Below are 144179 nucleotides of genomic sequence, written 5' to 3'. Positions count from 1 at the left end.
AACCCTAGATCGGCCAAAAACCTTGAGAAGCAAAAAGAAGGAAACAATTGAGAAGAACATAGGTGCAAAATGGAACAATAGAGGCATGACTATAGACACCATAACTGATCCCCTTTTAGATTTTGCTGTAAGGATCATATCACATAAGTTTTACCAATCTAGTAGGTTAAATAGTGTACCCTACATAGCAGTAGATGTGGCACATAAACTTGTAAAGAAAGATCACACGTATGATCTTGCAGAGCTCTTGTTGCAAAAGATTAATGAAAATCTTGGAGCTATTAGAAAATCCAAAGGAGCACAGTGCAAATTTGGTTCAGTGTTGGTTTGCATGTTCTTCTATGTAATGAAGGAATTCCCTTCATTTGGCAAAGTCAACTGGAGTCAAAATAAAACCATTGTTGATCAAATTAATGACTTCATTGCACAAATGGGAGATAGCTTTGACAATCAAATGTCTATCTATTTTGAGGATTTCAAAAATGCAATGAAGAATAGAATGAGGATACCAGTCTCACTGGTAGAAAAGCATATAAATGACATATGTTTTCTTATTGATATTGATTACACCTACATTCAATTAGTCCTTCCAAGGACAAGATGTCTTAGACCATTAGGATATGAGCTTGATGTTGACCAAGCTTCTAAAGCCATCACAGCTTTACTTGCAGAGGAAATGGAAAAATATGCCAAGGCATTTGGGACATATGACACTGTAAAATCAAGAGTTGTTACAGAACTCAAGACAGCCTCAGTAGTAAAGAAAAAGGACAAGTTGGTAAAATAGATAAAGAAGAAATTTGGTGTTGAAGAATCAAGTGCAGCAGGTGAAGAAGAAGAGATTAGTGAAGGAGAAGAAGAAGGTCAGCTAGAACAAGAGCCACTTGAACTACCTCCAAGACAAGGAGAAGAAAAAGATGAGAGTGCCAAGGAAAAAAAAGCCAAGGAAGCACCCATCAGAGGTAGAGTCATTAAAAGGAAAACAAAGACCTCTCCTACTTCTCAGCCCTCACCAAAGAAAGTTTTCGTGCAAACACCAAAGAAGCCAACAACTAGAGCTACAACAAGAGCCTCTACCCAGAAGGCTAAAGAGGAAGCCACAAAGAAGAAAAACACAGAGGCACAGGAAGAGCCAAAGAAAAGGAAAAGATATGTGGCCCAACCTAATACTAATGAAGAAGATCAGACTGAAGAGGTAAGTCCTCCTAAATCTTCAATTGATATATTATGTAAGAAGATTAGGAATGGAGAAATAAATGAAATGAAAAAGATTGATTTCAATAAGTTCAGAAAAGAGGAACAAAATAGCATAGAAGAATCAGTCTATGCATTTATGGCACAATTCAAGTATACACCTCTTGAACTAGATGGACAATTGTCAAAGGAATTGTCTAAAATTATAGAAGACAAATGGTATTTCTACCTAATGATGGAGAAAGAGATGAGGGAATCAACCCTAGAAAACTTACTGCCTAATTTGACAAAACAACAGGTAACTCAAGCAGTCAAAAGGCATTACAAAAGGTTTACACCCAAATATAGGGAATTCTCCATCCTGCAAAATAAATTTGAAGAAGTTGTGCAGAGAACAACAAGAGTATGGAAAAACTTGTACAAAACATTTGAAGATGTTCTTGAAGAAATATGCAAAAAAGAAGTTGCTACCAAACCTAAAGAAAGAAGGAAGAGGAGAGAAGAGAAAACAAAAGAAGAGAAAAAGGTTGAAGAAGAAGAAAATAAGAAAGAAAGAGAGGAGGAAAGAAAAGATGAAGTCAAAGGAACTATTGACCAGCAAAATGTGCAAAGCACACATCTTTCACCTCCTAGCTCTCCTCACTCACCTATCACACCTGCAGAAATCATAAAGATTAAGGATGTTATTGATACTACATGTCAAAACATCAATCCATTAACTGTAGCGGATCTTACAAAAATCCTTGACAGAACAAATCTACAAGCACAATTGTGTACAAATCCCATATTGGTCAGTGTGGATAATCTTCAAAAGTCAGTAGAAAAACTCAAAGAGGTCGAGGTGCCATCACAACAACCACCTCAAATCATTCAAACTACTGGGATTACATTTCTACCACCTCCATCACCACCAAGATTAGTCACTCAAACTCATCAGGAGTCAAGAGCAACAATAGAGGTAATCATAGGGACAACAGTTAAGACAGTGAGTACACCTCTAGTAGTAGTAACACAACAAGAAGAAGACAAGCAAGAAGAAGAGGAGAAGGAAGAAACCCAAAATAAAGAGGAGTCTGCAATACAAACTTTGGTTGAATTACCAAAAACAGCAACTCCCACCAAACCCAGTCATGAGCAAAGTACTGAAAAGATAACTTTACATGTTAGTACACCAAGTTCAAGTTCTACAAGGGTAGTCAAGATCATACATTATGGTAATCCTGAGCTTGATGAAGAAATCAAAATACCTTATTATGATTCAAGCACTCTTAATGAGGAAAAGATGAATGAAATACAGAGTGCATTGGATAAAAGGAGGAGGCAAGAGGTAATGAGAAAAGACTACAAATACAAGTAGGTACTGAATGAAATAAAAGATATATTCATGGATGCTTTTAGTCTTCAACCTCCAAATGCAAACAGGCCAATACTTGAGCAATTATCTGATATAGTTGACCAAGTAAATAATGAAGACCCTGATACTAATGCAAAAACTATTGGAATAGTCAGAAAAGAAGTTTTTAGGCAAAGTCAACCAAAAAATAGCTAATAATATAATTTTGGGACAGGTTGACCTAGCCAAGAAATTGGAAAATGTAAAAAGTGTATTAGGGAACATATTTTCCCTTTACAACAAATTGTGTGATTTTTCCAGGTTCACACACGAAATAAATCAGAAAATTTTGAACCTTGAGAGTAAATTAAAACTCTCCAGCATGCAACTACCCTCATATCCTACACAGAGTGAAAAGAAATTTTCTCATACATTACACACTCAGAGGGAATTAGCTGCATTATCAGTAGAAGAGGCCACTATCAAAGAAAAGTTTATGTAAATTCAAGCCTCCATTACTCCTCACTTAGAAGTCTTGCACAAGGAGCAAATGAATGCAGAAATAGTCCTGAAGAAGGATCCTAATATTTCTACACATGAAGGATTAGTTGATCTCGCAGCAGAGCTTGCAATCCAACCAAATTCATTGGATATTGCTTTAAATAATTGGGATGCAGCTCTCCAAATACTCCTTGAGGTAAACAAGACATTTTTGGCCAAACATGGCATTACTATTTAGTTCCCTTTGACATAAGTATCAAAAAGGGGGAGATAATACTCTAAGGGGGAGATAATATGTTGAAGATATATTAAAGAGACATTAAGCATAATGGCACAAGACATTAGCATGATCAACTCAGGGGGAGTCACATTTTTTATTAAGTTACACATTTTTTATAAACCTCTGTATACATATCAAGTAGATTAGAAAGCGTACTCATAACATCAGGTAAATATTGTTTAGTTAAGTGTTTTTTACACTCATGTCAAAGTGGGAGATTGTTAGTCTAAAAATGGTTTTGACATTTGAGTGCCAACACACTTAACCACCTTTCACATTGAAGCCAAGTACACTATGTATGTCGAGCCACAACATGTGCCGAGTCAAGAAATTCATCAGGTGCCAAGTGATCTTCAGGTGCCGAGCAGTCTTCAGGTGCCAAGTGAAGATCAGGTGCCGAGCATGATCTAAGTATCGAGCATTATTCAGGTGCCTAGTCTTAAAGGATGCCAAGCAAGATAGGAACATATACAAAAGTTGCGTTATAGTAGGTGCCGAGCATCAGGAAGCAATAAGTGCCGAGCAACTCAGAATCAACATATAAGTTTGAGATCTCACATACTCATATGTAAACCATTCTTCTAGCCGACATAAGATAAATCTCGAAGGATCTAAGTGATAAGATCAAATCATTTATATTTCCTATGCAATCTTCATGCAGCCAATAAGAAAATTGGAGAAGGCATGCAACTAATAAGAGATGTGCAAGGAATAAGAAAAAATTTGAGATTAAATATGGATCATAGATCCATACCTAATCCTAAGTCTTCGAGTGTCTTTATAAGGAAGACGAAATCGGAGTGAAAATAGAGAACATGAAAAAGGTGTATAAGGAAGTCTAATATTAGAGAGAAGAGAATCAAATCACAAAGGATCAAGATCAGAGAGCAAATCAAGTGCCTGTATTCAGCAATCGAAGGATTGTAAGCCATCAGGTTTAAAATACCTAATACTATTTAACCATTGTATTAGAAAGGAAATCCTATGATGATAGGTTAGCTTAGCATCTATTTTATAGATCCTTTAACTAGGTGACTAAATCGTTTGACAGGGTGACACTTCATGTAAAGTGTTTGTAAATCCTTTAACCAAGTCACTATTGATATAGTGTAAAAGCCTTTGACAGGGCAGGCCTTTAATAGGGCAGACCATTAGAAGTGGTTAAACATTATTGTTGTAGTGATTTTGTGGGTATCATCCCCACCCCAGTTTTACCTTCTTATTTCTAGAGGGTTTCTAGGTTACCAAATCTTAAGTGTTATGTGGTGATGCATATTTTTTTCTTATGATTTCTTAATATTTATATGCATGCATGTTCATTTCAAAGATATGTTATTAAGGATTTGAGACAAATAAAAAGGCTAGTTCTTCTGATTCACCCGCCCTCTCAGAAGCATTCTTTCCAATAAGATAATCCAACAAATTAGTTATCCAAGGTGTAGATGTACCAATTGAACAATCAAGCACTTAAAAAACTTTAGATCTCATCTTTCCATTGCTCGGTCTCTACTATAAATTTTATGTAACATTAGCTAGTTGTCCATTGTTCTAAATATAACAGACTTGCGGAATGCAAACATTAATTAGTGAAACAACATAAAAACATCCACACAACTTTGACACTAGGATTTAACATGGTAATCCAATTTGGAAAAAAACACCAACAACATGTCACTAATTTTCACTTTTCTGAGGTGAGCTTTGTTAGGAGCCAACCCTGTTAAAGGTTACAAAATGCACTATTAAATGTGACCTTGTTAATGAATTTTATCACCATATGGAGTGGCCTTGTTAGAGGACTTTAGAAAATTCCATTAGAATGTCACCCTGTTATTGGATTTACATATGATTTTTAAGTCAACCTTGATTAAAGGATTTCAAATACTATTCACAATGTTTAGAAACTAACAATAGGTTTAGATCTATGTTTAGCTCTCATGTACGAATTCACTGCCTATCCTCCATTGTCATTTCAGTCTCTAATTTGCTTGGAAACCCTTCAACCAATCACCCTTCTTCCCAACTCGATTGAGCCTTCTGCTTAGATTCATCGATCAATAACATCATTCATTGCTTCAACTTTTCAAGCATTCACATATAGGCACACACACAGAAACTCTATAAGTTCTCTTGTGTACCTCCTTAATTATGATCTTTTGTTGCTTAAACATAACCATAGATCTTAGGGTTCATGATTTGATCCATCAAATACATTGTATCTATTCACCATATTTTATCTCTTCTTTTCTTGAAACTTCTCTTTGAATCCATCTCTTAGGTCATTGACTTAATCCTCTCCTATAATTAAATGATCCAACTCATTGATCCTTATCTTCAACATGCTTTCCATATCCCAACAAATCAACTTGGTTGGAAATTATGATTCCTCATAAACAATTAAAATATTGTTCCTTGGCCAACACTGTGTTAGAACACTAGTCATCATTGGGTTACTTAGTCACTATTTAACTTCTTTCTCAACACATGCACTGTCACTTGGTCAATACTGACACTCGGTGAACACTAACTTTTCTTGACACTTACTGTGGCTTGGTTGACATTAGCATCACTTGGCATGTACAATAAAATTTTTAGTCTTCTACTCTATTGCTCAGTCAAGCCTTTGATCTATCTTCGTTCACACTTTCAATACTTGAACATTCCTATCTTTCCTCACTTGAAACATGATTTAAATAATCATTCTAGCTTGTCAATGTCCAAATAATCAAAAGTCCATTTGTAGTGTTCTCATCATAACTCAACCTATCCTCTAGATGCTTTTGTTATGAACAACTTCTCAAACCCTCTTCATCAATCAAATAAATATGACATTTATATCAAATGGAAAACTATCTTATCAATAGATTTGACATCAATAACAATATAACAATTGTTCCAATTGTAGTTTCCAACAATCTCCCTCTTTGGCATTGATGCAAACACCTCCAAAAATATTTTTTAAATACTTCAAGTTACCATATGATCCAAATCTTGTACACTCTCGAGAAACACCCTCAATGTATCAGATTATTATTAATATCCTTAGTTTCATTTTGATTCATATCTCTAACAACACCTCAAGTATCAACCACAGTTAGAAGATATAGACAAAGATGTCTCATCAAGTTTGAGATGTTGACAAGGATATCCAAAGTGACATATATCCACACATCAAGGGATCTAGTTCAAAGCTAGGAACATATGACAAGGTAATAATATCATACCCTAAATAGAACCAACTCTTAAAGTGGTTAATTTAATCTCTAAAGGTTTTTGAAGTGACTTGAATAGTAAGGAAAGAGGGATCAAAACTAAAATAATAATAATACCTCATTAACACCCTTTTAGCTCTAAAAAAATTCAAGATCTGATTTGATGGTCTTGTACCCCTATCTCAAATGTAGATTTCTCAAACCCTCTTTACTCCCTTCACTCTACATACCTTCTTTGTCTTCTGGTTAGCTTTTGATTTAACATTGTCGTCTTTCCATATATTGGATGGTTTATAGAGAGATCTAAGAGTATATTTTGGCAGAGGTTTTGAACCTACCCTGACCTCTACTATTTTTGAAATTCCCCTATCTCAAATGTAGATTCCCTAAGCCCTCTGAACTTGACATGATTTCCTTTAGAGTACCTCAACCTATTATCCTCATTATTTGATCCTCTCCAAATATATCAAATGGCTTATGTTGATGCACGTGGCTATTTTTTGGCCCAATCTGGAAAGAGAGGTGTAATAAAAAGGGATTTTCTAGTTGAATGATAACTCATCCATGAAAAATATTCTTGCATCTACCCATTTGAAGCAACAATGTGGCATCAACCCTACCATACCTACCACCATTACTAATCTTCATTTCCAATTGGAAGGATTGAAATCAAAATCTCACTTTCACTACCTCACTAATGCTGGTCTATGTAGTCTTAATAAATTTTTTTATAATTTTATAAATTAATATATTTTTTAAAATTTAAAAAGTAACATTGATGTATTATTTTCACATGGTTGTGTACTTTTAAAGCATGCAAGAATAATTTACTTATTTTTTTAAATGCATATATAGATATAAAATTTTACTGGCACACATATATTCTTAAGATAAAGACTAGTATATTTCAATTAAAGGACACACACTTTGTCAATATATATCCATATACATATTTTATTAAAAATAAATAAAAATTTAATAAAATTAGGTTTTATTTCAAAAAGAAATTTCTATAATTCAGAAGAAGCCAAATTTTTAAAAGCAACCCTAAAGTCGAGAAGTTTCTAAAAATAAAACTCTAACCCTAATTTTTCTTTGCTAAAAACCTAAATAGTAGGATGTCTTTTCTTTAAAAATGTCTTATATTTACACATGCAAAAATCAAACCCTCAAAGATGAAAATCTACTCAAAGTTTTTTACAAGTTTCTCAAACAAAAATTGATTACCTATATTTCAATGAGGAAGATAATTGACAATTATACATAAATATTCAAACAATAAGAAGATAATATTTTCAATTAAAACTTCAAACATTCAAAACTCTACCTCAAAACCATAAAGAAATTTTAAAATAAAAGAGAACAAATTTTAAACTTAAAGCAACTTCAAATTTTTTTCCCCTCCAAAAATCAAAAAAATCTCACATATTAATAAAATGAACCCCTAAACCGATAAACCCATATAATGCAAGAAGATACCAAAACCTAAAGATTGAAAGAAACCCTAAGAAATCAAACTCCTTTTCAATATTAATAAGTGTCTTAATTTAATTTTCAACTTAACTTAAGTTTGAACAATTAATCTCTTGATTTGAGTTCAACTCTATTTTTATTAAAAAAACTTATGCATTCAAAAGAGCAAATAAATTGCATGATTTATATTTTAACTAAATTGATATTTTTAGCATAATTAAATATGCAACTTGGAATTACAAGTGAATGTCAGAGTTCACTTAATTCAATTATGTTTTTTTTATTCAATTTCTAATTTTAATATTTAATTAAATTAACTAATAAATATAGGTATTTAATTAATACTTTATAGTTAAATATCCTCATGGTAATGTCTTTCACATTTTAAAAGTTTTAATTCATTAATCTTTATTATTAACCTTCAATTAATACTTTTAATAAATCTTTTTTTGACATCACACATTTACCTACATGTATGCATACTAAAAATTGACCAAACTAAAATACCATAAAGATGGAACAAACATAAGCATGTTCAAAGAAGGGATCAAGAATTCACATTGCTTTGAAGAATTCAAGGTAGTCAATCTAATATATGTCCACTATTTTAGGACAAACGATAACTTAGACTTGAATGTTATCTTCTCTCTTACTATTGAGATAATATAATTATAACATATGATGGTGAGAATGGCACATCGCATAGATCTTGAAAGTGATTGTGACATTGTTCCTCAATCATATCATGTATAAAACAAAAATTGTAAAATGAAATCTGGTCACTTGACATTTCTATATAAAAGATTATATGATTATCCATCAATCAATGTGTTTACACGGGTGGGTTTTTTTACTAAAGTTCTTGGAAATTAAATGTAATTTTCTTCCTAATCTACAAAGCTCTACAGAAAATTTTATAATAGAGAGTTTTAAATTATGCTCAAATTTTAAATGATATGCTAATAACCAAAGGTTGGTTAGATATGCCAAAGGAAGACACCATAAATAAACAAAAGGTCGAAAGTATAAAGTAGCTCTGTTGTAGTTTGTATAACAATTAAATCCAATGATCATTACATAAAGAATAAAATGATGAGAGCATATTAAATAATTAATCTTTTATGAACATCCCACATAGGTCAAAGAGATAAAACTTGAAAGGTGTAGCAAATTATCATAGTTAAGTAAGATTGTAGAAATAACACTATTAGACACAAAGCATTAAAATGCATCACACCATACTTGGATGGATTAGCAATTACTGACATTTTCTATTGAAACTCGAAACCCATCTTTTCAAGGGTGTGGTTGCAATTATTGCATCATCATGAAATGAATACCCAACTCATAATTATTTTGGCCTAATTTGATGTCAATATCTAAAATAGGAACTTGAAGACCATCAAAATATGTTTCTCTCGCTTTAAGTTGCGATCATCTTCTTCTGTTGAGATACACTCACATAAAGAACCAATACAAAAAAGTATGACTTGAATAGGTGACCACCCTAGTCCAAGCTCTTTAGACAACAATATGACAAAATTGTGAGATATATGACAATAGAAAGAAAAAAATTAATGAAATTCAATAAAACACGATCCTAGGCCCTAAATACCTAAAATGGTTCTTATTTGATCAAGAGAATGCCTCAACATGGACTTTGGTTCTTGATAACCATTCTTAGGGTTGAGGACTACATTGTACACAAGTTCATAAGCTTCTTCTAGTACCATTGCAACTCAACTCCCAGCCTTAGTTTGTAATTGAGGAAATTGTAGTTTCTCAAACTCTGGAAGGGACCCTTCACTACTAGCTACAAAATTAAAGAAACTTTCTAGAGATTCATAAATTGAGGTGAGTGACATCTCCTCTATCTCTGTAAGTGGCTTGCTCATATCTTCATCTTTCGAGACTATCTCTGACTATGAACTCTTCTCTAAGTAATCTCATATATAAGAAACCTTTTTTGTCATACCACACCTGTCAAGAATGGCTACAACCTATTTATCTACAAGAATAATAATGCGATTTTCTATAGAAACTCCAAGGCCATGTAAAAATTTGATAGCAATCTCATGTGCCATCAATGGTCATCTAATAGCTAACATGCAATTGACAAGGAAAATTTTATGCAAAGATTCAACACTTTGCAAAATAAAACACCAATTTTGAAAACTTAACACAATGCAAAATACTTGCAATAGTAGTAAAATAAATGGTTCAAAATTTAAATTAACAACATACAATGATAATAATGAAATGCTCCCAAAAAAACTATAAAATATGGCTCAAAAACATAAAACAAATAGAGTGATACTATAGAAAAGATGCAACATCATAGGTATCTAACAATCTAACTATTAATCAAATTTCCAATTGTTAAACACCTATGGTGATGTAAATAGAATGAGGCATAATGAAGGTTTGTTATGTGTGCTTTGTAATTGGTGAAAAGATTTTAAGCTCAAGAATGATTCATAACTAACAATACCACAATTGTAAAGTAATTTTGAGTTCAACCTCTAAGATATAGTATCATACCATAAAATATATGTTATTTCCATGTGATGGTGTTCACGAGCTAAAAGGAAAATCATAGAGGAATCTCTTTGTCATCCTTTCTTTTAATAAAAAATTGATGGTAAATCCAAAAACAAGAGTTTCAAATCTTCAAGTAAGTCGAGATGACAATTAAGCTTCCACATGTTCTAGCAAAATATTAACTGGGAAGTTAATAGTGGAGAATACCTAAGTTGCCTTTTCAAAAGCCAATTTGGAGACAGATGAGGGAGGAAGCATATATAGATATATTCAAAGAAATGCAAGGAATATACAAAAATAAATCATTTGTAATATACTACTTTGCCATTGATCAAGATTCAAGATATTTGATATGTGATAGTTCAACATAAAATAGTAAACTTCATAGACAAAAGTATTCAAATTGAAATTTAGAAATAAGTTCAATAGAGAATAAGTTATAACCAATTTCTCGTGTTCAAGATTTTGACAAAATCAAAACTAACCAGATTGAAGATTTGATCAACTAATTAAATTCCAAATAATAAGTATTTGAAGAAAATCTACACTCTCATCATTAACTCCAACTGCTACAACTTCAAGATCATTTGAACCAAAAATAGTTCCAATAGTGCTATATACACCATGTGTCATGGTATTGTCATTATCTGTGAGTGTAATAAGATCATGAAGTTTTGATTTAAATTTTCACACTTAGTGATTAAATCCCTAATCTTGGCTACCCCTTCCTTGTATTGATCATTCTTATGTGACAAAAGGCACAAATTGGTGTAAACATAGACCAAGTCCTCACTTTTCTTTGAGCCTAGTCAATTGTGCCTTACTAAATGGATATAGGAGTATATACTCTAGTTCCTTTCAAAAACTTGGATAGTGCTCAAAAAACATACATATGAAAAGAAAATTAGAGATTGTTAAACACTAAATTATAGATGCATCAAGTGGTAGACATAAGGAAAAAAATCTTACTTGTGATAGGATCGTTATTGGATGAGGTTGTAGATTCTTGAAATGTTGACCATACATGTACCACCATACAATATCTCCCATTTATTTTGGTCCTTTATTGCATATACAAAATTCTTGAGTCCCAAAGAAAATAGTCTAAATTCTAGCCTCACTTTTTCTTCATTTCTTCAACTTGGAAGAGTCTTGTAAAATATTTATAACACCCATTATCAACCTCTTCATATGCATATGTTGTAACTCTATCTGGAATAGAAATTAATTCCTTACTATAGTACGTCTAAGATAAGGCATATGCAAGGAGGTGCAATGGGGTAGTCATCTTCTCCCAACAATGATGAATGTATTCTTCCACCTTATTGCATAAGGCTTTCCATATTGCAAGGTAAATATCCTATTTTTGTATGGACTCGACATAGCCTAGTGTAGGGGTTTCATGAGGCTTCCTCGGTGTATTCATTTTTTTATTGAGAAATATCATAGCCTTTAGGTTTTTCCAACCTCTCAACAAATTCATTTTCAACTTTCAACTCATTCATCAATATTTAATTCTTAGATTTCATATCTGCAATCTCTAGCTCCTTTCTTTCAATCTCATGATTTGCACTTAGTAACTAATTGATCATGTCAAACTTATTGTGGGTCAGCTTCTATGATTCTTTAATCCTTTCATTAATTATTTTAGTCATCTATATTTTGTTATCATCAACCATTGCTTTATCTTCTTCAACCTTTGCTTTATCTTCTTTGGCCTTTTTCTTTTGTTCAATCACTTCACATAGCCTTTCTGCTTGCATCTCATATTCTTTTTTAAATGTTCAGACTTCTTCATTCAAATTGTTCCTCTCCTTCAAATTTGATATTGTTGCATCATATTCACTAGAACTTCCTTCATAAAATAGTTCTTCAATAGTCTCTTCTTTGTATTAGTTGTCATTTTGTTGAATTTCCATCTCTTTCCTTCTTCTCAAGGATTTACTTAATGTCTCCTTTACAAACATAAAACCTATTTGATATAACCACATAAACCCTTATTTAAACATTTATCTCATATAAATATGACCATTCATATCAACATAATATTAGATCTACCTTCTAATTGCATGAATGTAAAATCATAAACACATAACACATTAACACACATATTTGGTAATGTGGAAACCCTCCAAGGTGAAGGTAAATTGCAGTGGGGATGACACCCATAAAGTCTTCACTACTATAGCAATAAAGTGTGTATTTTAAAGCTACAATGTTTGATCACTTTTGATGGTCTAACATGTGAGAGGTCTTCCTTGTTAAAGGCTAAAAGAACTACTACGTTATACCTTGGTCAAAGGATTTTTATATCACAACTAAGTGAGTACTCTATCAGGACATTATAAAAGCATGTTAAAGATACTCGGTTAAGACATTTAAACCCTAAAACACCTATTAAAATGTTTAGTACCAAATCCTTCAGTTGGCACATCAATGCTTGATATCAGATCTCCTCTATGCAATGTAATATCACGTTATTATGATTGATCTTCTTTTTCTCTGCTTAAAACTGTTCAGTACACTACTCGATCTCTTCTGACTTAAAACTCATATTTTCCTCCTAAACATTAAATGAAAATAAACTCTTCATTCATACATACTCACACATACACAAACTAGGTCATAGACCCTCCTTAAATAAATTCTTGGGTAAACCTTCTAGATCCAAATCAATGATATAGATTTATTTCCTTTTCTGCTTAGTCCTTACATTTTTCTAATTGGTGGATTGTTTCACATAGGGATTAATGATCTTTGATTTGAGGTGTAATCATCTCCTTGATTACCTCCTCAATCTTCAAAACAAGCTTCATCTCAAAAAAAATGATTTACATAAGATTTAGTGTCATTCTAAATAATTATGTTAAACTATGTTACATGACACTCACATGATACTGGTACTCAACATATTATATTTCATCATGTTGTCCCTTGGCCTTAACTGTGCTTAGCATGAACTGAATTAATCGACCATTGTATCACTCAGCATCAACTACTTTCCCTAACACACTCGACAATCATTAGATTACTTGGCTAACTCTAGCTTTCTTGGAAATAACTACTACTCAAAAAAAAAATTGAAATATATATATAAGATTTTACTACTTAGCTCAGCTTATATAGGATGACTCACTTACAATAATGACCAAATAACCTTTCCTTGTGAATTTAGCACTAATATACCACATGACTTAGGGATCAACACAAGCAAGCATAAATCCATTTACACCATTTGTCTGCATAGAAAAACTTTTTAAGGACTATCATCCTAAAAGTCCAATTGAGTCTTTCATAGGCTTTCATCATATCTAGTTTGATTATGGAGACTTGAGAGTTATTCTCTCTAATTGAATGCAGAACGTCATGTCCAACCACAAGCCCATCCCTTATTCCCTTACTTGGAACAAAGCAACCCTTTTTAGATGAAATTATTCTCAACAGAATAGGATACATTCACATGTAAATGAATTTGGTAAAGATTGTATATATGGTGTTGCATAGTGAAATTGGCCTAAAAATGGCAAATGTTTGAGGGTCACATTTCATAGGAATAATGGTTATATTTTTAGTATTAAAATTTCTAAACATAGTCATATTAATTTGAGATTCTTCAATTTCTCATAAGATATCCCAACCAATAACATTTCAATATTTTTCAAAGAAAGAGTTGTAAATCAATCAAGCCCTGAAGCCTTATCTGATGGTAACAAAAATACTACCTTATGAACTTCCTAAAGAGTAAATGGAGCCAAAAAAACCTCATTATCTTGGGGTGAAATAAGCAAAAATTATTCTTGCATCTCTCCTTTTGAAGCAACAATGTATCATCAACCCTACCATATCTACGACCATTACTAATCTTCATTGCCAATTAGTAGGTTTGAAATTGAAATCTCACCTTCACTACATTGCTCGTCCTAGCCTCTGTAGTCCTAAAAAATAAATATATTTCTTATATAATTTTATCAATTAATATATTTTTTAAAATTCAAAAAGCAACATTGATGTATCATCTTCACATGGTTGTGTACTTTTAAAACATGCAAGACTGTTGGTGTAAATAATTATTCACTATTTACACTTACTTAAGTTTACTTATGTTAATGCATCTTTTTATTATTTATTTATTAGTCACCTAGGAGTATGCATACTCTTGTGAGTTGTCATGTTGACAAAACAAAAGTTTACACCTCTTTTATGCACATGGTTTCTACAACACAGGAGTTAGCACACTAATTAAGCACATGGTGTCGACAACATCTCCACTTGAGATACACCTCATCATCCTTATCCTATCATCTAGAATGATGGATAAGACTTGTGCTTAGTTGTCATGCTTATCTTATCTCCTGGTTCTTTCTAGAGACATTCTAGATGCTTCTTGAGAGGCCTTTATATATAGGCACTCCTAGTGTGTTTACACATACAATATAGAACAATGTATGAGGACATACTCTGATATAGTGATCATACTCCTTTTTGGTCTATAGTTGTGCTTGTGTTCGAGTTCTAGGATCTTGGATGGATCTTGCCCTAAGGCAAATTCTTATGTGGTATCAGAGTTCTTGGAAATTTTCTCTTCACATTGTCGTTCGAGACCATCTTCTTGCTTTAGCACCTCAGCTCGAATCTGGCATATCACAAAAATTGGGAGCATTTAGAGCTAGATCTGACCTCGCCATTACATACGAAATGCTAATTCAATAAAAATTGGCTATAAATTCGTCTACCCTAGCCCAAAATTGATTGTGAGGCAAAAATTCTTTTGCAAATCAGCACCTTGAGGCCCCGATTTACAATTTTAGGTATGATCTTTCAGATCTATAATTAAATTAAATTTAGTTCTTAGTATTTTCATCAGTTATTTTCTTCCAATTTTTTTGAAATATTTTCATGGCCAGTCAGCCTTGTAGAGAATTTTTTTTTTGCATAGGTACCAGGCAGTCAAATCTTGGCCCTACACCCTATGCAAAGAATATTCCATAGAATATTTCTTTATTTTATAGTGGGCTTTATTGCAAATTTTGATCGGTAGTGACTAAGGTTTATAACCCAATAAGCAAAATCTCCTACAAATTGGTGAGTGACATATTCCACAAACCCACCGACTAGCCCAACCTCTCACCAATGGTCATGCCTTTGGTTACACAACCTACGGACTTACCCTTTATCAATTGCTGCATACTAACCCATGAGCAATGTGGGATATTTGATTGGGAATCCTGGCCACCATCTTTTCTTTTTCCAGCCCCACAAAATTTGAACTCCAGCTCTGACATTTTTGAAACTTGGTGGCAAGTGGTTTCCCCCTGCCAGCTATGATATATTTATGTCTCCTACTGATCTGCATTCCATCGGCCCCTACTGTTTTCCTCTCCAATGCCTGTGACAAATTTTTTGACTGAAGACTACAGTTTGAGTATTTTTGTGACTGCCAGTTGTACTTACATCCACCATGCAGACACTGTACTTTAGCCATGTCTGCACCTACCAACAAGATGCCACCTCAGCTACCCTATCCAAACTCTATAACACGTGGTGATTATTCATGGGGTACAACTCAACGACTGCTCATACATCATTCGTGATTTTTCATGGGGTACTAGCCTTATGCCTGCCACGTGGACTGATTGTACTATATGAACATGCCCAGTCAGCCAATCCTACACTGACGTCATCTACCACGTCACCCAAGTGGCCTTTTCTCTCTTATGACAACATTTCATAGTGGTAGATTTGACACTCATATGATCATCATTCCTAGGCATTTTATAACTATTGTGATGGTAGTTTGACCATCAAATTTAATCTCGAATTTTCTACCTAGACCAATCTTCAAATTCACTTTTGATTTGGCAGCCTAACTTTGAGAGGCCATAATTCAATCATCCAAACTCCAAATCAGCTTCAATTTTTTTTGAAATTAGGTAGAATTTCCTAAACTCTTCATTGGTGTTGTTCTTTTCTAGTTTGTGTGCAATGATTTGTCATAAGTTGCATCTTTTGGAAATTGTAACTATCCAATCCTACATTTTACAACTTGAAACACTCTGTACAGGCTCATCTAGTCACTTTTTTAGGTTCTATTTTTTTGAAAGTGCATTATTTTTTGTCTACTTTCTAGATCTACATTTAGATAATAGGGTTGTCTAGACAGAAATATCACTTTTAGCATTAGGGCCTTTTCTACATTGTATTGCTTTTCAGAATCATCGTACATCTAAGCTACAGTTCTTAGTGTAGACACCTAAATTTGATTACACTATTTTAGTAATCCTATTTAGTTATCTAAAAAGGCATTATTAATTAAATTTCTATTTAATTAATCCTTTGTCATCCCCTAGTTGATTAATTTAATTAATCATCTATAGTCCTAATTGATAAATCAAATAATCTATTATTTATCAATTAAATCCTATTCTTCTATCTAATTCCAAAAATCCCCATTTATTAAATAAATCTATTTGATAAATGAAATCCTCAAATTCAAAAACCCCTAACCTATCTCTAATCCTCCATTTAGCCTAATCCACCCCATCCACCCATACTAACCAAGCTTAGCCACTAACTCACCCACCCTCATTAATGCCATCCACTTGCACATCTCTAACATCCCTAATCTAATCCTAAACCCAAGCCTAATCCACCCCCTAATGTTGTCACATTCCCTAAACAAGTTTAAGACTTTCCTAATCCAAACCAAAGTCTCCCCTCAAAAAACCCAACCACTAAGTCATGAGTGCTCTTACAAAACATAAAAGACTCTTACAAGCCCACTCATGACTCTTACACCCATCTTCCACACTCTTCCCTCTTCCACACTCATTCCTCTTACATCCCTCTTACATACTCAACCCCACTCATCATGCCTTTAACCAACCCTTTACCCTACCCTCTCACACTCATCCTCCTTGTGACAAGTGTCACCTTCCCATTGGTGCTAAACAAGCACAATCCATGTGCTCCCCTTTGAGTGCATCTTAGCCCTCCTTAAGCCTTCATCCATCCTTGCATCTAATCCCTCCATCCCTCTACGCCTTAGCCTATAAATTGAATCCCATCCCAAGCCATTTCATCAACAATCTTTGAGCTAAAGTTACCATGCTATTTTGAGAACCAAAGCCATCAATCTTACCCTTATAATGCCAAATTGAGAGCTCACAAAGCTACCAATTTTCCATTACCCATCCCCATTGAAACATTTTTTGAGCATCTTGAGCATACATCCACAGCAAAAGGACACATCTACAGAATCCAGAAAGCATGGAGTGTTTTCTCTTGTGAGGTTTGCACTTCTTGTTTGCTTTCTTTGTCTAAGCATATATGTGAATTTAGTTTTTGGTTTGTGAATGTTTACTTTATTTGTTAATGTTCTTTGCATACTAAATCTTGTTCTACACTTAGTTCTAGATTTAGGCCTCAAAAGGTAGTTGTAATAGGTAAAATTAGAAGTCCATCTTGTACATTTTGACAAGTGCTCTATTGTACACACACCACTTCTAAAGCACCAAATCATTCATTAGGGGGGTTCTTTGATTCTTTGGGGGTTCATTGATTGATCTTATAGAGTCTTGTCATATATGTCAATTTGGTATTCGACCACAATTAACAAGGAACTACAAAAAATGGAGTACTTTGATACTTGATCATCTGAGAGACCATCAAGAATTGCTTCCTTATCTCTATTCATTGCCACCACATTTTAAATGGACACATCTTGTGCACCTTCATCGCTTTCTATATAATAGTATGAGTAAGGAATCTCTTGCTCCTCTTAGAATGGCAAGTTTTTCTCATGATATTTGCATGGCTATTGGGGAAGCATATGGAGATCCATGTCTTCCTCCATCTCTAGAGGGCATTCCACATCTAGCCACTCCAACTATGGTTTCTTCAACTCCATATGTGATCACACCTCTAGATACTCCTGTTGCTCCTATTGATCCTATCTCAGCCATAGATGCTTTGGATTCAGTGCAAAAGGACTGTTTATGTCTTCCTACTTTACCTCCATGCGATGACTTCCTTCCTACCATTGCAGGCCCATTCATGGAGCCTCACATTGAAGATGTGGGAAACATCCTTGATGATATTCATCTTCCCTTTGAGGAAAATACTTCATTTATTGCCATAATGATAGATTCATGTAATTCAGCATAGCAAGGTACACTTTTTCTTCTAGGTGATGACATCTTGACTAACATTTCAGGTTTGTTCGTACAGTCACACACAATAGATTTGGAGGACTTCTTTGATGATATACCACTTTCTTTGATGAGGATGATCCTTCTATAGTTGTTGTGAGGGCTCACTCTGACCCTCCTATCCATTCTCTACATGATCAGTCTTTATAGCCTGATGTGATTGTGGATACTTATGTATAGCATCTGCAGGAGGTCTCTTTGTCATTTGAGGAGACAAATTTTTTTTTGAAATAGGTTCTACATCAATCCTTGCTAGATCTGCACTTCTTCTTAGTGTTTTTGGATGGAGCCACCATCAATATCGACACAGGGACACTTGAACAAGTTTTAGAGACATATAATATCATCGAGATTCTTTCCATACATAGCAGAAGCATCTCACCCGTACCTCTACCACTATTTCTTCCAAAGGGGAGGAACATCATTTAGCAGTCATGGATCAATGTCTACATTGGAGCATTTCTCATTGGTTGGCACCTTACTTTTAGGAGGGGGACTACCTCGTCTCCTTCTTCTTCTCCTTTATGGGATGGGGGGACTTTTTCCTCTTAGGGGGTTTTTTCCTTCTCCTATTTCTCTATTGTATATACTCAATGTATGTCATAATGGGGGGGGTCTTGCTTACTCCATCCATTCATGCATCTTGTTTTTATATCTCTCTTTTTGAGGGAGGGTTTTTCCCATGAGGTTTTCCCTCTTTCTTCTCTTTATGAGAGATTGCATTTTCTTTATGTACATGGGTACCTAACATGGCCTAGTAGCCAGGACTCATTTTGCATTTCATCCTAGTATTTGTAAGCTTAAGTGCATTCCCCTAAGTTGCACTTAAGGGGGGGTGTTGGTGTAAATAATTATTCACTATTTACACTTACTTAAGTTTACTTAGGTTAATGCATCTTTTTATTATTTATTTATTAGTCACCTAGGAGTATGCATACTTTTGTGAGTTGTCATGCTAACAACACAAAAGTTCGCAACTCTTTTATGCACATGGTGTCAACAACACGAGAATTAGCACACTAATTAAGCACATGGTGTCTACAACATCTCCACTTGAGATACACCTCATCATCCTCATCTTATCATCTAGAATGATGGCTAGGACGTGTGCTTAGTTATCATGCTTATCTTATCTCCTGGCTCTTTCTAGAGACATTCGGGGTGCTTCCTGAGAGGACTTTATATATAGGCACTCCTAGTGTGTTTGCACGTACAATACAGAGCAATGTATGAGGACATACTCTAATATATTGATCATACTTCTTTTTGGTCTACAGTTGTGCTTGTTTTCGAGTTCTACGATCTTGGGTGAATCTTGCCCTAAGGAAAATTCTTACAAAGACTAATATACTTTTCTTTTTTTTAAATGCATATATAGATATAAAATTTTACATGCACTCATATATTCTTAAGATAGAGACTAGTATATTTTAATTAAAGGGCACACACTTTGTCAATATATATCCATATACATATTTTTATAAAAACTTTTCTTTTTAATAAAATTAGGTTTTGTTTCAAAGAGAGAATTCTATAATTCAGAAGAAACCAAAATTTTAAAACCAACCCTAAAGTCAAGAAGTTTCTAAAAATAAAAGTCTAAGCTTGATTTTCCTTCACTAAAAATCTAAATAATAGGATGTCTTTTCTTAGCAAATGTCACACATGCAAAGATCAAATCGTCAAAGATGAAAATCTACTCAGATTTTTTCACAAGTTTCTCAAACAAAAATTGATTACATATATTTCAATAAGGAAGACAATTGGCAATTATACACAAATATTCAAACATGAAGAAGATAATATTTTCAATTAAAACTTCAAAGGTTCAAAACTCTACCTCAAAACCATGAAAATTTTTGAAAATAAAAGAGAAAAAAAAATTAAACTTAAAGCATCTTCGAATTATTATTTTTCTCCAAAAAAAAATTTAAAAAATCTCACCTATTAATAAAGTGGACCTAAAGAAACCTTAAGAAATCAAACTCCTTTTCAAAATTAATAAGTGTCTTAATTTAATGTTCAACTTCACTAAAGTTTGAACAATTAAACTCTTGATTTGAGTTCCATTCTATTTTTATACAATACTTATGCATTCAAAAGAGCAAATAAATTGCATAATTTATATTTTAACTAAATTGGTATTTTTAGCATAATTAAATATGCAACTTGGAATTACAAGTGAATGTCAATGTTCGCTTAATTCAATTACGTGTTTTTTATTCAATTTCTAATTTTAATATTAATTAAATAAATAATAAATATAAACATTTAATTAATACTTTATAGTTAAATATCCTCATAGTAATATCTTTCACATTTTAAAATTTATAATTAAATAATCTTTATTATTAACCTTCAATTAATACTTTTGATAAAAAAAATTTGACATCATGCATTTACCTACATGTATGCATACTAAACATTGACCAAACCAAAATATTGAAAAGATGGAACAAACATAAGCATGCTCAAATAAGGGTTCAAGAATTCACATATTTGAAGAATTCATGTAAGGTAGTCAATCAAATACATGTCCACTATTTTAGGATAATTGATAACATAGACATGAATGTTGTCTTCTCTCTTACTATTTAGATAATCTAATAATAATATACAATGGTAATAATTGATACATCGTATAGATCTTGCAAGTGACTTGTACAATATTGTCTCTCAATCATATCATGTATTAAACAAAAATTGTAAAACATATACATCATCCATAAAAATGCAAGTATGAGACCAATTACATCCATATATGCATGTGCGCATATTGTGTGTGCGTACATCAAGCTCCTAAACTAATTGTTCTAAACTCTATTGCTACTTTTAGATACTTACCATGTTGGACAGTTGATTCTTTGCAAGAATTAATAATCAATTTACTCTTCAAACTGTTTGTTTCTAAAAGAAAATATGTATATAGTTATTGGGAAAGCAAGGATGTGCTTATTGTTTATTCTTGAAACCATGACTTTACGAAGGCAAGTAGATGATAACAAAACTATCCCAATGTGTCCCCACGTTTCAGTGGCACTTTATTACACTTGAAAGTTTGTCTTTACAATTGAGGAAAACTAATTTTATAATTTAAGAGAAGCAATAGAAAGTAGCGAGCACCATCACAACTTATATAAAGACAAAAGCCTTCAATTTAAACAATTCTTGAAATCCTAATTTTAATTTTGATTAAATGAAATATGATCACTTGACATTTCTATAGAAAATATTATATGAGTATCCATCAATTAATGTGTTTATACTGGTGGTTTGTTTTACTAAAAGTTCTTGGCCAATTAAATATAATTTTCTTCCTAATCTACAAAGGTTTAGAGTAAATTTGATAATAGAGAGAGTTAAATTATGCTTAAAATTGAAATGATTTACTAATGACCAAAGGTTGGTTAGATATGCAAAAGGTAGACACCTTAAATAAACAAAAGGTTTGAAGTATAAAAGTAGCTCTGTTGTAGTTTTTATGATAATCAAACCCAATGATCATTATACAAAGAATAAATTGATGAGAATTAATCTTTTATGGATGACCCACATAGCTCAAAGAGATAAAACTTGAAACATGCAGCAAATTATCATAGCTAAGTCAAACTATAGAATTAACACTATTAGAAACAAAGCATTAAAATACATCACACCATACTCGGATGGAGTAGCAATTACTGACATTTTCTATTGAAACTTGAAACTCATCTATTTAAAGGCACGGTTTCAATTATTATGTTATCATGAAATGAATACCCAAAGCATGATTCTTTTGGCCTAATTTGATGTCACTATCTGAAATAAGAACTTGAAGATCATTAAAAAAATATATCTCTTTCTCTAAGTTGTTATTTGTTGCCCCACTTTTCACCCTTTATCCATTTTGCAAAAGTGGAAATTTTTGCATCTTAGTTAGGTCTAGGTATGTTTGGGTCTAATTCTAATTTCCCTTAGGTGAAAAGAGTCTCCATCAAATTTTCCATCTTTCCCTTCTCCCACATTTTATGGTCGGGTGGGTTTTCCTTGATGTTGTGAGTCTATGGGTAGCTTAGTACCTAATTCAATGGGGATTTTTACAATTCGCAAAGTTAGTCATAAAGCTAGACTTGTTCATGGCTTATTATGTTTTTCCTGTGAAACAATGAAGTTTGCAAAAAATTGAGCATCACCTTCTCCTCGACGGGTTTTCAGCCCATGAAGGTGATTTCTTACAAAGATGGAGCTATAAAATGTGGGAGAAGGGAATAATTTGAAGCAAGTTAAAACATATGGTATCAATTTCAATGTTGAAGCATTGGAGGACGATGGACAAAATATGTATAGCAATACATATTTAACTAAGATAAGGAGCACTCCTATCAATTTAGAGCCTTATGAGGATGTTGAGGAAGATTTAGAGGTTATGATGGCCAAAATCATCAAGAGAACTAGGAAGTGGGTTGAATGGACAACCAAAAGGAGCCAAAGAAAAGGTATAGCCACTCAAGCCTCTCCAGCAACTACAACACCTTCTTCCTCCCAGAGTGCTACACCAGGTGTAACAATAGCTACCACTCAGGGACCAGCTCAACCTTTGGGTGTAGGTGATCAACCTCCAAACAAGAGTGTTCTCATAGCTAAGACTTGTCATGGTGGCTCCCTCCCAGTCATCGAAACCCAAGTTGGTGCTGAAGAGAAGATAGAGGAACCAAAGGATAGTGCTACCACTCTAATTCCACTCCCCAATGTTTCTCCAATTCCATCTCCTCATGTTTCTCTAGTTCCCTCTCCTCATCATAGCCTTGTTCCACTAGTAAGTGCTACACTGCTACAACCAAGTGGCTCCCCAATACAAATAGTAGATTTGGGAGATAGAAAGAGCAGTAGTAGTGAGTCTATTGAGTCTGATGAGGCAATGAAGAAAAATCCAGAGGTGTATAAAGGCCAAAGCTCTTCCAAGCTCATTTCTCAAGATCCAAAGAATTCCTTCTCTTCAACTGCGATGACAATCACTCTAGTTAAGAAGAAGATGTTTAGTATAGAATCACTTGGGATGGCCTCCAAAGTGATAGGCACTAATTCGTGGTTCGAGGATACTCTGGAAAGAAAGAGGAAAAGGAAAGATGAAAGCGCTTCATCCAAAGACATTGTATCCTTTGTAGTTCATTCTAGATATGCATTGACCAAGGTAAAGAAGTAGAAAACTTTGTTTATACTTGGGCAAGATCTAGAAATGGGGCACCTGACAATAGAGATAGCCAAGCCCAAAAAAGGAGGAAGTATTGAAGATATGACTATTGATGATTTTACTCTGCACTCAGTGGACCTTGGAGATGCCAGGAATGACACCAAGGTTGGCTTGTGGAATTCAACCAATGAGGTGATTGAGGGACAATTAGAAAGTCTAAAGTTGTCAAAGACTAGAATGAAGACTAATATAGAATAATTGAATGGGTTCATCAGATGGTTACTCCATTGGAAACTCTCTCTAGAGTATAAATAACCAAAAATCCTACTACTGCTGAGGTTCAAGCCCTCATCTCTCAACTTTAGGAAGATAGGCAGTTTGGCCAAATTGGCAAGGAATGGATTGGGAAGCTCAAATTAGAAGGAGCCACTATTATAGAACAAATTGGTAATGTTATCCTAAGATTGGATACAAAGAAGGATAACATATTATCAAATAGAAATACTCTGGCCAAAGAAAGGATGAAGTGTGATGACTGTGTCTCTCTTCTAAAGATGATCATTCAGATGAAGGCAAAGGAAGTTGTTGAAGCAAAAATCTTTCCAAAGGGAGACAAACCTCTATTTGAGTGGCTTTAGAGCATGCAGTTCAAGACAAAAATGATCCTATTAGCAGAAAAAGGACTTAAGGAAATAGAGGATAAAGTGAAGAAGACCCAAGATAGAGCATTTTAACTCATGAAGGGGCTACATATAGATTCACAAACTAGTGGCCAAGTAAAAGCACTCATTAGGATAAATGTCATGAAGGAGAACTTCTCCAAATTCTTGGATAGTCTATCTGGTGTGTCTTCCAGTAGTCAAAATAGAGTTGCAGAACTCCAGACAATTAGTAGATGCATACACATGGCCACGGAGGAGCTACCAAATCAATTGAATGTTGTGAAGGAGTTGGCCAGAGAAAATTCCAAATGACTCTTGAGATACACCAACATACATGTGCCTAAGCATGAAGAGCTAAACCCAATCATAGTTGTCGCTAAGGCCTATAGAGAAAAAGCCAAAAAAGGGAAGAAGTCAAAGTGATTCACATTCCCCCCCCCCCCCCCCTTTTTGCTTTCTTATGTAATTACTATAATACAAAAAACTAGTGTCTTGCCATTTGTCATTTTTGAGAAGATGAATCGATTAAACTTCTATTATAATGGTCATCTCAAAATCCTATATTAAATGGTCAGTGATTTTTTTGTGTGAAGTACTTGATGTTACAGAGTCAATTGAATGGTATTTTGTATCAACTATTTTCTGTTCTATTTATGTTAGTCATAGCTATATGTTTCCTCTTTAATTTGAGTTGAAGCAAGGAAAGAACAAAGTTTCATTCCCCTGTTTCAAGGCAGTGAACAGATGTGATAAGCAGTTTCATTGTATGTTCAAAGAGGAATCCCTAAAAAAATTTCCCTTTAACTAACTTCTTCTTCTTTGTAGTTTAGATTCTAATTGATTCAGTTCAGTATTAGTTGTTATGTTATTAAACCTGGTGAGTTCATAAGATGTGTGGATTCATAAATTTAATAAATTCTTCATAAGTCATTTTCTGCCTGAGTTAGATCCTATTTAGGTTTGTCTTGGTTTACCTCATCTAACATATGCAAATCATCAATACAAGAAACATACCAATAAATACATCCATCATAGGGTATATCATCTATCATAGTGATCCAAGAACATAATGAAGATAAATACCAACCAAGAATGCTCCAGCCACGGTGTCTATGGATGGATCTCAAATGATAAGAGTGGAAAAAAACTACCACTCGACCACGTGGAACCTAAGTGGTCCACTCCCACCGTGCTGAGGAGATAATCTCAAGTCCCAAACAGGTTAACCAAACCACAAAGCATAAAGCTCTATAAGTTCAGGAATCCTAAAAGTATACTAATTCAAAGGTTCCATCACACAAAATCGACATCTAATTCCCAGAGGCACACAATGACATGTAGGAAACCTACTCTACAAGCAAGAAAGTTTCATCCCATTTATCACGTACAAGTTACCTTGGCAGTTAGCTAAACTCCATGGGTCCATACTGATCTCATGCGGCCACTAGTATCCTCTCATACTGACGAGGCATACTACGAAATGCAAGGTCGCAACCATGCGTTCTCACTACTCTCATCCTAGCCTGTACAAGCACTCAAGGCATGGGCGAGAACATCAACAATTATCTTTTTAGGTTCATTTAATCCCCATTTAGTGTGTAAATGTTATCACTTATTAACCAAACTTACAATGAGTTACCCTGGCAGCCACTTAGGGCCTCGGCCCCCATTGTAAGCCACTTCCCGACACTACAAGTAGATAACCTACCCTAAGCTCATGGAATCATAAAATCACCACAGTTCTGTACAAGTGACTGTAAAGAAAATCCAAAAGCTAATCCATAAAAAGAATCATTAAATATCCACAATATAAGCATCAAATATCCATAATAAAAATCATCAAATCTCCAAGATAAGAATCATCAAATCTCCATGACCATTTGAAAAAGCATCCATAGAAAATCATGACCACAACAATTTTCTATTGACAACTGAAGGCATCACTGATAATCATAAGTATCCATTAGTTCTCAATAACCATAATATATCTCAAAATAAATCACCATATTTATTGGTTCTCAAAAAGAAACCAAGAATATCTCAAAATCATATTGATCGAAGACTCCAAAATGGTTGAGTCAAACATGTCACAACATGACATCATCAAGAAATAAATCAATATTTTAGTCCCATCATGGTGACTAGAAAGTAATCCAAGGATAACTGATCGATGACTCAAAAATGATTAGCTTAAGTGTCTCAGACACATACATCTCAGCTTCACACATGAAGACTGGTGAACAATAACAATCAGTAAATACAAATATTTCATAGAGCATACGATCACATAACCATGGTTGGGCTTATAAAGATCGAGACCAAATAAGATCAACATACCATCACATCTCATAACCCCCGAGCCTCTGGTAACAACCTAAGACTGGTCAACACTAGTCAACCCAAAACAAGAAGCACAGAGAATACACGATGCAAACACATGTTTTGGTTTACTAAATTCACATAGTTGAATAATGTGTAGGGGTTTCCAATTTTCTGTTTGCAAATATACTTTCAAGTGTATAGGATTTACCATTTGACCTACACGTCATCCCATTTGTTTTCCCGATAGCATTATCCTTCCATTATAATATTCTAAGAATAACTTAAGGATAAATATTCACCAAACTAATCATCATTGACCTTTAATTAAATTGTTCTCTATATTTAACCATGATCCATATTCTAATTGATTAACTCTCCTTTAATGTTACTTCAACTTTTCAACATAATCAAGGATCATTATTCATTTATAAGAGAATCAATTATCAATCTTTGAATAAGAAGAATATAACTTTATTAAAGTGATCAATTAAGATAGGAACACAATCCATGATCCATTTAACATTTTAATGGTTAAAACTCAATTAAGTATCTCTAACACTTAAGCCTCTTAATTATAATCATTATTAAATTGCCACTAATAACCGTTAAAATATCTAAGTCATTATTCAAGTTATTAGAACAAGACTTATCAACTTCAATATAGATAATCTAGAATCTCATTAAAAGGATTATATCAATTAAATCTCTATTACATAACTTAATTATTAATTAAATCTAATTAACTCTCATTGATAATCATAGCAACGTTCCAATTAATAACTAACTAGAAATCTGTAAGATAAAAGTCAACTATAATCCAATGCTCAAATGATCATATTAATAATTCAATAATAATAACTTGTTAATATTTAATAACAAGCTATATTCAAAATCTTAATAATAATTCTGTAATAACCACATTCGTCATTCTTATATGAATATTGATGTTTCCTTAATTAATTTGTATTATCCATAATCATTTAGATCATTACTCTATTATTTATTAATAATTTGCTAGACCCGACAAACATTAATAAATAATAAACTCAACAAGACTATAAATAATCGATCTAGAGAATCCCTCCATAAACTTCATTAGTTAATACTTTACTGACTCTTATCACCATTAAGGTGTATCGATGGGTTATTTCATAATTCAAACGTATTAACCAATAATATAATAATTCAATCTTATTCCAATATCATTTAGAGTCTCTAAATTAAATCAACATAATATAAATTATCATCAATTAAAAGTCAACCATTAGACTCCATTTTCTAATTGATCTAATAATATTTTGTCTATATAAACGTTGTTTGAAAAAATCCCTATCACAAACCAATAAGACTTATTGTAGATTTTAACATGAATAATCTCCAAATTCTTAATAGTATCATCTTCATTTAACAACTCTAAATTATTTAATATATACTAAATAGTATTTAATATACATTAAATAAATACCAAGAGACAACCATTCTCTAATCCCTTAATATTCAAATGAATTCTATATCTCCATTATTTCATTTTAAAACTTCTTATTAATCTTAATTAGACTAATTCTAATTAAGTAATTCTAATTAATTTAAAACCATATTATTTATTAATTTCTACAAATTTAATCAACATATTATATAATAATACATAATAATAATTATTATCAATTTATATAATAATTACTATTATATACTATTAATATATAATACTTAATAAATTGGTACCCACAGTACCGTACTTTGCGACTGTCATCACTACTGACAAAAATATCATCAAAATTTTTTTTTAAATGCATATAATGCTGACACCCCCTTTTAAGGGAAGCCGTGTGGACAGGCTATGGCCGCAGTCGCAGGTACGACTGCGCCAGTACTGTCGCCGCTCATATAAATAAAGGGGGGTGGGGAAGGTTAAAACCCCTGCCCTCCCAAAATATCATATATGTATATTATGTTAAAAATGCATAACATTTTTTTCCAAATACGTTTTCATGCGATTCGGTTTACAATAAAGTTTTGACTGCGATTTAAGTATTTGATTTGTTTATATATATATATATAAATGTGTGTGTGTGTGTGTGTGTGTGTGTGTGTGTGTGTTTTCAGATTTGAAAAGATAAATAAACATGTATACAACATATGCACAATTTTAAAGAACTTCCAAACTTAAGAATATTTATTCTCTAAATTTATCCAATAATTCATTCAATAGGTTTAATTATAAATTCTGAAATCATCATTTCTCAAATTTGATTCTAATTCAAACCCAAACCCTATTCAGATTTAATTTCTCCTTAATTGGATCTAGGGTTTTTCTATTATTTTCTTCTCAACCAATAAAATATCTAGATTCCAATTTAATTGTAGATTCAATCACAAGGAGTATTCAGACACATATAACAAACACAATGAATACAGGAAGAGAAATAGTGCAAAGAGAATATGTGAATATCACGAGTGCACCTGGACACTGATGCTAATCCACCATGCCTCAGAAGTTCATAGAAAATCCCTTCCTTCTCCATCATTCGCAATTCCTCCAAGATCCAAGCCAACCGAAAACTTCCAAGTGACTAGAAGTGCTAGAAGAAGCATATTGAAACATATGAGCATATGAGCTTCTCCAATGCATGTAAGCTTTGAAGCTTCCATTTTAGCTTGAAGCTTGTAGCTTCCATTAAGCTTGTTCAAACACACTAGGAGAGCCTATATTTAAAGGCCTCTAAGATGCATCTAGAGTATCTCTAGAAACAACTAGAAGATAAGCATGACAACCAAGCATGGGTCTTCTCCAACCTTTTAGATGAATCTTAAGGTTGTAAACACCATGTGCTCAAATAAAATGCTAACTCCTAAGTGTAAACAACTTAGTGCATTCTTAGAGTGCAAACCTCTGTGTTGTCTACATGACAACTCTCGAAAATTTGCCAACTCCTATGTGAGCAAACATTAAAATAATGCACATTAATTAATATAATATTTAATTTACTCTTTCCAATTTTATTTATTTATTTATTAAATCTAATGCACAAACTTTAATATCTCCACTTTTCAATCTTAATAGATTTATATTTTAAGCACATGAAATTTAGAATCTTCTAATAATTTTTAATATGTTTTCCACTTTTAAATTTTATTTTCCAAAACTTAATTGCTAAAATATTTATTAGCTTTAATAATAATATTATTTAGTCATTTATTTAAAAATGAGCTCCAAATATATTATTATTAAAATAAATATTGTCACATTCCAAATTTAAACTTTTAACTTTTTATTTTCAAATTTAATTATTTTATTTAATTAATTTTCCAATTAATTAAATAAAATCAAATATTAAAATATCATATTAATTTTTTATTAAATTAAACCATTAATTAAATCTTTTAATTAGGCTTAATTAATAGAAAATACTCCAAAGACTCACAAGGTAAAAATATGAAACCCATCATAGCCAAAATACATACAAAATCAAACCAAGGGTTAATATCGCGAATTACGTTATCCAACGTATTCCAAGGGTACTCAACTCAGGTACTTGTCTTAATTTTCCAATTAGAACAAATGGCTTGAAGGGTTGGGATTTGGACTTGAGAATTTATCTCCCCTCTCTTATCATTGAGATAGTGTGATAGGGTACGCTCATCCTGACAATTCAGGGAAGTCGATACCCGGTACCTGCAACCTGCATAAAAATCATGCATGTACAAGCAAAAATATACTAAACTAAACAGGCAATGGCAGGAAGTGGTGCATCATGTAGATCTCGACTAGCAGGTGACTACGACTCCCTTCCTTAACCACATCAGACACACCACACAAAAGCAAACACGCAAAGAAAACACACACACCATACACATGCAAGTATGGGGTAAGTATCCATAAGAAAACACATATGATAATAAATCATCTTACTAATCATCATTAATAACTGAAAGCAATGTAATAATCATCATCAATAATTGCGAACGCTAAAATAATCATCATACATACATGAAATGTAAAGTACCAAGTAATCTCATCATATTTCAATTGAATTCATAGCACAATATCTGATAGTCTTAAAACAATGCTACTAACCATCAACATAACACTAGCCCTAAAAGAGTTCAGCAACGATAACAAAATGTGAACTAGGAGCAGGCACTACATCCACCCCCCCTTGGGATTAGGCTTACTCCTGGAAGCCTACAAGAATGAGAAACTAAGATACTCACTATGTGGGTCCCATTGAACCCTTTTCCTTGGTAGGGAAATATGATTCCACTGAGAACACTACAATACATTTAGAGCAATATGATTCTGGTTTAATGGTAAATCGAAAACCATATCGATCCAACATCCATTCTTTTAACAACTACTGAAATAGATCCCCTAATACATTCTAAACAAGAGCAACTTAATGCTTGCAAAGATAAACAATGGCATACTACCTTAAAACATAGATAGAATGATACATGTTTTACAACTAGAATGAGTTTCAATTGTCAGTTTTGCCCATGTTTAGGTTTAAGTAAAATTTTCAATTTGAAAGCTAAGTGTTGAAGTATGAAAAATATGCAAGTAACAATTTAAGTTCTATTTCAGTCCACCTAGTTTCAAGTTTTCAGTTAGAAAGAGATACACATAATAGTTCAAAGTTTTCATTTTGTTCAACTAATTAACAACTAGTGACATTCCAATATACCCAGAGCTCCCAATGTTGAAACTCAGGCTCTAATACCAAATGTAATGCCCCGTCAAGGGATCTAAAGAATTTCACTAAGTTTACCAAACAATTTTTTTTTTTTAAACATGAAAGTAAAACCATTCATAACATTCATAGAAGCAATAGTGACAATTTGAATAAAAGTAAACATAACATACATAACAAGTTACATTCTTTAAAGATCCCTTAACGTTGAATCACATCTAAATTAACCATTCATCTAACATGTTCTTAACTATATACAAGTATCCTTTTTGTAATTACATTTTATTTTACTCAATCATCTGTTGTACACGTTACAAGGTATGAAAGAATAAACATCCATGTAAATAAAGTACATCATCATCCAATATTAATCCATGATGCAATTAAAGTAAATGAAACCACATGTCATACATGATACATCATCACAAAAGATATAAACATCCATCTTAAAAGACAACCATATATCACAAACATAAGTAACTAAGTGCACGGTTCCTTCCAACCGTCAATAGCATCATTAGACCATCGTGGATCCTAGCCATCCCTCCGTGCGTAACATTCCAAAGCACCAAAGAGATCATCGGTATTAACATAGTAGGAATGTCACTCCTAAAAATATCCTACTAACATGCAAAGTAAAGCATAAGATATCATCATTTAACATATGCAAATCATCAATACAAGAAACATACCAATAAATACATCCATCATAGGGTATACCATCTATCATATTGATCCAAGAACATAATGAAGATAAATACCAACCAAGAATGCTCCAGCCATGGTGTCTATGGACGGATCTCAAATGATAAGAGTGGAAAAATGCTACCACCCGACCACGTGGAACCTAAGTGGTCCACTCCCACCGTGCTGAGGAGATAATCTCAAGTCCCAAATAGGTTAACCAAACCACAAAGCATAAAGCTCTATAAGTCCAGGAATCCTAAAAGTATACTAACTCAAAAGTTCCATCACACAAAACTGACATCTAATTCTCAGAGACACACAATGACATGTAAGAAACCTAATTTGCAAGCAGAAAAGTGTCATCGCATTTATCATGTACAAATTATCCTGGCAGTTAGCTAAACTCCACGGGTCCATACTGATCTCATGCGGCCACTAGTATCCTCTCATACTGACGAGGCATACTACGAAATGCAAGGTCGCAACCATGCATTCTCACTACTCTCATCCTAGCCTATACAAGCACTCAAGGCATGGGTGAGAACATCAACAATTATCTTTTTAAGTTCATTTAATCCCCATTTATTGTGTAAATGTTATCACTTATTAACCAAACTTACAATGAGTTACCCTAGCAGCCACTTAGGGCCTCAGCCCCCATTGCAAGCCACTTCTCGACACTACAAGTAGATAACATACCCTAAGCTCATGGAATCATAAAATCACCACAGTCCTGTACAAGCGACTGTAAAGAAAATCCAAAAGATAATCCATAAAAAGAATCATTAAATATCCACAATATAAGCATCAAATATCCATAATAAAAATCATCAAATCTCCAAGATAAGAATCATCAAATCTCCATGAGCATCTGAAAAAGCATCCATAGAAAATCATCACCACAACAGTTCTCTATTGGCAACTGAAGGCATCACTGATAATTATAAGTATCCATAATTGGTTCTCAATAACCAAAATATATCTCAAAATAAATCATCATATCCATTGGTTCTCAAAAAGCAACCAAGAATATCTCAAAATCATACTGATCAAAGACTCCAAAATGGTTGAGTCAAACATGTCACAACATGACATCATCAAGAAATAAATCAATATTTTAGTCCCATCATGGCGACTAGAAAGTAATCCAAGGATAACTGATCGATGACTCAAAAATGATTAGCTTAAGTGTCTCAGACACATACATCTCAGCTTCACACATGAAGACTGGTGAACAATAACAATCAGTAAATACAAATATTTCATAGAGCATACGATCACATAACCATGGTTGGGCTTATAAAGATCGAGACCAAATAAGATCAACATACCATCACATCTCATAACCCCTGAGCCTCTGGTAACAACCTAAGACTGGTCAACACTAGTCAACCCAAAAACCCAAAACAAGAAGCACAGAGAATACACGATGCAAACACATGTTTTGGTTTACTAAATTCACATAGTTGAATAATGTGTAGGGGTTTCCAATTTTCTGTTTGCAAGTATACTTTTAAGTGTATTGGATTTACCATTTGACCTACACGTCATCCCATTTGTTTTCTCGATTGCATTATCCTTCCATTATAATATTCTAAGAATAACTTAAGGATAAATATTCACCAAAATAATCATCATTGACCTTTAATTAAATTGTTCTCTATATTTAACCATGATCCATATTCTAATTGATTAACTCTCCTTTAATGTTACTTCAACTTTTCAACATAATCAAGGATCATTATTCATTTATAAGAGAATCAATTATCAATCTTCGAATAAGAAGAATATAACTTTATTAAAGTGATCAATTAAGATACGAACACAATCCATGATCCACTTAACATTTTAATGGTTAAAACTCAATTAAGTATCTCTAACACTTAAGCCTCTTAATTATAATCATTATTAAATTGCCACTAATAACCGTTAAAATATCTAAGTCATTATTCAAGTTATTAGAATAAGACTTATCAACTTCGATATAGATAATCTAGAATCTCATTAAAAGGATTATATCAATTAAATCTCTATTACATAACTTAATTATTAATTAAATCTAATTAACTCTCATTGATAATCATAGCAACGTTCCAATTAATAACTAACTAGAATTCTGTAAGATAAAAGTCAACTATAATCCAATGCTCAAATGATCATATTAATAATTCAATAATAATAACTTGTTAATATTTAATAACAAGCTATATTCAAAATCTTAATAATAATTCTGTAATAACCACATTCGTCATTCTTATATGAATACTGATGTTTCCTTAATTAATCTGTATTATCCATAATCATTTAGATCATTACTCTATTATTTATTAATAATTTGCTAGACCCAACAAACATTAATAAATAATAAACTCAACAAGACTATAAATAATCGATCTAGAGAATCCCTCCATAAACTTCATTAGTTAATACTTTACTGACTCTTATCACCATTAAGGTGTATTGATGGGTTATTTAATAATTCAAATGTATTAACCAATAATATAATAAATTAATCTTATTCCAATATCATTTAGAGTCTCTAAATTAAATCAACATAATATAAATTATCATCAATTAAAAGTCAACCATTAGACTCCATTTTCTAATTGATCTAATAATATTTTGTCTATATAAACATTGTTTGAAAAGATCCCTATCACAAACCAATAAGACTTATTGTAGATTTTAACATGAATAATCTCCAAATTCTTAACATTATCATCTTCATTTAACAACTCTAAATTATTTAATATATACTAAATAGTATTTAATATACATTAAATAAATACCGAGAGACAACCATTCTCTAATCCCTTAATATTCAAATGAATTCTATATCTCCATTATTTCATTTTAAAACTTCTTATTATCTTAATTAGACTAATTATAATTAATTTAAAACCATATTATTTATTAATTTCTACAAATTTAATCAACATATTATATAATAATACATAATAATTATTATTATCAATTTATATAATAATTACTATTATATACTATTAATATATAATACTTAATAAATTGGTACCTGCAGTACCGTACTCTGTGACTGTCATCGCTACTGACAAAAATATCATCAAAATTTTAAAAAAATGCATATAATGCTGACGCCCCCTTTTAAGGGAAGCCATGCGGACAGGTCGTGGCCGCAGTCGGCCCTGCGACTGCAGTCACAGGTACGACTATGCCAGTACTGCTGCCGCTCATATAAATAAAGGGGGGTGGGGAAGGTTAAAACCCCCGCCCTCCCAAAATATCATATATGTATATTATGTTAAAAATGCATAACATTTTTTTTCAAATACGTTTTCATGTGATTCGATTTACAATAAAGTTTCGACTGTGATTTAACTATTTGATTTGTCAATATATATATATATATATATATATATATATATATATATATATATATATATATATATATATATATATATATATATATATATATATATATATATATATATATATATTTGGATGTGTATATATCTATATATATATGTGTGTGCATATATCTATATGTGTGTGTGTGTGTGTGTGTGTGTGTGTGTGTGTGTGTATACACATGCAGAGTTTTATGCTACAGTATTAACATATATATGTGTATATATATATAAATGTGTGTGTGTGTGTGTGTGTGTGTGTGTGTTTTCAGATTTGAAAAGATAAATAAATATGTATAGAACATATGCAAAATTTTAAAGGACTTCCAAACTTAAGAATATTTGTTCTCTAAATTTATCCAATAATTCATCCAATAGGTTTAATTATAAATTCTGAAATCATCATTTCTCAAATTTGATTCTAATTCGAACCCAAACTCGATTCAAATTTAATTTCTCCTTAATTGGATCTAGGGTTTTTCTATTGTTTTCTTCTCAACCAATAAAATATCTAGATTCCAATTTAATTGTAGATTCAATCACAAAGAGTATTCAGACACATATAACAAACACAATGAAGACAGGAAGAGAAATAGTGCAAAGAGAATATGTGAATATCATGAGTGCACCTGGACACTGATGCTAATCTGCCATGCCTCAGAAGTCCATAGAAAATCTCTTCCTTCTCCATCATTTGCAATTCCTCCAAGATCCAAGCCAACCGAAAACCTCCAAGTGACTAGAAGTGCTAGAAGAAGCATGTTGAAACATATGAGCATATGAGCTTCTCCAATGCATGTAAGCTTTGAAGCTTCCATTTTAGCTTTTAGCTTCCATTAAGCTTGTCCAAACACATTAGGAGAGCCTCTATTTAAAGGCCTCTAAGATGCATCTATAGTATCTCTAGAAACAACTAGAAGATAAGCATGACAACCAAGCATGGGTCTTCTCCAACCTTCTAGATGAGTCTTAAGGTTGTAGACACCATGTGCTCAAATAAAATGCTAACTCCTAAGTGTAAACAACTTAGTGCATTCTTAGAGTGCAAACCCCTGTGTTGTCTACATGACAACTCCCGAGAATTTGCCAACTCCTCTGTGAGCAAACATTAAAATAATGCACATTAATTAATATAATATTTAATTTACTCTTTCCAATTTAATTTATTTATTTATTAAATCTCATGCACAAACTTTAATATCTCCACTTTTCAATCTTAATATATTTATATTTTAAGCACATGAAATTTAGAATCTTTTAATAATTTTTAATATATTTTCCACTTTTAAATTTCATTTTCTAAAACTTAATTGCTAAAATATTTATTAGCTTTAATAATAATATTATTTAGTCATTTATTTAAAAATGAGCTCCAAATATATTATTATTAAAATAAATATTGTCACATTCCAAATTTAAAATTTTAACTTTTTATTTTCAACTTTAATTATTTTATTTAATTAATTTCCCAATTAATTAAATAAAATAAATATTAAAATATTATATTAATTTTTCATTAAATTAAACCATTAATTAAATATTTTAATTAGGATTAATTAATAGAAAATACTCCAAAGACTCACAAGGTAAAAATATGAAACCCATCATAGCCAAAATACATACAAAATCAAACCAAGGGTTAATATCATGAATTATGTTATCCAACGTATTTGAAGGGTACTCAACTCAGGTACTTGTCCTAATTTTCCAATTAGAACAAATGGCTTAAAAGGTTGGGATTTGGACTTGAGAATTTATCTCCCCTCTCTTATCATTGAGATAGTGTGATAGGGTACGCTCATCCTGGCAATTCAGGGAAGTCGATACCCGGTACCTGCAACCTGCATAAAAACCATGCATGTAAAAGCACAATATACTAAACTAAACAGGCAATGGCAAGAAGTGGTGCATCGTGTAGATCTCGACTAGTAGGTGACTATGACTCCCTTCCCTAACCACATCAGACGCACCATACAAAAGCAAACACGCAAAGCAAACACACACACCATACACATGCAAGTATGGGGTAAGTATCCATAAGAAAACACATATGATAATAAATCATCTTACTAATCATCATTAATAACTGAAAGCAATGTAATAATCATCATCAATAATTGCGAACACTAAAAAAGTCATCATACATACATGAAATGTAAAGTAACAAGTAATCTCATCATATTTCAATTGAATTCATAGCACAATATCTGATAGTCTTAAAACAATGTTGCTAACCATCAACATAACACTAGCCCTAAAAGAGTTCAGCAATGATAACAAAATGCGAACCAGGGGCAGGCACTACAATTCAAATTGAAATTTAGAAATAATTTCAATAGATAATAAGTTATAACCAAATTTTCATGTTCAAGATAATGACAAAATCAAAACTAAACAGATTGAAGATTCGATCAACTAATCAAATTTTGAATCATAAGGATTTGAAGAAAATCTACATTCTCATCATCACCTCCAACTACTGCAACTTTAAGATCATTTGAACCAAAAACGGTTCCACTTGTGCTAGATGCATCATGTGTCATGGTATCGTCATCTTCATCTAATAAGCTCATGAAGCATTGCACTCAAATTCGCACACTAAGGGGTTACATCCCAAAGCTTGGCTACCCCTTCCTTATATTGATCATTCTTACATGACAAGAGGCACAAATTGGTGTGGACATAGACCAAGTCCTCAACTTTCTTGGAGCCCAACTGATTGCGCTTCACTGAATGGATATAGGAGCATATACTATAATTTCTTTCAACAGCCTAGATAGTGTTGACAAGACATACATATGAAAAGAAAATTAGAGATTGTTGAACACTAAATTCTAGAATGCAAGTGGTAGACATAAGAAAAAAAAAAACTTACTTGTCATAGGATATTGATTGGATAAAGGTAGATTATTAAAAGGTTTACCATACATGTACCACCATGTGATAGCTCCCATTTTATTTTGGTTCGTTATTGCATATGTAGAATGCTTGAGTCCCAAAGAAAATAGTCTAAATTATAGCCTCAACTTTTCATGCATTTCTTCATCTTGGAAGATTCTTGTAAAAGATTTATAACACCCATTAGCAACCTCTTCATCCACATATGTTGCAATTCTATCTGGCATAGCAAGTACTTCCTCTCTATAGTACCTCAAAGATAAGGCATATGCAAGGAGGTGCAATATGGCAAGCATCTTCTCTCAACAATGATGGATGATTGCTTCCACCTTATTGCATAAGGCTTCACATTTTGCAGGGTCAATCTCTTATTTTTTCTATGGACTCCACATAACCTAGTCCATGGATTTCATGAGGTGTCCTTGGTGCATTCATTTTTTCATTGATAAATCTCATAGCCTCTTTAGTTTTGTTCAACCTCTCAACAAATTCTTTTCCAACTTTCAACTCTTTCATCAACTTTCGTTCTCATATTTCATATTTGTAATCTCTAGCTTCTTTCTTTAAATCTCATGATTTGCACTTAGTAACTAATTGATCATGTCAAACTGATTGTGGGCTAGCTTATGTCATCAAAGCCATACATTTTAAGGATTTTCATCATAAAAAACCAATTGAATCTATAATAGGCTTTCATCGTATCGAGTTTTATTGGGAAGACTTATTCTCTCTAATTGAATGCAAAACTTCATGTGCAACTGGAATCCCTTCCCTTATTCCCTTACTTGGAACAAAGCCACCCTATTTGGATGAAATTATTCTCAAGTGAATAAGATGCATTCACATGTAAATAGATTTGGTAAAGATTGTATATATAATGTCACATAGTGAAATTGACCTAAAATTGGCATATGTTTAAGGGTCACATGCTTTAGGAATAATGGTTATATTTGTAGTATTAAAATTTCTAAGCATAGTCATATTACTTTAAGATTATTCCATTGCTAATAAGAGATCCCAACCAATAACATTCAAACATTTTTCAAAGAAAGAGTTGTAAATCAATCAAGCCCTGAAGCCTTATCTGGTGGTAATGAAAATACTACCTTGTGAACTTCCTAAAGAGTAAATGGAGCCAAAAAAAGCCTCATTATCTTTGGGTGAAATCAACAAAGGAATGGAATCCAAAAGTTATTGTTCATGGGGACTACTAGGTTGATTTGATGATGGCCAATCAAAGATATTTTAAAATAAATTAACCCCTTAAAACTAAATACCATGTGCACCAATAATTATATTACCTGTAGATGCATCTTTAATACTAAAAATCGTATTGAGAGTCCTTATCTATTTTGCAGAAGAATGAAAAAACTTTGTATTTCTATCACCCTTCTTCAACCGTATCTCTCTTGATTTATATCTCCAGTATTCCTCCTCTCTATCACATAACTCTTCTTATTCTTCTTGTAACTCATTTCTCCCAGAAAATGTAGAGGAATCCAACCAAAATTTTATAATATGTTCACTAATTTGTTCCAGCTCCTTTTGTATGGAATCATTTTGATGGAAAATATTTTTGAAAACTTTTGGGTTCTATTCCTTAATATTTATTTTAACAAATTATATTCTTTTTATGATAATCAAACATATTGGTCCCTTTTTGAGGATGAACCCTAACCCACCATTGCCTAAGCAAAGGGAGAAAGTAGGGATGTCTAAACCGCACTTTTTCAAATTTGAAGGAAGGCCTATGTTGAGGAATGGGAGACTGCTAAATTTTATCAACAAGTAACTGAATAGGAAAATGGTCAGAGCTTGAAAATGACAAAAAGTTGACAAGATTAAGAATCCTTGATTTTTCCATTCTTGATTAACAAGACACCTATCGAATATTTTAGCAATTTATAGGAAAATCATTCCCTCTATTGATTAATGGAAAAAATACCATTATCTAGAAAAGTATCTTGCAAATCACTATCGGTGATGAAGGAAGAAAAATCTTCCGTAACTTTTATTGTTGGCATAATACCACCCTTATTCTTTGTCATTAATTTAATCGATTAAAATTTCCCCCTAAAATGATTTTATGAGCACCAATTGAATCTGATTAGTAAGACATTCCTATAAAATATGTTTCTCATTAGTAGATGAAGGTGTTAGAATATATAGTCCACCAATATAACTGAGAGTGGGGGTGAGTGAATCGGTTATCTAACTAATGGGGTGGATGAATCAGCTATCTAACTAATATCACAAATATCAACCTTATTAAACTTTAACCATATGAGCAATATAATCAAAAACCACAACAAGATACTCATACAAAATAACACTAGATAGGGAAAACCTTGATCAAAGGGAAAACCCCGGTGTGGATGGTACCCACAAGATGATGTAATAATATAAATGTTCCTTGTTAGATGATGGACCATGTTAAGATTCCATGAATACATTTGGTAATATGAGTCCCTATTAAGAGATTCTAACCCTGTTAGGAGTTGTAGAAGACAGTTTGACCCACTTCCCAAATAGCTTCAAGGATAAGACCAATGAACCCACTATCCAAATGATCTTTGTATTATTCCTTTCAAAATAATAGAATTGTATTATACTTCCTTTCTCTTCTTTTTTCCTATCAACTGGACCTTCCTTTTGATCTTGTAACTAGATCATAAATCTCGCATCCAATAATCCCTTGAATCACTTACTCTCATTCCTCAATTATTCTTCTCCTTTTCGCACTTCCTTGATTACTTTGCATGCTATAATCTTATTCCATACTATTACAAACAAGGAAAACATATTTCCTTTATACCATATCTTCAATATAATTCCATGAGTCATCCTAGAGGCTTTCCTAAATAATTATAATAAGATAATTAATTACTTACAATTACAATAGCATTGTTGGCTCATGGTCTATACAAATCCTTACACGTGTGATACTAGGGCTTGCACACTTGTTGACATCATCAACACACCATCCTCTATCACTACCTGATTGCACATATTTTTACTGCATCTCAGGTGTAATTTAGAAAACAAACATTAGGAACTACTTTCTTAATACCCTGTATCTAAACTGCTCTCTGTAAATTAGGTAGAACTTTCTTACATCTTCGACTTAGACTCTGTGCACTTGACCATGTCATCAGGACATAGTGTAGAACATGTCTATGACTACACATTACTAGAAAATCAAACTATTTTTCGTACAACTAAGATCTTTGTCTGCTACTAAGTTAGTCTTTACAGAAACCATGCTATGTTGACATCAATGACAAACACAATCATGAATGCAAAATGTCAATACTCTCCAATGCTCAAGATACTCCCCCAATGTAGAATCATTGACATCATGCTAACAATCTCCCCCTTTAGCATTAATGGCAACATAGATGAAAAATATCTAAGTTCTAAGAATACCAAATAGAAATTTGTTGTTGTTGTAATCTTCTTAAATCCTCTTCATCAAACAAGTCTGAAATCCTCTGCATTCTAGGACCGATATCAGTTGTCCACATGTTAAATAATTCTCAACACAACATGTGCATACTTACATTTCCTTACATTTCTTTTGACAACAATTATTTACTTCACACTAAAAAATTCACAATACATCAGGTGCATATTCCTACTTCCTTATGTGAGTCTTTCTAAATCTCCCTAAAGAGATATCTTTAAATATAACTTAGGAGATGTTCTCCCCCATAATTTAGGAGATGTCTTTCATGCATATTGTCCTCCATTGGCATCAATGTCAAAGGCCTCAATGTTTCAACGTGGCATGTTACATGCCAATTGCTAATATGATGCTCCAAGTCTTCAACCATCTCAAGTGTCCAAAGATACTATTCAATACCAAGAGTCCTCGGTAACTCAGCTCATCACAAATACTCCCCCATATAGGAAGCATCAGCATTCAATCCAGTCTAACAATAGTGCTCTGTACAACTGGAATGATGCACTTACTACATCACCTACTCAGAAGTAGGAAGGTGTATAACCCCAAGCATACTCTCAAGTACTCAAATGTATCTTTAGGCAAAGGTTTCGTAAAGATATCTACAATCTGATCTTAAGTACTCACATACTCCAATCTGATTTCCTTTTTTGTTTCTTTCTCTCTCGACACATGATACTTATTAGACATATGCTTAGTCTTAGAATGAGATACATGATTCTTATACATACTCATTGTACTTGTGTTATCATAGTAAATGATAACAGGTTCTTCAAAATCAATTCTAATATCCTTCAATATTTTCTTCGTGCACATAACTTGATTATAGTCATTTATTGTTGCAACATACTTTGCCTCAGCAGTACTCTATGAAATACAATCTTTCTTCTTACTTAACCAAGAAACCAATCTTCCTCCAAGAAAGGATACTCCACCACTGGTGCTCTTTCTATCATCCTTATTGCCCATCCAATCTACATCAGTATATGCACATAGATTGCAATCACTTGATCTATCATACCAAATTCCATAGTTAGATGTTCCTTTCAAATATCTGAATATTCTCTTTACTGCTACAAAATGATACTCCTTAGGATTGACTTGAAATCTAGCTACAATCCCAACAGCATTGCTATATATGGTCTGGTGTGAGTCAAATATTGCAAACCTCCAATCATGGATATGTACTTCTTCTCTATTGCCAAGCATCTCATCTTTTTTGGATAACTTGTGACTAGTTATCATAGGTGTACCAACATGTTTAAAACTTTCCAATCCAAACCTTTTCAACAAATATTTCAAGTACTTAGCTTGTGAAATGAAAATACCATCCCCATTTTGCACAATCTACAATCCTAGGAAAAACTTCATTTCTCCTATCATGCTCATTTCAAACTCATTATTCATCTCTTCAACAAACTTATCACTTGCTTCATCATTACCTCCAAATATGATGGCATCAGAAAATATTATTATTATCAGCAAACCATTTTCAACTTCTTTCAAATACAAGTTGATGTTTGTCATACCTTTAGCAAATCCAAGCTTTGCCAAATAATTGTCCAACCTTGCATACCAGGTTCTAGGTGCTTGCTTTAAACCATATAGAACTTTATTTAGTCTGCACACCATGTCTTTGTCTTTTGATAAAGGAAAACCTTTAGGCTGCTCAATAAATACCTCTTCTTCAAGCTCTCCATTTTGGAAGGTTGATTTAACATCTATCTGATAAATCTTGAACTTCTTATATGTTGCATAAGCTAAGAACATCCTTATTGCTTCCATTCTAGCTACAGGTGCATATGTCTCCTTATATTCTATGCCTTCTTGCTATGAATATCCCTTGCATACAAGTCTAGCCTTGTTCTTCACAACTTTGCCTTGCTCATTCATCTTCTTTGATATACTTATGCTAGGAGTTGTGAACTCAACTCTTTCTTTTGCTCTAGGATTAGATCTTTGCTCTTCAATCTGACTCCCATTCCGTAAACCATTGTTAGTCTCAATAATAACTTCCACATTTTCACGGTTAGCCTTTGAATCAACAATAGTTACCAAAGCTATATCTTCTTCTACTTCCTCTTTCTTAACTAATTCAAGCTCATTATCTTTATTATCACAATCATTCAAGAATCTTTGCGTACTTGCTTTAAATTCTTCATCTTCATTAGAAAGTGAACTCTTTCTAGATTTTCTTACTCTCTTAGGACATCTAGATGCATAATGACCAAACTCTTTACATGTCCAACAAACAAAAATTTCCATACCTCCTGGCTCTCTTTTCATAAGCAAATCAATGCCTTCTTAGGTCTTCATGTCTTCTTTAGATCTAGATCTATCTTTACTTATGCCTCTATTTTTTTGTATGAAACAAAAGGATTCTGGATCTGGAAACTCAATGCTCAATTCTGTACACAATTTTGATATCTCACCAAGAATCTCCATCTTCTGGGTGTCTAAATTTCCTCTATCTGACTTAGGACTATCTTTTCTTAAATGACTCACCACTGATCTCCCAAATTTGTTAAGCTTTCTCTTCAAGGACATGATACTCTGATACCAATTGTTAGAATATATAGTCCACCAGTATAACTTAGAGGGCAGGTGAATCAATTATCCAGCTAATATCACAAATATCAACCTTATTAAACTTTCACCATATGAGCAATATATTTAGAAACCACAACAAGATATTCATACACAATAACACTAGATATGTTAACTAGGGAAACCCTTGATTAAAGGGAAAACCCTGGTGGGGATGGTATCCACAACATGATGTACTAATATAAATTTTCCTTGTTAGAAGATGGACCCTATTAGGATTCTATGAATACATTTAGTACATATGAATCCCTATTAGGAGAATTTGAATCCCTATTAGGAGAGCCCAACCCTGTTAGGAGTTTTGGAAGGCAACTAGACCCACTGCCCAAACAACTTCAAGGATAAGACCAATGAACCCACTATCCAAATGATCTATGTATTATTTGTTACAGAATAATAGAATTGTATTGTACTTCCTCTTATTTTGTTCTATCAGTTGGACCTCTGCTCCTTTTGATCTTGTAATCAGATCACAAATCTGGCATCCAATAATCCCTTGGATCACTTACTCGCATTCCTCAAGTACTTATCTCCTTTTTGTACTTCCTTAATCACTTCACATGCTCCAACCGTATTCAATACTATTACAAACAAGGAAAACATATTTCCTTTATATCATATATTCAATATAATTCCTTGAGTCGGTGTTGAGGCTTCCCCATTTAATTATAATAAGATAATTAATTAATTACAATTACAATAGCACTATTGGCTCTCAATCTATACAATCTTTACACGTGTGATACTAGGGCTTGCATACTTGCTGACATCATCAATAGACCGTCCTCTATCATTGCCTAACTGTGCATCTTTTTACTAAATTTTAGATGTAATATAGCAAACAAACATCATGAACTACTTTCCCAGTACTCTGTCTCTATATTGCTCTCTATAAATCAAGTACAAATTTTGTACGTCTTCGACTTAGACTCTATGCATTTGACCACATCATCAGGACATAGTGTAGAACATGTCCACGACTGTGCATTACTAGACAATCAAACCTCATACGACTGAGATCTATGTCTGCTAGTTAGTCAATCTTTATAGAAACCATGGTATGTTGACATCAATGACAAGCACAATCATGAATGCAACATGTCAGTACTCTCCAATGGTCAGGATACTCCCCCAATGTAGTATCACTAATATTCATGCTAACAAAAGGCTCGTATAGATTTAAAAACACAAATGAGATATCAAATTATTTGTAATTAATTAGTTTCCAACCAATCCTTTTATCAAGAAGCCCTCCTATCATAGTCTTTGGGTTCCAAAGTGATGTGATTCCTCATGAAGCACCCTAGCTTAGAGTATGCATAAATTACCATTGAGACCATTTGGAAACTATTTTTTCATACGAATCTACATAAATTTTAGTTTCTTGTAATAAAAATATATTTTTTTGTGAAGATTCAAGTTGGGACTTTATTCTACACCTTTTGTCAAAGGCATTAATGCCTCTAGCATTCCATGATATGAGCCTTATTGCTCTTGAGGACACTTAGTCCTCATAACTCTTTTTGATGATCTAATTGTTTCCTTAATCGTAGCTTCCATGCCTACGTCTATTTCTTCCTTGAACTTCATGCTCTTAGTTTTCCTACCTCTTCTATTTGGAGTCTTCTTATTCATATATTGAGAGAGAGGGATTGATGAAGAGATAATGTTTTGGAGAAATCAAAATTAGAATTTTGAGGGCTCTACATAACTACTTTATTACATGAATTCTCTAGTAATTCACTATCCTTCTCGAGAGGCTCATAATTCAGATTATGAGGTATAAAATTCTCATTCTTCAAGGAATAATCTTTGATATAAGATATCAAAATCTACAACCTCCATATCATCTTGCATATGAGATTCAAAAGAAGTTGGTATAAAAGTGCCCTCCTTTTGATGCTAATACATATTATTGTTCAAGGAATCTTGCAACGGGTCATGGTTACCTAGCATCCAATTGTCCAAGTCATTGTGATTGAAAATAAGTTTAGAGGTTTTTGACATATAATCATCCCTCATGAACTCTTCATACTTTCAACTGAGAAGTAAGGTATTTGTGTTGATCTTAAGATTGAAGGAGTTTAACCTTTATCGTATGCAATTTGCAATTCATTCCCATATGCAATATTTGTCTAAAAGACAGAATCCATATTTTGAAAAAAAAAAATCTACATTTACAAAGATCCATAGAGTGATCTTCACAAACCGATATAGTGTCAAGGTCTGGACCACTATAATTTGTGTTAGTCACCCAAAATGAGAAAATGGCATCTACCATTTTGGCATATTGTACCTTTACCTCCTATCTCCATAAGCCCCACTTAGAAGATATTGACAAAGATGCCAAGCAAGTATGATGACTCTCATCAATATACAAACTCTAACTAGCAAATGAGAATTTTCAAACGAAATGATGTCATGTTTCGCAAAAATGCCCATTTTGTTCGCCAAGATCTCTATGATAACCAGATCTCTATATTCTAATGGAAGGGTCAACAAAGATATCCAAAGAGGCATATATCCACACATCAGGGGATCTAGTTCAAAGTTAGGAACGTATGACAAGGTAATAATCCCATACCCTAAACAAAACCAACCCTTAAACTAGTTAATTGAATCTCTTAAACTTTTTGAAGTGAACTGAACAATTAGGAAAGAGGGATTAGATTTTATTTTATTTTAATACCTCATTAATACCCTTTTAGTTCTCCAAACCCAAGATCTGATTTGATGGTCTTGTACCCCCTCGCCATCAATCTTACAGATTAATGCCACAATATTGAGCAAGGAAATATGTGATTCTAAAAGATCTTTAGGCAATGCGACATCCAACTGCCCTTTCTTCCTTATGAGATTCTTGGATCTTGAAAGTTCATTCCCCTATCTTTGCTACAAGTTCTTGGAAAGCACATCAATTTTGCCTCCATTCTACACTTCCTTCACTCTCCATACCTTCATGGTCTTCTGGTTAGCTTGAGATTCAACATTGTGGTCTATCCCTATATTGAATGGTTTAAAGAGAGATCTAAGAGTATTTTTTGGCAAAGGTTTTGAACCTACCCTAGCCTCAACTATTTTTTAACTTTGCCCTATCTCAAATGTGGAATCCTCAAACCCTTTGAACTTCCTTCACTCTGCATACCTTCTTTGTCTTCTAGTTAGCTTGTGATTTAACATTGTGGTCTTTCCCTATATTGAACGGTTTAAAGAGAGATCTAGGAGTATATTTTGGCAAAGGTTTTGAACCTACCCTAGCCTCCACTATTTTTGAACTTTCCCCTATCTCAAATGTAGATTCCCCAAGCCCTCTAAACTTGACATGATTTCCTTTAGAGCACCTCAACCTATTATCCTCATTATTTGATTCCTCTCCACATATATTAAATGCCTTATGTTGACACACGTGACAATTTTTTTGGCCCAATCTAGAATGGGGGTTTACAAAAAAGGGTTTTGCTAGTTGAACAATAACTCATCCACAGAAAATATTCTTGCATCTATCCTTTTGAAGCAAATATGTGGTGTCAACCCTACCATATCTACCACCATTAATAATCTTCATTGCTAATTGGTAGGTTTGAAATCAAAATCTCACCTTCACTACCTCACTAATGCTAGCCTATGTAGTCCTAATAAATATTTTTTATAATTTTATAAATTAATATATTTTGTAAAAATTAAAAAGTAACATTGGTGTATTATTTTCACATGGTTGTGTACTTTTAAAACATGCAAGAATTATTTATTTAATTTTTTTAAATGCATATAGAGATATAAAATTTTACATGCACACATATATTCTTAAGATAAAGACTAGCATATTTCAATTAAAGGGCACACACTTTGTTAATATATATCCATATACATACATATTTTTATTTTTAAAAAAACTTTTTTTTATTTATAAAATTAGGTTTTCTTTCAAAGAGAAATTTCTATAATTCAAAAGAAGCCAAATTTTTAAAAGCAACCCTAAAGTTGAGAAGTTTCTAAAATAAAACTCAAAGCCTAATTTTCCTTCCCTAAAAACCTAAATTGTAGGATGTCTTTTCTTAACAAAAGTCTTAGATTCACACATGCAAAGATCAAACCCTCAAAGATGAAAATCTACTCAAAGTTTTTCACAAGTTTCTCAAACAAAAATTGATTACCTATATTTCCATAAGTAAGACAATCAACAATTATACATAAATATTCAAACATGAAGAAGATAATATTTTCAATTAAAACTTCTAAAGTTCAAATCTCTACCTCAAAACCATGAAACAATTTTAAAATAAAAGAGAACAAATTTTAAACTCAAAGCAGCATCAAATTATTATTTTCTTCTAAAAATCTAAAAAGTCTCACCAATTAATAAAGGGATCCCCTAAACTAATAAACCCATATAATCCAAGAAGATACCAAAACCTAAAGATAGGAAAAAAAACCCTAAGAAGTCAAACTACTTTTCAAAATTAATAAGTGTCTTGATTTGATGTTCAACCTAACTAAAGTTTGAACAATTAATCTCTTGATTTGAGTTCAACTCTATTTTTATACAAAACTTATGCATTTAAAAGAGCAAATAAATTGCATAATTTATATTTTAATTAAATTGATAGTTTTAGCATAATTAAACATGCAACTTGGAATTACAAGTGAATGTCAAAGTTTACTTAATTCAATTACATGTTTTTAGTTCAATTTCTAATTTTAATATTAATTAAAAAATTAATTAAATCAAATAATAAATATAAGTATTTCATTAATACTTTATAATTAAATATCCTCATAGTTATATCTTTCACATTTTAAAAGTTTTAATTCATTAATCTTTATTATTAACCTTCAATTAATACTTTTAATAAATCTTTTTTGACATCACGCATTTACCTTCATGTATGCATAGTAAAAATTGACCAAACCAAAATACCGAAAAAAAAATGGAACAACCATAAGCATGCTCAAACAAGGGTTCAAGAATTCACATTGCTTTGAAGAATTCAAGTTCGGTAATCAATCAAATACATGCCCAATATTTTAGGACAAATGATAACTTAGACTTGAATGTCATCTTCTCTCTTACTATTCAGATAATCTAATTATAACATACACTATTAAGATAATCTAATTATAACATACAATGGTGAGAATTGGTACATCGTATAGATCTCACAAGTGACTACGACATTGTCCCTCAATCATATCACGTATTAAACCAAAATTGTAAAACACGTCATTCATAAACATGCAAGTATGAGGCCAATTACATTTGTACATTCCTGTGCGCATATTGTGTGCGTACGTGAAGCTCTTAAACTATTCTAAACTCTATTGCTACTTTTAGATGCTTACAATGTTGAACACTTGATTCTTTGCAGGAATTAACAATCAGTTTACTCTTCAAACTGTTTCTTTCTAAAAGCAAAGATTTATAGTTATTGGAAAAGCAAGGATGTGCTAGTTGTTTATTCTTGAAACCATTACTTTACGAAGGTAATTAGATGATAACAGAAGTATCCCAATTTGTCCTGATAACAGAACTATCCCAATTTGTCCCCACATTTTAGTTGGGCTTTATCACACTTGAAAGTTTGCCTTTACAATTAAGGAAAGCTAATTTAAAAGAGATTTATAATTTACGAGAAGCAATAGAAAGCAGCAAGCACCGCCACAACTTATATAGAGACAAAAGCCTTAAATTTAAACAATTCTTGAAATCCTAATATTAATTTTGATTGAACGAAATCCGATCACTTGATATTTCTATATAAAAGATTATATGATTATCCATCAATCTATGTGTTTATAATGGTGGTTTGTTTTACTGAAGTGTTTGGCCTATTAAATGTAATTTTCTTCCTAATCTACAAAGCTCTAAAGTAAATTTGATAATAGAGAGTTAAATTATGCTCAAAATTTAAATGATTTACTAATGAGCAAAGGTTGGTTAGATATGCCAAAGGCAGACACCTTAAATAAACAAAAGGCCGAAGCATAAAAGTAGCTCTGTTGTAGTTCGTATAACAATTAAACCCAATGATCGTTATATAAAGAATAACGTGCTGAGAGCATATTAAATAATTAATCTTTTATGAATGACCCACATAGGTCAAAGAGATAAAACTTGAAAGGTGCAGCAAATTATCATAGCTAAGCTGGACTGTAGAAATATTACTATCAGAAACAAAGCATTAAAATACTTCACACCATACTTGGATGTATTGGCAATTACTGACATTTTCTATTGAAACTCGAAACCCATCTTTTCAAGGGTGTGGTTGCAATTATTACATCATCATGAAATGAATACCCAAAGCATGATTTTTTTGGCCTAATTTGATGACACTATCTGAAATTGGAACTTGAAGGTCATCAAAATCTATATCTCTTGCTCTAAGCTGTTATCCTCTGCTTCTGCTAAGATACACTCATGCGAAGAACTGGCACAAAACAAAATGACTTGAACAGGTGACCACCCTGGTCCAAGCTCTTTAGATAGCAATATGACAAAATTGTGAGAAATTTGACAACAGAAAAAAAAAATTTGAAATTCAATAAAACATGATCCTGGGCCTTAAATGCCTAAAATGGTTCTTATTTGATCAGGAGAATGCCTGAGCATGGCCTTTGGTTCTTGATAACCATTCTCAGGGTTGAGGACTGCATTGTACACAAGTTCATAAGCTTCTGCCAGTGCCCTTGCAACTCGGCTGCCAACCTCAGTTCGCAATTGAGGAACTTGCAGTTGCTCAAACTCTGGAAGGGACCCTTCACTACCAGCTACAAAATTAAAGAAACTTTTAAGAGATTCAGAAATTGAGGTGAGTGACATCTCCTCTATCTCTGCAAGTGGCTTGCTCATATCTTCCTCTTTCGAGACTATCTCTGACTGTGAACTCTTCTCTAAATAATCCCGTATATAAGAAACCTTTTTTGTCATACCACAGCTATCAAGAATTGCTACAACCTCTTTATCTACAAGAATACTAATGTGCTTTTCTATAGCAACTCCAAGGCCTTGTACAAACTTGGCAGCAATCTCATGTCCCATCAATGGTTGTCTAATAGCTGACAGGCAATTGACAAGGAAAATTTTACGCAAAGATTCAACACTCTGCAAAATAGAACGCCACTTTTGACAGCTTATCTCAATGCAAAACACTCGCAACAGTAGCAAAATATATGGTTCAAAATTCAAATACACAACATGCAGTGATAATCTTTGGAACTTACCAGTGAAGCAGGTGCTGAAACAGTGTTGCTTAGTATTGCTTCCATGGATGACGATGGCCTGTGGCTTAACTTATGTATTGAATCAAAACCAGAGCTATTTCTGCGGGATGATAGTGTCAGACCTTTAGATTTATAAGCTTCTGCAGCTTGCTCACACATCTGCCCAATTGCATTAAACCACGAGTTTTAGTTCTTTCAAACAAGAAAAGAATTGATAATTACTGAGATTATTAGGACATGCACTAAGAATATTCAGACAATTCATGTTAGGTAATGAGCATCACTTAACAACCACAGCAGCTAATCTCTTATCTACATACATTGGAAGTGACAACTTGAAGCACATATTTTAGCAGATAGTCTCACTTTACATAGTAAACCACCTAGGCTGAGGGGGTACCTTAGAAGAAAGGTAATCTATTCCACCCACACTCTCAAGGATCATCTCAACATTCAATTAATGCAGGACAAGGAGGCATAATGGTGTAGATATAGAATCTTGCCTGTTACCATGCCTCTATTGTCCACATCATTAGCATGCACAAATGTTTGCAAAACAAATAAGGCCAATTCTTCTATGTGTACATCATGAAAAGTCCATATTAGAAATTATTAAATGGAAAGGAATATGTTATGTGAAGTCTTAACTGAACCTTTTGGATAACAAAATTCTTGCACAACATAACCAATGCTGTAAAGATAATACCCATGCTCAAAAAGGCAATATTATCTTCACAGTATTGAGTTAGTTCTTGCGGACAAATCTAAGATAAGAAAGTTCGCTTGCATTCTATATTAAAATAGATTACACATGGGAATATAGAAGTGCTCGTTAGCTTCCAAATGTAATATAACTATTATCAAGAAAAGTATACATTAGAAAAATGTGAAATGTAATAAAACAATTTTCAAGAAAATATAAATTAAAAAATATCTGAGAACTCAAAGCTAGTACTAAAGTTATAGGCAGAAACAAAATATACAAAAACTTATTCTAAACAATGCAGGTGCTACCATGTTGATGACCCTGAGCTTGGCACAGGGATTAAGTACTATAACACCCTCCGAATTATGATACACAGCTTTTCTCACATGATTTGCACTTTGCTTGAAATGGCTCGAAACCAACTGAAGCATGCTATATATTGGTTCTGAATTACTAGCCTCTTGTTTTTCAAAAAACAAATCATCGTGGTCTTAACATTTTCAGTATATTCTATCCAATGCCCCTTATCAGGTAATTTTACAAATTAAGTAATATAAAGTATAAAATATGACATGTGAGATTGGTATCCCTAATTTTACAAGTCTATATACAACAGAGTCTGTGATATAGGAGTGCAGTCAAACAGAAACTACCAGAGGTGATCAGGTCAAAGGCAAATCCTGAAGTGGATGCAAACCTGCTGCTAAGAAGTTAGAAGTAGAACCATCGAAGTGTCACATGTATCTTTATTTAAGATACTTGTTTAAGTATCTGTAGTATGAATTCTTAATTATAAGTGGCTTATATAATTTAGCATCCTATATTTGGCACAGATTAATAAAGCAAGTGGAAAGAAATTTCTTTGAGTAGTATCACAATTGAATTACTACTAGAATATATTGGTAAAATGATCCTTATCTACAGAATCATGAGATCTTAGTTATTAAAAGTGCCATCACTAGAAACCCTGTTTAGCAGTACAATTGGAATCCTAATTATAGTTTGGATAAGAAAACATTTTTAGCATAGGCAAATAAAAATTCTAATTGAAGTTTGTGACTATGCAACAGTATTTTCTTACTGACTTATACAAACCAGTGAATTTTCAAGAACGCACCTGTATAACGGGATCCAACAAAGCAGATATGACTGGCTCAAAATCAAGCTTCTTTCCTGATGCTGGGACTAGCATGCTGTGGTAGGTATCAATCAACTCAAGCAATAATGAGACCCCTTCCCCAACAGCTGGGGGTGGAGAAAGATCGACTGCAACTAGAGAAGGGTATCTAAGCAGCTTGTCTCCCCGAGACTTCAGGATATCAAAAAATGTTCGTTGTGCAGCATCTTTAACATGCAATAATGTGGCAGAAAGAGCTGCTTCTTCCCCTAACAAGTCTGAGATCTGCAGATCTAGGATAAATGACGTAAGATAACTTTTAATTTTCTCTAAATCCCTTGAATTCTATCAATAAACAAAATGAAGAAAGAGCAGAATTACTCACAGTGTATGTGTAGAACTCCAAGATGTTGCTGAGTTTGTATGCCAATAAAAGACTAGGTTGGGACTGCAAAACTTGCTCGACTCTTACTTTGAATGGACGGCAAACCCCTTCAAAAATACGATCCAAAATAAAGGACATGTCTGTTTCTGGTTTGACATATATCCCATCCACATCTCTAGAAAAGCGACGAGCAGTAGGTCCAATGTTTACAGTCGCATCTGGACTAAAAAGTGCAAGTATAAGCTCTCTTTCAGATGCCAAGGCCTTCAAAATGAAAATGAGGATCATCTATCAGGTACATGGTCATATTAAAAAATTTAAAGAAAAAAACAATCTGGATAATTGACTGGAATCACTAACCTGGTGAAGCCAGCCCAGCATGTCACCAACATAGCGTAACGGATCATGTGCATGCACTTCAATAGGTCTTGGCATTCCACCAGGGCCTCCACGAGTAAGGGCACTAATGAAGCGTCTGAACAAAGCATTGTGCCGAGTATTTGCAACCTAGTTGCACAAACATTGTGATTGTACAAATCAAATTAAGATAAAGAAAACAAAAGCATTATTTTACAAATGATACATGGAATAATCTGATTGGTTTCATTTGGACTTGCTAACCTCTTCTGCACAGTACTTGAAGAGAACAGGCCTTTCTTTTAAGCAGCGAGTTGCTGTCTTTAACAAGTCAGTTACTTCAGGAGTATCATTATCCCCAAGGTTCCGGCATTCAGCTTGTACCCATCTGGAGTAAACATGAAAATGAATTAATCCAAAATCAAGAACAAAAGGGTGTAAAAAAAACTGAATGACATCCAAAACAAGGTGCAAGAAAAGTAAAACTTAATAATACCCATGTATCCTGTTTTATGAGCTTATCACTAAGAAGTTACAAATTTGCATATCAGTGCACCTAGAAACTTAGAATATTTATCATCAGGAGTTGATGAAAGTGTACTTCCAACTTGATTATTTCAAGTCAAAGTTCAATGAAGCTTAGCGTGGTAGATCATAATTCCCAGTGCCAGATATATTGAACTGGAGAAAGGCATTAGTCACAAGAATATTCATGGTTGAAAGAAGACAGTTATAACTGACTTACAAGGTGACTTTAAAAACTTCAGACTTCAAGAATCATCTTGAAAGAAATATCTGCAAAATCTAGCAAAGATCATGCTGTTTCTCCAGAAAAAAGTTCTGAACTATGAATTCTAAATTCTTCATACTCCATCATGGTAAAAATACAAAACACTATCTGTTGTGTGGTCTCTGATCTCATATCAAAAAATTGATGGTAAAATGACTATTAAACAAGAATGTACTGGAGAAGGAATGCCAACAGGCATAACTATAGCATCATTGTATACATAACAAGAATGACAGTGTTACATAATATCAGAAATAAGTAAAGTGGGAATATAAAGTTGTGTTATTCAAGGCTGAAAAACAATGCATGGAAAGTTTGAATGTAGATGCAGCTTAAATGAAATGTCTCCAACTTGATGTCAAAAGCATCTTTGTTTTAAAAGAGTGATCTGGATGACCTCAAGAATATTAAATTTTAAACATTAAATGAAAACAATGGTGTCTCCCAAAATTTGCAATCCATTAGTGTTGATGTGTGTTTTACTGTTTTATGATGCACCAAACAGTAGAATAAAAATACCGAGGTATCTTATCCTCTCTTGAACAAGGTCTCATGTAAGCTAAGATTGCGAGAAGGTCATAAAATGACTAAAAGTTTCTTTCAATGTCAAATCTTGACTATGGATAAGCTCAGTGGTTGATGTGATTTGTTGATGATCACAAGGGGCCTTACGTATATTTTCTCAGATTCAGTTTGAGTCATGTTGGAGGTGGGAGTTATCGAAAGGTTTTTCAATGAAGTACTTTTTTGAGGATTTTATAACATATGCAGAAATGAAAGCAAATAAGGGTTTAGAAGTTCTATCCTACTCCTAAGGGCAGTGATAATAAGTAGTACTTTGGTGAACAAATCCCTTAATTATTGAGCTCCAATTCACCAAGTTATACTTCAACTATACGTGAACTGGTACAATCTTCAAAGGTTATGCAAAAGATTCTCATACTATCACAAACGCCAACATGAAGAACAATATATGTGAATGATAGAAGTTGGCCATATGCATGAAAGGGGTTCAAACTAACTTTGCACAATGGTTTAGAGTCATTGAAACATCATAAGTATGAACCAAAGGAATTCTTCAAGACACCATCATATTTCCCAATGCAATCACAACACTTTATCTAAGAAACTTAATCTAAATGGGAATTTAAGAGAACAAGCAAGCACTAAAACACATCAAGTACTCATCAAACTTCAATGAAAACTTTATTGTCTCAATAGCCCATAGCAACAATCTAAAAAATCCTCCTTTTACATATGAGAAGTAAGGCCTTTTTATAGGTCCTCAAATACAATCGGTGGCTTGGATGACAACAATAACCAACAGCCTAGATAGTCCCAAATCAGCCCTACTTAGGGTTAAGGCAAAGAAAATAGAATCTATATTAATGCCAGATTGAATCCACTATTTTAGTGCGTAATAAATGCCCACTACACATGCTCACTCAAGAAGAGAGTGGGGTGCAATATACGACCACTACACACCCACTATGCATTATATGCATCTATCCTTGACTCCACTGCCTGAAGTTGTGAAATCAATTCAACATTGTCTCCAATTCTTATGTGTTGATGCTTGATGGCAATTCTTGCTCGAACTTCAGAACTGCCACTACCCTCTCTACCTTTCCTAAACTTCGCTCCCAATATGGTAATATGATTTGAGTGGTATGCATGGTATTTGAGAAGATGGAGAAGTTCTAAAAATCATCTCCCTCAAAAACATTCAGCTGAAAGAACTCCTCCAACTTGCCTTTCATGTTGTCCATCATATTTTCATTCTCTATCAAACTCTGTGACAACAAGAGAGAAATTGTATTGGAAACCCCTTTCCTAATGTTGTTTGCTACTTTTCTCCACTGAGCAGGTTCCTTGGTGAAGCTCTCAAATGTTTCCTTGGTCGTGAACAATGCATTGTACTGTCGAAGGAAGTCGTAGACATCCCCTTCATTGATAACTCCAACATCACTAAATGCCTACTTGTGGGCCTCCATTAGATTATGTATATCAAAGATCACCTCATCTTGATACATGTGCTCATCCTCCCATTGTTCATCCATGCAGTAGATCCTACATAGTATAGCTAATGCCCTACTATGGACTTGCACCAATTCTTTTGCATGCTTGAAATCTTCTTCCTGCATTCTTTCCACCCAAACCTTTGCACCCTGAGCAATTCACTTGATTCTATCAATATCATCTACTACTTTAGCTGAGACACCTACAAGTGGAACAAAAGACAAACCTTCCTCTCTAACTAGACGAGGCAAGTTATTTATGAATTAACACAAGGTCTTGATTTCCCTCTTCTACTTCTAGTACGCTTCTTCTAGCTTCTCCATCCTTTCTTTCAAAGCCCGAGTGAAATCATCAAATTCCTCTATTATTTGTTCACAGATGGCATGACCAATATTGATTTCTTTAACATGGTGCTCATCTAGAATGATTTGATCCTTCATCTTATCAACTATAGGAGTTGCAATTTGCAAAATCCTAGATCCTAATTCTCCCCTTACAACCTTAGTGAACCTTTCAAGCTTCCCCTTTTCCTCAAATTGGTTGACTCGGTCCAAAATTTCTTGTAATTCAGCTGCCGGTTCAACCTCTTTTTCTTGACTATTCTAAATCTGCTATTTTAACCATTCTCGGATAGGTATATTATGATCTCCCCTGTATGATTAGTTGATCTTTTCCTTGGACTGTTCAAGTGTTGATTTCTTCTTCGCCCCCTGGACTATCCACTATTACTTCACAAGCTGCAACCTCAACGATTGGAATCTTTATCGCAATTGTAGGAACTTCTTCCTCTTTTGGATTAGCCATAGCTTCCATCAATTCTGCCTCAAATATTGTAGCAAGACTTTCCTCTATAGTCATATCTTGATCTTTATCTTTTCCATAAGCAGATTTCTCATATGCATTTATGCTTAACCTATCTTGCACTAGCCTTGCCAAGTTTTCTTCTCACTCAAATCTCTTTATGCTTGTCTCCATTTTTTGTCTCTCAAAAACTTTTGTCACCTGTACACTCCAAGTGGGACTTGGTGAAGAGAGAACATTTTCGGACCTTTGCTTCTTTTGTTGAGACTCCTAAATATCTGGCCTACTCCTTGGCTGCCTTTCTTGAGCTACCTCTTTCCTTTTCCTATGTCCAGCACTTCTTGATGGAGCTTGTAGGGAGTAATTTCGCAATAAAGTAATCAAGTAGTTGTTAGGACTTGTACCAAGGGTTGTGTGGGTTCGTATTAGTAACCAACTTGAGCACTATATGTAAAACGTATATGGAATAGAATCGTATGGTAATTATGGGCAAGTACGGGTATGTAACTCTATTTGGTACAATTAATAAAAGACATATTCACCATCTTGTGCCTTGTTTCCATTACTTAGTTGGATGTGATAGTAGTACTGTGAATTCTATATGCATATGTTGTTGGTGACATTTCTACCATATTGGCATAAACATTTATGGCGTCGTTCCCTAAGTAGAACCCAAGGTATGACAGGTGAAAGAAAGATGGGCATATAATGGGCTGACCTTTCAACCAGCAAAAAGTAATAATAGACTGACATTGAGGAAGAGGAAGTAACCAGAGAAGATCAATTGACATAGGTCCTTGTGCAAGTGTGGGACTTAGCGATTGACAAGTACGTCAGGCGAGAGGTAGAGAAGGGCTCTCCCCACTGGTATGGTACATGTTGAACTCACGATGAAAAAGGTTGTGTACGATCTCCAAGGAAGTCTTCCATGATTGCTCGCCCACAAGTTGGTAGCACTGGAAGAACAAAGAGAGGCGTACCTAAGAGATCAATGAAGGCAGCAAACATTGCAACGATTCTACCAAAGTACCCACTGAGAGGAGTCCAGCGATACTAGCAACCATAGAACAAATCCTCAATGGAGGAACTGGGAGACACAAGGAACTCCAAAAGAAACCACTTCATATTTAATGTCCCTCCTTCCCAACAAGGATAGATGACATAGGAAGGATGCTTCATTAGAAATCAGCGAGGAAGACTTAAGGCGGGCATTAGCACATCAACAAGGAGAGAGGAGGCAAAGACTGCATGACCTTGCCCAACAAGTATGCAGGCCAGAGCGTAAAATCAAGCGAGGACGACGAACATAACCTAGAGGGGGAAGTAGCAAAATTATTGGAAAGTACAGTAAGGGGAATTGAAAGGCTAGCTATTTAGGAGCCACCAATCATAGGGTACACTGAACCAAAAACCCTGGGAAGGTGTGAATCCCACTTCCATCAAGGCGGAGGGGAAGAAGAGTGCGGGAATCAAGAAGTCCCACAACCTCCTGAGGGAGGAGAAGAATGTGAGAGGGATTTTGAGAAGTCAAGAAGAAGAAAATCTACAACAAACCAATAAAAGGAAAATGTCGAGCACACCAGATAAACAAAAACTTCCTATGTTTAAAGGCAAAGGATCAAAAGAGCCCAATAGGCATTGCAACACGTGTAACCATCTAGGAGGCAGGAGGACAAGATGATGAAGATTATTGGTCGAAGGCCTTTCCTGCCACCCTGCGGGGGGTAGCAATTGACTAGTACACAAATTTGGCCGATACAAAGAAGGCCACGTGGAATATTGAGGGAAAGCCTTTAAGGCATAATTTAAATTGTTAAGAGATGATGATGAGGTGGTAGCGGAAATATGTAACACTTTCCAAGGGAAAAAAGAAAGCGTGTGGGTATATCATAGGAGACTGAAGGAACTAATAAGGAAGTTGGAGAACAAACCAGCCGATAAATTGAAAAAAAAGGTGGTTCATTGAGGGATTGAGTCCCTCTATTCAGAAGAAAATGAAGGTGGTATATCCATCCACCTAATAAAAGGCTTGAGACAGAGCTATGGATATTGAGAGCGAAGATAAAATGTTGAGAAATAAGAAGAAAAATAGTAATGATAGTAATGAGGAAGAGAGCGAGAAATAATCAAAAGCCATCTAGTCCCTCTGCAAAGACATGATGCAAATATAGGAAACCAAGGGAGAGAAAGAAGTCAAAGGAGGCAAGGAAATTTGGTGTACAAAATGTCGGAGCGAAGGGCGCACAAGCAATTGCCCAAGGAATTTGTTTTGTGACATTTGTTAGGTAGTTGAACATTCCCTTAAAGAATGCATGTACAACTTAAAGGTGCAAAGCACACAAGCACTCACAGAACAATAATCTACACCTCCAACTACCCCTCCAAGGAACACAAATTCCAATGCCTCCCCAAGGGAGATATCACAACACAAGATGAAACAACACCAACACCAACACACCACGCATTCACATCCAATAAGCTATGTAGGTGGTGCGGACCAGGGAACCACTGAAGAGCGAGTAATGGCAATCATTTGCCTATAGGCCAAAAAACAAAAAAGTAACGACTAAAGGAGGCATGGATGGTGCTGGAGGAGAAACAATGCCATGAGAAGGTAAAACCTTCTACGCAATTTGCATCTAAAACCAACATAATTAGACAAAAGTTGCAAGCTATCGTACTTGTAAGGGTGGTTGACCTACTAGAAACCTTGTCACAGCTAAGGGTAGCAATCTCCAAGACAATAGAAGATAACATTAAAATTGAAGAGTAATTCCAAGAAAGGTGACAACAAAAAGGAACAAGCATTAGAAGGCAAAATGATTCCAAAATCAACACTATTCGTTGTAGGAATGGGAAGAACTCCTGTCGTGGTAGAGATTGAAATCATGGGCCATAGACTAACAAACACCATAGTGGATGGAGGATCCGAGGTGAACGTGCTCCTTGAAGAGATCGCAAAAGCATTCGGTAGACCGATACTCTGGCCGCCTACCTTCCACTTGGTGGGAGCGGATCAGCACAACATCAAACCTTTGGGTACACTGATGGGCCAAAAGTTAATTATAGGCACTTAGCCATTTTTCCTGGATTTTGTAGTTATTGCGCTAGAGAAGAAGGGTTATGACACCTTACTAAAAAGGGAATGGCTGGTGCTAGCCAAAGCCAACCATAATTGAAAGCGAAACACATTGTTCATTGAAAGTGAAGGAAGGAAATACACAATTGACTTACAAAACTAGGCAGTAAGTCGGGAATTGGCATCTGATTCGAAATCGGAAGGTAGGGGATGCAATGGAAAGGAAGAAAAAGAACTAGAAGAGCAAGGCATCTTAAGACTTGGAAACTATTCAAAGAATGAAACATATTCACTTAGTGGATTGTTTCATTGGCAAATGGCGGAATACGAGGTGTTTGAGCCAAGCTGTAATATGCAATAAATTGCCATAACATAGGAAGAGGAAACATACCCTAAGGAATATAAGGAGTACAAGGAAGGAACAATATTGATAGATGACACACTAGTACACCAGTTCAGAGAAGAGGAAAAGATAAGCTACGAGGAACCAAGGGTAGTATCACTTAACCTAGGAGATCAAAGGGAACCAAAACCTATTAAGGTGGGGAGTGGCTAGGACCCAACCCTTAAAGGAGCAGCACTTAAAATATTCATGGAATGTAAAGATCTCTTTGCATGGACATACAAGGATCTTAAAGGAGTCTTGCCAGAACTATGTGTACATAAGATAACATTAATGCCAGATGCTCGACCAATGCGAAAGCGGTCATACCATATGAACAAGAATTACAGGGCCAACATGCAGGAGATTGAAAATATGCTAGATGTTGGGATTATTTTCAAGGTACAAACTAGTGAGTGGGTATTCCCAATAGTCATCTCGTTGAAAAAAGAAGCAAATCAGATCCTTTTTTATGCTTGAACATTGTGACAATAAAAGATCAATTTCCTATACCCTTCACAAACACAATATTGGAGGAGGTAACAAGACACGAGATGTACTCATTCATGGATGGGTTCTTTGGCTATAACCAGATCCACATAGCAGAGGAAGATAAAACGAAAACTACTTTTATAGTGAAGGATGGGGTATATGCATATAATAGAATGTTGTTAGGATTATGTAACACCTCTACAACATTCCAAAGAATTATACATCATATATTTGATAGACTGGCAATGAGCAATTTAAGGGCATTTCCAAATGATTGATCGGAATTCAGTGGGAAGGAAACTCATCTACCAATATTACGAGAATGTAGGGAATGGTGCAAGAGGGCATCACTGGCTCTAAATCCCAAGAAATATTGATTTATGGTACCCCAAGGGAAACTGTTGGGGCATATTGTATGTAAAGAGGGACTAAAACCTAATACCGACAAAATCAAAGTCATTGTGGAGATGGAGAATCCTCAAAAGACATGACAAGAGTAAAATCATTCTTGGGCCACTAGGGCTATGACAGAAGATTCATCAAAGGGTTCACTGAAATTTTTATACCACTGGAAAAGCTTACTCATTCCTGGGCCACATGGGCTATTACAGAAGATTCATCAAAGGGTTCACTGAGATTTCTCTACCATTGGAAAAGCTTACATGGAAAGGGGAACCATTCATATGGGGAACCAAGTAGAATGATGCATTGAAAGAACTCAAGGTGAGGATGGTAGGAGCACCAATACTGGTATATTCCAATTAGAGCAAAAAATTCCACGTACACATGGATGCATCAAATTTTGCCATCAAGGCAACAATGGCCCAGGCAAGAGCGGAAGGGTTGGACCACCCGGTCTACTTTGCTAGTAGGTTGCTCTCAAAAGTGGAAAGAAACAATACAATTGAAAGGGAGGCATTGGGTATGGTATACTCTGTACGAAAATTCTACCACTACCTCCTTGCCACACCATTCACGTTTTTTGTAGATCACCATGCACTCCTCTATCTTGTCAACAAATCTACCTCCTTGCCACACCATTCACGTTTTTTGTAGATCACCACGCACTCCTCTATCTTGTCAGCAAATCAGTAATTCAAGGGAGGGTAAGTAGATGGCTTCTCCTACTTCAAGAATTTACGTTCAAATTTGTGGTACAACCAGGCAAAAGCCATGTCATGGCAAACCATCTTTCCAGAATAAGGTCGAGAGAGCCGGCAGGAGTAGATGAAGATTTTCCAGACACATCTTTTTCGGATAGCAATACTTTTGAGCTAGTACGAGCAAGTAGGGAGCTATCTATCCACAACATCTCCCCATAATGACGGCCAATGAAAGGAGGAAGGTAGCTTTGAAAAGTAAAACGTTTTAGTTCATCGAGGATCTTCTTTATAAGGTGGGGCCTCATAAAGTATTACAAAGATGTGTGATGGAAGACGAAATGTTGAGCATGCTACGAGAATCTCATGACAGATTGGCAAGACACCTAGGGCTAGATGCCACAACCAAGAAGGTGCTTCTGGTTGGTCTATGGTGGCCAACACTATATACAAATGCCAAGCAATGGGTGGCAAGGATGTGACACAGGCCAACGAAGGAGAAAACCAATGAAAAGGGACTTCGTGTCACTATTCCCTTCCCAACCATAGGAACTATTCGAAAGATTGGGAGTAGACTTTGTAGGACCATTAGCGAAAGATAGAGAGTAGACTTTGTAGGACCATTAAAAACATGTACAACCACACACTGTCGGTATATTGTAGTTGCCACAAAATACTTTACAAAATGGGTAGAGGCAAGGGCCCTTCCAAACAACACGACAATTAGTACAACCAAATTCTTCTACAAACAAATTGTTAAAAGATCCGAGATACAGATCTCAATTACAAGCGACAGAGGGGTGCATTTTGTGAACCAAGTGATACAGAATATGACTTAGCAATTTCGCATCTTCCACAACTTGTCCAGTCCGTACTACCCATGTGCGAATGGGCAGGCAAAATCCATAAATAAATTTTTCGTATCAATATTGTATAATACGTGGCATGGAGGATGGTGATTAGCAGCAATTCTATGGGCTTATCGAACTTCATACAAGGTAATGATTGGAAGCACGCCTTTCCAAATGATCCCTAATGCGTCACTCACCAAGTTGGATGCCAAGAGTCAAAAACTCATGCTTACTGGATACAAGAGTCTTCACAAAGCTTACTGCTTGATCGATGTTGAGACATCTCGTCTCATCTACAGTCGTGATATGAGCAGCGATCACCTTTCATGCCAGTTTCTCATGTTCCTAATCTAGCAGACCAGCCTATGAAGGCTCATGATTAGGGAGTTGGGCTTCCATTAGGTCCACCTAATGGGAAGGCTCTAGTAGCTCTTGCAGCTCCAGTTATACCACTGATCCGTATACAAACACCTTCAGCTTCTCTTGCAAGATCACCTCGCTTTGTAGATGCTTCACCTAAGTTTGATCCAGATTCTTCTGATGAGAAACCTAATCACCGAGCATCTCTTGGCACTAGTGTTGGTCGTTCTCCTCTCCAGCCTGAGTGGTGGTCTAAGACACTTGTTGATCTTTGTGATGATGAGCTCATTAATGAGAGAACTACTAGGAAAAAGAGCAAACCTACAAAGACTCTTTAACTTTGCTCTCATGGCCAACATTCATTGTGTGTTTGAACCTCAAACATATTCCAAGGCTAAAGGATTTCCAGAGTGGGAACAAGCCATGACATCTGAACACCAGAGCTTGCTAAAGAATAACAGTTGGGTCCTTTCTGATCTTCCATCAAGGAAGAAACCCATTGGCTACAAATGAGTTTACAAAATCAAATACAAATTGAATGGTACTTTGGATAAGTAGAAAGATTGTTTAGCTGTGAAGGGCTCTTCTCAGCGTCAGGGCATTAATTATGAGGAGACCTTTGCTCCTACTACAAAGATGAGCACCATCAAATTAGTCCTAGCCATGGGAGCAAAGTTTGGCTGGAAGGTCCATCAGATGGATGTCAAGAGTGCTTTCCTGAATGGTGATCTCTATGAAGAGTTTTATATGATGCAGCTTCTTGGTTTCAAGGTTGCTAGTAAATTTCATCAGGTTCTTAGATTGTTAAAAGCTCTCTATGGCTTGAAGTAAGCCCTTCGGGCATGTTACGTAAAAATTGATAAGTACCTCAATGATCAAGGCTTCAAGAGGAGTTCTTCAAACTCAAATTGGTAAACCAAGACTATTGACAATGAAATCATCCTTGTAGTCATTTATGTGGATGATTTGATATCATCACTGGTAGCACGGCATCTTTGATTCAGGAAATCAAACAGAATTTATGTCGGTCTTTTGATATGACTGACCTTGGGCTCATGCATTATTGCCTAGGTGTTGAGGTTTAGCAACAGTCTTTTGGTATATTCATCTCTCAGTCCACATATGTCAGGGCTCTGTTAGACAAATTTCATATGTAGGATTTCAAACTTACATCTACACCTATGGAGAAAGGTCTCAAGTTATCCGCAAAGTCTGATTCTCCTTCCAGTGATGATACTTCATACAAGCAACTAGTAGGCAGCCTCATCTACCTCTCTACTACTAGACCTGACATCAGCTTCGCAATCAGCTACATCTCCCGCTTTATGACAGCGCCTAAGGTTGTTCATTGGATGGCAGCAAAGTGTGTGCTTTGTTATGTGAAGGGCACTTTAGATTATGGACTTCTATACTCTCAAACTTCTACTCCTAGACTCAGTGGATTCACGAATTCAGATTGAGCAAGCTTTGTTGATGATAAAAAGTCAACTTCTGGATATGTGTGTAGTTGGGGATCCAATGCAGTCACATGGACCAATAAAAAGCACTAGGCAATTTCTCTCTCCTCTACAAAGGCTGAATACAAAAGGACTGTTAAAGCAGGATTTGAAGTTGTCCGGCTTTGTCAGATGCTTGGGAATATGCAGATGTCACCAGCAGGACTGACTACTCTATTTGTTGATAACAAAGGCGTTATCAAGTTAGCCCAAAATCCAATCTTCCATGAACGAACCAAGCATGTGGATGTTCACTGTCACTACATACAACAACTGGTTGATGACAGGACAATAGATTTGCAATATGTTGCTACCACATATCAGACTGCAGACATTCTCACCAAGCCTCTTGGTCCTGATAAACGTGCCCAATTCAGAGGACAGCTTGGTGTTATAGATAGATTACATTGAAAGAGGGTCTTCCGATAATAGATAATCGTCTATTATTAGTTCGTGGTAATCTATCGTATATATTTAGTTAGCTTTAGTTAGTTGTAGCTTTTTTAGCTTTCTTTCAGCTAGAATAGAATGTTTCTATTCTTTACGATCATTTCCTATTCTTTTGTATGTAATGACCTCTTGGTCTCTATTAATAACAAGCAAGTATTTTATCAATTTTATCAATTACTTCATAATAGTTTATGCACAAATAAATGATTCTTATCTCTTATGTGTACATTCACATTCTAGAATATAAAATATGCCCAACTGTCTAAAATCCATCTTGTAGGAAGGATCAAGGGTGTAAGAGGAGAGTAGTAAGGGGGTTATCTAAGTAGGCCACCCTAGAGTTGATCGTATAACTGGCTCCGAGTGCTAAGAGAGATCTGGCATTCACTCCACCCATGGGCTTAGAGTCAATATTGCTTTGAGCGGACCTATCATGTTCCTTCCTCCAAAACCTTACATGTTTGTATAATATTAGAGATATTATATGAATGAAAAGTGTTATTTCTCACCCTATTAATTGGAAATGTGTGTCTGTTTCTTGGGTTATTATGACTATAGGATTCTAATCTACGATCAAATTGTTTAAAGAGATATTTTACTTCAGACGATGAATCCTAACTGATTTGTTGCAATTATGATTCTAAGCAAAATTTGGAAGGGGTCATTATACGCTAATTTCAACCACAGAAGATAAAGCCTATAAGCATTGAAAATACAAACTATAACAATAATACCTTGTATCACCTTCTCCCTATCTGCATATACTTAAGCTAATGGCTTCAATAAAGATACCTTCAGCTAGCATCAAAACTCACTATGGTAACTCTTTAATTATTGGGTCCAGTCTCCTTTTTAAAATGTGCATTCTTTCAGTATATGCACTATCTAAGTAAATGTAAATACTAAAAATATATGGGGAAAGCATATTTTTATGCAAATTTTCATCACTCTATGATTCCTAATCTTTTATTCCACACATTAATTTGGTACTTATCATAAATATAAAAAAGAAGATAGTTTTACCTACAAAGTCGTTCATATGCACCTTCTTGGTAAACAGCCATCATATCCATTAACTCTAATCCTGCACGCTGTAAAACGAAAAAATTGCTCAGTTGGCTATTAGATAATATTCTTTACATTCCAAAACATATACATGTATCACTTAGCTAGCTGCGTTAATAATTAGAACAGATTAAAATATATGAATTTTTTTCATAAAGAAAATTTCAACCACGCTTCCATAAGAAAGGACAACTCTTCTCAAACCAGTAATTAGATTGTTGTATTGTGCATTAGATTGTCTACACATGAATCATTAGATTTCATGCAATATCTCATCTGCATGAGAATAGTTGTGCTTCATATAATACCGCATCTGCATATGAAGTCCATCTCACACAAGGCCGTCTCTATAGAAAACTTGTGTACATGGTTATTGAACTTCAGTTGACATTGACTCTTTCAGCCTTATGGATGCCAGGAAGTTGGAACCATAAAAATGAACTTATTTGTTGTAAGTTTTTGTTATTGGAATCTTGGTCTTTTTGGATTGCAGAATTTCCTGACCTAGAGAAGGTACAGGCCTGTCTACTCTAATAATGCTAGAGCACTATTTCTTGCAACCTATTTATCTTGTCGATAATTCTTATTCCAAGTAATACACTTGTTCTGTAAGCCAAAATCAAGAGAAGGCATAGTTCACCTCAACTTGGGAAAAGCTCAGTCCCCAAAATCAGAATCACCATGCTTGGAATTCATTTTTACTCTCAAATGCAAATAGAGACCATAAAGCTCAGCTTCCTCCAAAAATATATTTTTTGGGTTGTCTGTTTTCTGTTTGAACTTATATGACCTTAACATAAGGTGTCTACAAAAAGCGAAATTTCTCTGGATAAATTTGAACAAGAAATAATTTAGATCCCAAAAAGTTCTCAGTTATTTAAACTTTTGGCTTGTAATAATGGTGAGCACCATATTTTGCAGAAATTTTACAGTTTTACTCTGCAAGATGATAACAGTAGCCACAAAATTCATTTGCAAGATGATAACAGTAGCCACAAAATTCATTTGGACAAAGATTGACACGGTTGTAACATATTTCAGAGGTTAGTAAGCTAAAATTTATTAGAAACGAACTCGGTTGGGGCCCACTGATTTTGCCATGCTTCTCAAACACTTACTCTGGGTTAATCAAAAAAGGTAACACAAACTTTGCTTTTCCCCTTTCATTTGAGTAGTGTTAACCACTCAATATTTTTATGAACACCAAGATTAAAAGAAACATAAGTGATTGCAAATGCCCCCCACTCCGCCATATAACAACCCACAACCTATCTCAGCTTTGAAAAGTTAAAACAAACCAATTCAAGTACATGAGATTTAGCTTATCTTGAAGAAATATTAGGTGCTGTGTGACATTACTGATAATGCCACTGCTACTGCCTGTATTTTTGCACTAGGTTTCTCAAGTTATACGCCCATCGATAACCACAAGAAAATATATTTTGCTGCCCTAAAATCTACCCAGTTGACAACCAACCTAGAGTGTACCAAATAAAAAAACATCGACAATGACTACACCAGAAAATATATATACAGGCACTATTTGGTTCTTTCAAGACCAGGCCTTCAATATTACCTATTAGAATATTATTTTATATCCTCAATTCTTGCTATATTTAACTAGTTGTTCTAGAACCTTAGTTAAAGGTCATTTAGGCTTTGTTTTTTATTTTCTTAATCTGGTATATTTTTAGATGTCTTTGTTTAGGCAACTTTGCTTTTTAGTTCACACTTTATTAATTGAAAACTCTTTGTTTTAGTGTATTGTTAATACAATTCATTCTGTTCTTTTAGAGTTCCATGGTATCAAAATCAAAGTGAGTCTAGGTCGGACTCCCTTAGGGGAGAGCTCAGGATTTTAGAAGCCTTTTATTTTAAAATTTTAAGTGAAAATTTCTCAAATGTTTCAAAGAATTTTTTATTATTAGAATTATCTGGGCTTTCAATATTTGTTTTCCTATTTGGGGGTTTTCATTAGTTTTTATCCTAAAAAAAATTAGATGGTATTTCAATATTTCCCTTTAAAAAATTATCTGTTGGGTTTTAATAATTTTTCGTCAAAATTATTTGATAGGTTTATTCATCTTTCCCCTTATAAAAAAAATTTGGAGGGTTTAAAATTTTTCCCTCAAAAATTAACAGTTTGCTCATGTTTGATCTGGTCAAGGTTTCTGTAGTTCAAGAGGGCTCTTTAATTTCTGAAAAGCTTTTAACTTTTCTCCTCAAAAATGATGGTTGGTATAGCTAATCCATGTCTCATATTTTGTGCCAGCTATTTGTTTAGTTTTAATCACATTTTCACCTCAAAAATCTTTTATGGTTTCTATAATTCATAAAGTTTGTGTGGGATTTTCTGTCAGGGATTCCTATTTTCAGTTTTTATACCATTTTTTTCCATAAAAATCATGCTTTGTCAATTTCAAATCATGGTAGCTTGAAGTTTGTTTTCAAGCATCCTGCTCGGCTGCACTAGTTTTAAGTGGCAGCTATTCTCATTTTGTGTCTCTGTCTACGAGGATCCCAGTTCTGTTATCCAACATCAGATTGGATGTTTTGTGAATGATTTTTGGTTAGAGGTTTTGCAGATTTTGGGAGGGTTAATGACAAACTCATCTCAGTAGCAGAGTGAGTAGCATGCTCTTGTCTCTTGTTGCAAACCATTCTAAAGAAGAGGAAAGCCTTTTCTATTTTTTCCTAGGCTACTCTTGGTCATTGCCATTGTGCAGATCCAAAGAGGATCTTAGCCACAACAAAATGTTCTAGATACTTTATGACCACAATATATATAGAGTCTTCTATAGGGTAGTTGATAGAATGGTCATTAGGGAAGGGTATTTAAATATTTTTAGTTTCCTATATTCTTGCTATATTTAGCTCACTATTCTAAAACCTTAGTTAATGGTCATTTAGGCTTTATTTTTAGTTTTCTTAAACTGATCTGTTTTTAGACATTGTCTTTATTTAGACAACTTTTATTTTTAATCCAGACTTATAACTGTTAAATTTGATCAGATAAAGTGTGAATTTAATTTGACTATCTTAAAATGATATAAATTATATATCAGAAAAGCTTTCTCTAAAACTTTATACTTCCTTTAGAATATTTCCAAAGATCAGTTCCTTAGGAAAAAATCAGATATTAAGAGTTTTACCAAAATAGAGAGAACCTTAGAAGACTAAGATTTTATGTATTTGATGGTTCCTCTGATTTTTATTCTACATGGTTATATAAGTGTTGAATGGGGCATGCCCATGAGTGGACATGACCCCACGTGAAATCACGTCACTTCGGGACGGTACTTCACATGGAATCATGTCCCCATGGACATGGCTCCACAGCGTTGAACTTAATACAAACAAAAAAGATCGGCTGCCTGATAAATATCTACCTCAGTCAACTTTGAATAAATTCTAGTTTGCAACCCGTCAGTTTAATCAGATTAATATATGTTCAATGATATAATATAATATAATATAATATACATACATACATACATACATACATATATATGTATGTATGTATATATGTGTATATATGTATATATATGATTTCATTTAAAATATATATTAATTTCTTCAGCAAAATACAATTATCCAATTGTCAATATATGACAATACTTTTAAGTATCTAAGTATGAATTGTATAGTAATCAGTTATCCGACTGAAGCTATCAATCATCAACAATAGCATTTGTTAACTCTATTTATTTCAGGGCATACAGTATTGTTAATAAAATTCATTCTGTTTTTTGAAAGTTTCATTACCAAGCTCTTAATTCCCCTGTCCACAACTGATGATATTGTAATATGAGTTATAGGACTCAGTGCCCTTCATTTATAACACTTAAAAATAACATGTCCCATATTTGTTAGAACTTTACTGATACAATGGAAAGCAGCATGCTCCCTGGGTGAAAACAAGATGCAAGATACTGCCTGATATATGAAGATATAGAAAGAACAAGACTAGTTTTAATCTCCGTGTTTCTTTTCTAAGAGGCACAGTATTTTTAAAAGTGTCAATGCATCATATGAAATAAAAAGGGCCCAAGTTATTATGTTATTTTCTAAGATATGATCTTCTGGTGGTTGGATTGGGAATGAAGTGTGTTGGATCAATTGTTACATACAATGCTTCTATCACACAGTTCTTGATAAGATTCATGTGGACGGATTTCTAACCAATTTTTGGACCACATGTGCAGTTCATTGTTTGATACCTTAACACACATTGAAGCCTGTGTATATCCGTTGGATTTATTGCAGCATCAATCTCTATGAAAAGTTTGTGCAACATTTCTTTTGCATTTTCTTGTGAATGTCATTTGACGCAGGACATGGTAATTTACGAGGGAAAAAATCAACACTTTATTGTTTGGATTAGAGGCAGTAAAAGAGTAATGGTAATAATGCAAAAAGAAACAGGAAGTGCAATTTAACTAAGGAATAAATTTTCTAATGCAGCATGGCGTATGTCAATGAAGATTTGAATTCAAGAAGACCATGGAATAATTCAAGATGCAACAAGAGTTTTAGGTTATAAACCCTCATAATTGAAAAGGGAGAGCAGTCCTAACAAAGTATTTTTTATTATTGATAATTGATTTATTTGTTTCTGTTTTTTAGCAGTATATATCGATGAAGAGCCTGTCAATGTTCTGACAGCTGCAGGAGAAATTATTCATACCTGCAATGGTTGTGCAAATTCCTTGTTGATGATTACCCTGTTCTCAAGCTTTCTCAGTTTGGCTATGCTGCCCCATTCTTCTTTGGGTAAGGCTTGCAGTATTATTATTTATTCGTATTGATACATTTGATAGCTGTTGACTTCAAGCACACATTTTTGGAACAGCTATGGTTTTGTAGACAGCTTCCCTGCCTTTGTGTTCATCCTTTATGTCCGACTGTATGTATGATTGTATCAATTGCTTTGAACATGAATTGTCTATCATTTGTAAAATAGTTGGGAATATGATTGGGCAAGCCTCTCTATTGATTTCTGTATTCACTCAATACCAGTTACTGTTTACTTGCTATGTATTATCAAAGGCTTTACCGTAAATAAGATTGTGTGCAGAGTTGCCAGAAACTCCTCTGTCCTTCCTTAGGTGCTCGTATCCGTGTATCCAATTTGGAAACGTTTCTGATACTGCCTGGCTACATGTCAAATATTGTACCCATGTCTGCCTAAAAAAACTTGAGTTTCCAACCATGCCAAATACTATGTGATTCGACTATTTAAAAGATTTGACATAAATCTTCCCAAATTTGATTTTAAAAAAACTTAAGGCAATTTTTTTTTAAATGATTTAAAGAAAACCTACACAAAATGAGAAAGACAAATAAAATGTTTTTCTATTTGAGCAACCCATTTTTTGGGTTATCTTCTAATGCAACTCTACTATGTTTATGTATTGTGAAGCTTTAAATTAACTTATAAATATTTGTGTCAATATCGCTTTTGAAGTAATGAAAATCTCTTTAAATAACTTTAAAACTATGTTAATATATGTGTATGTTTTATTTATTACTGCTGTGTTGAGCCGTATCCATATTGGTGGTCTTAAAAAATGGCCGTATTTGTACCCAATACCATATCTGTATTTGTAACCGTATCCGTATCCATGCAACTTTGATCGTGTGTCTATAGATTATGAAACAGCACCTGTGTAACTGTTGTCGGGAGCTAATGTGCCTACGAGCAGTGACCCTTTGCCTTCCAGCTGTTTTCTTGTGTATGATGCAAGGTCTGTTGGTCTTCAGCAGAAAAGAAAACAATTCTCTTTGCAGTGTCTTAAATTCAGTGTTTTTCATGTATTGTGAAGGTGTTGCCCTATAATTTAAATTGGTCTATGAAGCCCTAGCAGTTGAAGATGTAGTTTCTATTTCTTAGTTTGTCATTATCATGAATTCGGGATTTCAGGATTTTGGGATTTGGTTAACTGTCAGGAAATAGGCTTCGGAAATGCTAGAGTCGAGGGAAAAGAATTTGTTCATCATTTTGTCTTGTCTATATGTGTCCGGATTTTGAGTCTAGTTTTCTCTCTTTCCTATCAAAAGAAAGCAGGATTTTGGGATTTGGTTAACTGTCAGGAAATAGGCTTCGGAAATGCTAGAGTCGAGGGAAAAGAATTTGTTCGTCATTTTGTCTTGTCTATATGTGTCCGGATTTTGAGTCTAGTTTTCTCTCTTTCCTATCAAAAGAAAGTAGCTGCGGAAGTTCAGGAAAATAAAAATGCAAGGCATGCCTATCATCCATTTAGTGGGAAATTCAGAGAATGCAAGGAAAACATCAGGTTCCGAAGGAAGAGAAAGAAATAATGAAGAATACACAAGTAGATGGCAATCAATGAAGATTGTTGCCAGAGTCCAGAGGCTAGTAGAAAACAAGAGGGAACAAAGCAAATAGTCTTGAAGATAGAAAGTGGAAATTTTAGATTTGTCTTCATGTCCATTGTCAGTATCTGAAGGAAAGAAAGCTAGAATGAGAAATTCTGGCTATAAAGGAGAAACAAAAAGAAATAATGTGATTGCTACACTTTTCTCCTTTTATCTGAAACTTCTATGTTTGAAACAAAAAAGTGCAGAAAATTAAGGAAAGGAGGAAAATAGTTGGATTCTGATAAATGAGAAGCCATATGTTTTAAGAGCAACGACAACCATTTTGAATCTGCTGATGTGTCACATTTTTTTAAAAAGTCTGATGGACATTAATGGCTCAATGAGACTAGCATTTATAGTGCATTCTGCCCCAAACATTAAAAGCATAATTTGACATCATTAGTTGTACATTTCAAAAGGATTTCGAAGATTTTATATGTGAGAAACAAGCTAAGCTAGGGTAGTCTGCATTGCAATGACAAACGGCAAAATTTAGTGAAAATAGTGCTATATTGCATCATATTTACTGTGAAAGCTGAATTCCAGATTAAAGAGGTATAATGGGTTTCAAATATTCTGGTTATGATCATTTGATTGGGTTGGAGAGTTCTTTGTCACAGATTGAAGACACAAAATTATCTAGGTTTGATCTGGATGATCTACACAGGAGAACTCACAGAGAACCCCGACATCCTATCACAGATAAATTAGCAGTTAGCAGATTGATAGAAGCAGCTGGTTTTCCTGTCGCAGTTCAGTGTCCTGAATTGATAATGGAGTGCATTAACCGTTTTGACTCAGATACCACAGAAATCAAGAAGGCAAATAATGAAGTGCTTATTACTCTTGATAAAGAAACCATTCAAAATTGTCAGGTTGCCAACCAGAGTGGTATATGTAGACTGGAACTTTAGCGCTTCTCAATCATCTTTAATGAGAAGAAGACATACTACAGGGACCTAATGTCCAAAGAATGGTTTCAAGTAAGGAGAAGAAAGCAATCAAAACTCCCCAAAACCATATATGGCACCAGTTTGAACGGCGATATAGCAGATATTCTGATGTTGTTGCAAAGGCTAAGGAGAAACGAAGAAACCCTAAATTTAGAGGAATGGACTTTCTTCTTTGTGCAAACAATATGTTTGAAGGCCAATTAAATGGACTGGGCAGGCATTATCAGTGACAGGTTATGTCAATTGTTCCTTTGTTTTCCTTTGAAAAACATATTCTATATGTCATCATATATTATTTATGCCCTAGCCTGTACAAAGTACTGGCCAAGCTTGAACCACGTGCAAGAATTTAATGACAATATTCAAATATATGAATTTTACCCTTGTCGGCAATTGCAATAAAGCTACACTGACTTCAGGAGGCTCAATGAAGCCTTCGTAATGAAAATCAGTCAGGAATTACAAGGGTGCCCTGAGCAACAAATCTCCCCAGAGGCAGTGGTGACAGTTTTGACATATGGGAGTTATTTTACTCAATTCCTGGCATTCACCCACATTCACGTGGGGGCTTTTGATGGATTCCCACACAAGCTGCCCACATACCCTGATGATAAGATGATCATCATTGAATTGTGCACACGGATAGTAGGTGCGCTTAGAAGCACAAAGTCAGCATTGCATTCCCTATTTTGCTTGGTGCACATTCATGCTCTTCTAATTCTAATGCTGTAAATGTGACAAAGGCTGCTACCAAGTATTCTTTTGAAAGCTTTAAATTTGTCAGACTCCACTTTGATGAAAGCAATTTTGTGAGAGAATCTGCAACTTGCTGCTGCTTATTGTCACGTACTTGCCTTGGAGGACTTTTGGGCAAATTGCACTGATGATTTTGAAATAAGGGGAAGATCTTGGTCCCAATTGACAGTGCAGCAAATTTGAGATTTGAAACTCTCTATTGATGTCAATGGTATTGATGAAGATGGATGGTTTTACATCCCAATTTTTGACCTAGCTTGAAATATAGACATTGAGGTTCGCATGAAGTCAGTTTAATTTGATATAATTTGGCAAAATGGTAAGTGAAAATGACATGCTAGTTATTCATTAATCGCAAATTCATGGAATTAAGACGAAAGGTTAACTAATATGATTATTTATAATTTATAATTTAATTACAGAGAAATTCCTTGCAGGGAGCTTGTCGAAGGGGTGGAAGCATTGTCAAAAAAGAATTAGGCAGGGCATCACCATCATTGGACAGACAGGTAGAGGACCAAGCAATTTGTAACAGAACTCATCTCTGGAACTGCATGAGTTGTTAATAATTAATTAAGTTTAAAATATAAACATATTCTTAAAAGATTTTAGATTATCTTTCATCGTATTATTTTTTTAATAATAGTTTATATATGTGCATTTGAATATAAAAATGTTTTGGCATCTTTATATGTTAATAAATTAATAGAATGATGTTTTAAAAAGTACTTATAAGATTTTAATAATTTTCGAATTATAATAATATTTGTGTTATTTTCACTTTCCAGCTCTATTATTTCTAATTTAATATTCTTTAATGTTAGCACTTAGTCATCGATTTAAACATTAAATAATATTAATAAAATAAAACCTTTCATCTTTCACCTTCGATTTAGTATATCTTCCTTTTCATTTTATTTTTCTTTTCCAATGGATGGAATGCAAGTCGAATTGAGTCTTGTAACGGCAAGAAGCCGTAGGGTCAAGTTCGAGTTAATAAATGACCTAGCCTTGTCGTCTTTCAAGCATCCTGAGATTTTTGTCTCGAACTCTTTCTGCAATCACGTTTTCACCCTGCAAAATCCGTCAACCATCCTGCAATTTCATTTACCACTTGCAACATCATCCTGTCTTGCCACGATATTATATTCTCTGAGCTCCCACGAAATCATTTTTGCACATTCTGATCATTGGTTCCAGCGGATATCTAAAGAGGCCACCTAGAAAGATCTAGTAACCCATCTTTATTGCCAAAGCCAAGTATAAGATGTAACTGTTCAGGCACCGAGGAGACACCGATCTAAAGATCTATTGATGGTTAGTGAGTGCAATGAGTTGTTCTTTTCTAGTTTGCAAGTTGGATATAATATGAGTTCATCTGTTGTATCTGTGTGCATTGAGAATTTGTTTTCAAGGATATAGATATTGAAAATTGGTTGGAGATATAAGCATAGGAGACAAGTAAGAATGTTGCCGAATTTAGAATGGCCAATCATGTTTTTCTTTCTAATGCAACTGTGTTCAATGTGTCTCTTTTTCCTTAATATAATTGCAGACTAAATCGGGGTGGTCAGTAAAAGAATTCTAGTTCTTGGAAACTGCCTTAAACCATAAATGTTTCTTTATTCATAAGGGAGTATTAAACATGTATAAAAGATATGGATATGCAATGAAAAACTGTGATTAACTAATTCAATTCAGAATGTATTACAAACATTCATACCCTGCAAGAGTGAATTTATTAATATTAAACAAGCACCTGGAAATCATGGGCTTGGAGGCCTGATGAGGTTGAGAGGGTGTGAGGAAAGATTCATCAACAATAAGAACCAGTAATATCAGTTATGACATTTTAATATATATCATTTAATATGAATTAATAATAGCTCATACATATTCCTGTTATGATGATCTCCTGTTGCCAAGTCGTATGGCGTGTTATATATCATGATGCCCAGTGAATGGTAAAATGTTCCCTGTCAATTCTGGGTAGGGAGGGCCTTTCTCGTTAGAGATCGTGTGGGGATATATATTGTGGTCCGAGGTTGGGTGGTAAAGCCCCTGGCAATGTTTCACCTCTCTCAAGATGTCAGATATGCATCAAACAGAGATAAGCCATGAAATCAATTGTTTATCAGAAACAGGTATTATCATTTTTGTTTATGAGAAGGTAAGATTAAATTAAGTTATTTCATTGTTATCATCATTTTACTTCATATAAATGAATATTGAACATAAGTAATTATCTAATCTTGAGAAATTGTCACAGATAAGCAATCGGAAGGAAAAGAAATCCGAAGCCTTAATTGATTGTGTGACAGCTGGAACCTTAATTGATATGGTGGTATTGGAAGCCCTAACTGAATCCGTGGTTGCAGAAACCCTAAATTGAATCTATCGTCGCTGAAACCCTAGATAAAATCCATTGTCGCGAAAGCCCTAAATTGAATCCGTGGTCGCGAAAGCCCTAAGTGGTAAAGCAGTACCAGAAGTCCTAAATAAACCGATGCTAATTGATGCCCTAATTGTTAAAATGATATGTGATGCCCTAAGTTAAGTTATATTGATATTTAGTGGTATTCATCAAATGATTTTTGAGATAGCAGTCAATTTGAGAAATTGTTATAGTGTATTGGTGGACTAAGTCAAGTGGTTGCAGAAGCATACTTAGATGATTTTCAGTCTCAGTTTTCCGAGGTATGTGATTTCAATTTCTGAAGTTATTTCATTTAATGGTATTTCAAGTAATTAGATAAGAAATTTTGTTTAACTGATTTTAACGGTAAATCTTCTTCATATGAACATGAATGATGTAACTGCCTTCCTATGAAATCGAAGTTATAACTGAATTCTATGCTTATGTTAGATGTTAATTTAGACCTGGGAAATCTGGTTGTTACAAATGGGATATGTTTGACCCTCATTATCAAAGAAAATAAAAAGGAACTCCCTTGAAACCCATTAATTGGGATATTCTTGAGGTGGCCAACAATGATACAAGGAACCACTGTGTTAAGGAGAACCAAGGAGTGGGTTGGGAAAAAGAGGATGGAAAGGCAAAAGATCACTTCATCACATGCCTCCTCTACTCCCATGCAAACTTCTCCTACAGCAACCCCAACTCCCACTCAGGCTCCAACAGCTCCCATCCCACCATCTTCACAAGTTGCAGGCGGCTGAGATCAATCACTGAAGAAGAGGCAAGACCTGAAACCTACATCTAGTGTTAGGCCTTTGCCAAATGGTTCATTTGACCATCGGTGGGGATTCTGAGACAAATGCTGCTCCATCACAAACTAAGCAAGCCTAAGAGCCCCCAGCCCAAACAGAGGAACTGACAGTAGACCATGCAAAAGCATAGCCAAGGCAAGAGACTCTAACTCAGTGAGATTCTAGCACTCGAGGAGGACACGCCTGTTAATTTCTAGGATCATTTCTACTAATGTAGAATCATAGCCATTGTTATTGATGATCTTCAAATGCAGATGTGGATCTCATATAAATATGAGAGGGGAGACATGTTTCATGAAAAGATATTTCTCTATGGTGTAAACATCATTTAAATAATATTATATTAACATGAATAATAATATGTATAACAATATATATATTATTAACATGGATAAGTATATATAGGAAATGATGATTAACAATAACAATAATGAATATTAGATCGAATCAATCCAGCTGAAGCTACAACTTTAGCACTCTCACTTAGCTAGAGAGGATTTGTAGAACACGTTATGATCTCTCAAGTATATGAAGAGAGATCATCTCAATATGATATTCAATTCCCTATGACGCTAAATTTCACACCTTTCATAACACACAATTGAAACAATTTCCCATAACTTCAATATAGCTTAAACACCACCTAAGTGTGGTCTATAATAGTAACTATGTCATGGTGTCCGGCAAGATCCAACCTAAAGAGCCATAACAAGTTGGTTATCATGGTGTCCGACAAAATCCAGCCCAAAAAACCATGATAAAAGGTCTACCATTTATGAGATTACCACCTTACAATGGTTACCTTCTGTCTGTTTGTTATCATGACTTCCAGCACTCTAAGACAACAACTTAATGAAGTCTGTCATGATAACAAGTCTACCATTTATAAGATTGTCACCTTACAATGGTTACCTTCTATTTAAATATGTCAATGAAAGATTGTCACCTTTCATTACATATCATATGTGAAATAGTAACCACCATGAACCAAGTCAAAGGGTGGTGCAAAGGCTTTCACCTCAATTCTCTCTCATAGAGAAGAATGCATTCCAAGGAATTTCACTTAGAACTTCTCCTCGTAGAGAAGATATCATTCACAAACAATTGCACCTCAAAAATTCTCCCTCTGAACAACGATTTTGGGAAGTCAGATCCAGTAGTTACTCCCTTAGAGGCTCTCTTCCCCCAAGGATTCTTGTCAGACCTCCTCTGAATTTGATATCAATTTTTTGATTTTCTGGTGATAATTCATCACTTCCTCATGATATACATAGAAGTAGGCCCATCAAAAGCATGCAATCACACACATGTATTTCTAGACTCCCTCTAAGTATCAATCTTCTAAGTTCTTGCATTGCTTTAGAAGCAGTGTCATATTCCCTCTTAATGTAGAAGGATCTCATAATCTCAATCATCAAAAACGTTTGCTTCAAGAGCCTCACTTTCTACATCTTGATCATCAGGGTCTTTAGAGCTACTATCATTAGATTGAGTATACACAATATTTGGTAGCATATGTGAAGTACTAACCTTCTTTTTTTGTAAGAACATCCTCAAACATAAAGGAAAAGATCAAGGCAAATAACCCTTATAGTATGTATAGAATTACAAATAAGAGAGAGACTACAAAGAGTAGATAGTGTAATAATCCTCTAAATAAGGTTCAAGTGGGAATGGAACATTGACTATTATTCCTCCCACAATGTAAAATTTCCACTCATTCTTATATTGTTGAACAATTTTGTATCAAATATGACAACTCCTTTCTATGTTCCAAATTGCTCTTTTTGTCCATTGAAGGTCCAAACATTCATTTAGCTTAACAGTAGATGTGAACATGTCCTTTCATTTTCTCAAACTTGTCCACAATATGCCAATATCTTGATTTAGTATAGGTCTACAGACAAGCACTTTTGAATTCAATCATCTGAGCTCCGCATCCAAAGTTACCTTTGATGAAATGTTATACTTCTTCTAAATTTGATATGATCACGATCTTCAAGGATCAACTAAAATAATGCTCTATCCACTCCTTCAATCGAATGTGTCAGACTCCCTCTAAACATCAAGATGACCAAGATTACCGAAGGTTGACTGGATCACATCCTCTATTTGCTCCCTCTCTTCTGAGGTTTCCTCTAATGGTCCCTTTGAATCTCAATCTTCCTCTTTCTACAAGAACATTCTCGAAGGAAAATCAAGGCATATAGCTCTTATAGAAAAATAAAAATCACATATAATAATTATTCTCAATTTTATTATAAGAACATTAGAAATTTGATTCTATACATAATTCATAGTGAATTAATTCTACTCAATGTTCTCAAATAATATTAATAATTCTCATTAAATACAAATAAATTGTAATCTTATTAATTTTATCTTCTTATCTCTTATACTTATAGTATATATTAAATGAACATTGATTTATCAAATTGAAAAAAGACAAATTCTAAACATTAGATAATATCTACATTTCTCTTAAAATAAATTATTTATCAAAATAAATCACAACCTAAAAAGAAACTTATCTTCTTACCTCACTTCATATTGGTGACTTTAGTTAATGACCTAATAAAAATGTGAAGTGAGTGTACATAGCCTTTAACATTTCTTATATGTCAGCTCTTGATATCCACATGTCTCTCCTTTGTTTTGCAGATTTGTCTTATCTTGCAAATTATGATTATTACAAACTTTTCTCCTATATATGTATTTCCTGTGCTACACACGATGACTGTAAGGATTTGCAACAACAAAAGTTGTCATAGATTATCGTTGGCAGAGTATGTCACCCAAGCTTTCAGTCCAAATACCCTTCGTCAAGGATTCAATGATCCTTCTATAAAATTTTAGGACTATAGTCACGCCGCCATCAACCGATGGTAATCATGTTATAGTTTTGGCGATGTCTTTGTGATGATGCGATCTTCATATCCTTTGGAAGCTACAATCCACTACCAATATCGAGCCTCCACAACAATCACCGCCATATCAACAGTAATATATGGTTATATATATATATATATATATATATATATATATATATAGCATTATAGTTCCTTAAAATTTGTTGCTTTTAAAAATATATTCTTTCATATATCCGCCACGACACTTTTTGATCGGTCACATCCTTTTAACCATTTTTACTTGTACATGGCGACTCTATCAGGAGTAGCCATGCCACAGAAATTGACATCATCCACATAGTTACCTCTTGGCCACCAGGGCTTTGTTAAAATAGCTTGCTCCAATCAGCTTTCTATTGTAGAGCACGGAGTTGAAGGTTGCACCGTTAAAGTTCCCTTCCATTTGGATGCGACTGGTCCCATTCCGTTATTGAAACTTATGCTCTAACCAACTTCTTGTGTCGAGTACACCCACAATTGTATCTTACCCTGATTAGAACACTAGCAAAATACCCTTATATAGGCAAAGACCCATAAATTGTGTGGGATGTGTTTTTTGATTTTCCACATTATTATCCATAGACTATCTTGTATCTATCATGGTCTTGATTGTGATTCTTAATACAAAGTGTATGCAAACACCTCTATCAAAATGCATTCAAGTCTAGTGTATATAGAGGTATCTGCTCAACTATAGGGTTTCCTCACCAAGCAAATAGGATTGGTCCCAATAGCTTTACATTTTCTCTTGCTATTTGTATGTGAGTTGAAACATATTCAGAATGAGCATTAAACTCCATAATGGTCAACGTATTCTGGTGAACATCTAATTCATCATCTTGGTGATTTGTTGCTAAGAGCCTGATTCTCTATTGTCTTGGTATATTGTTCAAAGTTTACTACTATTGTGATTCTCCATGAGATGTTACTCCTTGTTCGATAATCTTATTTAACTTATTTCCTAGCTCTTGTCATTATTTGGTTTGATTGGTCTACCCGTTGTTTGTATTGCAGTTCATAATATTGTTCTATGACCTAGACACTATTATTTCATTTACATGATGTCCTTATCTTCTCATTGCACAGTTATGTTTGGTTCTTAGTCCCATCCATGTTGGCATAGTAGTATATCAGTCTTACCTTCTGTAATATGCGGAGCCTTATTCCTTCTTTTCTCCCCTTATGTTCTTATCTCGATGCAAGAACCTCCGACTAGAGGAGCCTACATGACAACTATTTATGATACTCTGAACCATGTTGGCATATTAGTATATCAGTCTTACCTTCTGTAATATGTCGAGCCTTATTCCTTCTTTTCTCCCCTTATGTTCTTGTCTCGATGCAAGAACCTCCGACTACAGGAGCCTACATGACAACTATTTATGATACTCTGAACCAACTTTTATATTCTCTGATGTTAGGAAATTTTGTATTTAATTTCTTCCTATAGTGTTCAATGGCACTTCTTATGAACTCCCCACTCCATGTCATTCTCTTTACTTCATCCCTCTATTGCTCAATAAGTTGCATCCTATGTGGACTAGCTCATTATTCTAGCACATTAATGATATTCTAAGCAATCGGGTCCCTAAAGAAATACTTCATTCCAACATGTATTTTCTCCTCTGAACTCTGCTTTGAAGATGAACTTGCTTTCTCATATGTCTAAAATGGTGATGATGCTTTCAAACATAATTTTGTTTCTGTGCACATCACTATGATCTTATCACTTCATATTCGGTATTTCCTGCCAATTTTTCACAAAGACCTTAGTTCACTACATGAACTTGCTCGCATCAATTCATAGCAAATGTATGTTCAAGCTTGTGTAGATGAACTTGCCCGCATTTAACAACTGATCATTCATTGTTATAACCAACCATCTTTGATAGTGACTAACATTTGATACCTACGATCCCATTGGGCCCATACAATATTGAGAATCCCAATATCTCATAGTTAGACATGAATCTGTTGCTTCCTCTAGATTTACGTGTACCATGTTCTAATATAGAGATTTATGCGTTGATCTTATTACAAACAATTTCAGATGATTATCTTGGATTATTAGAAGTGTTTGTTGTATTGCCTTCTCAGTATATCAAAAGTAGGGTCCCTCAATTCACAATACTATGTTATGAATAGTTACAGGCCCGACTATCCAGTTTGCAGATCGAGTCTTTCCACATGTTGATTTAAATTCTTGATCGATATATTTGTAGTCCTGCTCTAATACCATGTTAATTTCTAGGATCATTTCTACAAATGTAGAATCATAGCCATTGTTATGGATGATCTTCAAATGCAGATTTGGATCTCATATAAATATGAGAGGAGACATGAAGAGACATGTCTCTATGATGTAAACATCATTCAAATAATATTCTAATAATATGTATAACAATATATATATATATATATATATATATATATATATATTATTAACATGGATAAGTATATATAGGAAATGATGATTACCAAAAACCATACTGAATATCAGATCGAATCAATCCGACTGAAGCTACAACTTTAACAACACCAATCAAGAAACACAGAACCTGGCTCCTTCAAACTCTGTTTCAGATAGGATTATGAAGATCCCTTTTTCTAAACCTTCATTGATCCAGTCTCCCCCAGTGGTGAGAAATTATTTTTGGATTATGAAACATTGAAGTCAGCTTTGCAGATCCTAACCACACCATCATGGTTAGAAGAATATAAGAGGCCTACAAAGGAGGATATTTCAGGATGTATACAGTCCGCGACTGCTCAGAAGAAGAAGGTTGAGACTCTGGCAACCTGAAAAAAGATGGAAAAAACAGGCACACAGTTTTGAAGATGGCTCGGGTTCTACTCTCTGGTGATCTCAGTCAGACTTTGGTTGCAGATTGTACTGTAACCCGGATAGATAGATGTTGGCTGCCCAAGGCATGAGACTGACGTTAGAATGTGAAAATGCAGTAACAAACAGATTAAAGAGGATCAATTAAGGCTATGAACAACTTACTTTCCAACTGCCTTCAGAAAATTCTATTGCTTCAGACTTCAAGGGTACCTTAAAGATTTTTATCAACCCCACCTCTGAGCAGAATGCAGCAGTGATAGCACAGCTACAGGCAGATAGGCACCTCGGCATTGTCTCTCAAAATTGGATTGAAGATGTCAAGGTGAGGGAAGTTCCATTCATTACCAAATTATTTGATGCTAAAAATCTCTTGCAAGTTCAAAATTATGTTGATTTTGAGTTGGCAGTAGGAAAAGAGAAGGATGTGACTTATAAAGAAATATTATTAGCATTGTGGGAAGTGATGGAAATAAAAATTGATAATAAGGTAAACCTTGGGATAATTCAATCTCCTGATGAGCCTTTACAGAAGTGTGTGTTTAGCCTCACATATAAATGTGAATGCATGGGAAAAGGTATTAAAAAGCTGAAAGCACTCCGCGGTGTGCTCTAGGAAGTCTTGGAGTAAATTGAAGTTTGTTTTGCTGGTATTGGCAATAAATTGTATAAGGATGATAAACTGGCAACCTTAGAAGAGCTACAGGATACCCACAGACAAAACATGAGCACATTACTCATCCTCATGTATACTGCAGAAAGGAACATCAAAGGCTCACAAAAGCTGACATTACGATGATGTAGTGTAACAAGCAGCATGAGATTTAATGAAAAGGTTAAGGATGCAAAGCAGACCGCTATGCTTTGGACTACTCAGAGTGCTAATGTCAGCGTGCCAGGAATAGAGGAAGTTACACGCGTCTCCTCAGCAATGCACCAGTACAAAGAAAGCTAGAAGGGGGAAACAGTTGAGCAGAAGCAAGGGCAGGAAAATCCCATTATGTGATACTTACACTCGGCTGCATTTCTAAATATTTCAATATTGTAATATTTTCTTGTTTTCAGTTATAGATGTTGAAAAACTTTAATATTTTTTAATTAGCAAGACTGTTATGCAACTGTCACAAGAGAAGTTAAAGGGACTATATAATCCATTTTTAAACTTATTACAAGGATCGCCAATTTTGGTTCTCTTCCCCTTCTTGTTGTGACAACTAAGTCAGTCTTAAAGGTTGAAGTATGATTTTTGTTCATAGTTAAAAATGTGATTTGATGTTGAATGAATGGGTAGATGGTAGATGCAATCAATTAATCATAGATGTTGAACTGTGCTTTTGAGATTTATGGTAATGATGATCTGAGAGTCATTATTGGTTTCCTTTTGTCATATCTATGTCATTAAGCAGATTGGTACCTCTTTATGATCTACTATAGATATGACTTTCATGGTTGTGAGGGTATATGTACAGAAATCTTGGTGAAAATATAACTATGTTCCATTTTCATAGTTATGGAAAGGAATCAGCATCCCTTTTTGTGCATTTTATGATCTCATGTTTATTCATTGGTGATGAGTACCATTAGGTGCTTCTTTAGCTCTCTAGTCAAGAGCATACCAAATGGTATTTGTCAAAGGCAAAGTTCTTGCATGGAAGAAAAACACCAGCATTAAGACACCTCAGGACATTGGTGTTCGTCATGAGAGTCTATACCAGCTTTCAGCTCATCCTATTCAAGTCTTAGGACATGATTCCCTGAGTTTTAATGAACTGTGACATAAAAGATTAGCCCATCTAAATTTCAAAACTCTTTCCTCCATGGACAAGATGGTCATTGGTCTTCCTAAGCTCAATCAAGAACATAAGGCTGTGCTCTAAGGTAAGAACATTAAAAGTCCCTTTCACTCTACTGAAAGCAGACCAAAAGAAAGTTTACAGCTAATTCACTCCAACTTGTGTGGTCCTGTGTTTATTACTTAATTAAGTGGTTTTAGGTATTATGCTACTTTTACTGATGACTTCTCTCGTAAGACCTAGATTTATGTTCTGAAAACTAAAGAATCTGATGAAGTGATGTCTAGATTTAAAGAATTCAAGGCTCTAGTAGATAATTTGTCCAGTAAGGGATCCAAGTTTTAAGCTCTGACAATGGGGGTGAATATTCTTCTAGTATATTTCATAATTTCTGTATGGAAGCTGAGATTAAGAGGGAGTTGTGTATCCCTTATAATCTACAATAAAACAGAGTTGCGGAAAGAAAGAACAAGTCTATTGTTGAGGCAGTGAAAGTCATGATCCATGATCAAGACCTTCAGACCTTTCTTTGGGCAGAATCTTGTAGGACAGTTGTTTATGTTCAGAAACATGGTCCAAATCAAATTCTAGACAACAGGACTCCTGAAGAAGCATTCACAGGTATCAAGCTAGAAGTTGGTCATTTCAAAAAATTTGGGTGTCCAGTTTACATTTGTGTACTTAAAGATAAAAGGTCTAAGTTAGAACCTTCAGGCAACAAGGGAATTTTCATTGGTTATAGCAAATCTTCAAAAGCATACAGGCTCTACATTTCTGGTCAAAAGCAAATTGAAATCAGCAAAGGTGTTTCATTTGAAGAAGGCATGGCTTGCAAAAGATCTAAACGGGCTATTATTGAGACTTCTCAAGATATGGATATTGCTTCCCCTGATTCCCCTTTTGAGATGCAAAGGGAGACTCTTGATTTAGAAGATGCTATTGATCATATTGATCCTGTAGATTCCAATACTAGTCCAAATAATGTTTCAGTTGACAAGAAGTGATTTGCGTGGGTCAGGCATACTATGCAAGAGGCTGAAAAATATGTGGCCCCTCGTGGCACTGTTAGAGAAAGATACCTCATAAGGTTGTCAGTTATGTTGCTTTAACGAGTCATTATATTGAATACGAGCCTTCATGTTTTGAAAAAAGCTTTAGTATGGAGAGATGCCATGATGGAAGAGTGTCAATTCATTATCAAGAATAATATTTGGGACATTGGCCTAAAGGTAAATATATTGTTTCTTAAAAGTGGTTGATCAGAATTAAACATGCAGCTGATGGAACTGTTGAAAAATATAAAGCAAGATTTACAGCTAGAGGGTTTTCTGAAAATAAAGGTATAGTTATGTGGAGACTTTTGATCCTGTAGCACAGTATTTTCTATCAGAACTATCATTGCTATTGCAGCAGCTGAGGGATGGAAACCACGTCAAATGGATGTGCAGATAACATTATTGAATGGTGTAATTGAAGAAGAGGTAATTATTGAGCAGCTAGACTGTTTTGTGGTTCATGAGAAGGAATCACATGTTTGTAGATTGAAAAAAGCATTGTATGTCCTTAAACAAGCTCCATGTGTATGGCCTTAAACAAGCTCCATGTGCATGGTATGAAATAATCGACGTCATTTATTGAGCTTTGGCTTCCTCGAAAATTATGCAGATCCAAATCTATATTTCAAGGAAAATATGCTATTGACATTTTAAAAAGATTTAGTACATTAGATGGCAAATCCATATCAGCTCCTATGGAGGCAAATCTGAAAAAGTTACATGACGAGTTCAAATTTAGTTGATCCCACTATATACAAGAATCGATTGGATCATTAATGTATTTGGTTAATACTAGGCCTGATATTGTCTACACTCTCAATCAGTTCATGTATGAGATTAGACAGATTCATCTTGTTGCAGCCAAACATATTTTAAGTTATGTGCATGGTATAGTGGGGTATGGTCTGCAATATAATTCTTCTGAAGGTCTGACCTTGCAAAGATTTTCTGATCTAGACTAAAAAGGGTACATGCCTGACAATAAGAGCGGTTATGGTGGTTGTTTTTGTATCACCTAATCTAGTAGTGTAATATTGAATACTAATACTAACAAAAGCATATACAAAACTAAAATAGTTAACACTTATGATAGGGCGAGGTTATCACCAAAAAGGAAGGCAAACCAAGAATGGTAAGCTCCTTGGGTGTAACCTATGATGACGTAGATATGTCCCTGATGGATAAGGGATGTATACTCACGGTGTGCTCAAGCTTTCAATGGGTAGGTGTTTTTACCAAGTGTGGAGATGGGTGAGAGTGTTGACAATGGAGGTGTGGATGTATTTCAGCATGGTGATGCTGTAAAAATGGCTGTGATGTAGTGGTCAGTAGGGCATTATAAGTTTGCATAAAAGTTGATGATATGGATTGTGAGAGGGAAGGGCTTTATTTATAGGCTAAGGGGTAGAGAAATGGAAGGTCAGGATGCAAGGATGGAAGAATGGTGAGGAAGGGATGAGATGCTTTGAAAGGGAAGCGCATGGATTGTGCTTGTTCAGGGCTCTCGCCTTGTGACACTTGACACAAGGGGATTGGGTGGTCAAAAAGGAGGGTCAAGAGGAGTAATGAGGGAGGATGAGTGTGAAAGAGGGAAGTAAGAGGCATTAAGAGGGATGTAAGAGTCATTAATGGCATGTAAGAGTCATTAATGCTCTTGAATAGGGATGGAAGAGGATAAGGGAGACTTGTTGACTTTGGCTTGGGTTAGCAACTATTAACCCTTGCTTTAAAGTTACGCAAACATTTAGGAAGGGGCTTAGACTTAGTTTAGAAAGAAGGTTAGGGGGCAAGTGGCTTAACTTTGATGGGATGGGTTGGTTAGGAGGCTAAGTGAGGTTAGTATGGTGAATGGGTTGGATTAGGGGTAAAGAATGATTTATTTAATAAATAAGGGATGTGGGATTAAATTAAATTGATTTGGTGATTTATTTAATTTAATAGAGGAATAGGGATTTAATTGATAAATTGATTTTGGGTTATCATTTGATTTTATCAATTTGACTATAGTTAATTAAATTAATTTAATTAATTAACTAGGGGATGACGATTAATTAATTAAATTATAAATATTTTATCAATAATGTCCTAGGAGATGACTAAATAAGAGTACCTAGTGGTGTAATCAAATTTAGGTGTCTACAGTTTTAGCCTAGGTTCAGCTATGTTTCCGTAGAGCAGCAGGAAATAGTCGTGTACTCAAAGTACAGCAGAAGTTGAATATGTTGCAGCTTGTGTGGCAGCACGAGTAGTGTGGCTTCAAAAGCTTCTTGCAAGAGTGCGTGGGATAACTTTAGAACCAACTGTGAATCCTTGTGACAATAGAAGTTGTGTGAAGCTTTCGATTAATCATATTTTTCATAATAGAACCAAGCACGTGAAGATCAAGTATTATTATTTAATAGATATAGCTCAAAGGAAAGCAGTTGAGTTCAAGTACATTTGCATGGATGAGTAGACAGTGAACATTCTCACCAAGTCACTTCCTAGAATGAAGTTTCCTTATTTTGGAGATAAGCTTGGTATTGTGGAGAATGATGCTCTTATTTAGAGAGAGTCTCAGCTGCAGTGATTCGTATTTCATGTTGTAATGCATTTTTCTCCATGATGGAGAAATTTGAGGTGAAAGCCCTTGTAATGCATTGTTTCTCTAAGACAAAGAAATTTGAGGTGAAAGCTTTTATAATACATTTTCCACTAAAGCAGGGAAATTTGAGATGAAAACCCTTCTTGCTCTCACTCATGAGAGTATCCATAGTGGGTGTCATGTTGAGAGACTCTATGACAACATCATGTGACTCCATGATGAGAGCTTATGTCATTTCACAAATGGAAGTAACCAAGGTGCACATCATGTTGAGTGAATCCATGATGCTATGATGTTGAGATAATCCGTGATAAAGTGTTGTTACTAACACATATGGGTGTAGACATTGTATTTGTCATGTTGAGAGACTCCATGACATATAAATGATCTCTCCTTTGCCAAGAGGGAGTGTTAATGTTTTGATGACTGCAGAGATATCATTCCTACCTGCTATGGTTGTGCAAACTCCTTATTGATGATTACCTTGTTCTCAAAATATCTCAGTTTGGCTAAGTTGAGCCATCCTTTCTTTGGGTATGCCTTGCAGTATTATTATTTGTTCGTGTTGATATGCTTCATAGCTGTTAACTTTAAGGATACGTTTACTGGAGCAGCTGGTTTTATAGACAGCTCCCTCTCTTCGTATCCATTCTTTCCTTACATCAGAGTCTATGTGTGATTCTATCAATTGTTTTGAAGATGAGTTGTCTATCATTTTTAGCAGTTGGGAATATGATAGGCAAGTCTCTTTTCATTTTTGTGTTCATTCCATACCAGTTATTGTTTACTTGCCGAGGATTATCAAAGCCTTTACTGTAAATAAAGTTGTGTGTCTATTGATTATGAAACAGCACTTATGTAACTGTCGTTGGGAGTTAATGTGGCTACGAACAGTGAGCCTTGGCTTGCAGATGTCTTCATTTCATACAATGCGTGGTCTGTTGACCTTCGGCAGAAAAGAACAACATTCCCTTGGCAGAGTCTTAAGTGTTTTTCATGTATTGTAAGCCTAGTTAGTTATCTATAAATGTATTGACTAATCAAGGAATACCTACTTGGAATTTAGACTGTTTTAATTACCGCACTGAATTAGAAGACTGTGGGATCATAGAAGATTGTTCGATCCAACATCAATAGCTCTCCTCAAGGTTTCTATGGATCCAAGCCCACGATCCCATCTTGGAATGACCTCAAGGCAACTTGATCCCATCTTGTTTAATCCTCAAAGCAACAATAGGACAATGATCCTACCCATCTCGGAGTGAACTATCAAGTGGACTAAACAGGCCCTTCTACATCGCATTCTTCTAATTCAGTATTCTGGTAACTGTGATATTATATTCTAATTCAATATTAGAATGTGGGACACTTGCCTTAGTAATTCTGGGATGGTTTACTGTTTAAAGCATCTGTAGATGCAGTTATATTTGTTTTTGCTATTTCCGGTGAGTATGATATCTGAAAGACAGACTTAATTGTTGACAGCTCTCACAAAGCCTATTCTATCTGTGACTGCAGACTGTTGCAGAACGTTGATTCCACTTTCTTGTTCGATGATTGCTTGGTATCCCCGCTGTGTATTTTATACTTGCCATTCTTACTCCAAACGACTCAGGAGAAAGTCACAACCCTTCATGCGGTGCTCTTTCATTAGTAAACGATGCAATTATTAAATGTTTAATCCTGCCAACGTGGACTTGGTCGATTCATCCATTACCCAACCATCGCAGTGTTTGCTTGTCGGGAACTTCATTTGTCATCGTGCTTATTATTACTGTCTGAGCGGAGTGTGGATGACATGGTGTATTATGGGGTCTTAGTCTCCACGTTTATTGACTATTGATTCTGGGTTACAAATATTATAATTCAGGGCTTATAATTTTATCAACAATAATTGTATTAGTTTGGACGATGAAGTCCAGTTACTCGAAAGGTTGTTTATTAAATTAAAAAGTTATTTATATATTTATTTATTTATTTATTTATTCATCATATTTATGTATTTAAATATTAATGGTCAATCTATTTGTTTATTCTTGAATAATGGAATTCATTAAATATAAGTAAAAAATGAAATCTATTTATCTATCAAATAATTACTATTATTATTATTATAGATAGGGGGGGATATTACAGTCTGCCCCTCTTAAATTTGCTTGTCCTCAAGCAATTTAAGGTTTGGGTGTTACAAAATTTTCAGCTCCCTTCCACATCACGTCTTCTTCTAGTAGTCCTTTCCATTTAACCAAGTATTTGGAAACAGTTTTATTTCTCAAATTATTTTCTCACATGTTAAGGATTCCTTCCGCTTCTAGGATAAGCTTCCCTTCATCATCAAGTGAAGGCAATTCTTTGCATGGAATACTATGTTGTCCAAGTACCTTTTTCAGTCGTGAAACATGGAAGACATTATGAATCCTGGAGTTCTCAGGCAATTCCAATTCATAGGCTACCTCACCAATCTTCCTTATGACCTTATATGGTCCATAAAATCGTGGTTTTAACTTCTCTGCTCTGCTGGTTTTCATTGATCCTTGTTTGTATGGTTGTAGCCTCAAGAAAACTCAGTCCCCAATTGCAAATGCTCATTCTATTCGGTTTTAATCAACATATATCTTTTGTTGATTTTGTACATGGTGGAGGTTGTCCTTGGGGGTTCTCATAATATCCAAATTCTGCTGCACAAGATCCTTAGATCCTGGCACCTTGCTTTCTGGTAAGATCAGGCTTCTGAATGAAGGGGCATCATAGCTGTAAAGTGCTTTAAATGGGCTCATTCCAATGGATAAATGAGAGTGGTATTGTAACAATGTTCGCCAAGGTGTAGCATTTCACCCAAGAGTTTCGTTGTCCCACAACATAATCCCTTGGGTAGCTTTCCATCCATTTATTTACAATTTCAGATTGGCCATCGGTTTGTGGGTAATAACTTGTGCTAGGTGTTAATTGGGCACCCACCAAGCGAAAGAGTTCTTGCCAAAATATGCTTAAGAATCTGCTATCTCTGTCACTGATGATGTTTTTAGGTAATCCATGTAATCTAAATACTTCTTTGAAAAAAACTTCTGCAATTTGAGGGGCTCTATATTTGGTAGATATAGCCATGGAATGTGTGTATTTGGTCAGTCAATCCACTACCATGTATATATAATCTTTTCCCTTGTACCTTAGGGAGGCCTACTATAAAATCCATTGAGATGCTTTGCCATTTATGGTCAGGTATAGGTACAGGTTGGAATAGCCCTGCCAGATGCACCTGTTCTGCTTTGTTTCTTTGTCATGTCATGCTTCTTGGGCATGCTTAAGTATGTCCTTCTTGAGTCCCTTCCAAGTATATTTCTCTCTTACCTGTTTATATGTTTTATAATATCCTTGATGTCCGGATAGAGGACTGTCATGGAATTCTTTGATAATGCATGTTTTATTTTTTATCCAGGAGTAAGGTATACTCGATTCTAGTATAGAATAACCTCTTCCAATACCTTATAGTCTTCAGATTATATTTCCTTCCATAATGTCATTGCGTGTGAATCTTTAGCATATTCCACAATGATGGAATGTTTCCAATCTGCTGCAATGTCTGTGATGGTGTATAAGTGGGGTCTTCTAGACAAGACATCAGCCACAATATTGTTTTTGCCTTTGACGTATTCAAGTCGAAATTGTAGGTTTGTATCTTGCTCACCCATTTCTATTGCCGATTGTTTAGATGCTTTTGCTTCAGGAAAAATTGGAGACTATTGTGATCTTTTTTGACTAAAAATCTGCTGCAAACCAAGTATTGTCTGAATTTTGCTGAGGCATGCATAATTGTCAACATTTCTTTGTCATATATAGAATAAGACCTTTCAGTGGAGTGTAGTTTCCTGCTCTCAAAGGCAATGGGGTGTTTTTTTGCATGAGGATTGCACCAATACCTTCTCTTGATACATCGCATTGTAGTTTAAAGGATAGAGAAAATTCAGGAATGGCTAGTACAGAGCATGAACTCTTGGTCTTCTTGAGCTCTTTGAAAGCTTGTTGAGCTTGTTCATTCCACCCAAAAGCTCCCTTCTTGGTTCAATCTGTAAGTGGTGATGCTAGCTTTGAGAATCCTTTTACAAATCTTCGATAGTAGCTGCAAAGCCCTACAAAGCCCCTTAGTAGGGTCAAGGTCTTAGGTTTAGACCATTCCTTGATAGCTTCAATTTTTTCTTCGTCCAACTTACCCCTTGTTCACTGATTTTGTGACCTAAGTATAAGATTTCTTATAGGCCAAATTCACATTTTGAAGCTTTAGCATATAAAAATTCTTGCTCAAGAATTTCCAATAGTTCACCAATGTGTTTAAGGTGCTCTCCCTAGGTTATGTTGTATATAAGGATATCATCAAAAAATATTAGTATGAATTTTCTGAGTTGTTTCCTAAAGATATGATTCGTGCATGATTGAAATGTTGCAGGCACATTGGTTAACCCAAAGAGTAAAACCAAGAATTCAAAAAGTCCATAATGACATTGAAAGGCTTTTTATGGAATGACCTCCTTTCTCATCCTTATTTAATGGTATCCAAATCTTAAGTCTATTTTTGAGAAATATTTGGATCCATGCAACTCATCAATAAGTTCATCTACTCTAGGGATAGGATATCAATTTTTTATTGTATTTTTATTCAAAGCCCTACAATCGATACACATTCTCATTGTTCCATCCTTCTTTTTAACTAGTACCACTGAGGATGCAAAAGGGTTGGAGCTTGGTTGGATGTGACCCATTTATAGGAGTTCATTTATGGTTTTTTCTATTTCCTCTTTAAATTTTTGAGGGTGCCGATAGGATGTGGTGATTACCGGTTGTGCTCCTTTTTCCAATTCTATGATGTGCTCAAATCCTCTATTGGGGGGTAGTTTTGGAGGAATATCATCAAAAACCTTTTATGCTTTTTTAGAATTGGTTTAATATCGATGTGAACTGATTTTCCTTGCGGAATGGTTTTGTCAAGGATCATGCATTGTGCTGCCCAATCTCCTTATTCTTTCCTGAAAAATTTTCCTATTTTTTGCAAGAAATTACCTTCAAAGACCCATTGGGAAGTCCCTTTAATGTTATATCATCTCCTTTATACTGAAAGTGGATAGAGAGGTTGGGTAGGTCAAATGTAAAACAACCTAATGAGAATATCCAAGGGGTGCCCAATATTATGTCAGTATCCAAAGGCACTATATAAAAATTTCCTTTAATAGGATGTGTTCCTATTAATATTTCTAGTTGGGGGATCTTCCTTGTAAATTTAACTAGGGCTCCTATTGTTGTTTCTGTCGAAAATCCCTTGAACTCTTTGGTTTCTAACTTCCTCTGTCACCAACGATTCGCTTATAAAGTTGTGAGATGCCCCACTGTTGTAATGTCCCATTTGTTTGGAGGAATTAATTATAAAGTTATCCATTAAAAATATATATATTACAAGGTAACTTTATAAATTAAATAAAAAAAAGCTTCTAGAGGTTGCTGGAAGAAGCGGAGAAAAAATTTAAAAAATAAGGCCGACCTATCAAGGAAAATAGAATAAATAGGCATTTAGGGCTCATTGCCTATCATCGAGATTTATTATTGATTTTTGGTTATGTGCGTTGTGGAACCTAGGGTTTCTGCAAATAGTCAGAATTGGCCATTGAGAACGAAAACTCTCAATTGGTACGCAATTTTGAGGGTGTCAGAGATCACCTAAATTATTGCAGCTGTGGGAAGGATATTTCAATCCTTTTATTTGTGCTTAATTGCTGATTTGGAGTTTCCAGTGGAGTTGCACTTTCACCATATCATCTTCAGCAGTCAGTCTCCAGTATTTGATCAATCCAGGTTCTTCATTTCAATCTGTAGTTGCAACAAGTTCTCAATTGTAAAAAGCCAGTTAGGGTTTCTCTGTAATGTGCTATGTCATAATGTTTTGGTGCTGAAATTTGCCATATCATTTGTAAAAACATTTAGTTTTCATTGAATGAGTACATTGGCACTATTACTTCTTTTATTTCAGCAATATACTTTAGCCGTGCATTAAATTTAGGGTTTTGTTTAGTGGCCTATTGGTACGGGTCATTACAGTGGTATCAGAGCGGTTTCCTGCCAGCCTGATAGGGTTACCCAGCCACTATTTAATTTAGTTTACAAAGGAACCAGCATAACTAAGAATTTAGCTGAGAGACATTCTCAAAGTCCATCCAGAAGTGTGCGAAATGATGAGACTTTACAGCAACAGGAGAGGCTTCTACAGTCAATAGAGGCAAGTACACAGGCAATGATGGTTATGATGCAACATTTGATTGGGGAAAATAGGAGAAATAATCATAATTAGGATGATAGAAGCATAGCAGGATCACAACATAGGACACGGTTTGGAATAGCTGATAGACTCACACGTCCTACATTTAGAGAAGAAATTCCAGCACGCACACCTGATGCTATGATAACATATATTGTAGATGAACTCCGACAAGCGAGGAATGAGTGGGATTCATTACCAGAATATGTACGGGATGGATGGACATTTGACAAGTACCTGAACTATAGAGCTTGCCAAGCAGAAGCAAGTAGATAAACACAGTGAGTTGCAACAGGTCACCAACAAGTTGGTATTACCCACATTTGATGGCAGTGGAAAAATGACTACTCGTGCTTGGATTCATAAGGTGGATACTTTCCTATCTCTGAAGACTATGACAGAAATTGAAGCACTCAAGTATGCCACTTTACACTTAGATGGGGCAGCACATGATTGGTGGACACATGGCATGATAACATTGCAACACAATAAGGTAACCACTTATCAAGAGTTTGTGGATAGATTGATAGAAAGGTTTGATAAAAAAAATCCTGAAGTTTATTTTCGGGAGTTAGCCCAATTGAAACAGTCAGGAGGTTTAGAACAATTTATCAATGACTTCCAGAAGCTTGCAGTGATGGTGCCTGACATTTCAGAAAGGAGGCTAGTCATTTTATTCACAGAGGGACTAACTGAACCACTCAAGGGGTGGGTAAAGGCCTTTGATCCTCCTACATTACAGGAAGCCATGAAGAAAGCCCGCAGTATGGAACTTGTAGCTCCAGCAAACCGGTTTAGTTCAAAGAGTTCTTCATCATTTAGAGATAACAAAGGGGAATTCAGCAAGGGTAAAGAGAAGGTTAGTGACTCAAAAGACAAGCTAGCTACACCTTGTGATAAGAAAAAACTTAATGACCTGCGTAGGAAGAAGCTATGCTTCTTTTGCAAAGGTCCCTATGAGTTTGGTCATGATTGTCCCATGAAGCCTAAAGGGAAAGCTAACCGAGTGATGTGGGCTTATTATGAAGGTTCAGATTCAGACATCTCAGAGCAGCATCGTGAGGATCCTGATGAGGTAGAGGGTGAACAAGAGGTAGATAGTGCTGAGAAAAAAGAGGCTCCAGAGATACATTTACAAGAGGCACGTCTGTCTAGTATTCAAAGAGAGGGATCTTTCAGATTTCGAGGAGTCTTGGCAGGACAAAAGATTATTACTCTGTTGGATACAGGTGCCACGCATAATTTCATTGATGCACAATTTGTGGAGAGGCGTGGACTCATTATTGAGGAGTTTGAGGGACTGAGAGTTAAGGTAGTTGATGGATATACTCTTCGTTGTGATAGGATGGTGCGAGATCTACCTTTGCGCCTGAACAACTATGAGTTTAAGGCAAACTATCATGTGGTCAACATGGGTGACATGGACATAGTACTTGGGATGCAATGGCTACATTCTTTGAAGGAGGTTACCCTGAGATTGGAGGATATGGAGATACGATTCGTGGTGGATGGTAGGACTCATGTGCTAAAGGCTATCCACAATGGTGATGTTAGGACTGTCTCATTTAGGCGGTTGGAGAGATTAGCCAGGCATAATAATATAGAGTGGGCAGCAATATGTGCCTTGATGCCTACCCAGGGGGAGCAACATAAGACTGAATATCATCCAGATATTCAAAAATTGAGAATCAAGTATGTGAAGGTATTCAATGAGATTCCACCAGGCAGGCCACCAGACAGAGGTATTGAGCACATTATCGAGTTGGAGGAAGATGCTAAGCCTGTCATGATCACACCATACCGCCACCCAAAACGACTCAAAGATGAGATCGAGAGGACCATCAACGAGTTGCTAGCAATGGGACACATCAGACCAAGTAAGTCACCTTTTGCATCTTCTGTTGTTTTGGTAAAAAAGAAGGATGGAACTCTACGAATGTGTATTGATTATAGGGTGTTGAATAAGAGAACTATAAAGAACAAGTATCCCATCCCACGCATCGATGAGCTGATAGACGAATTGCATGGGGCTTGTTATTGCACAAAAATTGATTTGAGATCAGGCTATCACCAGATCAGAGTTCGAGAGCAGGATATTGAAAAAACTGCTTTCAAATGTCATTATGGGCATTTTGAGTTTGTAGTCATGCCTTCTGGTTTGACTAATGCACCTACCACTTTTCAATCCACTATGAACAAGGTCTTCCACCATCAGTTGAGGAAATTTGTGCTAGTGTTCTTTGATGATATTTTGATCTATAGCAGGACATGGCAAGAACATTTAGAGCACTTGGAGACAGTATTAAGCATTTTACAGAGCGAGTCCTTGTATGCCAAGGAGTCCAAATGTGATTTGGGGATGATAGAATTGTTGTATCTTGGACACATCATTAGTGCAGAAGGAGTGCGAATGGATCCTGAAAAGATCCGTGCTATTGTTGATTGGCCACCACCAGAGAACCTTACACAATTAAGCGGGTTCCTTGGTCTATGTGGATTCTATCGCAGGTTTGTTAGTGGCTACTCACGACATGCAGCGCTCATGACAGATTCGCTGAAGAAAGGGGCATTTGTGTGGACTCGGGAGGCGCAGGAGTGTTTTATGCAGTTCAAGGAAATAATGACTACATGCCCAGTATTAGCATTGCCTGATTTCACGAAGCCATTTGAGCTTCAATGTGATGCTTCTGGAGAGGGAGTTGGTGTTGTACTCATGCAGGAGAAGCATCCTATAGCCTATGAGAGTAGGAAACTCAGAGGGGCTGAGAGATCATTCAGTATATATGATAAGGAGATGTTGGCCATCATGCATACCTTGGCCAAATTCAAACAGTATCTTGTGGGCAGCAAATTTTGTATTAAAACCGATCATAATAGTTTGAAGCACCTTTTGGGACAGCGGGACCTGAATGATCGTCAGCAGAAGTGGGTAAGTTACAGGCATATGATTTTGATATCACATGTTAAGGGGACATAGAATATTGTTGCAGATGCTTTATCCCGTAGGCCACACCTCACTTCTATGATTCAGATATCAAAGGATTGGCAACACTTGATTGTAGCAAAATATGCCAAAGACACGTGGGCCTCTTCTATAGTGGAGGGGACAACAATCAACACCAGATACACTCTCATAGATGATTTGATCATTTACAAGAATAGGACTTACTTAGTCCCAGGATTGAAAGTGAAGTAGTTGATTTTTAGGGCATTCCATAATTCACCTACAGCAGGCCATCCTGAGTATTTCAAGACTTACAGGTTAGTACGGGAACGATTCACTTGGAAGGGACTTAAGGCTAATGTTTTGCAGTATATGCGTGAGTGTCACATTTGCCAGCAGAACAAACAAGAGCACACTTATCCAGCAGGGCTCCTACAGCCACTGCCTATTCCTGACTGGAAGTGGGAGTGCATCTCTATGGATTTTATTACAGGTTTGCCTAGGGCCCAAGGGCGTGATTGTATCTATGTGGTGGTGGATAGGCTGACAAAATATGCTCACTTCTTCCCTATCGCTACTACATACTCAACAACTCAGGTGGCAGAGGTCTTCTTCAGGGAGATTTTTAGATTACATGGTTTGTCTCGGAGCATTGTGAGTGACAAGGACAGCCGTTTCATGAGTCACTTTTGGCAAGAGATATTTCGGTTGTGTGGTACTGAGCTTACACCTAGTACCAGTTATCACCCACAAACTGATGGTCAAACAGAGATTGTAAACAAATGGGTGGAAGGGTATTTGAGGAATTATGTGGCAGATCAACAGCGAGCTTGGGTCAGATGGATATATCTCTGTGAGTATTGTTACAATACTACATATCATATGACTATACAAATGATACCCTTCATGGCACTTTACGGTTATGAGGCACCTAGTTTCTTAGATTTGTTGTTGGGAGACAGTCGAGTACCCCGTGCAGGTGGACTATTATAGGAAAGTAAGGATATAGTTGCTTCTCTCAGAGACAACATTGCTAGAGCTCAGAACCAGCAAAAACAGTATGCAGACAAGAAGAGGACTAAGCGTAGTTTTGAGGTAAATGATATGGTTTACCTCATGTTGCAGCCATATAAGCAGTCCACTCTCAAGAAGAGTGGTACAGAGAAACTCAAGCCACGCTATTATGGACCACTCAAGATCATCAAACGAGTTGGTGAGGTGGCTTATGAGTTGGAGCTTCCCACAGATAGCCGAGTGCACAATGTGTTTCATGTATCACACCTCAAAAAGGCGTTGGGTCAGAATGTGATGCCTTCTGCAGTATTACCTCCGTTGGATGATGAGGGGAAATTGATCTTAGTGCCAGAACCCATTCTGGATAGTAGAGAGAAGCAGTTTCACAGGAGAGTAATCAGAGAGTATCTAGTTAAGTGGAAAGATTTACCTATTGCAGATGCTACTTGGGAGGGAGAAGTGATTTTGCAGCATCCAGCATTAAGATTGCTTGAGGCCAAGCAATTTTAGGAGGGGCAGACCTGTAATGTCCCATTTTTTTGGAGGAATTAATTATAAAATTATCAATTAAAATATATATATATTACAAGGTAACTTTATAAATTAAATAAAAAAAAGCTTCTAGAGGTTGCTGGAAGAAGCGGAGAAAAAATTAAAAAGGGAGGCTGACCTATCAAGGAAAATAGAATAAATAGGCATTGAGGGCTCATTGCCTATCATCGAGATTTATTATTGATTTTTGGTTATGTGCGTGTGGAGCCTAAGGTTTCTGCAAATAGTCACAATTGGCCATTGAGAATGAAAACTCTCAATTGGTACGCAATTTTGAGGGTGTGAGAGATCACCTGAATTATTGCAGCTGTGGGAAGGATATTTCAGTCCTTTCATTTGTGCTTAATTGCTGATTTGGAGTTTCCAGTGGAGTTGCACTTTCACCATATCATCTTCAGCAGTCAGTCTCCAGTATTTGATCAATCCAAGTTCTTCATTTCAATCTGTAGTTGCAACAAGTTCTCAATTGTATACAGCCAGTTAGGGTTTCTCTGTAATGTGCTATGTCATAATGTTTTGGTGCTGAAATTTGCCATATCATTTGTAAAAACATTTGGTTTTCATTGAATGAATACATTGGCACTATTATTTCTTTTATTTCAGCAATATACTTTAGTTGTGCATTAAATTTAGGGTTTTGTTTAGTGGCCTATTGGTACGGGTCATTACAACTGTCCACTAGAGCAATAACTTTTTGTCCTTTAAGTGTTCCATTCATCCGATAAGGATGGTGCTTTGCTTTCCAAGAGGTGCTAGTAGCTAGGGTTACTTGTTCTTTGTCATCACATTCTTCATGCTTGGCTTTCTTTTTGGGTCTTTCCTCCTTAATTGGGGCTTCTTCAATTTGGTGGATCTGAATTTTGCACTTGTGCTCAGGCTGTCATTTCCTTTGCATTTTCGGCATGGGAAATATTCCTTCTTGCAGCATTGGTGTCCCCTCTCCCAAGGCTCCTGGCATTTATAACATAAATTTTTCTTTTTATATTCTTCTTTGGTATGGTCACCTTTGTGTTCCTTCTTTTGGAAGGATTTAACATTATTGCTTGCGCTCTTGTGGTTGGTTGTTGATTTCTCAAAGTTTAGAGCAATATCTATTGCATCATCCAAAGTAGTTTGTTTGAAAGCAAACACTAGTCCTTTGATTGAATCTTTCAATCCTTCTACGAATAAGTATGCTAATTTTTCATCATCTAGTCCATCTACTGCATTAGATATATCCTGAAAGCTTTGGGTGTATTCATTCACTGACCTTGTTTGCCTTTGTTGAGTTAACTCTCTAAAGTAACTTTGGGGGTGTCTACAGTCAAATCTTTTAATCAGCTTCTGTGATAATTTTCATAGGAAGTGATATTTTCATATCCTTGAGTACGAACACCATGTCACCACCAACCATATGCTGCTTTCTCCAAGTGGAGGGTGGCGAATTGGATTGCATCCATTTCTGTCATGGGGTTGAGATTCAGAAATGTGTTTAACTTTTCCAACCATTCTTGTGCTGTGATTTTGCCTGATCCATCAAAGTTTGGAATAGTGACTTTGTTAGTTTTGTACTTTAGGGTTTATTGGGTATTTATTTCTCTCTACTAGGAGTTCCTAATCTTTCAGCTTCACGGTACTCTCTTAAAGATACAGTCCTCCTTACTTCAGGATTTAATTTTGAGTAAACTTATGCCGATTCCTCAGTGTTGCAAGGGAAGTGATTTGTTTTTGCTTCTATTATAATGTTTTGGTGGGGTAAGAAGGAGGGTTTCTTAACTTGAGGGGTATAAGTTCGGCTGTTATTTTCTATGTGATTTGTTCTTGCATCCGTTCCTCCAGAATTTTGAAGGTCATTTATGGAGTTATTCACATGTTTCAATTTCCTCATGAGCTCTAGGGCCGTTTCATTTTGCTCCATTGATGTTTTGGATGTCATTTCCATGAATGTTCTCAGTTCATTGTCATTTGTTCCCCCATGGTGCTGTTTGATTTTTCTTTGTTTCTTCCCCTTTCCACAGCTCTTTGGTCTATCTGAATATTTTGCATTAACTTTCTTTTACAGGTTGGCAGGAATCCTGCTTTGATACCAATTGTAATGTCCCCTAGTTAGTTGTCTATAAATGTATTAAGTAATCAAGGAATACCTACTTGGAATTAGACTATTATAATTACAGCACAGAATTAGAAGAATATAGGATCATAGAAGATTATTTGATCCAACATCAATAGCTCTCCTCAAGGTTTATATGGATCCAAGCCCATGATCCCATCTTGGAATGACCTCAAGGCAGCTTGATCCCATATTGGTCAATCCTCAAGGCAACAATAGGGACAATGATCTTACCCATCTCGGAGTGAACTATCAAGTGGATTAAACAGGTTGATCCACATCCCATTCTTCTAATTCAGTATTCTGGTGACTGTGATATTGTATTCTAATTCAATATTAGAATGTGGGACACTTGCCTTAATAATTCTGGGATGGTTTACTGTTTAAAGCTTCTGTAGATGCAGTCATATTTGTCCTTGCTATATCCCAGTGTGTATGATATCTGTAGGACAGACTTAACTGTTGACGGCTCTCACAGAGCCTATTCTATCTATGACTGCAGAATGTTGCAGAACGTTGATTCCACTTTCCTGTTTGATGATTTCTTGGTATCCTCGTTCTTTGTTTTATACTTGCCATTCTTACTCCATACAACTCAGGAGAAAGTCCCAACCCTTCGTTGTGGTGCTTGTTCGTCAGTAAATGATCCAAATATTAAATGTTTAATCCTGCCAACATCGACTTGGTTAACTCATCCATTACCCATCTGTCGCAGTGTTTGCTTGTCGGGGACTTGATTTGTCATCGTGTGTACTATTACTGTCTGAGTGGAGTGTGGATAACATGGTGTATTATCGGGTCTTAGTTTCAATATTTCTTGACTATGGATTCTGGGTTACAAATATTATAATTCAGAGCTTATAATTTTATCAATAATAATTGTATTAGTTTGGACTATGAAGTCCAATTACTTGAAAGTTTGTTTATTACATAACAAAGTTATTTATTTATTTATTTATTCATCATTTTATGTATTTAAGTATTAATGGTCAATCTATTTGTTTATTCTTTAATAATGAAATTCATTAAATATAAATAAAAAATGAAATCTATTTATCTATCAGATAATAATAAAAATTCTTACTATAGATAGGGGGAGAATATTACATCTATATCATGGATGTAAGGCAGCTATTCACAGTGACTGCTTCAGATATTACGAGATTTACTTATTCTTGTATTTTTTGTATCAGACTGTGATAGTAATCTGTGAGATTCATTTGTATGTTGTGCATACTGTAGATACTATGCAGTTTATGCCCGTACTGTTATAAGGATGCTATTGTTGAATGTTAAAGAGTTAACAATCCAGTTTAGACTATCTCCTGAATAAGCTTGAGAAATTGTATTCTGTTTGAATTTTTCAATAAGAAGATCAAATTTTGGTGTGGCTGGGTTTTTCACCCTCAAGTGGAGGGTTTTCCAAGGATATATAATTGTGCATTTTTTTTCTTTTCTGATCTTGTGTTTCAAAATATTGCATTTAAAGTCTTCTGGTTCAAAATTTCACTAAGCCCACACATGAAGCCTCCATGTCAACTAATGGTAGCTGTAGATTGGGTTTGAATGCACACAACCATACCATTTATTTAAAATTAACAGAGTATTCTATGCTGTGAGCTGGTACAACTCACAAAAGATAACCCCTAGAAAATGCTTTCCTTTAGTAATTAGATCCTTGGAAGCACAAAGGAGGCTCTTGATCATGTGTTTGCTTGTCGGGGACTTGATTTGTCATCGTGCATATTATTACTGTCTGAGTGGAGTGTGGATGACATTGTGTATTATCGGGTCTTAGTTTCAATGTTTCTTGACTATGGATTCTGGGTTACAAATATTATAATTCAGAGTTTATAATTTTATCAATAATAATTGTATTAGTTTGGACAATGAAGTCCAATTACTTCGAAGTTTGTTTATTAAATAACAAAGTTATTTATGAATTTATTTATTTATTTATTCATCATTTTATGTATTTAAATATTAATGGTCAATCTATTTGTTTATTCTTTAATAATGAAATTCATTAAATATAAGTAAAAAATGAAATCTATTTATCTATCAGATAATAATAAAAATTCTTATTATAGATAGGGGGGTATATTACATCTATATCATGGATGTAAGGCAGCTATTCACAGTGACTGCTTCAGATATTACGAGATTTACTTATTCTTGTATTTTTTGTATCAGACTGTGATAGTAATCTGTGAAATTCATTTTTATGCTGTGCGTACTGTAGATAGTTTATGCTCGTACTGTTATAAGGATGCTATTGTTGAATGTTAAAGAGTTAACAATCCAGTTTAGACTATCTCCTGAATAAGCTTGAGAAAATGCATTCTGTTTGAATTTTTCAATAAAAATATCAAATTTTGGTGTGGCTGGGTTTTTCACCCTCAAGTGGAGGGTTTTCCAAGGATATATAATTGTGCATTTTTTTCCTTTTCTAATCTTGTGTTTCAAAATATTGCATTTATAGTCTTCTGGTTCAAAATTTCACAAAGCCCACACAGGATGCCCTCCTATCAACCAATGGTAGCTGTAGATTGGGTTTGAATGCACAGAACCATACCGTTTATTTAAAATTAACAGAGTATTCTATGCTGTATGGTGGTACAACTCACAAAAGATAACCCCTAGAAAATGCTTTCCTTTAGTAATTAGATCCTTGGAAGCACAAAGGAGGCTCTTGATCATGTCGAGATTCATGGAAGTAACTGTTTTCTAAAATAATTTCAATTTAGCACCAACATTTCCTCCTCCCAACTATACATCAAGGGAGAAAAATGTGCCCTTTTCAGATTCCATTGAAAACATCATTCCTCAACTTACCAAATAAGGAGGACTAGCATAAAGAATTAGGGTGTGATATACTGATAAAATTTAGCATTATAATTCGTGACAATGATAGAAAAAAAGGTGTGTGTGCACATTAATACAATTTCTCCAAACCAAAATGTCGCACGCAAGATATGAAAAATAAACATAGAAGGAGAAAGAACTCATTACTTGATGATGTGTCCTGAGCAACATTTTACAATTATTATGAATTTCTTGCACACGTGCAAGTGCTTTGAAAAAGTTTTCATTTAGCTCTTCTTCCCTCAAAGCATTGACCTGCAGCAACAAATAACCAATTGCATAGCACATTTAGTTTCACTTAAATTTAATTTTCCAGTCAAGATTTTAGAATACAGCTGAATCACATGACTTTTGAATTTTTCCCAGCTATACACCAACCTCTTCTGGTGAAAGTTGATAATCACGAAGAAAGCAAGATACAATCTCTTGACGCTGCGTGGTGCTCTCAAGCTCTTGCTTGAGCCTCTCTGTTGTTGTAATAATATCCCCTGTAGAAGCACTGCAGGTATCCAGAGCTTTACCAATCCTGTCAATGTACCCATAGCCAACAATGAATATCCCATTTTGTGAAGAAACAAGCAAATAAGTGAGCATCATTAGTCCATAATTGCTGGATAGCATTCTGCCTTTAAAATGTGTCCCAAATGCAGTGCTCTGGTTTAAAATATGTACATGCTTAAACTTCAAATAAAGAATAATTAGCTAATCTATAAGTCAACTGCAAACAAAAATACTATACTTTTTAGAATCAGTGGAACTAAGCCGTACACAACTGTCGATATGAAGACCAAATCAACACAAATATGTTTAGGCAAATCACAGTAGCTTTAAATCCTAGGAATAGGTTCTTGAAGTAAATTTTCTAGGTTCTCGAAGTAAATTTTCGGCAGAGAACTAAATAGATCATATTCGCAGACTTGACGGACTGTGAAAGCATTGGTTTATTAGACAGACTTTAAACAGTGCCAAAAACCAGCAACGCTACCTACATAATCAAGCTTATTTAAGTATAATCCATCATATGTATGAATGAACAACCATCAAATCCACATTCGTTTTTAAAACTAAACTTCAAATGCTAAACATAAAATAATACAAGAAAGCTTCAATGACGAGCGAATACTTTTCACAGCATTCGGCCAAACCAGCAATTTCTTGTTCAACCGCATCCAAAGCCTGCACAATAGAACGGTGGAAATAAAACTGAATTAATATTATTCAGAAAGACACGAACAGCTAAAACTCTAGGGATATTAATCTATATAAACTTTATATAAAGATAGACGGTCCAAGTCAAATAATATCTAATATAGAACAAACTAAAGGGTTGATTAAATTATAGAGTTGACAATTGGGAGGAGCCAAACGAAAGAGCATTTATTAATACTTCCAAGTTCAGAATCCCCGGAAGCATGTTAGGAGTTAAATTTCGTAAATTACTGCATCAATCCTGGGTGTAAGAACATCTCGACCAACAAGACTAAGTACAATTTCAATTTGGCAGAATGATATCGCTCAGTGTGAGCATCTAAGCTCAGACAACCCCTTTTCAGTTAAAAATGAGGCTTCACAAAACAGGATTAAAAAATACAGTATGGTTTTATTCTTTATTACTTAAGCTATCATGCAATCATTCCTAGATGTAGCAAATGGCATTCACATTATATAATTCATTCGGCATTCTGTCTTATAGAAGAATTACTAAAGCGCCATGATGAATATCTCTAGCCGCGAAACATAAATAAGCTTAATCTGCTTTCAAACTCACAAATCTGCAGATGTTTTAGATCTGAACCCGATATCTACAGCATTTGTACAAATTAAAGGGAACTACATTGCTTACTTTCTGGGCGGACTCTGATGCGGCGAGAAATTCATCGTTGATGGCGAGAGCCCTTTTTTCAATGGTGGATCTGAGGTTTCTTCTCGCCTGCTGAGTATTGTTTGTGTAGAATGTTGATAATGTGTTCAGAGAGGCCAGCAGATCAGGAGAATCTGTGCGTGATTCGAGAACCTTCTTCAGCTTACGAGATAGACCTGGTGCCAATTGTACCGCCATGATTCGAACCCTCGATCTACTTCGATTCACTCGGCTCTCTGCATATTAGGAAGAGGAATAAATATGTCCGTGGGTTTTCGTGCTTTTGGGGTCACATGGAGTGATGAACATCACGTTTTAAGGGCCAATTATCATTTTGTATGGACAAATGCTAAGAGTTGTCTCTAATATTTTTACTAACTATTGTTTGTTTATCACATGTAAAGGGTCTTTCACAAAATGAGTAAATTAAACAAGGACTCAAAGCGTCAAAGTTTCTGCCTAAGTATAGTTTTTGTATATGATAAATAGCAATTTAGATAATGTTTTATACATTGGATATGCAATAGGGTAAAGCATGTTGTGCACTTTTCCATTGTATTTCAGTAATAGTTTACATTAACGAAGCATCTACTCAATCATGTTATACAACTTCATAGAACAAAAGTATGTCTTATAGCATATCAATGCATATACATTATTTCATTATACATATATGATAGAGAGAATGTACTTGCATGTGAGACTCATGCATATACATTGTTTGTTTACACACTTTACTTTATATTGACTAGTATCTTTTGTAACTATCATTATTTATAGCTTGATATATCTTTATAGCTATCCATGATACCTGCAAATTCTATTTTGTGCATGTTAGTATATTGTAATTGTCTCATTGCTTTTTATATTTTGAATAAATGCTAATTTGTGAGTAGTCATATTTACCTTTTGTTGTCAGAAATTGTTCAATCTCCATTTGTCACAACATGATTGATGGCATTGTTTTGGTTTAATGTGAACTGGCCTTTCATGGTGAAATCTCAAAGGATGAAGATGAACTTTGACTTGTGTTGTGTGTAGTCCTCAACTTTTGTGTCTTTCAAGCTTGGTAGCAATTGTTCAACAATGCACTTGTCTATTGAACAGTGGATGATTTGTTTGTTTTCAGTTGTGATGATAGTCTTTAGGTATAATGAATATACATATGGAACCTCTTGATTGCATCTGTTGCAGCGAGCTGTTTTCTCTTCTAGTTTTCCACAATCCTCAAATTTTAAATTGCATTTTGTAGCAATGTATTCAAGGCATCCAATGTTCTCTTATCTTTTAGTGTGCAGATATATGTAGCAACCCCTATGCGAAATGTTTTGTCCATGTCGTTCCGTCGTACAATGTTTCTAGACAACATTGCAGGAGTTTCACCTCTTTGTAATTGGATTGCTATTTGCATGGATTCTTCTTAGAATGTAGAATTGATTTGGAGCTGGTCATTGACAATAGATATTTATTTTCTACTTTTAGAACTCTGTATTCAATAGAAATATGACTACTGTAAATGTTGCATAGAAAAAAGGGGTGTTTAGTGTGCTTTTTACCTATACTTTGTCATCATCATTATTTCCATATTTTATGTCAAGAACATATTGAGAGCCTGTCTGTCGTCTTGCAATTACTAATGCACCTATTGTACCAATGGCATAGGTAGTTGTGCTTGTGAGTAGTTGTTTGATTTTGGTGCTTGGTATGAATTTTTATTATTGGCAAAGTCACGGTATGGTTTCAATTGTGCTTGAATCTTGGAGCTTTAATATGAATTCTGAATCTCCACGGTCAAAAGTTGTTTTCTGTCCTATTCCAAATTCTGACACTATAATGGATGTTCCTAGAACTATCTTTTTTTTGTACTCTTGTGCTAGGTTCCCTGTTACATTTAAAGTTATTATCATTTCTCCTTTAAAGTCTGTCAAATCTGCACGTAGCACCTCTCATGTTTTGTTTTCTCTATCCAGTGTTGCTATATATACAACAAGTGTGTCTCCTTCAAAAGTATTTCCTGTTTTTCTTGCATTCAAGCCCTCAATTGATATTGCATTGGGGTTTCCTAATTTTGACCTACATAAAGTATTATGGTGTTAGTCTAGTATTGTAGTGGTTTGATATTTAACATTTCTTCAAATACTATAAATTCATGTATTAATTGATCATTTTTTATGTAAGAATTCATGTTATTGGAGATGAGAAAAGCTCTATACCTTTTTGTTGTTTGCTCTTGCTTGACATGTGTTCCCTTTCCTATTCTTTTACTTCCTTCCATTATTGTGCTGCACAAAAATGTAGAACATTGAAATATATACCATTAAATTAGAGTTGTTGTCTTTGATACATAAAACTCTTAGGTATGAGATGTATTTGCATTCTTGTCTGTGTTGTTCTATTTAATTTTGTGTTTGATTGTATATGTATTAGTAATCTAGAGTGGGGTATGGAACCTTATGAATGTAGCAAGATGATCAGTCCAGTATGCTTCCGCTTTGTAACAACAACATATATTACTTGAGTTTGTCCATATGTGATCAATTGATGGGTTGTATACATTTTGTGTTTTTTCTGCGATGTAAGTCATGTTATAGTATTGCATATACTTTTCAAGATTTTCTTTCTTACCATTTTTTGTTGACATATCAATATTGAAATCTCCTACAATATATAGATTAGTCATTGGTTTGACATATGCGATGACTTGTTGAACTATAGTGGCATATTCTTCAATGGGTGTGTTAGGTCTTGCATAAAGATTACATATATTTAGTTCATTTCTTTTGATCAAAGTTGTTATTGTAATAGATTCTATATTTTTTGTATTTTTTTTCTTTATCTTTGAAACGACTAGGGTTTTGTTGGCTAGTGTCATTATACCATGTATGTAGTATGCATTGAAATTGTTGAAATGTTGGAATTCATCATTTATTTTGGGGATTTGCATGTGTACTTCTTGAATGCAGATGATGTCAGATGACATTATATCATAGTCATTAGTTATGTCGTTTATGTGAGGCTATAAACTACGTGTGTTTAGTGTGCACAATAGCATAGATGGTGTGTCATGAGAACATGTATCATCATTCTCGAATTGCCATTTTGCACTTGATTGTAAGCGGGACATTTCATGATGTATTCTCTCTTTGATTTTAAATTTTTTTGGTGTCAGAGGTTTTAATAGGAATAATGAGTCAATTGTTTTAGTTTGTGATAGTACCACCTTGGTTTTCTTATCACTTGTACATATTTGCACAATGTTTATTTTCTACATGTGGATATTTCTTTCCTGCATGACAAGATGCATCTTTTCAGTATATTATTTTAAGTTGTCTTAGATTATTTACTTTGATTTTTCTATTCTTTAAAATTACACTTACCATAAGAAACTATAGTATACATTGCAATATTTAGTCTCATTTATTTGCAAGCATATAGTATAGAACAAATTAACTTTCATAGAATGATTTAGATTTAGACTATGGTTGTCATGACAAGACAACTGTACTTCCACATTGATATTTTTATACAAGAAGAATTGCATACACTATTTGACAATGATGAATGTAACCTGAAGACATGTAGGCAATACAAAAACTTGTACTTCTTATCTCTTCTACTATTGCATATTAAAAAAGGATATATTATGATACTAGACTAAAAAACACATAACATATTGCATCGTTAGAATTCTTTGATTAAATATTCAACAAACAAAATACTAATAGAGAACAGAAGTAGCAAATACATTGATACTCGTCTTGTTGTTTTCTCATATCTTCATGTTATCTTTATGCTATTTTCAGCTTTTCTTTTCACATTGCCACCACAATAGTAAATAGTCGTTGATGAAGTTCTCATTTATTCACAAGTATCTAGTATGGAACAATTTAACTTTCATGGATGATTTAGATTTTGACTATGGTTGTCATGTCAAGAAAAATGTACTTTCACATTGAAATATTTCTAGAGAAATAATTGCATACACTATTTGACAATAATAAATGTAACTTCAACACATGTAGGCAGTACAAAAACTTATACTTCTTATCTCTCCTAGCATCACATACTGTAAAAAACATATATTATGAGAAAATACATAACATCTTGCATCATTAGAATTCCTTGATGAAATGTTCAAAAAACATAACGCTAATAGAAAACACAAGTAATAAATGTAAACATTGATACTTCTATTTTTCTTTGGTCATGTCTCCACGTTATCTTTATGTTTTTCTTATCTTTCCTCTTCAGATCACCACCAGAATATTAAACAGTCATCAGTGAAGTAAAGAAAGATGCTTATACAAAACACAAGTATCAAATACAAAAATTGCTACTATTCTTTTCTTCAATCATGTCTATATTCTATCTTTATCCTTTTTTCACCTTCTCTTCACATCTCCACATCAAATATGATATGTTATGTCATCAATCAATAGAAATAATATTAAGATTGCTCTATGTCTATACCATTTGAATCATAATTTCAATGGTGAAGCTCAATGACACTCTTATCACTTAGACAATGGCTTTGAGGACCTGTGTTTTCTAATGTCACATAGAAACTGGAGAAGTCAAATGTGTCATGGTTAATACCATGCATGTCTATATTGTTAGGATTGGTAGCAAGGTTGTTTGGAAATGAAGGAAAATTTTCATTGGGAACATTACTAGCATATTCTTCTATAATTGGATTCATGTTGAGAATTGCAGAATTCCATTTTTCTTGAGACATGTGCATGGGGGAAACATCTTGTTCCAATAGTTCTAATGGGCACGAGTTTATCAAATTTGAAGGATGTATATTTTGATAACTTGTTTCAAAATTGGGTAGTCCAATTATAGGAGGATAAGTTGATTCAGACAATGGATAGTGAACTTTTGTGTCACTTTCTGAAGAATACATGTTATCTATGCTAGTAGTATATATGGATTTGATGTATTCTTTTGATGAAAGATCTTGTACTAGATTTCTATGAGAACTTTCAAGGATGTTAGGTTTCATGTGCATCATAGTTAGAAAGTGTTGGTTTACAATGACAGGTACTGTGTGAACAAAATGATCATTTTTAAAGACCATTGACATTCGACCATTTCTTTCTATTTCTATTGGACATTGTTCAACTTGATGGCTCAATCCAAGTTAATCTTTCTGTAAGTAAGAGATACGTTTTGTTTCATGTATCTCTGTATTTGGATGCACAATATTTGTAATGGCTTTGTGTCCTTTCAAGGATATTATAGCCAGATCATATGCAATAGTAGCTTCTTCTTTGGTATCAAATGTTCCTAGGCATTTTTGCTTTTGTTGTATAGGATTCCATACTTGTGCAACATAACAACCACTTGAACGTTGCCAAACACCTCGATATGACTTTTCTTTTGGACAAATTTTAGATCCATTGCAAAATGACATATGCTCTTTGTTTTCTTCAAAACTTTTAGAACATTCTTGCAATTCAGACAACTTCATGTATTTTATTTTCTTCCTATATGATCTCATTGTAGTTGATAATTGAGTGCTCTGCACATTGGAAGATTGATTATCAGGTATACATGTAGAAAGTTTGTGTATGCATTGCTGCCTCTCATTAACATGATGGCCATATCATATGCAAAGGTTGCTTGTTCAGTTGTCTCAAATGTTCCTAGCCATTTTTGTCTTCGTAGCTTGGGCAATGTTATCTCTACTGTAAATCGACCAGATGGTCTCTTGCGAACACCCTTGTATTTCTTCTCCATTTCTTCTTTTGTGTTTCTATATCACAATTAAACTATGTTAAGACATGTTTCAATACACACATCTTTACATTACATTAAAATGACCAATCCTCTCAAACAAAAATTTCAATTATCAAGAAACGTAAATAATATGCAATTCTAGAAATTAGTAGCTAAAGAATGGTTGTTGTCATATTTTTCATAGTCATCTTTTGTCAATAGTCACTTCTAGCTTATCTTAATTATAAACATTATTTCCATACTATGACCCATCAAAACACCACCAGTCAATAAACACTAAATTTCATGACTATTGTTATGACTAGCGACATTACTATTATTGTATGTTGCTTAGTTACATACCAAATGCATACAATATGGCTACTGTACATACTACAATTAACGTCACAAACCATGGAGTATTCTCCACTATGAAGAATAGTGTAAAACCTACTAATGTTATCAAGATTAGTGCCATCCATGCTTTTCTTTCAAGTTCATCATAGGTAGCCACATGCTCAATTTTGTTCTCAACCAACTTAGTCATCATGCTTTGTGGATATGCTGCATTCACTACAAGTGGGTCAGCAATCCAGAGACACAATTCAAAAAGTGGAAAACAAATTCTTTGATTGTGGGTGGTGTCAATATAGAAATCTATATATACGTTGTAATCTATCTTATGAGGTTCTGATTGTAAATTTTGTAGTCAGGAACACAATACAATTAGTAAGTTTGCATCTCTGAGATCTATTCAAACACACTGTTTCTTTGACTTTTTTCCTTAGCTTGCATCTCTGAGATCTACTCAGGCACACTGTTTTCTTCACTTTTTTTCTTAGCAATCATTACTTTGAACACAAAAAATTATGCAATAGAGATCTTATGAAATAGTAAATGGATCTTAAGTAAATAATAGAAAAGGAAACAAGCAAATTTTGGACACTTGCAACTTTAAAATTTCTATATTCTAATCAAACATATAACTTTACTCACTATTTTGTTCTTCACTCAATTGCCAAGCTTGTGTATTTGATCCTTGTCGATTTCCTGCTTTACAATCGAAGTGTCACATTAGGAAAAGTATAATCAAACCTTCACAACAATACATGTAATTAATTAGGTCACTAGTTCTTATCCTACACATGCGAAAATAATCTATTGTGTGACATAATCATTGTGCACACATTAAACATAGTAGATCAAACTTTTACCAGTTCTTAGTCAACTTTGCCAAAAAATGATTAGCTAAACAAAGCTATCTGCATATTTGCAATAGTCATAGTTCAAAACAACTTCTAATATATTGCAAAGTGAGATGGAGATTACTAGATACATATTGTAATAAATTTCTTCAACGCTCAAGGGATACTTCACTAGGAAGCAAATGACATTGAAATAACTAGATACATATTATACTGTCGTAGTGGAAAATATTATAGCTTTTACATGCAAGTTGTGAGCTTTTGTTCATAGTAAGTATAAGCTTATAAATCACGACTATATTCTTGTGGTCATTGTAATCTTCTACTCATTAGTTCATTAATAAAGATGCCATCTCCCAATATCTACTACAAGATGAATGCCAAGTGGCTCGAAATTATTGTCAAATACAAATAGAAAATGACATGAGTAATGGTGCTTTATGGTCTTAGTTGCCAATGCTCCTGTATCATTATCATACCATTGCCCAAGAATTTTTGTGTTGTCATGTCTTATAATCCATTCAAGTGAAAACATTGGATATGTTACCAAAAGGTTTATTATGGATAATAGTGTTTCATCTTCAGTAACTATGCTGAATGGTGATAGTTCACAGAATAGTGTCTTGCATGCTCGATTGAAAACAACTGTCAACTATTGTGTAGTGTGATTTCCAGGAGGGAAATGTCTTATGATATCTTCACAATGACCTATGATACGAGCTTCCCTATATTGCCACACTAGATGTTTTAAGTAAATCAATTCACCATTAGTCATGGATGGGGAGAAAATACGAATTTGATTAGTGTCTAGTATTGGCTGAATGTCTCCCCATCCATCATATCTGAACATAACAACATGGTTATCATAGAAATATTTTTCCAATATTTTTCTTTGGCATTCATCTGGAAGTTCTAGAATTTTTCCAAGAATACTAGATTCTGGACTTTCAGAGAGGTGACCTGTATCATGATCTAATGAAATAAATGTATCAAGAGAATCCATTGTTGTGTAATATGAAGATAAAATACCTGTTTGCAATGAGAAAAATTTCTTAGAATTTACTGAGCATAAATTTGTTCTAAGATATATCTTCCACTTAGTGTAATTCTTTTGTCGATATACTTTTCATGGCAATAATCATACCAATATCATTAATATAAATGATTCCATACATACTATTCAATAAATGGGCAATAGATAAGTATCAATTACAATGTTCAATTTTGCTTCAATGGATTCTACTATTCATTATATGTTAATAGTATACTATTCAATAAATATGCAACAAATGACTATCAATTACAATGTTTAATTTTGCATCAATAAATTCCACTTCTCATTGCATCTTAATAGTATAATTAGTATTCAAGTTCTAAAGTTTTCTATAGTAACTATAGTATCATAAGTTGACAACCAATTATATTCATGGCAAAGCTAGAAGAGATATTATTGTAATAATATTTTTATCCATATATTGATACAATATTCATATTACTTGTACACACTTGTTCATTCATAGCGTAAAGTACCTAAATAGACCACCTAGTCTCTATAGTATTCTCCATACTTTGTAGATACATGTAACAATAGGCAGAGGAGAATTAGTCTTTCTGCTATTTTTCACACTTCATATGTAACCATAGGACAATGACTACCTGATAATTGAACTTTGACATTAGTACTTCCAATTTATGAGCAGAAGTCCATTTGCAGTACTACTAAACAATCAAACAATTCATGAAGAGCTTGTAGTTGAAGGAGTTGGAGCAGTCAAATCTGTAGTTGGAGTAGTTAGATTTGCTTCAATTGGGAGTTGTTTGTCACCTGAACGTTGTTGTTCACATGCAACACTAGTTTCCTTGGGTAGATTTGTGTACAAAGACATGAATGCATTGTACAAATTTGTTATTGTTATCACATGATGTTCACCCAAATGAGCAGCGTGTGCATTCAGTGCATGAACTAGAACAAGATCAGATTCATCAGTAATAGCTAGACGCACAACACTATAAATGCATGATGCAACCTCACACTCTTCAACTGCTTTATGGGAAAAGAGGCTACCAGCAATAGAGGCATCTTGCACTGCTTGATATGCACAAATTGCTTCATGGTATCCTGTTGGTGGCACAAAGTACTCTCGTACATAAGCATGTGCTAGTTTCTCAACAATTCTTGCTTCTTGTACAAAGTCCATACAATTTGACAAGAATCATGAAACAATATCAGCATAGAAGATTTTTCCTGAAGCATTTTTCAGAAAGTCCTCACCTATCAGTGTCCTTAGAGATTGTTTGACACATCAACAGTCAAATATGAAGACATGTCGCATTGTGTTTGATTCAACTGGTCCTATAATGGGACAGTCCCACAGTGGCCTTGGAATGTAGACTTGGTTATCCATTTTCAAGTTGTAAAGTCTATTATCAACTTTCCAATTGTCAGATTCTATAGCCTTTTAAATTTCTAAAGCTAGTTATATTTGCCATTAGTATAATTCTTCTAGTTGCAAAAGTGATTGCTCAAGATTTTGAAAAATATGTCACAAATATTGTCTACAGCATAAGTTTTCTTGATCGAAAAGAAAAATCAACAAGATGCACATAATATTCCTTTTGTGTTATTTTCTTTTGTTTTATTTATTATAGCAATCAATTAACATTCAAGATGCAGTGCATGAAAGTCCATAAAACTAAATAAACTAATTATTTAACAAGCTTCGTGAATGATTGATAAATGAATTAAGTAAACAATTGGATGAGCAAGTCTACCAATACAAGTGGATAGGCAAAGGTAGACTGCTGGCATGGATACCAAACAAAGCATTATTATAATATGTTGTCACAGTTTGAGAGGCCACGTCGATGACCCTTCATTACTGTCGACAAACTAACCACATCATGGCTTGCTGGGCAATAACTTATATGACGAATACGTAATTAGCAATGGTTATGTGCTATATTCAATAATTCAGCATTATATTATTCTGCCTCTTCTGAGTAGGCACATCACACCAAACAGGAGACACCTCCCTTATAAGAAATGGATTAAATGTCTTGAATTTTAAGTAGTCTTTCTTTCAACAATTCTAACATCACTAATAAATAAAAAGGCACTCAATGTAAAACCCAGTTTAACAATATTTGCAATGGAGGTTGGCAATTTTTTTAGTCCTATTTTTCTTCTAAATTTAACTTTGCCTATTCAAAATTGTTTGGTTTTTTTAATATAGGTTGAAGATTTTGGCTAAAACTAACTATTGATTACCATAAAAATTCATTATTACTTGTGCTTCCATATAAGATTATTAGATGACTTCCTTAATGATATTATGATATCAGTCATAATATTTATTTTTATGAATATTTAAATTTGATATTAATTAAAGATATCATATTTTATAGTCTTTAGTTAAATATGATGAATTGACTATATTATAATTATATAATAAAGATCATTTGAAAATATATTTTAATGTAATTATAAACATAAACTTAGACACAAACTTATATTTTCATTTAGACACAAACTTATATTTTCATTTTCCTAAAAACAACAATTATTTTTCTTTTAATTTTTTTTTAATAAGCATTATTAAATGACAGCAAGAGCCTACAATGCACCAGTAAATTGCCTTATAGTTAGGTGGTCTTTAAACGATGTTTATACTAAATATTTAAATAATTCTTATATCTCATAATAAAAATAAAATAAAATAACAATCTATGTATTCTATAAATAATATATGACTAGTTAAAAAGTATCATATTAATATAGTACCTTAATTTTTTAATATAGATATTATTAAGTATATGATAATTTTAATTATATTTTTTAAACTAAGATTCCAATGTTTTAAATTAGAAATATTAAAAAAACCTTACTTTAATTTCATTTAAAATTATTTAGTGTATAGTATTTCTTAAAATTTGCAGCTATATGATAATTTTGTTTAGGCTCTTTTTGAATGCGACATGCAACTATTGAGCAGTTGAATCTCTTTTTAAATATATGAGTGAATGGATTGTTGTTTTTACAATTGCTCTTTTTTTCAAGCTCTTTGGGCCAAGTTTCTCCAAAATCAAGTCCAACTGATATGAACATAAAAATATAAATTAGAGTATCTTGTTGATTGAACTAATATACAAAGAAATCAGAAAATATTGTACACATGGATTTTTTTTAGATGCCATGAATTATAAGTGCTATTCAGTCATTGAACTAATGCTAAAATTCCATGTTACCCCGACAAAAAACTATACACAAGATCAGTGGCAATGTATGACGACGGATTAGAGTTTTATGTTCTATCATTTCTTTAATAGTGGGATTAGGCACATTTGGAACTTGTTCAGACATCATCTTTCATTGGCAATTGCTCTTCGAAAATAACTGCAGATGTTAAAGTGTACTCAGATCATACAAAATAATCTTCTCCTTCTAGTAGAGGTTGTAAAGCGTGTGTCAACGATGGTTTAAATAAATGAGATGCCTTTCAAGGTACCTTCGATGATGCCTTTGTTTGCTATACTACTGTTGCTGACAACTTTTTTTTTGAAAACTTCAGTTGTTAATGCTAGAATACAGCTGCAGTAGTATGACCCTGTAACATACTGATTCGTGCAAGCAATTTTTTTGAAGCTTTATTTCCAATCTAACTTCTGATCTATTCTTACAATGATATCAATGTACTCCTGTTTAAATAAATAACTGGAATTATTAATATTTTACGATAGATCTCTGTTTATTAATATTATGGTATCCAGAATTCAAATAGAACCAAGTTTGATCTTCAATTTTACCTGAGTTAGGGACTTAATTAATGAAAGAAGAATTTTTTTATAACTCCTAAGAGCCCATTTTCAGTAACTCCTATTTCATTCATGTAATGCAACTAATGGGCAAAGATAAATTTTTAGTTAAAAAGAGTTGGACATAAATTAAATTTAAACAAATTTTCGTATGTTTGGTAAATATTGGGGATCCAATATAATCTTCAAGGTCAATTAGAAGACCAAAAATAGAAAAGAATGAAGATTTTATCGGAATTAAAACAAGATTGCATTCAGATACCAAAATGGAACACCAAGAGGTGTCTGTTCAGTTCTGACATTCAGCCATCAAGATGAAGACATAAAATAATGCCTACGCAAGTGTGAGCAAATTTTAAAAAAGAATTTGAAGCACAATATGATTCTTTCACTAAGAAAATGGGAGACACAGTGGAAAGACGTCCTAAAAAATTGGGTTCAATATGCCTGTCATGTGTTCATATTTAGAAGCACATATGACCGCACATGTTTTGAATATGCGTCGCTGAGCAGGGACACTGATACCCGCAACTATATGTGGATGACTGCTAGTGTGTGTGTGTGTGTGTGTGTGTGTGTGTGTGTGTGTGTGTGTGTGTGTGTGTATTCAAGCAAGTAGAAATTCTAATTAAAATTGCTTGGAAAATTTGGGAATAAACTGGCATCTAAAATGTCTGATAATAGAAGACTGCCAATCGATAATCAATACCAATTCTGGATTTTGCAATTCAAAATATGCATAACCCCATCAACATGCCATATGACATGTCATCGAGAAAGCATTTTGCAAGCACACTGACCACTACAACATTAGGGAAACAGCTACAGTCTCTTTCATACCCTTCAGTTTGCCCCGGCCAATTTTTGAAGCAATCCAATACAAAGATATAGAGTAATTTCCTTAAATCCATGAGCTGTCATTTTTAGCAGGAAGTTTTGAGCAACTGCCAGAGAGATAGAGAGGGAGACACTGGAGCTTTTGTAGCTCACAGGGGTCTTCGAGGATAATTACAATTTTTTTCCACTTGAACAAATATCCACTTGAAAACATATCAATAATAATTAAAAATTAAATTTTTAGAACATAAAATCATTTCTACAAATATTGAGAATTGTATAGATATCCGCTTCATAAAGCAAGTAAAGTTGAGGAGATGTGACAAATACAAAAAAGTATTATGAACACGTAGAAAAGGGACTTTTAAAGGCCACCAAGAGAAGTTTTCTTTCAGTGTATTTGGTCAATTAATTGGGTGGTGCGTAGGATTGTTGAGAATTTTGGAGAATTATAGAGGTGAATAAGACCGGTTGACTTCACAAGTCTTAGAAACTGCTGGAGCTGCACAGGATGTGCTTATTGAGAAGGAGACCTTTAAAGTCCTTCCCTAATTAATATTAACAATAAGGCACTACGACAGAGCATTTTAAAAGCAAATGTAACTGTTACAAACTCAACCAAAACGCTAGCAAGACCCTCTAATTTATGACTTCCATGCGTAAAATCACCAATTTATTACTAAATCGACTATATTATTAATGAGCATTAGTGCTACACAATATCAGAAGACTAGCACTCTAAAAAGGGCTTTGAAGGAAACACAATATTCCATAATAAAAATCTAATACAAGCAAAGCTCCACAACTTACAGGCATCTCTTCCAATTCAAATCACAATGTGGTGCAGTTTAAAGAACGCAATAAAACTAAATGAAATTAAAGCTTGAATGTCTACGGCGTCTTATTTGTTCTAACACAGAGTATATAATTTGACACTAGATGCCTCTGCAAATATATAATAGCTATAAAAGCTATCTAAAAGATAGCCATCTCACAAAGTGCTTTTATATAGCAAGACAACCTAATATAAAGAATTGCAGACATAAATCTCCAATGAAACTTGAACAGAGGATCAAGAGCCGCATACCGATATCAAGAAAGCAATTACAAATATTTGCACTTGTGATAATATCAAACAGCAAACTAAATAAAATATACATTAACACAACAAAATGTCTGAAAAAAGGAAATTTGAAACTAAATGCATGAAAATGATATTATTTTAGGTTAATCTGGCCTATAATGGGCTTAATCTCGTGTGTCTTTCATAGTCCCTTCAATTCATAATGGAAGAGTTAAAAACTTCACTATCCCTGACAATCTGAAATGTAGAGCATGCTGAAATCAATTGGAGACTATTGCGACAAAAACTGAAGTCATTTGAACCGAAAACCCAAACCTGATTGAAAATGCCTCTAAACAGACACTTCTTCAATAGAGTTCTACAGTCTTAAAGTCAATCTGTAGAAAATTTGAAACAAAGCCCTAGAGTTGATTTGAATAAATTTGCACAGCGGATTAATCGCCATATACCAATTTCAAGCAAGCATGATTACAAATATATCTAAGACCATAATAATCTTGCATGGAAAAGCTCAAATAGTGAATTGCATAAAACATGCATAAATATTTAAAAAAATATATAATATAAATATATTAATGACATATATGATAATTAATATAATAGATTAACAAAATAATTTAACACCGTCTTTCATTGCTTCGCTTTAAATTTTGATTAAATTTTGACATATAAATTGAAAACTAATACAACAATGATTCATCATGATCTTTATTAAAAGCTATGGAATTCTGGCAGAAGACATTTATCCTAAGATTTGAACATCAATATAATCGTGATAAGTCTAGATTTTGACAAGAACCATCCGAATTGAATACCAACATACTAATGATGTAGTCTGATCGATGATAAATGATCTGAAATATTCGTAAAGAGCAGTATATGTAGAGTTTGCGTCTAAGTTTGTGTTTATAATTACATTAAAATATATTTTCAAATGATCTTTATTATATAATTATAATATAGTCAATTCATCATATTTAACTAAAGACTATAAAATATGATATCTTTAATTAATATCAAATTTAAATATTCATAAAAATAAATATTATGACTGATATCATAATATCATTAAGGAAGTCATCTAATAATCTTATATGGAAGCACAAGTAATAATGAATTTTTATGGTAATCAATAGTTAGTTTTAGCCAAAATCTTCAACCTATATTAAAAAAACCAAACAATTTTGAATAGGCAAAGTTAAATTTAGAAGAAAAATAGGACTAAAAAAATTGCCAACCTCCATTGCAAATATTGTTATGATGAAAAGGAATCCATTTTAATAAAAAACTAAAAGCAAGTTTACTTTCTGAACATGAATATATCTTGAGCTAAAAATTAAAGAGAGGTTTTCAACAGCACATACAATTGGTCAAATAAGATTCCTAACATATTCAATTCTAGATTTATAAAAAGATTAATAAAGCATTTGCCAAACACTAAGAAAATAGAAGCATAATACACCTAACATTATGTAAAAATTACTGATACCCATAAAATTACTCACCACAAGTATATTTGAATCCTATAAACCCTTTGCTAAACAAACTCCCCAAAGCCTTATACACCTAAATATTTCTAACCTCAAAGCAAAGAACCTCCACTCAATCTATACTTCAAGCTTTTCCAAACTATCAAAGAAACAAAAGCAACAACGAAATTTATTTTGAAAGCAAAAAAAGTTATGGACTTACAAGAAATATTAGAGAGGCAAATAAAGGAGGGAGAACTTGTTGGGAAGGAGTCAACAAGCAACATATAAGGTTTTCAATTGCATAAAGCTCTATTTTAAAGCGAATCTTCATTATAGGTCACACTTAAGGCGCATTACTCTTCTAGTCATGATGTATTTACAACTATTGTAAAGCCCTCTTTTAAAAGTGATCTTCATTATAGCTCACACTTATAGCGCACTACTCTTCTAGTCATGATGTATTCACAACCATTGGTTCTCATTTGTTTGCTATACTAGTAGTGGAATGTAGAATCTGTCTATTCTCAAGTCAACATATTTTAATGGAACAAACATTGAGTAGTGGAATGTCGAATCTCACTATTGGATATTGGAGAGACAAATAAAGAAGGGAGAACTTGTTAGGAATGAGTCAATAAGCAATGTATTCAATTTTCAATTGCATGAAGTCCTCTTTTAAAAGTGATCTTCATTATTGGTTCTCATTTGTTTGCTATACTAGTAGTGGAATATAGAATCTGTCTATTCTCAAGTTAACATATTTTAATGGAACAAACATTAAGTAATGGAATGTAGAATGTCACTATTGGCAAGTCATAGCTTGGTTCTTTTGTTACAATTGTGATGTCATCAATTGAAAAATCTTAATGACTAATTGAAAGTAATAATATATTAAAACATTGAAAAATCTTAATGAGTAATCGAAAGTAATAATATATTAAATAATATACTATGATTTCAAAGAAATGCATAGTGAAGAGAAAAAATCAAATCAATTGTAATTTTCTATTTATTTATGTATTTTATATGAACAATCATATATTTCATATTTATTTGAGTACAAAACTCTATAGCCATGTTCTTGTATCACTTTTGTATCCTCTACAAAATGATCTACTCTTTCATTCAACCCGTATCTCCATAAAACTTGCACATATTTCTAATGGCAAATAGTTGTGAACCATAATGTTCTAGTCACAATAATGACAAACACACTCAAATCACAATATGCTAATAGTGATTCTATGTTAGTTCATTGAGTTTGGCTTTTCAACATTTCTGAATCGAGTTTCTCCAACAAATTCACAAGATCCATGTTTGATTGTGTTTTGGTAAACTTCTGAACTATTTTGTCTCTTAAATTATTGTGATCTAAAATATCTATATAGATCTTGGCAAAAAACTCAATTCTTTTACAAGAACTTGATTCCACACAATAGATCATAGATCTCAAATTTTGACAAATGTATCTCAAATTTTCAAACAAAAAACTCAATTCTTTTACAAAAAATATTGATTCTAAATAATAGATTTGAACAAGCGTCCATAGATAGATTTCATGTTAATATGATGATCACAAAAACATAATGCAATTACAACACAATACATTCTCAAGAATACATTTCAACAAGATTCCATGTAAATATGATCATCACAAAAAAAATACAACTAGAACTCAATATAATTTCAAATAAAAAGAATAGAGAAATCTCTGACATACCGTGTACTCCAGTAGCAACAGACAAAAGCTTTTAGAAATGTGATTTAAAAATAATCAACCAATGCTATGAATAAAGAAACAACAATTCTAGAGAATTCCATAATTAATGCTCACACAGGACAAATGTTGACCTAAAAATAATTTATAAGCCACAACCATAAAAAATAAAATTCTGTGGCATCTATAATCGCATCCATAATCAATGCTCACAAGACAAAGGTTGACCCATATGTCATATCTCAAATTGCTTACCCTGTTGTAGTGTATTGTTTGGTTGTGTTGATTTCTTAGAAATAGAATATAATGGCATCCATAATCAATGCTCACAGGACAAATGTTGACCCATATGTCATCTCTCAAATTGATTGACATGTTGTAGTGTGTTGTTTGTTTGTGTTGATTTGTTAGAAATGGAATATAATGACATCCATAATCAATGCGCAAAGGACAAAGGTTGACCCATATGTCCTCTCTATACTTATTACTTATTATGTTCTCTTGTCTTGTTTGTTTCTATTGATTTTTTCGAAATGGAATACAATTGTAACCATAATAGATTAATATCTAAAGTGTGCAAAAAGAGAAAAATAAATGATTTTATGTGCAAAAAAATAAAATTAAAAACTTTCAAACTCATGACTGTAGCACACATAGACCAATCAAATTGCATGAAAATAAGCTTCATTAATTTGGCAAAAATGTCAACAAAAAGATATGTCTATAGTGGAAAATGCATATCAATAAATAAAAGCTCCTGATTGGACAAACTAATAAGATCATTCGCTTTTAACGAATGCATAAGTTTCCTACCATGGCAGGAACTAATAATAATTAATTAAATTGTAATGATTGAAAATATGAAAAATAAAATATTTTTTAAAAATGTAAAAAATGACACTTGTATCTTGGAGTGCAATAGATGTGTCAAAGAGGTGTGGAAGATTGATTGGGAAAAAATTTGGTCTTTTTTTGGGCATATACATGAGATAAATTGATAGGAGCTAGAAAATAAATTAGAACTCTTGAATGGGGAAGATAATTGAATCTTTATGCTTGAGACTATTTTTATATGTTCTTAGAAGACTTTCATGATACAATACCCTACATATATTTAGTTTAAACTATGGTTAAATATGGAAATTTATGGATTAACATATGGTGGAAATAAGATTAAATGTCATATGTGTGGTTGTTTGCTTCCTACTTGGATTTTCCAGTAAATGATGGAGTGGATTGTTGCAATTCCTATAGCCACAAGTTGTGTGATTTTTTGTGGTCGATAATGGGTCAAGTAGTGAAATAGTCTTTCGAACTCAAAACAAGTTTGTCAACCTATCTATTGAAGAACACTTAATCTAAATTATGTTCATGGAAGATAACAATTTGTCACTTCTAAATGGCAAGTGTAGAATTAGTTAATTTATTATATCCATGAGTTGTAATTATATTAGGACTCTTTCCTATAAGTATGATGTCTTTGTTGATAATAAATCTTCTCCTAGACTAAAGGTTAGTACATGCTTAGTGCATGCTTGAGTGGTTGAATCTTTCAACTTTGTGAGTTATATATATTGCAGCCTTTGCACGAATGTAATAATATTGTTCTAGATAATATATCATTATTATATTCAATTAGGAGCAATTGTATTATGTCAAAATGGTTTCATGAAAATAGAATGAGTGTCAATCAACACATTTTTATCTGTTGAGTATAATCAAAGTTATCTCAGGGGAACTCATTTGAAGTATATCTCCTCTCTAATTTCTTTATGCATTATAATGTGGTAGTTTGATGAGTCTTTTGATAGAATCTACTAAAGCTTACTATTTGAGTTATGCAATTGTACTGTTATAGCTTTGAGTAGCATTGGTGGATTAATTATTGTAAGTGATTAGATCATTTCTAGTTAAAGTGTATAGTGTTTCAATTCTACTTGTTATTATGATAGTGAAGAAACTATTATAGAATTACATGTTAATAATTAGATTAGTGATAGTTTTGATTGTTAATTAGTAGTTACTCAATTTTACTCTTTGTTGCACTAGTTAGATAGAAGTTTGAATGAAATGATGATGCATAAACCATATTAGACCATTTTTTTTCTTTTTTTCTTTTTTCCTATTTTTTTATTAGTAAAAGGATGAGGCCAATAGTTTTTATTAATAATTAATAAGGCTTTTTACATTGTTCCTCTGTTCAAATGGGCACTCATAGGAAATAAAGTAGTTAAGAATCCTCCAGCCTTTCCCAGAGACTTGTGTCAACTATAGATACAGACAATAATATAGGGGCATTCACCTATTTATAATGCAATTGTGAGAATTTTTCCTTGTTCTACATAATATTTACTTCTTGATCTATCCCTCTTTTGACAACACATGTATTTTCCCTTCAATCAGTTTTCTATTTGTTGTGTTGCCTTCTTGTTTGAATTCTATTTTTATTTAGCATGCAAACAATTACCTCTTAACCAAGATCATTGTTAGTATTAAACAAAAAAATGAATATAAATTATCTATCTTAACATGTCATCTAGATTGACATATTGATAATAGAAATGTTAGTCTATTGACAACATTTAAATTTCTTTAGCAAGGAAAATTCATGAAATTTTCAATATAGTAACTTATGTATATTCTAGATTTTGGCATTGTAATCTAATTAACATTATAATAGTGACCTTATTTTAAAAAATTGGAGATCACAAAACACTATAGTAAGGACACCTAGTTGAAGCGTTAGGATTATTGCGATCCTAAGGGTACCTATCTTATACTATCATACCATGAGCTGGAGAATTAAGAATTATTCTTTAAGCATTTGATTGTTTATTCCTTAGGAGAAAGTCCTATCCATCTACTCTTGTGATTACTATTGTATTCGCTTCTCTATCCTTCTTGAAATATTTTCTTAATACTAATATCTTCGAATTTATCAATTATCTTTAATGCATTTTCAAGTTTGGAATTTAATATCCAATTAGTAGTTCTTCTTTTCCTTGATGCATTGAGAATAATTTGCGAATCCCCTTCTATGACTAACATGCTAATGCCCATTTTCTTGCTAAGATTTAGACATTCAATCAAGGCTTCTAATTCTTCTAGATTATTAGAAAGCACCTCTAAGGGCTTGGCTCGCTTGATTAAAAACCTTTGTCAGAATGGATAATACATCCTAATCCAGCAGGTCCTAGATTGCCTCTTGAAGCCCCATCAAAATTAAGTTTTACACATCCTATTGGAGGGGGATCCCATTTACAATTCACCCTAGCTTGTTTATTTTCTTTTGAGTAGATCATAGGTGAGTTAATTAGTTTGAACCAGCTTTTGCACATTTATGCATCCCACTTGGAGAAAGAACCTTCTTCCTTTTGAGAGTTTTTAAGAATATCATTTTCCACCTCTATTATGCATTCTTCCACTTTACCTAGAAGTGAAGTTAAGTGCTTAGCAAACACTCTTCTATTTATTTCTTTCCATATTTCCCATAGGAGTATGGATGGGGTTATTTTCCATAAATTATTGTACAGTCTAGAGTTCCCATGTTTGAACCCCAACCAACTTTTAAGAAATTTCTTTAAATTGTCAAGAAAAGCTGATAACCAGTTAAGTTTTTGACATAACCATTGCCAACCTTTATTAGCAAAGGGGCATTGGAACAACAGGTGTTCAGTCATCTCATATTTGTTTTCACATAGAGAACATCTTGAAGGCCCCTCAAATCTCATCTTTAAATCATTCAGTTGTAAGAGTTTTTTTTTGGCAAATCTTCCTAAATAAAGATACCTACTGTTTTAAGACATGTTGCATCCCAACAAAGATTGAGAGGAATGTCTATTTTTTTCCATTGCTGAGAAGTAATTATCATTTCATATCCTCTTTCAACATTATATTTCTCACTGTTTGAGGCATTCAAAATTAATTTATCCCTCCTATCTTTGTGATTAACTTGTCTGTTTTTTAAATTTCTTCAAAATTTTATTTTTCCTAAATTGATAAGCTTGTCTCTTTAATGGATTTCCACTTCCATCCACCATGTTGATCATCATCAATTATCAATTTGTAATCACTTACATGTTGTCCCCACAAATTTATTAGAGTATTTTTAATATTAGCTAGTAGATTAAAATATCAGGTGAAGGAAACCCATCCCAATCTTCCCCAAAAAGGGTCTCTTGATCTCCACCAATGTCCCAAGCGAGATTATTGGATATAAGGGGATGACAACACATCATGAGATTCAAAGTTCTTGATCCTTTATGTGGGTTTCTATTTCATAATGAAGATAAGGGATCTGAACTATTTAGATACTTGTGAAATAAGATTTTTTCCATTGCCTTGTGCTCTTAATACATTTTCCAAACTAGTTTTACTCCTAAAGCTTCATTTTGCTAGCTCTATTTTTTTTATGCCTAGACCTCCATATTCTTTAGGTCTACTTATCATATCCCATTTGATTAATGCTTGTTTCTTCTTTTCTTATGTTCCTTTCCAGAAGAACTTCCTTAGCTTGCTATCTCGGTTTCTTTTTACTTCTTTTTTAAGTGGAAAACATGTCATCTGGTATGTAGGAATAGAAGATAAAACTAATTTATTCATGGTTTTTCTTCGATCTTTAGTTAACCATTTCCCTTTCAATTTTTATAATTTTGTATCTAATTTTTCAAATCTAATATTTCATGTTTTACCTTCTCTAACGCTTTTTTCCAGTTGAATACCAAGATATTTGCAGGGGAAGGTTCATTTTCTGTATCTAATTATATTGTAGATATTTATTTCTATCTTAGAGGGAGTATTGAGAAAAAAATCCGCATTTACTTTTTGACTTGATGCTTTCATCTAGGTTTTTATTATTTATTTCAAGTTTTGAACCTCTTCTATTGCTCTTTCTCCTTTAAGGGTCCATAATAGATCATTTCAATTCTATGACCTCAGATAAGTAAGTTAAATGTGAACCATTACGAAGAAAGGTTACTCAAGTATAGAACTTACATAGTGATGACATTCTAATCAACTATTTAATTACAAATGGTTAATGTAACTATATTTTTGGCATCATTGATAAGGATGGTGTTGAATCATCATCTTATTTTCATTGCTTGCACTTTTATTAACTTGTGTTATTTAATATTAGAAGTAATATTTAGAACACCTTATTTTACTAACATTGTGCAAGGCAACAAGAATTTAAGTTGTTTGATTTTGTATGCATTAAAGGAGGGATACTCATGGAAGATCCCTTACTTAAAACAACCAACCAAAATTGGAAGAAGCAATACCTAAATTAGTATCATTTAAAGAAGTAGTTTGTGAACAAGTTGTTCTAGGGAAGTTGCATTTGAAGTCTATGTGGCTCCACCTCAGAATTATCTGCCTTCTTCCCCCAATTCTTATTCCTTGAGACATATTGGAGGAAAATAAGTTTTCCACTTCAACCTTTGACTTCCCAATTGTCCATTGGTATAGGGATACCACTATGAATAATATACTACCTTGCACCCTTCCAAACTTTCATGGTTAGTCACTAAAAATCCAAATACATTTCTTTTTGAATTTGACATCATGTTTGTTCCTAATTTCCATAATTAGTTACAAATCACAATTTAAACTTGACCAATTAAATAAAAGAGTAAAAGTTCAATATAATTAGTTAGAAGTCCTAATTTCATCCCCTTAAGACTAGTGTTCAAATTTCTTCCCCTCAAGGCACATGTCCTAATTAGTTGCATATAAGTTCCTAATTTCTATAATTAGTTACAAATCACAATTTAAACTTGACAAGTTAAATGAAAGAGTAAATGTTCAATATAATTAGTTAGAAATCCTAATTTCATCCCCTTAAGACAAGTGTTTGAATTTCTTCCCCTCAAGGCACATGTCCTAATTAGTTGTATATAAGTTCCTAATTTCTATAATTAGTTACAAATCACAATTTAAACTTGACAAGTTAAATGCAAGAGTAAAAGTTCAATATAATTAGTTAGAAGTCCTAATTTCATCCCCTTAAGACAAGTGTTCAAATTTATTCCCCTCAAGGCACATGTCCTAATTAGTTGCACATATAAGTTCCTAAGTTCTATAATTAGTTACAAGTCACAATTTTAACTTGACAAGTTAAATAGAAGAGTAAAAGTTCAATATAATTAGTTCAACCAAATTTCAAATTGAAAATGATCAAGTTCAACCGAATTTCAAATTGTTGAACCAAATTCCAAATTTTAAATAGTTCAACCAAATTTCAAAATGTTCAAGTTGTTTCAAATTATGAGTTGTTTCTATCTCATATCAAGTGGGTCAGCTCGTTGTTGGATAACATGTAATATTTTCCCATGATCATCAATACCAAACCTCCACTTACATATTCCAAGTCCTTTAACTAGATGAAGAGTTAGACCAGTGGCAATAACATGACTATTATACTGATATACCTTATTGTTATGTTGATATTAGTGAAATGAATCCCATTTTTAAGTACTCTTCTTTGCTTCAAATATGTTCCATGTACAACAACAGAACTTGCATACACATAAATAAAAATATCATATAGATTAATTAATTATTGAATATATGTACACAAATCCATACATAAGCATCAATCAAATAAGTCAACAAATTCGAATTCATTAAAAACATAAATGTACATACATGATTCAACTATATACTAACCTATGGGAAACATAATTCCATCACTTATTTCATTCTTTGTTAGCTTCTCTCTTTGTATGGTGCAACACAATAAATAATAGCTAACACCTTCTACGTTTTCAGATTCTGCCATGACTGCAAAAACATTGCCTACACAAAGTATATGTATAAATTCCATGTGTCATGTACATGTGTGTGTGTGTGTGTGTGTGTATAAATTGACCAAAATTATGAAACAAATACTCTTGTATATACATACATATCAACTCTGATCAATCCTGAAATATGATCATAATCACTAGAAATCAATGGAATATCATCATAGTTTTTATCCTCAAACTCATTTGTATTGATAACATCTAGTGGCACCAAAGTCCATTCACCCACATATCCACATTGTTGATTAATGCAACCATCATAGTTTTCATCAATGCAATCAGGACAAAAACACAACAATTTTCTTGTGTATAATGACCACACATTACTATTTGTACTCATAACTAAATGCAAAGATCGTGTCTTTTGTACCCTCTTACATGAATGCATTGATCTTATATCAACACCTGAATGTAAGGTCCATACATACATATAAAAAATGAGTTTTAAACATGTGTGTACATAATTTAGTTATCACCTAATGCATTAAATATAAATTTGAATCAATTTAAGTAATCAAATTAATTTATATATGATACCTCCCAAAACACTCTCAATGGTATTACTTGATCCACTTGTGATGACGTGTTATCTGTATTTGTTGGCACCATAAAGTGTGTTTTGCACCACTTAACCACATCATGATCATTATTAATGTGATATCCTTTATAGTCCATTTAATGCTTTCTTAAAACACATTTGATACAAGCCCCTGTACTATCATGCTCACCCTTTCCATGTCCACTCACAAAAAAACTCCAAATGGTTGGTATATCAATTTATCGATCATAGATTCATATCTACATAATGCATAAAATGGTCTAAATGATTTAAATTGTGTTGCACATCCATCTAACCATACAAAATGTTTTTTCTATTTTTATGCCTTTGTTTTTCAAATATTCAAAAAATGTCTTAAAACAATGTTCCACAAAATGTGTGTTGTGTTCTTTGTCATCACTAATGTAAAAGTGATACTCTTTTTTAATGACTTGTGCTTGATCTGTACTCTCCACACCATCCAAATCAATTTGTGTATGTCACTAAGACACTTGAACCATAATAGTATCCTGCTATGTAAAATAGTATTCTGCTTGAAGTTGTTTTTGAGAAATGAAAGAGTAATTCTCTTCAAAGTCAACAACAACTAAAATTATTCTGAGTGGGAAAGTTTCTTTTAGTGTTTGAAACTATTATGCTTGCCACTTAGTGAAAAAAGCATGATGTATATATGGCTGAATCAATTTACAAAAAATTGACATAAATTCTCCAACAGGTATCTCATCCACTACATATTCCAACCTTGTTGATTCTTTTCCAACTTGTGTTTCTAACTTTATGTACTTATATCTCTTACATTTTACTATCCTTATCGTATCAATATCTTCATCTCTCAAAGAAAATTTAGTCAGGTTACCACATGTTTCACAAGTTCCTCTTATGCAATCTATTTCACCTATTGCATGATCGTTTGGTTTGTCACATAAGATTGACGTTATGAATTGGCTTGGTCATTTATGAAAAGAATTTTGAGAAACACCACTTTCTATCATCTTTCATAACCCTTGAAAGTACAAATCAAATTCAACATGATATTGACAACAACATGTTTCAAAAGATTTATTTATCTTCACAAAATAGAGTTTCAATCTTTCAAACATTGTTTGTCCAATCCTTGTGTCAAGATTTAAATTACAAAATGAGAAATACAATTCATTTTATGTGACATCCAACCAATATTTTATGTGTTGAAGATATTCCTTAGGCCCAATCCTCTACTTGATGATATCTCTTCTATTTGGTGAAGAACGAGTATTATCAATCCAAAATTGAATAACTAAGTTCTTAATTGTTTCCACAATCCTATCCAATCAAGGAGCTCTACACATTAGCGCCCAATTTACTTCTAATGTACTATCATCCAAATTATTTCTCCTTTTTATATAATGTAATATCATCTTTCAACTATACCCAATATGAGATGATAGTGAAGAGATCTATCTTTTTTGCCATAATTTCTTATTTAAAATAGATGACAGTATTACTCTTCGTGTAATGGATTTATTTGTTGATCTTGTTTTTTTCCCAATGGAATGTAACCCTTAACACTTTCAACAATATATTTTTGTAGTTTAGAAGTCTTCCTCTTTTTCATACTTGTATCTATACCCAATAGTTTCAATAGCTCTTTCAATTCATCTTTAAGAAGTGAAATTGATAATAGTTGAGTTTTCTCCACTATATCAAGATTCTCAAATTGTGCAATTAGTTCTTTAGACTTTTTATTCAATTTCCTCTTCATAGTATGTGTAGGTTGACTAGAATATTCTCTCAATTTTTTGACATCCATTTCAATTAAATGATCTATGTTTCTATGATTAATTGTTCTCATCAATCTTTGAGCTGGATTAACATTCTCAATTGTTTTTTGATCTTGGGCTGCAAGAAAAAATAATATAAAGACTTAAGATACAATATTTTTAGGGGACATATGTGTATACACATAACAAGTGAAATATTAAATGCAATTTTATCCAACCTTCAGATGAAACTTCTTCAATATCCATTGCTTCATCTTCAATTTCTTAATGTCCAACATTTTCATCATCTACTACTACATGTGCATGATATAAAAAATAAAATCAAGAAATTTTGTAAGGGAAAATGTCTATAAAATTAAAAATCAAAGATATAAAGTTTGCCTAGACCTAGAAATCTAGAGAGAGATTGCATACTTGTGAGAGATGCACATGTACCTATTTGAACTTGGGATGAACCTTCTCCAATCTCGATAGGTTTCCTTGGTTGACTACATCCTAAATACATTCATAATTTAAAAGACCATAATTAAAATGAGCCCTAAATCTAAATATTCATAATTTAAAAAACCATAATGCAATAAACCCTAATCCTAAATATTCATAATTTAAATTTAATCATGATTTAATAAAACCTAATCCTAAATATTCATAATTCAATAAAACCTTAAATATTAAGTTAATAGTAACCCAAATTTAATATTTACCATATTTCTAATTGGATAAACCCTAATCCTAACTACATACAAAAAGTCTAGGATATGATTGTACACTATAAAATTAAATATTCATTGGAAAAAAGATTGCACATGTGTACCTTGCCTCCTATAGTATCATGCTAAAGTTTTTTAATGATTTTCATCTTCTTGTTCTTGAGTTCTTCTTCGTGCATATGTACTTTCTCTTTTATCTTTATTGCCCATGTCACAAATTCTTCTTCCAAAATTTGAAAACAAACAAGTTACAAAATATTTCATCCCTCCCAATTGAACTGTGAATTATCTTATTTGATTTGAATGCTAAAATTGAACCCAAAAAAAAAACATTGTTTATATTTGATTTTTTTTTAAAAGAAAGCCCTAAAGGCCGACTAAAGTTTCAATTGAAACTTTATAGATAGTTTTGATTAAAAATATCTAAGGTTAAATAACCATGCACCTAACCCGCATTTTTAGTTTCAATAGAAACTATAGGATTTTGTTTCTATCAAAACTAAAGTTTAAAGTTTTGATAGAAACTTAGTTTCTATTGAAACAAGCTAATTACAAGTCTTCTCCAAATGTTAGAAGATTTTCAGTGTTTTCATGGCTTCCAAGCTCAATTAGCAAGTTCAAATGGAGCACTGAAGACATGTCATTTTGCATGATAGAAGTACTCTGAATGAGTTATCTAGTGACTATGAATTTGATACATTTTGAATTTTTTAGGTATACATTTTATTTTTTACGTGAATTGAATAGAGGTTTGTTATAAAAAATAAACCTCTATAGTGGACACTCATGGAAAAGTAGTAACTAAGAGAATATTTCTTTTGAAAAATGGTTACACTCTCCATATTTGAGTCCTCTTTTTAATAAAAAAAAGTAATTTTAAAACTGGGTAAATATATAATAAGTTACATGTGTCAAAAGTCGTGTATGTCCAGATTAGTGTTATCTCAACTTTAAACTCTGAAAAAATATAAAATACTATAGATAAAGACGTGATACCACTTCCATGGTTTTGGTATGGATGTTAGCAAACTAAATTCGAAAGAATCACATTGATATCTATTTTAGAAAAAAAGTTATGTGTCTGAAAAAGTGTCACTCTTTCAAAATAAGTTTTTGATAACATATCAATTTTTGTGGGAGAAAAAATAATTCAATAAAATCAATTAAAAAAAAAATTAAAAAAATTAATTTAGAATCTAGATAGAAAATCAAAAGACTCTAATTTACTTCATCTTCAAATTTCTATCCGTTAAACAACAATTTACATTTGAAAGTGAAAGTTTTCTTTGAAATTCATAATTCAATTTTAGTTTAGGCAAAAATGTGTTATTCTAGCCCTAAGTTTGACACTAGGATTTAACGTGGAAACCCAATTTAGAAAAAAACACCAACAACGTGTCACTAATTTTCACTCTTCTGAAGTGAGCTTTGTTAGGAGCCAACCTTATTAAAGGTTAAAACACATTGTTGAATGTAACCTGGTTAATGTTAGGAATAACCATATATAGAAATAATAGTTACATGCAAATATAACCATTATCAAAAAAATAATATCGTACAGAAGAGAATACAAGACACTTAACATGGTTTACTCAATCCTTGGGCTACGTCGATCAACAGCAAGTCCAATATTATTATTATCCAATGATTGCAACTTGATTACAATCTTTAATCCCTTACAGCTCAATGGTGTCACAAGAAGCTACAATATCACCATTACATTATGAAATCCCTAACCATAAGCCTTTTTATACAATATTTTTACCACTTACAAAATTAGGGCTAGAATAAGTCATCCAATAGAAAAATAGAGGATTAAACACAAACATAAATAATAATTACATGCAAATATAACTAATATCAAAAAATAATAAATCACAAAGATTTAACATGGTTCACCCAATCCCTAGGCTACGTCCACTAATAGAAAGTTCAATATTATTATTATCCAATGATTACAACCTTATTACAACTCGTAATCCCTTACAACTCAATACCACCGCAAGAAACTACAATATCACCATTACATTACGAAATCCCTAACCCTAAGCCTTTTTTATACAAGCATTCTACCACTTACAAAATTAGGGCTAGAATAAGTCATCCAATCAAAAAATAATAGTTGATGCCTTTTACAATATAGGGTAATTTTTGGCTTTGGGGGCACAACCCCCCAAAACCCCTATGGGGCTTTGGCCCTCAACCCCACCCTATACTATGACAGGAAGCACACATGGGGTGCTACCCCTTGACCTCGTCTTGGGGGAATTGTCCCCAAACCACCATAGAAATAATCTAGCCATAAATCACATAGAATAAATGTTCAAGTATGATTAGACTCCACATCACAACAATCTCCACTTGGAGACTGGTTAGAATCCACACCAGTAACCTCACACTTGGAGACTAATCATAGCATTGCTAAACTTGTAGCTCCAACTAGAATATCAAACCACCCTAGACTTTGTTGTTCTTTTATTTTGTTCAGTCTAGAAGACCAATCGAAGTTGAAGAGGAGTTCATCTTCTCCCTTGTTACTACCTTGGTAAACATATATGTTTGATTATCATTTGTATCTATCTTCTCCACCTTTAACTGTCCATCATCCAAAATTGACCAAGTGAAATGGTACCACAACTGTATCTGTTTTGTCTTTGAATGCAGAGCAAAATTCTTCTCAAGATGAATAGCATTCGAACTATCTATAAATAAATAATTATCCCTCTAAGGATGTCTCCATTCTTCCAAGAAGAATTGAAGCCATATCATCTCCTTGGTTGCCTTTGTAGTAGCAACATACTCTGCCTTTGTAGTGGATAAAGAATTAACCTTCTATAACCAAGAAACCCAACTCATTGTTGCCCCACCAATAGTAAATAAATAACTTGTAGTACTCTACATGGTATCAATATCCCCCACCAAATCTAAGACAACATAACCTTGTAAATCATTAGTAGAGCCCCCAAAATGTAAACACTTACTGGATGTTCCTCTCAAATATCTAAGAATCCATTTAACAACATTTCAATGCTCAATTCCTAGATGACTCATATACTTGCTAACAACTCCCACTATAGGTGCAATATCTGGCCTTGTACATACCATAGCATACATCAAGCTTCTTACAGTTGAAGCATAAGGTATCTTGGACATCTTAGCCTCCTCTTCTTATGTCCTTGGACACATCTCCTTAGTCAATTTTAAATGACAAGGTAAAGTTGTGCTGACAACTTTAGCATTCTCCATAGAGAAACATTGCAACACCTTCGCAATATAATCAACTTGAGATAATGTCAACTTTCTAATTTTCCTATACCTCCAAATTTTTATACCAAGGATTCACTTTACTACCCCCAAATCCTTCATAAAAAATGAATGTGCTAACTATTCTTTTAACCCCTTAATGTGATCCATGTTAGACCCAGCTACAAGCATAGCATCAACATATAAACATAAAGTAATGTAGCTGTCATTATTTAACCTTTTAAAATAAATACAATGATCTGAATGACACCTACTATTTCCATGCTCATGCGTAAAATTGTCAAATTTTAGATACCATTATCGAGGTGCTTGGTTCAAGCGATATAAACTATTTTATAATCTGCACACTTAGTTCTCCTTACCTTTGACCTTAAAACCCTATGGTTGTACCATATATATCTCTTCATCCAAATCACCATGAAGAAATGTTGTTTTAACATCAAGCTGCTCCAAATGCAAATCTGCAGTAGCTACGATGCTTAAAACAATGAGAATAGAAGTTAATTTAACAACATGAGAGAATATCTCATCAAAATCAATGCCCTTTGCAAATCCTTTTACTAGTAATCTGGCTTTAAATCTTTTCTTATCTCCATCCTCTTCTTTCAACTTGTAAACCCATTAATTATGTAAAGCCTTTTTACCTACAAGAAACTTACATAAATCTCATGTCTTATTTTCAACAAAGAGTCAATTTCTTCTTTTATTGCAAACTCCTACTGAAACTTTGTATCCATCTACACAACTTCATCATAACATTTAGGTTCACCAACATCAGCAAGTAAAATAGAATACAAAGAAGGAGAAAATCTTTTTGGAGGTTTACTTAGCCTTGTTGATTATCTAATATTCATTGGGGTTTGTGGTATTTGTTGTTGCGGTTGTTGCAGATCATGAGTAATTGCTGGAACATCATCTTTTGGAGTATCATCCAACACTACAAAATTATTTTATTTCTCCTCATGCTACTACAATAGATCTTTGTACAACATTTTCTCATTGAATATGACATCCCTACTTCTACAATTTTATGATTTTCAAGATCCCAAATCTTATAACCAAATTCATCAATACCATATCCAACAAATACACATTTCTTTGACTTAGCTTCTAACTTGGTTCTATTTTTCAGAATTTATATGTGCAAATGCTTTACAACCAAAGGCTCTGAGAAAAGAACAACTCACCTTCTTACCAATCCATGCTTCCTTAGTAATACCATATCCCAAAGGAGTAGAGGGACCTTTATTAATCAAATATACATCAGTATTGATAGCCTTTGTCCACATGTTTAAGGGCAACCCAACATGCAACCTCATGCTCCTTGCACACTCCATTATTGTCATGTTCATGCGTTCAACCACTCCATTTTCATGTAATGTCCTTGGAACAACTTTTTGTCTATGAATATAATTAGTGGAGTGATAATCTTCAAATTCATGACTGCAATATTCATTACCATTATTAAATTTGGGATATTTTAATCTCTTACTAGTCTCATTTCCAACCAAGCATTTCCATTGCCTAAAAGTTTGAAATACATCTTATTTTTGTCTAAGGAAATAAATCCATACTTTTCTAATTGCATCATCAATAAATGTAACATAATAATGAGAGTCTCCAAGGGAAGATACCTGAGCTATTCCCCATACATTTGTATGCACAAGCTCTAATTTCTCTTTTTTTCTTTCTTTCCCACTCTTCACAAAACTTACTCTCTTTTGTTTTCCATACACACAACTTTCACAGAAATCTACATTAACAGATTTAAGACTTGGCAAAACTTTCTTTGGATGAAGTAATTTCATACCTTTCTCACTCATATGCCCAAGTCTGTGGTGCCATAACATTGTATTAGAATCCACAACACTTGCTTGTTCTCCCTACTCAACTACATCAACTATTCCTCAACATTCATTTTTCTCTGAAACAATCAAAGTAGAAGGAACAATATGACTTGTACAAAGATATAAGGTGCTTACTTTCACACCTTTTGCTACTACAAGGGATCCTTTTGAAACCTTCCAATTTTTATCATTAAAAGTAACTACACAACCCTCATCACCAAGTTGTCCTATTAAAATTAAATTCCTACTTAGCCTTGGAACATGTCTTACCTCATACAATAGCCAATGATTCTCATTCTACAACTTAATCTTAACTTTTCCCTTTCCAACAATCTTACAGGGTTAATTATCCCCCAAATAAACAAACCCAAAATCCCCTTAGACATAATCAATAAAATAACCTCTATAAGGTGTAGCATGAACTGAAGCACTAGAATCTAAAACCCATGAATCATCAATACTTTCTAAAGAAAGAAGTAAAGCATTCTCTTCAGATTTGTTACTTACCACATTTGCTTCCTTGCTTCCTTTTGTCTTATCTCCTTCATTGTTCTTTCAAGTCCAACAATCTTTCTTCTTATGCCCTAGTTTACCATAGTAACAAAAATCTCTTGGTCCTTTGGATTGAGACCTCGTCCCCTTTCACTTTCCACTTGATTTCCTACAATTTCTAGAATTATTTCCTCTCTCATTTGTTCTGCCTCTATTTGTGCATTCAAAGAACTTTCTAATGTAGATCCACCTGAGGTTTTCCTACGAGTTTCCTCACTTAGAATAACACTAGTCACAATATCAAGTTTTAAGGTATTACATCTAGAAACAAAATTACTCATAGCCATTATCAAGTCAATCCAACTTTTTGACAAAGAACACAAAATCAAGAGAGCCCTAATTTCTTCATCAAAATTGACATTCACAAAAGATAGCTGACTAGTAACAGTATTAAACTCATTTAAATGATCTGCAACAAATCCACCTTCTGTCATCTCCATATTAAATAAATGATTTACAAGAATACCTTGTTTGAAGCGAAGGGCTTTTCATACAATTTTTCTAGGGTTTGCATCAACTCTTCTAATGTTTTCACTTTTGTAATGTTAAATGTCACTGATGGTGCCAAGCATAATCGAATACTTCCAAGTGCCTTTCTGTCTAAAATCTCCTAGTTCTCATCTATCATAATTCCTTGTTTCTTTGTTTGTCCTTCTAATGGCTTTCATAAATCCTTTTGATAAATATAGTCCTCCATCTACATCTTCCATAACTAAAATATTTTTCTATTAAATTTCTCAACCTTTAGCTTACCCTTGTCTACCATCACTCCTACTCAATTGTGAGACTCCCACTCAACCGTGAGACCTTCCTGTAGAGGATTGCTAAAAAAAATGATGATGGTCTGGCTAAAAAAGAAAAAAATGATGATCATCTAGCTCTGATACCACTTGTTAGGATTAACCATAGATAGAAATAATAGTTGCATGCAAATATAACAAATATCAAAAAATAAAAAATTGCACAAAAGAGAACACAAGACACCAAGATTTAACGTGGTTCACCCAATCCCTGGGCTATGTCCACCAACAACAAGTCCAATATTATTATTATCCAGTGATTATAACCTGATTTATAATCTGTAATCACTTATGTCTCAATATTTTCGTAAGAAGCTAAAATATCACAATTACATTATGAAATCCCTAACCCTAAGCATTTTTATTCAAGCTTTTTACCACTTACAAAATTAGAGCTAGAATAAGTCATTCAATAGAAAAATTGCAATCGACGTCTTTTATAGTATAAGGTCATTTTTGACTTTGGGGGCACTACCCTTGAAAACCCCCGAAGGGGCATTGTCTTTTGACCCCACCCTATACTGTAATAGGGAGCATACTTGGGGCACTACCTCCAAACCTCTGTAGAAATAATCTAGGGATAAATTGCACTGAATAAACCTTTGAGTCTGATTAGGCTCCACATCACAATAATCTCTCACTTGGAGATTGATCAAACTCCACACCAATAGTTAAAAGATTTAGTCACCATATTAGGAGTGGCCTTGTTAAAGGACTTTAAAACATTCCCTTAGAATGTCACTCTGTTAAAGGATTTACATATGATTTTTAGGCCAACCTTGATTAAAGGATTTCAATTACTATTTAAAATGGTTAGAAAGTAACAACAAGGTTTTGATATGTTATGTACAACTCACTTTGCATGCGCAAATTTTTGTTCATCTTATACATTGATTCATTCTCTAGCCTCCATCGCCATCTCAGTCTTTGATTCGCTTCGCAACCCTTCAAGAAATCACTCTTCACTTCTTCACCTCTTCTCAGCCTTCTTAGATTCCCTAGTCAATAACTGCTCCAACTTTCAAAATCTCTAGACCATCTCTCACACTCTGTAAGTTCTCCCTTGTACCTCCTTAAATAGGTAATTCTTATCTTTTTCCACTTAAACATCACCATACATCTTAGGGTTTATGATTAGATTTGTCACATACAATGAATCTGATCACCATTTTGTTTATTCTCTTCATTTCTAGAAATTTCTCCTGGAATCCCTTCCTTAGGTCATTTACCTAATCCTCTCTTGGAATTAAATAATCCAACTCATCGATCCTTATCTTCAACAAACTTTCCATATTCCAAAAAATTAACTTAGTTGGCTAGAAGTTACGATTTCTCATAAATTGTTATAAGATTATTCCTCGGCCAACACTGTGTTCTAATACAGGATCATTACTGGGTTACTTAGTCACTACTAACTTTCTTGCTTGGTACATATATTGTCACTCAGTCGATACTGATTCTTATTCAACACTAATTATGCTCGGCTTGTTCTAGCATTCAATCGACACTAGCATCACTTGGCATGTACTTCAAATTCTTTTATCTTATGCTCTATTGTTCAATCAAGCCTATGCATTTGATTTGTCTATGATCACACCCTCAAGACTTGAACATTTGTGTCTTCTCATTTTGCAACATGATTTAAACAGTCTATCTATCTTGTCAAAGTCAAACTAATCAAGTGTCCATTTATAGTTTCCTCCTCATAAATCAACCTATCCTCTAGATACTTTTGGTATGAACAAATTCTCAAATCCTCTTCATCAATAAAATAGATATGACACTTAGATTAGATAACAAATTGTCTCACCAATAGGTTTGACATCAATGACAACATAACAATTGTTTCAATTCTAGTTTCCAACACATACTCCTTCTATCTCTTAATATCATTCTATCCCTTTTCCTATCGCACTCTATGTTCATACTACTTCTATCTCCAAATCTCATTAATCTTCATATCTACTTCTATGTTGATCTCTTTCCTTCCCATTCGATTGGCAAGAACTTCGACACATTGCATCTATTGTTTTAATTATAATTATAATTATGTTGAATTTAAGTGTAATTATAATTATAATTCAAGTTGAGCTATTTATAATAGAACTATGAGTTTAATGGGAATTAAATATTAAAATTAGACTTATATGGAAGTTAAAGTAATACTTTAAGAATGATATTGATCTTAATATATCATCTAATACTTTATGTTATTAACTAGTTAGTTATAATCTAAGATCTTTAAAATTAATAACATGATAAACTATTGTAGTTAGAATTGTAAAATATTAATGTAGTTAATATTTAATTTAAAGATAATGTTTTAGTTGAATATTAAATCATTCAATAAATTATAGGAAATACTATCATTATAATATCAATTAATCATGGTGATTTAATATATATGAAGTATTTATTTACAACTATATCATAAGTATTCATGTATGTTTTTGAATGTAAACTCTTAAGCCAAGATTAACTTTAGAATATAACTTAATTTTGTCACAGAACTATTCTTGTATTGTTATTGTGATTTCTTAGTATATAGTTTTGTTGTATTTTATTGTATGGTGTTTTGGCATAATGTAGTTGGCCAATTAGTATTGTACACCAAAGACTATGGGATTCTATTTTCTATGAGAAATGATATAACCATTTTTATGTCTTGATTAGTTTATGTATGGTTTGGAGTGTAAGTGTGAGTAATCCATCTTGATCCAATCATATATTTGTCTTTAAATCAAAAGGGGTGATGATCATTATTTTATTAAGTTTGATTTATATGGTCACCTTATGTTATCATTTATGTTGATGTATGTTCGAGATGGTTGTGTTGTGTATTATGTTAATTTTTTATTTATTCTATGGTTATCTTTGTGTGTGATGTACTCTATAATAGAGATGGATGTTATTGATATTGGTCTATTATTCTTGGGATTATGAGACTTTATGGATTCTTACCCATGATTATGAAATATTCATTATGGGATGGATAATTCTATGAGATGTTATATTGAGATGGACAATGAATGTGGATGTAATGTTCTTTCTTATGTTCCATTATTTTACTTTGGTGACTTTCATGATTATGTTTTATGAGAATCGTCAAGAACATATCACGAGGAAGTATAATTTTGCCCTTAACCCCTCTCTTCTCAACATTAGTAAGATTAAAAATGTTTCATTCCTCCTTAGATGGTACAACACTCATATGGTCAGACATAGAGATGGCATCCAAAGATGGAACATTATTGTTACAATTTGGAGAAACTTTTTTTAAATAGTAGGCAAGAAAAGAGCTAAAAACTTTAGAAAAATGGAAAATGTACTACATGAAGAGCTAGTAAAGGTAGAGAGCAGGTTGCAACAAGACCCCCATGACTCGACCATCCTAAACAATCTTGTTATAGCTAGAGACTCCCTGTAGAGTATCCAAAATTACAAAACTAAAGGAGCCAAAGTGAGAACGATAATGGAGTGGATATAACATGGAGAGAAAGGATCCAAATACTTCTTCCAAGTGTTAAAATATAAGGAAGCAAGAGGCAAAAGTGAAATGATTGTGGAAGGAACACCTACCATCTCAACTCAAGAGTAGATCCTCCAAGCATTTG

The 144179-nt window shown here is 33.8% G+C and overlaps 1 protein-coding gene across 1 annotated transcript; it reads right to left on the bottom strand.

Moving 5' to 3' along the window:
- Positions 1-50828: 50828 nt before the first annotated feature.
- On the bottom strand, positions 50829-107759 carry LOC149579658 (oligomeric golgi complex subunit). The gene is made up of 11 exons (XM_089786453.1): positions 107402-107759; positions 106682-106734; positions 105937-106084; positions 105706-105813; positions 67251-67318; positions 54672-54795; positions 54411-54557; positions 54051-54314; positions 53666-53950; positions 51843-52001; positions 50829-51723 (listed from the first exon to the last, which is right to left on the bottom strand). Exons 1-11 carry the CDS (start codon positions 107615-107617, stop codon positions 51184-51186), a joined length of 2112 nt encoding a protein of 703 aa, XP_089642579.1. The 5' UTR covers positions 107618-107759; the 3' UTR covers positions 50829-51183.
- Positions 107760-144179: the final 36420 nt, after the last annotated feature.

This window comes from Cupressus sempervirens, chromosome 1 (assembly GCF_028749045.1).
Source record: "Cupressus sempervirens isolate cs-2001-9-10 chromosome 1, ASM2874904v1, whole genome shotgun sequence".
Taxonomy (NCBI): domain Eukaryota; kingdom Viridiplantae; phylum Streptophyta; class Pinopsida; order Cupressales; family Cupressaceae; genus Cupressus; species Cupressus sempervirens.
Note: the sequence above shows the minus strand (reverse complement) of the source record. Positions and strands in the feature narration are given on the sequence as shown.

Coding starts and splice junctions, on each gene's coding strand:
- LOC149579658 (XM_089786453.1), bottom strand. CDS start 107,617: ATGGCGGTACAATTGGCACCAGGTCTATCTCGTAAGCTGAAGAAGGTT. Junction 54,558..54,671: donor TCAAGTACTGTGCAGAAGAG/GTTAGCAAGTCC, acceptor TTGTGCAACTAG/GTTGCAAATACTCGGCACAA. Junction 54,315..54,410: donor TGCTGGGCTGGCTTCACCAG/GTTAGTGATTCC, acceptor TTCATTTTGAAG/GCCTTGGCATCTGAAAGAGA.